This window comes from Drosophila miranda, chromosome XL (genome assembly GCF_003369915.1).
Source record: "Drosophila miranda strain MSH22 chromosome XL, D.miranda_PacBio2.1, whole genome shotgun sequence".
Classification (NCBI taxonomy): Eukaryota; Metazoa; Arthropoda; class Insecta; order Diptera; family Drosophilidae; genus Drosophila; species Drosophila miranda.
Window position 1 is genome coordinate 25,168,951 of NC_046673.1, and position 144,179 is coordinate 25,313,129.

The 144,179-nt window shown below is 43.4% G+C and overlaps 5 protein-coding genes and 1 long non-coding RNA gene across 17 annotated transcripts; 3 read left to right on the forward strand and 3 right to left on the reverse strand.

Moving 5' to 3' along the window:
* The first annotated feature begins 17,836 nt into the window (after nt 1–17,836).
* Nucleotides 17,837–32,603, forward strand: LOC117189145 (probable G-protein coupled receptor B0563.6). 3 transcript variants are annotated; one of them, XM_033394215.1, is made up of 8 exons: nt 17,837–18,645; nt 18,732–18,900; nt 24,422–24,584; nt 25,330–25,483; nt 28,027–28,176; nt 28,254–28,347; nt 29,113–29,719; nt 29,862–32,603. In XM_033394215.1, the coding sequence occupies exons 3-8, from the start codon at nt 24,435–24,437 to the stop codon at nt 29,988–29,990; spliced, it is 1,284 nt and encodes a 427-aa protein (XP_033250106.1). In that variant the 5' UTR covers nt 17,837–18,645; nt 18,732–18,900; nt 24,422–24,434; the 3' UTR covers nt 29,991–32,603. The 3 variants fall into 3 exon arrangements, with proteins under 3 accessions (XP_033250106.1, XP_033250103.1, XP_033250102.1); XM_033394212.1 differs by having other exon boundaries at nt 18,711–18,900; nt 29,113–32,603; XM_033394211.1 differs by having other exon boundaries at nt 29,113–32,603.
* A 318-nt stretch (nt 32,604–32,921) lies between these two features.
* On the reverse strand, nt 32,922–34,100 carry LOC117189149 (histone-lysine N-methyltransferase 2D). The gene is made up of 2 exons (XM_033394219.1): nt 33,645–34,100; nt 32,922–33,585 (listed from the first exon to the last, which is right to left on the reverse strand). Exons 1-2 carry the CDS (start codon nt 33,909–33,911, stop codon nt 33,265–33,267), a joined length of 588 nt encoding a protein of 195 aa, XP_033250110.1. The 5' UTR covers nt 33,912–34,100; the 3' UTR covers nt 32,922–33,264.
* Nucleotides 34,101–39,012: 4,912 nt separating this feature from the next.
* LOC117193512 (transcription factor HES-2) lies at nt 39,013–40,497 on the forward strand. The gene is made up of 2 exons (XM_033398260.1): nt 39,013–39,564; nt 39,658–40,497. Exons 1-2 carry the CDS (start codon nt 39,199–39,201, stop codon nt 39,943–39,945), a joined length of 654 nt encoding a protein of 217 aa, XP_033254151.1. The 5' UTR covers nt 39,013–39,198; the 3' UTR covers nt 39,946–40,497.
* A 2,243-nt stretch (nt 40,498–42,740) lies between these two features.
* LOC117189217 (frequenin-1) lies at nt 42,741–76,003 on the reverse strand. 8 transcript variants are annotated; one of them, XM_033394280.1, is made up of 9 exons: nt 75,823–76,003; nt 75,638–75,754; nt 55,532–55,748; nt 48,934–48,958; nt 48,328–48,376; nt 45,704–45,793; nt 45,342–45,420; nt 45,186–45,274; nt 42,741–45,120 (listed from the first exon to the last, which is right to left on the reverse strand). In XM_033394280.1, exons 3-9 carry the CDS (start codon nt 55,593–55,595, stop codon nt 44,953–44,955), a joined length of 564 nt encoding a protein of 187 aa, XP_033250171.1. In that variant the 5' UTR covers nt 55,596–55,748; nt 75,638–75,754; nt 75,823–76,003; the 3' UTR covers nt 42,741–44,952. The 8 variants fall into 8 exon arrangements, with proteins under 8 accessions (XP_033250171.1, XP_033250172.1, XP_033250179.1 ...); XM_033394281.1 differs by adding an exon at nt 60,790–60,860 and having other exon boundaries at nt 75,638–76,003; XM_033394288.1 differs by lacking the exons at nt 75,638–75,754; nt 75,823–76,003 and adding exons at nt 63,571–63,610; nt 63,680–63,833.
* Nucleotides 76,004–79,717: 3,714 nt separating this feature from the next.
* Nucleotides 79,718–97,628, reverse strand: LOC117188655 (frequenin-1). 3 transcript variants are annotated; one of them, XM_033392834.1, is made up of 8 exons: nt 96,817–97,628; nt 90,516–90,759; nt 85,171–85,195; nt 85,018–85,066; nt 84,567–84,656; nt 84,193–84,271; nt 84,002–84,090; nt 79,718–83,921 (listed from the first exon to the last, which is right to left on the reverse strand). In XM_033392834.1, exons 2-8 carry the CDS (start codon nt 90,577–90,579, stop codon nt 83,754–83,756), a joined length of 564 nt encoding a protein of 187 aa, XP_033248725.1. In that variant the 5' UTR covers nt 90,580–90,759; nt 96,817–97,628; the 3' UTR covers nt 79,718–83,753. The 3 variants fall into 3 exon arrangements, with proteins under 3 accessions (XP_033248725.1, XP_033248731.1, XP_033248729.1); XM_033392840.1 differs by lacking the exons at nt 90,516–90,759; nt 96,817–97,628 and adding exons at nt 89,668–89,909; nt 89,977–90,066; XM_033392838.1 differs by lacking the exons at nt 90,516–90,759; nt 96,817–97,628 and adding exons at nt 89,668–89,915; nt 89,977–90,039.
* A 16,623-nt stretch (nt 97,629–114,251) lies between these two features.
* Nucleotides 114,252–115,297, forward strand: LOC117188658. Its single transcript, XR_004472781.1, has 3 exons — nt 114,252–114,430; nt 114,500–114,886; nt 114,982–115,297. It is a non-coding gene; the product is annotated as an uncharacterized LOC117188658 (long non-coding RNA).
* Nucleotides 115,298–144,179: the final 28,882 nt, after the last annotated feature.

Sequence of the window (144,179 nt, forward strand, 5' to 3'; positions counted from 1 at the left end):
AGTAATGGATGAATTCAAGCCTGGGGAGCCCATTCGATTCCTTTTCGCGCAAAATAAATCTGTGAGGCCATCACAGGCTCTTCTTTTCTTGGTTGATCTATCTTTTACTGTCTTCAAGATCCAGACAGACGGAAAAAGGCAATAGCACGGATACATTATTATACATTGATATTGCAACAGTCCCAAAAGCAAATTCAGAAACAGGTTCCCGGTGTTGACAGATTTCCCCCAGTGCACGACCATTTGCTTGCGAAAATTCGACGAAGCCAGCGCCAGAATTTCCTGGCATTCAGATCAGCGATAGATGCGCTGTGTGCCACTCGATTTCGGCGATTGTCCGGCGAAGTAGGGCCGTTGTGCCATCCCTCAAACCAGTCTGCCAACTCATCCACACCCTATCTACGCTCCAACGGACAGCAGTCTCTGTCCATGCATCTCTGTCTGTCTAAAGGTCTCTGTCTCTTTACTTTTCTCGTGGCTGTCTCTCTTTGCTTAAGTATAAGTGGGATATATGCTTGATGAAAATGGATAACAGACCAGTTAGAGTGGAGCGGGCAGTGACTGTGGGACTGTGGAGCTCTGGGAGTGGCAGTATATGTGTGAGCCATACAAAGCGCACAGCTGCAGGAGCAGCAACCAAAGACTCAACCCTTACAAGAACTCGAGACGGAGCAGAGACGCATGCAGAGACGCAGGCAGAGACGCGGGCTGAGACGTAGAGTTAAAGCCAAACCCAGAGCCAGAACTATATTCAGGAGCATGGATGCTTGACCTACATAGCGGGGTACCATGCAACGTGTTCCATTTCGGTTGCAGTCTCCATAACCGTCTCCGGGCCAGCCCTTTGCTCACTATAATTACAGCGATGGGCAAACGATGGAAGCCGACTTGGGGGATGTTGGGGTGGTTTTGTCGGAGCGTGCAGCACTGTACAGACCAGTGATGGGGAGCTGGAGCAGGGCACCACTGGCGCCATTAACCCTAACGAGGCGGTGTCATACTAATGAATATCGAGTTAATGAATATTTCATAGAAACATAATGCAATGTCCTAGGTTAGCTTTTTCCTTGTCCTGGTATTGGCCTTGGCAGTATACCTGACCCGTATCCATCTCCATATGCTTGTCCCAGCTGACGGCAGCTAACGGTCATTGAAAGTACGTCTTTAATTTCATTCTTTCCCTAGTTTTTTTTTTTGCAGCTTCCCTTAAAAAAATCCCACCCAACTCCCATCTCATCCCATCCTCCATCCATAAAAATTGCATCGCATCGCATCGCAAAACGGTCACGTACTTTAATTTTGCTTACTTCGTGAATGAGTGCAATGGAAATGAATAAAAATGTGCACACAGCTCCCACAAAATGGGAAAAGCGCCGCCTTCTGAGGTCTAGCCTCAGCCACTTTCCCATCACATTTACCGAGCTGCCTTAGACTTCCCCTTTCTTTCCCTCTCATCGAAAAGCCTTTGACCCTGCTACGTGGGAGCGACCAAAGCGACTTGATGAATGCCAATGTCTTCGGTAAATATTTTCAGAGTGACACAAACCAAAAGTGGAAGGAAAAAGGAAATTGAAGTAGTATCGCCCCCAATTTTGAGTGAAAGGAGTACGCAGTATCCATTGACCTGCGTCTCTGAGCAGGCAATGAGCACGTAACCTTTCTAGAGACTGCTTTTTATACCCGATACTCAAAATGAGTATTGGGGTATATTAGATTTGTGGTAAAAGTGGATGTGTGTAACGTCCAAAAGGAATCGTTTCCGACCCCATAAAGTATATATATTCTTGATCAGCATCAATAGCTGAGTCGATTGAGCCATGTCTGTCTGTCCGTCTGTCCGTCCGTCCGTCTGTCCGTCTGTCCGTCTGTCCGTCCCCTTCAGCGCCTAGTGCTCAAAGACTATAAGAGCGAGAGCAACGATGTTTTGGATCCAGACTTCTGTGATATGTCACTGCTACAAGAATATTTCAAAACTTTGCCCCGCCCACTTCCGCCCCCACAAAGGGCGAAAATCTGTGGCATCCACAATTTCGACGATACGAAGAATCTACGCAGAATCGTAGAAGATGACTATATCTTCTAGAGTGCAAAATCTGAACCAGATCGTATAATTATTATAGCCAGAATCAAGAAAACAATTTCATTTTTTCTCGCCCTGTCTCTCTCTAACACACACGTAGCATAGGCGGCTTTGCTTAGAGTAAAACATTAGCGCCTAGATCTCAGAGACTACAAAAGCTAGAGCAACCAAATTTGGTATCCACGCTCCTAATATATCGGACCGAGACGAGTTTGTTTCAAAATTTCGCCACACCCCCTTCCGCCCCCGCAAAGGACGAAAATCTGGGGATATTCAAAAATCTCAGAGACTATTAAGGCTAGAGTAACCAAATTTGGTATCCGCACTCCTGTTAGATCTTACTATAAAACGTGTATCTCAAAATTTCGCCCCACCCCCTTCCGCCCACACAAAGGACGAAAATCTGTTGCATCCACAATATTGCACATTCGAGAAAACTAAAAACGCAGAATCATAGATAATGATCATATATATCAGATTGCTGAGTCTGGATCAGATCAGATCATTTTTATAGCCAAAAGGAACAAATCAAATTGCACTGGCTACGCAGCGCCCGACGTCACGCTCAGACTGATTTTCTGTCTCTCTCGCACGCACTCTTTGTCGTGTCGTTTAATATTAGCGGCGTCTGCCGGAGGAAACCCATACTGACTTAGTATCGGGTATAACTGTAGAGTTGCGGTCTCCGCAGCAACTCACAACGTTCCCCCTCGTTGTTCTTTAGAACAGTGTATAATTGATCGATAACCACACTGTTGGCCAATTAGCTGCGATACTTGTCCCCCTCACATCTACTATTAGATCTCTGCCTACTATTCGATAATAAATGAAGCCCCAACCACAGAGCAACAGCCGTAATTTAGCAGTAGCCGTAATTCAATTGGTTTTAAGTTTAAAATTGCTTCCAGTCATTGTATCCAAAGGGGGTAAATGGAATGGAAGGCAATACTACCAATGGGCCTACCCTGGGGAGTGGGTATGGGTGGGACTAGGGGACTAATCCAATCGAGGGGCAATAATAATTTGAGCAATAATAATAATTCAGGTGCATCGAGAGAGCGCCTAGGATCATTCCCTTCGTTCAAAAAACTATTCAGATGCATAGTGCCAAGTGGCAAGTGAACCGTTTGCGTGAATACGTTTCAGTTGATTTTCAGGACACAGCCGAAAAAGCGAGCCGAAATTGGGTCAATTTGCATTGGCGATTAATGAATTCTTTACGCGGTGGGTTGGCCATGGATGGGGCGGATAGTCATGAAAGGCGCTACTCGAAGTCAGTTCCTGGCCCCATCTTTGTGTATAACATAAGCCCCACTGTCAACCACTTGTCTTTCCATTGTCTGAGGCATATAAGAGTGCGTGCCCTCACTCAGAATACGCAGAATACACAAAAAGAAGAAACAAAGAAGAAGAAGAAGCACAAGGAAGTTTATAAGTTAGTCAAAGTCTTCTCACGCAGGTGAGCCATGAGCCGTGAGACAGAAGGCCAGACATTGCTGCTGACAGGTTCGTGCCACCTGGCACGCCTGTTCTGTGGCTAGATCCAGGGGAAGAGATTTCAAGGGAAGGGCATAAGGATTTTCTCCGCCATAAGTTGGCCGAAACTGATTTATCTGGCAGCGAAGCCAGGGCGAGCTGCAATGCATTTTGATAAGGGAAACAAGGTTATTTAGATGCGATGCGATGCGAATTGGACTGGCCAGCTAATAATAGTGACTGCCATTTATCCGAAGGTTAAACTGCAAGCAAATCCACAGCTGACCACATAGTTCTAGACCATCCCCACAGTCTTGATGGACTCTTCCATTGCCATTGCTGAATTTCGGCTTCAATTCAAAAAAATTGCTGTCAACGACAAAAGAAGGCCATAAAAATAATGCAAATAAATGCAATTTCACTTAAATACAAAACAGGAATAGAACGGAAAAGCGGCTGCCAACCGCAGGAGAAGCAGGGGGTAGTAGAACAAACAGAGAAGAAGAGAAGGAAGGGGAGGAAATATGGAGACTTTACTAAGTCGATTCGCTTTGATGCTTGATCAATTCCAAATCAGAGACATGGACAATTAGCTTGTAAGCAAATTAGCCGCAACGCCAAAAGTTGGCTGCGATACTTGTCCCCTCACATCTACTATTAGATTTCTGCCTACTATTCGATAATAAATGAAGCCCCAACCACAGAGCAACAGCCGTAATTTAGCAGTAGCCGTAATTCAATTGGTTTTAAGTTTAAAATTGCTTCCAGTCATTGTGTCCAAAGGGGGTAAATGGAATGGAAGGCAATACTGCCAATGGGCCTACCCTGGGGAGTGGGTATGGGTGGGACTAAGGGACTAATCCTATCGAGGGGCAATAATAATTTGAGCAATAATAATAATTCAGGTGCATCGAGAGAGCGCCTAGGATCATTCCCTTCGTTCAAAAAACTATTCAGATGCATAGTGCCAAGTGGCAAGTGAACCGTTTGCGTGAATACGTTTCAGTTGATTTTCAGGACACAGCCGAAAAAGCGAGCCGAAATTGGGTCAATTTGCATTGGCGTTTAATGAATTCTTTACCCGGTGGGTTGGCCATGGATGGGGCGGATAGTCCTGAAAGGCGCTACTCGAAGTCAGTTCCTGGCCCCATCTTTGTGTATAACATAAGCCCCACTGTCAACCACTTGTCTTTCCATTGTCTGAGGCATATAAGAGTGCGTGCCCTCACTCAGTATACGCAGAATACACAAAAAGAAGAAATAAAGAAGAAGAAGTTAGTCAAAGTCTTCTCACGCAGGTGAGCCATGAGCCGTGAGACAGAAGGCCAGACATTGCTGCTGACAGGTTCGTGCCACCTGGCACACCTGTTCTGTGGCTAGATCCAGGGGAAGAGATTTCAAGGGAAGGGCATAAGGATTTTCTCCGCCATAAGTTGGCCGAAACTGATTTATCTGGCAGCGAAGCCAGGGCGAGCTGCAATGCATTTTTTTGCAGTTTTGGACGTTGACATGCAATGACTGCATCTTTCAAGAGGTCAAGTGGCCCGTGTGAAACCAGCAGAAGGCTGTTACGCGCGGATCCCAGGCAAAACGCAGCCCTCCTCCCGCCCAACCGACCGAGGGGCGCTGCCGCATGACGCACGGTGCGTAGGCGAACCGAACGCGAACATGCAAGAAAGATAGCTATTAGACTAACATTCGAGGAAAATTAGCACTAAACTTACTAAGAAACTAAGCATGCAATCAAAATACAAATACCACTACAATTACTAATTACTAGAAAGGTGTGTAAGGATTAGTAATTTAATAAGAGGAAGAGAATTAGTGGTGGATATAATATGGTAGAAGGAATTATAATCCGAGCATAAGACCCTAAACGGTTCATGCAAGGAATAATTCGATCTACAAAGTGGAAGGAACAACGGTATAAAATTTCTACTCAGTCTAATAGGAATCGTGAAGTTTATGCGGCTCAACAGATCAGGACTGTCTATGTCTCCCCTGATCAAGTTGTGCATAAATATCACACCAAGAATTTTTCTACGGTTAACTAAGGATGGGAGGTTTACTAATAGTAGTCTACTAGAGTAAGATGGGAGTCTTACACCCGCATCCCAGTTAAGGCCCCGCAGAGCAAAGAGTAAAAAGTTTTTCTGTACTGATTCTATACGGTCCTGGTGTACTTTGTACTGAGGGCACCATACACAGGAGCCGTATTCTAAGATCGGACGAACAAGCGAGGTATAGAGAGTCTTTGTTATATAGGGGTCGGCAAATTCCTTTGACCACCTCTTTATAAACCCAAGCACGCCCATGGCCTTATTTACCATGGTAGAAATGGTAACTTGGGGTCTAACATAACACCCAGATCATCCACCAGCCAACAAAGGGCTAGAACGATGAAATGTCATAACTTTGCATTTCGAGGCATTAAGGTGTAACAAGTTTGCACAACACCATGACTGAAAGTTATTGAGATCGGATTGCAAGCGAGAATGAAATGAAATGTCCATGTACTGGACACAGAGTTTAACATCATCCGCATACATAAGTACTCGAGAGTATGTTAATACTGAAGGCAAGTCATTAATAAAGAGTGTGAAGAGTAAGGGGCCTAGATGGCTGCCCTGTGGTACTCCCGAAGAAACCTTTACTGGTAAAGAGAGGGAGTTTTTGAAGAGGACTCTTTGAGACCTGGAACAAAGATAGCTAGAAATCCATCTCAGGAGGTTGGGCGGAAACCCTAAAAGGTCAAGTTTATGTGCTAAAAGGGAATGGTTGATCGCCGCCTTATAAATCCATGCTGAGTTGGAGATATAAGTGACTTGCAGAGATGTTGCAAGTGCGGAGTTAAAACCTTCTCAAACATTTTAGGAATAGCGGATAACTTTGCTATACCTCTATAATTTTTTGCATCAGACTTGCTACCTTTTTTATGGAGAGGAATTATAAACGATTCCTTCAAGGATAATCAAAGGAAAGGGTGAATAGTTTAAGCAGAGGTCCACACAGAGCCTCGGCGCAGTACCTGAGTACACAACCTGGAACCCCGTCTGGACCCGGTGAAAACACCGGCTTAACTAGTCGAAGATCATTAGGTAAAGAACATTCATTTAACAAGGGACCGGAAATGCCGTTCGACCTCGGTAAACCGTATGGGTACGGATGACCAGAGTAGCTTTCCTCAGAATAGGTGGTTTGGAAAAATTGGGCAAAAAGATCGGCAATTGCCTGATCATTATTTGCCGACGTATTACAAAATGATAGAGAGGATGGGTGTGCGGACGTTCTACGCTTACTGTTTACGAAGCAGTAAAACTGTTTAGGGTCCTGAGAAAAACGTATCCTGCATCGAGATAGGTAGTTCTTATAGCATTGAGCATTAAGAACTGAAAAGTTTGACCGAGCTATTACATAGCGAGAGTGAGAAGTAGGAGAACCCACTTCTTGAAATTTTTTAAAAAGTCTTGATTTTAAGTTTTTTATACTGGATAACTCTTTGGTAAGCCAAGGGGGTTTTCCAGATCTAGTCGGACAAGAAAGCGGGACACACGAATCAAAAAATGTGCCAAGAGCATTGTAAAACATGTTTGTGCCTTTTATGACATCAGTGCACAAGTACAAAGCGGACCAATCAAAATCCCTAATGAGGTTATTAAGCTTCGCAAACTCGGCTTTAGGATAGGCTAGGATACTAGACTCGTTTACCGAAGACCAAACAGTTCCTGGCAAGTTGAAGTCACCAAGAACTATCATACGATCTTCATCAGATAGCGAGGAAGAAACAGCGGTTAAAGGGGACAAGTGCTGCTCATAAATTGAAATATCCGAAGAAGGTGGGATATACGAGCAAGTAATGAATATAGCGAAAGCGGGAAGAATCAGTTTTACACACAGGAATTCCAGTTCCTGTTGAACTTGGACTGTGAAGTGTTCCGACGTGAAGTAAGAGTCCACTGCAATTAGAACCCCCCTGCACGTCGAGACGAACGGTCCTTTCTAAAAGTTGTGTACCGACCTGCCAAAACCTCGGAACTAAGAATGTCCGGCTTTAACCAGGTTAAACACAATAACGTGGGAAGCAAATGCAATACTATCCCGGAAAAGAATGCTGAGCTTACTACGCAAGCCTCTTACATTCTGATAGGTTACTAAAAGAGAAGTTAGTTTTTTGGAAAAGTGGAAGCAAGACGGGAAGTTGAGGAAGAGGAAGTTGAGGTTGAGGGTGGCACACTGGAAAGATTTGTAAGGGATATGGGGGGGCCTATTCTTCTTCTTAGCCTTAAACTCCTTCACCACCAAATGCTCCGCCCAAAATTTGGCGGAGCAAATGGTGTCAAATTGAGTTGGGGAGATGCTTATCTTAAACGAGGCTATCTCCCTGGCATAAGAGAAGTTGAATTTCTCCACCTTTAAACCCACGGCTTTGATTTTGCTTTGAATGAAAGCAATTACATCATTAGATGTGAGGTCAGGGGCCAGCCGTGAGACAAAAACTTGTCGTTTTGGTGGGACTCCCACCAGTGGTTTGGGCACCACAGGCCTAGTACCTGTGGTGGCAACATCCGGAGGTCCGGAACGTCTATTTACTGGTGGGATCGGGGTGGACGGGACAACTAGCGTACTTGGCTGCACATTCTCCGAGGCGATGAATTTGGCTACCGAATCTGCATCGCCAGCAGCTGTCGTTGCCCTTGGAGTGGCAAACGAGATCAACTGCTGCACACTTGGAGTGGTCGGAATCAGTTTTTCGGCGGCGCACGGCTGAGTGACGGTTGGCACTTGCAGATCCCGCGGAGTGACCTTTTTACGCCTCGGAGATTCATTCAGCAGTTGCAGACTGCCAAATTGAGACTCCATGGCTAGGAGCCGATCGTATTGCTTTTTAAATCCAACGGTCAGCTCCTTAAAGCCCTTCCGCGTCTGCCTCATGAAAGCCACCATGTCATTCTCCACCGCACGGCATGCCTCGCAACTGTAGTGCAAACCATTACGCTTTGAGATGGCATCACTCACAAGGCCAGAAAATCCAGCGCATTTTGCGTGCACTACGCTGTCGCAGAGCCAGCAGGGGATAATCGGCTGATCGTGGGTAATCTGCTTATTGCATGATTTTTTGGCACATACAAAAGAAAACTCCATAATAAGAAATTTGAGCAAAATTAGAATCAAACGAGGGGGAACGTTGTGAGTTGCTGCGGACACCGCAACTCTACGGTTATACCCGATACTAAGTCAGTATGGCTCTCCTCCGGCAGACGCCGCTAATATTAAACGACACGACAAAGAGTGCGTGCGAGAGAGACAGAAAATCAGTCTGAGCGTGACGTCGGGCGCTGCGTAGCCACTGCAAATTGATTTGTTCCTTTTGGCTATAAAAATGATCCGATCTGATCCAGATTCAGCAATATGGTCATTATTATACCCGATACTCAAAATGAGTATTGGGGTATATTAGATTTGTGGTAAAAGTGGATGTGTGTAACGTCCAGAAGGAATCGTTTCCGACCCCATAAAGTACATATATGCTTGATCAGCATCAATAGCCGAGTCGATTGAGCCCTGTCTGTCTGTCCGTCCGTCCGTCTGTCCGTCCCCTTCAGCGCCTAGTGCTCAAAGACTATAAGAGCTAGAGCAGATCCAGACTTCTGTGATATGTCACTGCTACAAAAATATTTCAAAACTTCGCCCCGCCCACTTCCGCCCCCACAAAGGACGAAAATCTGTGGCATCCACAATTCTAAAGATATGAGAAAACCAAAAACGTTGAATTGTAGAGAATGACCATATCTTTAAGACTTCGGAATCTGAATTGGATCGTATTATTATTATAGCCAGCATCAAGAAAACAATTTCATTTTTTCTCGCCCTGTCTCTCTCTAACACACACGTAGCATAGGCGGCTTTGCTTAGAGTAAAACATTAGCGCCTAGATCTCAGAGACTACAAAAGCTAGAGCAACCAAATTTGGTATCCACACTCCTAATATATCGGACCGAGACGAGTTTGTTTCAAAATTTCGCCACACCCCCTTCCGCCCCCGCAAAGGACGAAAATCTGGGGATATTCACAAATCTCAGAGACTATTAAGGCTAGAGTAACCAAATTTGGTATCCGCACTCCTGTTGGATCTTACTATAAAACGTGTATCTCAAAATTTCGCCCCACCCCCTTCCGCCCACACAAAAGACGAAAATCTGTTGCATCCACAATATTGCACATTCGAGAAAACTAAAAATTTTCAGAAAAATAGATAATGACCATATCTATCAGATTGCTGAATCTGGATCAGATCAGACCATTTTTATAGCCAAAAGGAACAAATCAATTTGCACTGGCTACGCAGCACCCGACGTCACGCTCAGATTGATTTTCTGTCTCTCTCGCACGCACTCTTTGTCGTGTCGTTTAATGTTAGCGGCGTCTGCCGGAGGAGAGCCATACTGACTAAGTATCGGGTATAACTGTAGAGTTGCGGTATCCGCAGCAACTCACAACGTTCCCCCTTGTTAGTTTTCTCGAATGTGCAGTAGTGTGGATGCAACAGATTTTCGTCCTTTGTGGGGGCGGAAGGGAGTGAGGCGAAATTCTGAGATATACGTTTTATAGTGAGATCTAACAGAAGTGCGGATACCAAATTTGGTTACTCTAGCCTTAATAGTCTCTGAGATTTGTGGATGCCCCAGATTTTCGTCCTTTGCGGGGGCGGAAGGGGGTGTGGCGAAATTTGGACACGAAACGGTCAAGGTCCGATATCACAGGAGTGTGGATACCAAATTTGGTTGCTCTGGCTCTTATAGGTTCTGAGATCCTTGAACTCATATTTTGCAATTGGCAAAACCGACCCTGAAACCTGTGTGTTAGAGAGAGACAGAGCGAGAAAGAATGAAATTGTTTTCTTTATTCTGGCTATAATATTTATACGATCTGGTTGAGATTTTACACTCTAGAACATATAGTCATTCTCTACGATTCTGCGTTTTTGGTTTCATCGTATCTTTAAAAATGTAGATGCCACAGATTTTTGTCCTTTGTGGGGGCGTAAGTGAGCGGGGTGAAGTTTTGAAATATTTTTGTAGCAGTGACATATCACAGAAGTCTGGATCCAAAACAACGTTGCTCTAACTCTTATAGTCTTTGAGCACTAGGCGCTGAAGGGGACGGACAGACGGACGGACGGACAGACAGACAGGGCTCAATCGACTCGGCTATTGATGCTGATCAAGAATATATATACTTTATGGGGTCGGAAACGATTCCTTCTGGACATTACACACATTCACTTTTACCACAAATCTAATATACCCCAATACTCATTTTGAGTATCGGGTATAATTACCCTAATATACATAGGTGTCAAGTTGTCAAGCCGACTCTTTCGGACGTAAAGCTTGAAAGTATGGGGCTGGTACTGACCCCACCTTAAATTAAGTGACAATGGAAACCAAATACTTAATGAATTATTCCATAAGCAGCGAAACTAGGTCAACTTTTCTCGTGTATTTGCGGGGTTGGTTACTAGAGCTCCGCGGAGATCCTAGGCTTCTACCTCCCACCTCATCTATGGCAATTGTGTGGAATATTTATCGTCCTTCAGAAACAACGGTAAGTACACTGAGAAATACAGCAGGGAAGTAAAGTGCGCAGGCTAGGAGGGAACAGAAAGAATGTGAACGGGCTCAATAATGAACCATTGTCCAGCCTCAGCTTTATGGCCCTTTGCTCGCAGCACTTGCCATTTTCCGCGGATTGGGATTCAGTTTCAGTTACTGTTTGAGTTCTGGTTTCGGCTTGCACTGCGCCAGAAGGGAGCTGTCACGAGACGAACGGAATAGCTGTTCACGACCTGGCCCTCAAGGCGTATGAGTGATAGGCCGCATGCAGAGCACGCTCTTAGATAAATCATCACAATAATAGTTTATTGATTGGCCAGTTTCCCCAGATTCACCAAATGCAATTCCACTCCATTTTCACAGGATTCCGGATAGAGGTTGTTCCGAAATGAGCTTATAATTTGGATGGTTCACTCTATTAGCGGTGTAACCATTCAACAGCCATTCCCAGATACTGTGGTTGGGTCAAGATGCTCCTCTGGATAGGGCAAAGTACACAGGAGAATCCGACCTGCTTTTCTGATGATTAATTTTCCTTACAATAAGAGCTAGGAATCGAGTCGCACAAGGCGCAGCTGTGGCACGAACAACAAAGTCAACAGGATTACGCAAAGACCCGGCCCGACGAACAACTCATATGCAAGCCTGTTGGTGTCAGCTGTGCTCTTCTACATAGCTGCATTTTGAATCTCACACTAAAAGTCAAAGCACAACAATGCATTGAATATAGTTTTGTTGTTTTTCAAAATATTAAAAATCTTGATGGTACGATTATCGATGCTTTTTTCATAGATAAAACTATGAAGATGAATACTCATTTTGAAATATTTTAATTTATGCTATATCTCACGAAAAAAATGCATCGACGAAAGTTGAACTAAGCTAATATATAATAGTTGTTGCATTGAAAATCCACATCAAAAATGATAGAAGACCATAACGCGGAACTAATTTTCATAATATAATTTCATTATATTCCTGACATAAATTATTCGTTTGAACAAGCGATAAAACGATGTAAAACGCGACCGGACATGAACAAATTATAAGCATGATTTGTCAACAAAATGTTGTTTGTTTTTTTAAATAAGAGCAGTAAAAGAGAAATTTTGTTTGTCCTTTTTTTACATCTAACAATAAACAAGCCCCGATTTAGTTATCGGAACATCGGAAAAAATCACTGTTACACCCATATAACAGAACTCAATTGTGCGCTGGGCAATGCTTAGTTTTAAGGGCTCAAGCAGCTCATACATACCCGCTTTATATATAACAAACCTTGCCCGAATGTTTAATTGATGCGCGGCAAAAAGCCTGCCGAAACGAAAGAGTAGCTCGAGCAAGGCCAATCAAGGTTCTATCGATCTTCTGCTGAAGGTTCTTAGTAGGGGGCCACGCGGTTCCCGCGGTTAAAACATCTGTCTATCCATCCTTCTATCAGGACCTATCTGATATACGCGTAAAGGAGGTGCCAGATTGCTAGACAATTTCCGCTTAATTTCCGATGGGTGGCTTCCTTTAGAGAAAGCATCAACTCGTGTCAATGAACTTTGTAAACAATGTTTAATCACAGGCACAGGCACCCAATACAGACCCAGACCCATTGAAGCCGATTTCAAAATAAATGAAATAAATCTCAGAGTGCGCGTACTCATTCAGAGAGTGGGGCAGACTCGTGTTGCGTTGGCGGCAAGGAACTTCCAACTGGCTGTGGCAGGAGTCGATCGCTAGTCCCAGACACACGGAGGTGTCTATCGTGGTGGGGCTTCGTCCCATTGTGCTTGACTCGCAGCGTCGCAGCTTCCCTTCTGCCTGCGTGAAATACGTCAAAGGGAGGCGGACTAGTGGTGTAAGAGATTGGGGGGAAGGAGGTTTTGCGACAGCACGCAATTGTTGACGGGTTTCCAAAAGATTTGCTTTCCAGCTGTTGCTCACCGTTCGGAAGCAAGAAGCAAGGAGCAAAACCCATACAAAGCAGAAAAGAGAAGCTGAAAGTCACCTGCGTGTCAGGCAAGTGTTCATTTGGGCATACTTCTTGAAAGGTCCAGCGGGTTCAATGAACGGGAAATGGGCGCTATCGCCACCGACAGCAACAAACCCAGCCCCAGTCCAGGACACATCTTACTTCCAGTTATTTGGCTAGGTGTTGGATTTAATTGGGGAAACAAACGAAATTAAAACATTTAGCAACCTGATTGAATAATGAATCACAAACGCCAAGAGCAATATCACGGCCACAACTAGAACCGACACGTATCAAAAGCGTTGGCAATCGTATATGCACAACAATACAGTACAGGACGCCATTTTCCATAGTCGAGATCTGGCAATTAGTGGCCGGAGCGAGTCAGTCACTAGTTCCACGCCCACTCCCAGGCCCACGCTCACTCCGATTAAAGGGTAAAGGATAGGACTCCGCTTTTATCGTATGAGTGATATATAGTAAGTGGAATTGGGCGCCTAGGGGAAGAAATAAGGAAACGGCAGGCCACAACTGTCACAGGCACGTCTTTGTAGTTTCTGTTGAACTGCTTGAAAAATCAAATCAAGTTGGATGAAGCAGCAGTAAATAAGTAAATGGACCTATGGCTGGGGCTTGAATTTCTCCAATTTCCACAGTCAGCCATCTCTCTCTCTCGCTCTCTCTCTACTCTTTTTATTGTTCTGTTAATTTCAGTAATCCGAATAAATACCCATGAGGAGTGTTATGGTACACAAAGTTGTTTCTTTCAATCCCAATACTCTAATGACTCGTATAAACCACTAGTCGGTAGCGTCGACCTCCTTTTCTTCAAACAGAGGAAAATCTAAGTCGAACCACCATCTAACATCGAGCGAGCAGGCAAATGTCACACCTATTGCTATTACTTGTGCTCCTCTACTATTTTCCAACTAATTTTCTCCACTGCACTACATTGAACGTGAACTTTGTCATCTTCCTATTTAAAAACGAGGGGGAACGTTGTGAGTTGCTGCGGAGACCGCAACTCTACATTTATACCCGATACTTAGTCAGTATGGCTCTCCTCCGGCAGACGCCGCTAATATTAAACGACACGACAAAGAGTGCGTGCGAGAGAGACAGAAAATCAGTCTGAGCGTGACGTCGGGCGCTGCGTAGCCACTGCAAATTGATTTGTTCCTTTTGGCTATAAAAATGATCCGATCTGATCCAGATTCAGCAACCGGATATATATGGTCATTCTCTATGATTGTGAGTTTTTAGTTTTCTCGAATCTGCAATATTGTGGATGCCCCAGATTTTCGCCCTTTGCGGGGGCGGAAGGGGGTGTGGCGAGATTTTGAGACCAAGGTCAAAGTCCGATATCACAGGAGTGTGGATACCAAATTTGGTTGCTCTGGCTCTTATAGGTTCTGTGATCCTGGAACTCACATTTTGCAATTGGCAAAACCGACCATGAAACCTGTGTGTTAGAGAGAGACAGAGCGAGAAAGAATGAAATTGTTATCTTGATTCTGGCTATAATAATTATACGATCTGGTTCAGATTTTACAATCTAGAACATATAGTCATCCTCTACGATTCTGCGTTTTTGGTTTTATCGTATCTTTGAAATTGTGGATGCCACAGAGTTTCGCTCATTTTGAGTATCGGGTATATATCACCCAGACAGACAAAAAAGCATTAAAAAACTCGAGTTACGAAATGCGAAAGTGACTGTTCCGACTACGACAATTTCACGTCAACTACGTTCACGTTGACAATGCCGAAGAATAGTGACACTGTGCATGGAGTAAGAGGTACTCGAGATTACCTGCAGGCACGGCATCGCACACTAATGATTTATTCATTACAATCAAAAGCAGTTACCCGAGGGGAAAGGTTTTTTTTGTTGTATATTGGTATTTCTTTTGCAGATAAATATTATATATAGTACTGCAAAATAATGTAGAAGAAAAAATGGAATATAAAAGAATATAGTAGGAGGATTCTTAATAATCGTCCTTGAAGGACATGCGATGCATCGTAAGAATGGTATTGACTCATCAAGAAAATTCTGAAATTTATGGCAAAACATCACTTGGCTCAAAGGATATTCAATTTAACTTGTCCTTTTGATTTGTAAAATTAGGGAATGCGTTACGCAATACCTTTTATTTGTAACTTTAAAAATAAAATGTATTCTTTTTTTTTTTTTTTTTATTGATTAATTTTAAAATAAGTGTTGTGTTTGATTTTTATTGGAAAAACTATATTTAGTTATTATTGTGAATTGTAGATTATTCAACAAATTACTATTATTATTGTAATTAATTTTGAAAATTTTGTATATCATACAAATGGTAAATATAAGTTTTTTCTGATATCGCTAAATACTACTAAATAAAAATTTTGTTGTTCATTCATAGCTCTTATTTGCGGTCCCTGAAAAATACAACAAAAATTTTACAATTTACGTACAAAATTACAACACACAACTGTCATCATTCATTGATATTAAAGTTGATAGTTAATGAATACTTACAATTGAAATAAAGCCAGAATTTTCTATACAGTAATCAAATAAAAATTAAATCAGCAATTTTTCATGCATTGAACGAGATACTCAAGGGTTTAGGCCAGCTTACTCGTCCAGGTTGGCAGTGTGAATCTGAAACATACTCTTAGAGGAAAAGGCACAGGGAGAGGGATAAGCTGCAGGAGCTGTAGCAACCACAGCGAAAACAAAAAAGTGTGACTCGATTTTGCGAAGCTTGCACTCGCGGCTCTCTCTCTGTTTGATTTGCGTGAACGTGGACATGGACGCATCTATGGCATTTGGTGCGAGGCGATGCCTAAGCTGAAAAGTAGCACCGCAAATGGGGCATAAAGAGCGATAAAAGGAAAAGCGAGAATAGGCGGCATTAATTGGCGTAAGGTGGCACAGTCAAGGAGACGGACAGACAAACAGACAAACTTGAGGCTGCTCTTTCAGCAGGCAGCGACAAGGATTGTGGCAGAGAGATGACAATCGACAAAAGGATATATAGAACAACAACAAAAACGTCAGGAGGCTGTGACGCTAGCAGCAACACCGGCGTCAACTGCAACTACGAGTACAACCAACAACCAACAACCAAATCAAAATGAGAATCGAAAAATGTAAAACGCCCCAAATTGCTTGTAGGCAACGCAGACGACAGCGAACATGTTGGCGACGGGTGAGAAAATGGAAATAGAAGAAAATTGGTGAAAACGAAAGTAGGACAGGCAATGCCCTGCCCGAAAAAGAAGCGTAGAAAAAGGTGCGAAAGATGTGTACACAACTACAATAAGCGAAAATAAAACGCTTATTGAGAAAAATTTTGTTTTACAAAGGGCCTGGAAAGTTTAAAAAAAATATCCAAGAAATATATAAAATCCAAAATGATTAGAACGAATACACACACACGACTGTACGACTGTCTTGCACCTTAAAGATCTTGGCCAGCGAATAGAGCAAGCTTTTTGTGACTCACGGACTCTGATATATGTTTATTAATATCAAAGAATATTCGTACAATATTTAGTACAACTAGTACAATCAACTAATGAATAAATATAAAAGCAAATAAAAAACGAGCTCCATTCCAAGGGCCATGCATGGGAGGCTGTCCTTGTGGCAGCAGACAAATTGGGAGATTCGTTTTACAAAGAAAAGCATTAGCTAGAAAAACAAGACTTAATTATGATTCGAAAACTGCTTAAAAATACTAATTAATCGTGGAATGAATGCAGAATATCTAATATCCAAGTTTTCATATATGTACGTATATTCTTGATCATCATCAACAGCCGAGTCAATCGAGCCATGTCTGTTGTCCGTCCCTATGAGCGTGGAGAGATTTATTCTAACAATCTTTCTGCGGGCAGGGCCTCTCAAAAATATTTAACCATATGGGTTCGATTTTTCAAGACTGATCTGATCTACCTTCAAATCAATGAAATGGGTGATATACCCCAAGTAAGGGATGCCAGTTGGAGGAAGGAAGAGTGCAAAGCAAAACTGCATCGCCGTGGCGCGAAATAATACACACACATACAAACTTGCACGCACCCATACACCCATTCACCCATACTCCCTTACACAGTGACAGTCGAGAAAAACAGGGTGAAGGACAATGCGTGCATAACGTTTATTAAAATAGTTCTCAAGTGAGTTCGACGCTGGCGTCGTTGACGACCTCATCCGCTTGCCAAATGGGCCTTCGAATGGGATGGGATGCGTCTGAAGAAGGGCCTGGAGAAGATGGGGTAGAGCGTGCAAATCTCAACAGCGTAGGCAGGCAGCATTCAGGCGGAGGCCATTCCCTGCTTTGGCAGCCATCACCAGATCTTAGGGAAGACCTCCATAGAGATAGAGAGGGGCATTTGTGCACGGGCTCTCGGCTGCTTCGTCAGTCGGCAGTCGATGAGCAATCCGTAATCCTGCAAGTGCTTAAAAAACCAGAAGACTAAGCCCCCATGAAGCTTGTGCACCAGATGGCGCCGCACTGTGGAGCAGTGCAGTGGCAGATTCCCGAATCATGCCGATCGACCTGCACCAGAGCGAGACAGGGAAATTCCAGACAAAATGTTCCTACTTATTCGCTGGTTGAATGCGACATTCAACCCCGATTGAAAGCATCGTTCAACTGCTATAAAAGGGGCTGCGCCAGCCATTTCGGCTCAGTTACCCGTCAGGACCCGAAGCACAAAGTCGTGCCCAATCAGCAAAACCAGATAACGCAATAGCAGAAGCAACAGGACAAGTAGCCAAGGCCAGAAACACTAAGCAAGACCCATCCACAGAATAAATTCGACAAGCAGCAAACATCAAGTCTTAAGCACTCACTCTGAAAAAAACGGCCTTTCTGGAATAACCACAGTCACAGATTTCAGACACTAACCATCTAAGAACTTTTTTTTTTGTGAATTTAGCTGAAACATTTCCGTCAGTTGAAAAAGTGCAAAAGGCATACAGTTTTAAAAGTGTAGTTTCGTAACTTCTTCAAAAGTTTCTGCGTGTGGCGAAGCTCGCTCTGAACCATCAAAGTGCTTCCATTACTTTCGTATCTAAATTTTGGCGCCAGAAGTTAAAGACAGGATGATTTTGGTAATCATTGTCGTAAGCGCCAGCATTCTTATCTTCCTGGGAACTTGCATCTGCATGACGTGTACCGTATGCTGACTAGACGGATAACCCCCGGAGCGGCTTTGACCGAAAGCACGGCCAGAGTCTCCGCCAATACCAATACCACCACCACGGCCACGAAGCCCAATATCCATACCAGTAACACCACCATTACCATCGCCGATCCACGTTTAAGTGCAGATTTATGTTTTACTTATATCCTATCTTTTTTATGCCACTGATGCTGCCACTGAGTTCGCGGAACTCAGGCGAAACAACCATCGAACCAATCGAAGAGTCACTGCCAAAAAGCGACGACGAAGAGCCAGCAGCCATTGACACTGCACCAACATCAAAAGCCCCAGCAACAGCAACAGCCAAAGTAACAACTGCTATACCGAACCGTTCAAAGAAAAACGGGGAAAAACTATAATTGGTTAAAATAAGTTATACTTTCTTCTTTCCAAGCACCAAAGAGCACACCACTGTTAGCAGCACTTTCAACAATCAAAAACTACAACTATACATAACTAAAACTACAACGTGTTGCAAAATCCACAACACCAGTGAAGAAAAGCGCCAGAGCAGCGCAGCAGCCAACGTGAGCGTCATCATTGCCCTTCGCACGTCTCTGGGGGTAAGTTGACATTTCATTTTCATTTTGAGTGCATTTCGCTTTTTTGTTCCAACCCAACCCGTACTTCTCCCTGCTGAACCTCGTTCTACCGCGGCAACAGTCTCGCCATTTTGTGCCACAAGTGCCGCTTGTTTACTTGGTGACATATGTATGTGAATAGGTGCTGCTGTGTTGGTGTCGGGGTCAGCACGTTATTACAATATTATCCCCGCGCTAGTCTCGACAACAACAATAGCAACGCCAGCAACATCAACAGGAGGGGGAAAGAGAGGGGAGCCAGATTATGGGAATAAAGTCTTTTTTGACCTTCCTTTGCGACCGATCTTAATGCTATTAAATAATATATATTACAGATTAAAAGAATAATACGATTCTAATAAAATGTGTTAAAACATATGAGTAATAATGTAGAATTCTAATAAATAGATTTTTGTCATATTTCCATGGCTTGATTAGAAGATATGCTATTCATTATTAAAATTATTAGCATATTTGGTACGGTGGCTTCGATTCCTATTTAAGCATCCCAACAATATTTTAAGGTCTATGTCGTATGATATCGTTTCTATCGTTGTTGTCGGGACGAGCCCAGGATGAATTATAATAACGTTCCGTTTTTTAAATTTTAAATATTTTATAATACTATAACGTTGCATATTGATCCGATTTTGGTCAAACTTTGAATACGTATAATTTATATAATATGTACTTTCAAATGCTTTTGTTTTATATGATATGAGATGCAGTGTTCTCTTTCTAGTCAACTATGCAAATATGCAGAAATATTTGTATTATAGGTACATATGTACAAATATATACATAGATGTAAGTATATGTATATTTCAGAATACTTGTAATAATCAAACTTCGTATTATATTTGGAAAGACTTTACAAATTTCGTTATCTACAAAAAGTTTTCCAGACTGAAAACTGTTTTAAGTCCGATTGCCCCTATCCCAGCTCTATATTATTATTATTAATGATTCGTAGTTGCAATTTTTAAAAAAAGTTTTGTTTGATCGAAAATGTATATTCCTTACAACTAAAATTTGTCATGCTCTTTGGAAAAAAATATTGAGTAATGCCAATGGGCACTATGTATACCCTTGGTCGTCTCCTTCCTTTTGACTGACTCTTATCTGCTGCTGCCCTGCAGTCACATTTTTCGAGTAGCAACACGACATACGATTCGATTCGGATTCGGATATTTCACAAATCGTGAAGTTAAACTTCAGCCACGACGGTGAACATCAGCTGCCAAAAGTTGGCGGCCCGCTGAAACGTATTTTATTTGACCCGCACGTCGCCTGTCCCCGACGGATAAGGGCACTAAGGACACGCACTTTGCATGTTTATTTCTGGCAGCGAGACGCCTAAAATCATGTGGGCCAGTGGAGCAGTGAGAGAGCCAGTAAGTAATTTCTATTGCTTCCAAGCGCCAACGTCAACTGGTCATGACAATTTATGGTCAAAGTTGATGCCGCTTCCGATGGTACTTCTGCTGCTGTGCATAAAAATGTAGCCAGTCGCAAGTTTTGCGATAAGTTCTCTATTAAAAGCTCGTTTTTAAATATAGCGTAAATATGGCATGCAATAAACTTGTGCCGCCTTGGGGTTTTAATTAAAATCTTAATTGGAGGAGCGACAAAAATTAAATGAAACAATTGCGTAATTAAGAGAAAACAGTGCCGAAAAGAGTCCTTGAAGCTGTTGCCAAAAGGTGGACAGCAAACAGCCTCAGCAGCCACCATTTTCTGCTAGGGAAATTAAAAAGTTAATGGTTGGAAAGGACACATATGGGAGGCTGTCCTGTCCCTAAATGACATCAGCCAGCAGATATAAAAAAATCCACCATGTGTCTATGAGTATATCATGGGAGTAGAATAATCACATGAGACTAGATTCAGCCACAGTGGGTGGAACAGAAATCACAGTAAATCCAGAAAAGTTTCATTTCGAATATGTTAAAATAATAATAAAGATTAATATATATTTATATTAATTCCCAGCAGCAGAACTATGTCATGCAAAATGTCGGCTTCTCATTATTTGACACGTTTTAAGTCAAACGTCTTGTTGAATCTGCTGGCCTAGGTCTTTTTCTGTATGGTTGGCTTTTCTAAACATTATTCTTTTATTTCGGAAGTTATTGAAAAATGTTCAAACACTACCTTTGTAGTATTTTTGACCATTGGGTTTGTCTGTAAAATGTTTTTATTCTGTTTCTATGTACAATTTACAGTTCATTGGGAATGCAGATAATAGATAATTACTTTGGGCATCGCCATTGGCCATTGGCTATTTAATAACTTATATCGGACTGCGTGATTCGACAAAACGAATGGGGAGTTTTCAATCATATCTCGATGAAATTTAAAGTGGAACGGTCAAAATGGGGGAGACTAATTGAGACTATCCTACGGCTGAACGTGTTCATTATGCGTGTGTGTCTTTAGCATTAGGCAGTAGTACAAATATTTTAGATTGTAGAAGACCATTGGCCGCCTGACAGCATTATATGGAGCATTATAAAGCTATAATGATGATAATTATTATTAATAGTAATTATCAGAAAACTGCAAATCAATTCCAGACAATTGTAAAAGTTATTCTTCTGTGCCTGGCTAAGGCCTGCCCTGCTTCTTGATTCTGGGCAATCCACTTGAACTTTGTCTTGAGTTGATTTCCTTTTACAGTTGTGTTTTTTTTTCCAAAGCAAAACTTAATTTGCGAGCATGTATGTATGCGGCCTTCCAGAAGAGGGTTTGTGGGCTGTGTGTGTCCTGGCTGTCATGGCCCTCTTTTCGACCCTTCGGAGGGATGTCACTTGGCTTGATGTCATTTTGTGTGCGAATGGGAAGCTCGAGTCCAGTCCGTGTCGAAAGTCCGATTCCTTCCTCCCAGTGGAAAAAACCTTGGATCACCCACACACATACCTCAAACAGCTGGTAACCAATACATAGACACTCTACCACACACACAGATATTCATCTATGTAGCACATCGTTAAGCGCTGCCAGTTTGACTTAATTTGTGTTAAACTTTTTTGTTAAACATATCATTCGCTTGGCAGGCAGCCACCAGCCAGAAGGTGGGGTAAGAGCAGGGGCAGGGACAGAAATGCGGAAAGCGGGAAATGTAAACAAAGGCATTAATCATGCCGGAACGCATGCGGCAGCGAAAGCGGCAAAGATAGAGATAGATGGATCGCTGGCATACAGCTCAAAGCCCTGCCGTAGAGCGAGACAGCCCAAGCCCTTCCTTCGATTAAGCCCTGCGTCGGGTGCTTCTGGTGCTTCGGGTTGCCGTACGTATTGAGTGGAAGATAAACACCCAAAGCCAAAGTCAGTATGTAGCTCTCTCTCTTCTTCACCCATGTGAGGAGAGCATGTGTTTGTCTAAATGACAAACTGCTGTTTGTTAACCGAATAAAATGAAAAGCACAAGGCAGTATGAGCAGTAGCAGCCGCCGCAGCAGAACCCAACTAAAAAACCAGCAAAATGTAAAACAAATCCAAAGCACAGACAGCCCCAAAGAGGGGATGGCTGAACCACAACCGATCCGGGTCTCTATTCAGTTGCCGGGCGAACTAAACCGCAATAACTGTAAGTGCTCGGCAAACAGCAGCAGGAGCACAGGCAGATAAAAACACCAAAAAACAAAAAACTAACAAGCGAAAATTGACAGTTGACAGTCAACACCCTCACACAGTCAGCCCCACACTTTTAAATCCAGCTCCAGAGCAAGATAGCTCCAGAGCTGTCATGTGTGTCGGACTGGTCTGGTTGGGTCTGGCAAATTATTATGATAAACGCAGGCATAAATTCTGCCCTTCCCAACTTCATCGCCATCTCCAGACGCAGAGTCAGAATGAGATCCAGACTCAGACTCAGAATCAAACCGAGCCTCAAATTGAGAGTTAGACTTAAAGGTTACACAAAGAATTCTCTGCAGGTGTCTTCGCTGTGAAGGCACCGTTTGAAGAGCTCTCAGAAGTCCCTCAGCCCATACAGATCCTATCCCAACCAGTCAGTCACGGATTCAGAGTGCTTTAATGTTCTACCTTGGGGAAATTAAGTTTGTGTCATATTTGTGTCACCGCACGAAGCACACATGCATGCGAAAATTGTTTTATACTTTCGGACGGCATGCCCATCAGTGCACCTTGTTGGCTTTTGGTGCTTTCGCTGACGCCAACCGAAAATTGGAGATGAGTCAATGAAATATTTTGTATGCTCTGCTTCGCGCAGGATAAGCTCTAAGAGGCAGAATTTCATCAACAAGACTCGCAGGACTATCAGCGGTTGACTTTTGTTCGGCGTTCGGGAAATTTATTAAAAAATTGTATATCTATTTCTACTGCCTGTCAAAGTTGATTTTAACGCCTAGCGAAAGCCAACTGCGGGCAGTACTTGAACAGTGGGCCACGTGTTGGAAGAGGTGTGGCGGCCGCTTAACGCGTGCAAATAACATATGCAGACACACACATACACAATGACAGGCACCAAAGGCAGACGGAGTCTCCTGCTTTCACATAACAAAAAATAAATGAGAGATTCCGTTACACACGCACTATTCTCAGAACACGCTCTAGCCCATCTCTTTTTCCTTGTTTTTGATAATAGATACCACCAAGCGTTTTTAGTTCTTTACAATCAAAAGCTGCAATCATAATTCGATGTATTTCGAGAAGAATTCAAAAAAGTTTGCAAAGTAATTCGATTCACGATCGAACGATTTAATTTCGAGAATAATTCGACGAAGTTTACAGAGAAAAAGATTAGACACCAAAAGAAAATATATATTGCAAAGAAGCAAAAGAGCTATAAAGGACAAGAAAAGTAATTAAAATTAAACGCTAACTAGTTACTAAGAAAGAAAGCAGTTACTACGAAGATTTTCCACCAAGCAAGAGCAAACAAGTGAGTGGCACTCAGTCCATTAAGCCCGAACTATAAAATCCTTTAAGGAACGGGTACCGATTACAAGCTTTACGTCAAAGCTGGCGGTAGAGTAAGAGAAAAATGTACTAACCCTTAAAAATGTGTCCTTTATTTTCCTTTTCATTGCCATCTTGCTTACTGGCCGCAATTATTTCCAGCATTTTACTTTTACGCTTTCATAGGCTGCTTTTCAATTTTTGTTGATTTCTTTGTGAGCGCTATTGTCCTGCAATCAAAGCTCCGATTGTTACGCTATCTCTTTCTTCCACTTCTCTCTTCTTATTCCTCTCGCCCTTGTGTTTTTCTTTCTTTTGAGCTTTGTTTTAATCGCACTATAGTTCAAGTGAACGCTTCCGTTTCCGCTAGACGCGTCACAGTGTTTTTTCGTCTCCTTTTCATCGCTATATTTAAATTACTGGCATTGCAAAGGCATTCTATTTATTCGTGCGTCGCAGTACCAGTCCTTCTCCCAATCCTAGCTATTTTTACTTGCAATCTCTCTTTCTCTGGTCGGGGGTTGTGTTGTGTTGGGTTCGCTTCACTTACACAAATTAAACTCGATTCTCGATTTCTTAGCAAAACAACCACAATGATAACGAGGCTATACCACACCGAAGAGGATCCCGCCTACTGTTCGTTTATCTGGGGGTCTAATCTCAGCAGCTCCACTGATGTTCTGGACGCAGCTGCCAATGCCACGCCCGTCTTTGGCACCGACTTGCGCGATGACATCTACCGGGTAAGACTCTCATCAATACAGGTGCAGGCCAAGTGCCGACTATCCTTTGTCCACTCTGTCCTCTATTCGGAAAGTCTGTTCCTCAATCAACTGGCAATTGAGCCGAAGATATATTCGCACGACATTACCACTGCCTTGGGTCAGCCTTGCATAACTCTTTTCCAAGGCACCAAGTCCCGCTATAGTCCGCCGTCTGGTTGCTCTGGTTGGGACTGCCAGCTGCGAGGGAAAACTGTTGCCTACTTTTAGGCGCCACGGGGTTCTCAACTGTTTTTAGTTAAACAAAAGGCAGTATGAGGAGCAAAGACGAACAGGGTCCCGGAGGGGAAAGCTTATTTCATGGCACAGCACGCTCCATACTCCATTCTGAGTGCTGGTGGCAAAAGTTCCTACCCCGACTCTCGAAGACATGTAGAAGCGGCTTTGTATACAACTTTGGTTCGAAGCGACCACAGAAACGGAAAAAGGAATGGAAACAGAGACGAAAAACAAAGGCCAAGTAATCAGGAATGGATGGGGTTTGGGTGTACATATGTGCATAAAAAGTCACAAGACTAAAAATGTCAAGTCGACTATTGAATTTGTATCTGTGGCAGCCCATCCAAGACACAAAAGGGGGAGCTATCTGCCACACAAATAACTACGAGTATGGACAAAGTGGTAGATGATTTATGAGCTGCTCTCCTTTTTTTATAAACGACTTAAGTATACATATGTATATGTATATTTTTTTACCTTCTCACAGGATGTGGAGGATCCACGTACGCAGACTCTCCGTGAGTACTGCTATGGGATTTTGCTGCCCATCATCTGTGCAATGGGAATCATTGGCAATGTACTCAATTTAATTGTGCTCACCCGTCGCAACATGCGTGGCACCGCCTACATTTATATGCGGGGTAAGTAGCCATCAGAATCCGGAATCCACTAGGAAACACTCGTATGTCTTCGCATAGAAAAACATTGAATTTGACTAGCTCCATTGGCATTATTTTGGAAAATGGATGACTGTTGACTTTTGACTGTTGACTGATTGCCAAATTGAGTTTTTCCTTTGATAATGTGCCCTAATGCTGCCACGCTCCTGCCCTCCCTGCCCTGACATCCCCTCCATACTGAAAAAACATCCATTGTGTTGCAGAATTTGTTCATTAACCTAACCTCGCGACGATTTCTGATGAAATTCTCGGTGTAGGCATGAACCCACACAATGCCGATAATGTGTATACGTGCGTCTCCCCCTCTCGCTATCTGTGTACCTTCTCTGTACCAGCTCTTTGAGTGTGTGGTTGTGTGCGTGTGTGTGTGCGCATATTAGGGGCTGTGTTGGTTCATTGGAAGTTATTTCATTAGATGAGACTGGTTAACCCCGTCGAAATTTATGCAAATCCACAAAGCTTTCCCGGGCAGCGCCTCATAGACATTGTCCTGTATTGCACAGGATGTCCTTAACTCTGTTAGACACTCGTTTGCTCTATGACAGTTTAATTGATTAATGAGCTAGCTCCTCACTCTTCCGAAACGGCAGAGAAACGGGAGAAACACAATTTTGTCAACGCCGGCTGTTAGCAATTTCTTACCCTCGACTCTAGCTCATAAATGCCGTCGTCAAAACGAATATTGCAAGAGAACCAGATCAACATTAGCAGACGACTCACTTTACTAAGCAAACAATTTTAAAAAAAAGAAAAAAAAACCAAAGAGATGACTATGGTCAAGCCGAAGCTCTAAGGACTCTGAGCAAATGCCATTACAAGAAATAGAGTATACAATTGCCACAATCGCCACACTCAAATTGAGTGGCTTTTGAGGAGTCATTCCAAGACCAGAGTATGTCCAGAGTATGTCCAGAGTGTGTCCAGAGGTAGCTCCTGACCGAATAAAAAATGAGTAGGAAGAGAGAGGTTGACCGAAGTATCAAAGAAAACAATATTTAAAATGCTTTAAATGTAATTCGAATTCGATGGCAGCATAATTGATTGCCTTTCGATTGCCCCAGCCAGAGAAAATGAACCTAAACAAGAGCTCGGACTGATTCAACTAGAGTAGAGTGGAGTAAAGAGAGAACGAAGAGAAAGAGGCAAATGAAGAAACGGAGGAAGAGACAAATGTAGAAATGGAGACAGGCAAAGCGACAGACCCTTTTTCCTTCTGGCTGCTGAAATATGTATCACCATTGTTTCAGCTTTGCACAAGTGCCAGTAAATAAAAGTTGTGAAGAGATGTCTTATGGTGGCCCTTGCCACTCGGCCTACTTATGACCGAAATCAGAGCAAGCTCTCCGCCCCCTTATAAGGCCGACCAGATCATTTTATTAAAATAACAAAAGTATTTAGCTGTTAGCAGCCGTTTTACGATGCCAGCCGACTGTTTCACCATTTCGTTCTTTAGAGGTTATTGCCACCAAATGTTGGCTCTTCTCACTCCACTTTCCTGATTGCTTTTATAAGAGTGGTTGAGCGGTGGCATGCTCGGTACAGCTTTGACGAAAAATTATGCACTTTAACAGGAAATAAAAATGTTTTAATATCCACTGGGAGAATGGCATAGCGCCACAGAAAATTTCGATCTCTCTTTCATGGATCTGTGATCTTTACAGACCTAAATCATTGGGCCCCCCAAGAATTAAAGCCACATGTCCCGCCAGAATAGAGTAGGCATGATATTAACAGACAGTCACCAGAAATTTGTATAGTTTCCCTGGGCTGGCAGGCGCTAGGACGCAGGATGTAGAAGGCTGAATCTGAAATGTGATGCGAAAATTATGTGATGATGGCAGCACACTTGTCAGGCTTGGCACAAACAAAACTGACATTTATTAATGTGTCCCTGTACCCAATTATATGGCCATCATTATGAGAGTATTATCTTCCTCTTCCCCTATTGCCCCATTGTGCGCGTGTTTCCGTTTTTGGACCGGGATATCAAATAGCCAACAATTGCTCTGTGTACACATCCATACGCATACCAGAATAGAGTCGATCTGAGCACAGAACAGACGCTCATTCATGAGATTACTAATAATATAATTATATGGCCATAAGCAAAATAATAAATCAATAAAAACATACATTCGTAGCCCTACACACAAACATTCGCACATCAAGAGGCAAAAGTTAACATCCAAAAAAAGAGTCCCAGAAGAGGGAAAAAGTATGCCGAAAAAGGCAAACCGGAAAGGAAAGCCATTCAGTTCACTCGGCAGTCGAGTGTCGCTATTGTATATATGTACATATGTGTGTCTATTTATGTACATACATTTGTATGAGTATATGTGCGAGTAGAAAAGTGTTTGTGTGCTGTTCGCGACTGCTTCCTGTTGCCATTCAGGGTGAAAACGGCGCCATAATTATGCCGCCATAAACTTAGCCATATAGGACATTTTTATAGATTTGAACCAAGCTAATCCCATTGGTTTTCCGCTCCTTTCCTCACCCTGTAGCATACTCCGCCGCAGCACTGCTTGCGATTCTATTCGCAATACCCTTCGGCATCCGTATGCAGGTCCACAAGGATCGCGGACAGTGGGAGGAGTTCGGTCCCGCCTTCTACACGGCTCACTTGGAACTCTACTTGGGCAACGGGTGCTTGGGTGAGTGCTCGCCTGACCAGCGCGCACTTCGATCCTCCAAGCACTAGCGGAACTAACGGAACTGCTTCCTCCCGCAGGTGTGGGCGTGATGATGCTTCTCGTACTGACACTCGAGCGCTATGTCTCGGTATGCCATCCTGGAGTCACGCGCCCCGTCATGGGACGGCCTGGGTGAGTAGAACGAAGATCTGGTGGCTAAGAGCTATTTATCTATTTCTCGCCAATTATTATTTTATTTTAATATCATTTAAATTGTGCGGGTATAACCCGGTACTCTAAGAGTTTACGGATACACTAGTTCTGAGGTGAATGTGGATGGGTTTAACACCCAGAAGAAAGCGTTTCCGACACCATATAGTATATATATTCTTGATCTGCATCAATAGTCGTCTGACCGTCTGTCTGGCTTATTAACTCATTAACTATACGAGAAACCAAATTTTGTATGTAGGACCTGATTCACACTGAATCATGTTCTTCTTTTTAAAATTTTTCAACCAAACCACAGGATCATAGAGAATGACCATATTAACCAGATTGTCGAATTTTGACCAGATGAGATCATTATTATAGCCAGAAACAAATATATAAAAACAAATGAAATTTCAGTGTCATTCTCTCTCTCTCTGTCTCTCACCCACTATATCTCGTTCAATGTGTGCCTTCTGGCGGAGGAGAGCCCAACTGACTGAGTATCGCGCAGTAATTTTAGAACGTTACCGTTCGATTTTGTTGTGGTATCCAAACTTTATTCACAATATAATTGCATTGTTAGATACTTTTTACAATAAAATGAATAAAAATATACAGTTTCCGTTATTATACGAGTACTTGATAGTTATATGTACATATATATCTTTTTTAGTACATTAAGGAACTGAGCCTTTGATTTTTTTTTTGCATCTTTCCATTGTCCACTCTACCATTGATCTATAGATTGGTGGTCTTTCTCACCTCTTTGGTTACCATCATCGCGTACTTGCCGAGCATCTTCCGGGGCGAGCTGATTAAGTGCATTCTCTCCTCTCCCGATGTCTATGTTTATCTACGACGCGATAACACTATCTACCAGCAAACCATGTTCTACAAGGTATACAAGATCATGCTGGAGATGGTCTTTAAGTTGATTCCGACAGTGGTGATCGGAGGCCTGAACTTGCAGATTATGATTGTATACCGACAAACTTGCGAACGCCGCCGCCAAATGGTTTTGACCCGGGCCAACTCGAACTTCCACAAGGACGATGACCCGAGGAAGTTTGCGGAGGAGCGTCGTTTATTTCTTCTGCTGGGTAGCACATCGATCCTATTCTTGGTCTGCGTTTCGCCGATGGCTATACTTCACATGACCATCGCTTCGGAAGTGTATCCGAGCTTCCCGTTTCAGGTCTTCCGTGCCAGTGCTAATCTTTTGGAACTGATCAACTATTCGCTTACCTTCTACATCTACTGCCTCTTCAGCGAGGACTTCCGCAATACCCTCTTCCGCACCTTCAAGTGGCCCTGGCTGAAGGGACAGTTGTGCCACCAGGTGGACCTGGAGGTGAGTGCTAGCCCCCCCGCGACTGCGGCCACAGCTGCAGCTACACCTCAAGCAGGCAATAGTTCTAATTTTACTACTACTGTCACTATACCCAAATGCATGCCACGATTGCCAAACCCGACTCGCCACCCACATCAATTAGCCCGTCCAGACAGAAAGGGGCATGCCAATGGTGCACTTCGCGAAGGTGTCCAAGCATCCCCATTTCAACCGCAATAAAACAGATACCACCACATCGAGCCTTGATTTGGGACGCTCTACCAGCATCTAGCCTCGACAGATTAACCCCTACATTACCACCACGACCGTTTAAGCACTCAAGCACATCCCATCTATCCTGCAGACACCACCCTTCTATACTCCACACTCCAAGATCGAGCCCGAGTCTGAGACTTATCCTGTCAATATCAAGCATTAAGTTTGAACTATCAATAACGATAGCGCGTATTAATGACGACTAACATACAAAAAACATGTCTTTGTCTTTTGAATGTCTAGATGTCCACTTATAAGTAACTTAATAATATTATTAATATATGTATATGTACACACTAATTGGTAGCTCTAGGCTGAGTGATACCAAGTGTAATTGAAAGACAGATAAGAAATGCCAATACATAGATTTCATTCCACACACACACACACAAAGAAAGTTGGAGAAGAGTTTAAACACCATCGTATGTTGTATGGTGTAGTATACGTTACCATATTCACTTATGTACGGTCCACGGTCTGAAACAAGTAGAAGCTTGTTTCGGAATAGTTAGATAGAATACTCGAATACTATACGAGCTTAGCTACAGATAAACAGAAGGGCATGAAAAACAAAACTATAGTAAAATACATGAGAATACATAAGTATACATAAGTTTAGTCGATACGATATTCGCGAAAGCTTAGCTGCAGACGAATATAAAGAGAGATGAGGGGAGAAATGATACGGTATTAGATGAATAAACAGAAGAATATGGGAGAAAAAAAGACAGAATGGGAGAAAGAGAGAGAGAGAGTTTTTTGGAGCTCCGATATTCCCTACGGTATGAACTTACTTTCTATCATCTCGATAAAATATATACATATATTGTAGAGTATACGCTACTCTGAACGTTATGAAAGATCCTAGATAATGTGCTACGCCATACAATTCATAAAAAATGTTCTATGGGCGAGACAGAAATTTCTCGAAACAGATTTCTCGAGCTTAAGTGCAAAAAAAAAACTGATCGGTATTCAGGATTTAGTTAAGATCGATATTTGGCGTTATATTAAAAAAAAAAAAAAAATAAAGTGATAAGTGAAAATACGATTTTCGGAAAAAAAAATTTTTTTAAAAGATAGTTTGCTTAGACGCCTGAAGCAAAATACATATGTGTGTGTGTGTGTCTGGTATAATTATATGTAAAAATTTTATGTAAAATTTAAAAATTAACAGATGCAGAGATACCGTACGAAATATTGACAGAGCGATCGACAAAACGACCGACAGAACAGAGAGACAAACTTATGGAGAATCATGCGATGTTGACACAAACACATACATACAATAGGTACTACTATTATATATATCGATCTATAAAAATTTAAGTCAATATTATAAGTAATCGATATTTGTGTGAAACGCGTTTTTATGTATACACTTGACTATCTGTAAGTTGAGATATATCTGTATATATCTACATATACACTAACGTATCAATTGATTTTAGCATTTAAGTGGTGGGTGCAAGAGGGAGAGTCCTTAGTCAAAATTTTCTCCGTAATTGATCGTACAGGTCCTGAGCACCTTTCGTTTTACGAATTTAATATTAAATTGTTGTGTAAATTGATCTGTTAAGTTAATTAATTGTAACCACTGTAAACAATTGTACATTTAGTTATAAATTTGGTCTAAGTTAGTTAGTTTAGTCACAAAAATTACGGAAGAACCTTCTTAGAGAATGTAGCACTCTTGTTTACGGAGGTTGAGCTAAGAGCCAGGCCTACTTCCCCTTTGACGTTTCACATTTTCTTTTCTGCCAGTCTTATGGGAATGCGAGAATATATTCTCAAATTCTCCATCCTCTGTACCACTAGTACCAAACTAAGTGTGTGTGTACCTCCGATCCACTTAGAGAAACCCTCCTTACAACTATAAAACATCTATTTACCGTAGCCTCAAACATTGTGGAGACCAGTAAAGGTGGCGCATTGCGTACCAAAGTATTTTCGTCATGATATTCCACAAAATGAAAGCAACAATGTGCGGGGCAATTAAATCGTTTGCGCACCACATACTCGTATGTACTTTATTATGTACATATGTATATGGTGTAATACGCGTTAACATACATTAGTATGTCTTAGTCACAATATATCGTATATGTGGTTCGATAAGCATAGCAGTGGTGACCATAGTCGATGCGATTTCCGTAACAACGTCGGTAGGGTATGAATTTCTGAAACGGTCACAATAATCGTTTCGGTATGTTTTACAAAACATTTGCTTCGATATTCGTTGTCCAATCATGTGGCATACGTGACGATAAACTTATTGAATATAAATATAAATGTAAGCAATATTTCAACATGAAGTATATCAGAAAGATCTTTAAAAAAAATATTCAGTTCAAGATCAAATAATCAATCAGATTCATACATAACCATAACTATCCTCTGAATGGAATGCAAGCTATGGAATGTCATATGCTAACTCATCTTTTTGCGTTTTGTGTAATCTCAGTTAATAGCCAAGAAATATCGAATGCTAAGCAAAATCATCCAACGAAAATTCAACTAAGCTCGAATTTTGACCTCCAAAAATGTTGGTATTTAAGGTAGGAGAAAATTGAAAAGAAGCCCATTCAAGGGAAAAATTAAAAATAATTAAAATAAAGCAAACAATTAAAAAAAAAAAAAATGTTTTTCTCATTGCTCTCATTAAACAAACAAAAAAATAAATATATAATAAAAGCATCATGGAGAGTACATAATATATGGGATCTCCTGCATCTTTCGCATACTTATCTATATATTTATGCTAAGGAAAATTCATTATTAACTATGATTAACAGACCACAGAAAACTGGTGTTGGTGTACAATAGGGGCAACATTTTTACCGCAAAATATTGACATTTTGGAATTGGGAGAAAATTGAAAGGAATAAGTACGAGTACGAGTTGCTTGAAATATATGGAGGTCATTCAGGAGAAAAATTAAGAATAATTAAAATAAAATAATACAGTTTTATTCAAAAAATACATAATGCACTCATTCCTCCTTAAAAAAAAAAAAAAATATTACCATTCAGAATACATAATATATGGGAAGCTCTTTCATCTTTTACATACTCGTCCATCGACTTAAGCTAAGGAAAAATCATTACTATTAACTATAATTAACAGCAAAAAAATAGAAAGGGGAAAATGGAAGAGAAGCGCGATCATCACTCTGCAGAAGGAATAAAACCTAAAGCATTCTTAAAACCTAACCCTAGACTAGTTTCAGTTTTCGAGTCTCTCTCGCTTATGGCTATGGCTATGGCCAGGACTGTACTTGCAGGAGAGCCCTACCACGGGCGCCACACCACCAGTCGCTGTTGCACCAGCTCTGCCAGCTGCCGCTGGCGCTGTCGCTTCCGCTCGAAAATCTGGTGGCGTATCTTCAGCAGGATGCTGTCACGTGGCGCCGTGGACGCAGTACTCCTGGCTGTGGCTGTGGAAGGTAAGTGGGCATGATGCAGCTGCTCGATTAGATCCATCTCTATGACTTGGCCTGGCGATGAGAGTTGCACCTGCTCCCGTTCCCCTTCTCGCTCTTGTTCGTGTTCCCGATCTTTCACATGATCCGCTGGTAGTTCGCTATCGTATTTCAGCTTGAAGCTTTGGCGCTGCACCAGAATAAGCCGTTTAGCACACAACCAGGTAAGTTTCTCGGGGGCTTCCTTACCTTTTTGCGTGCCGCATTCTCGGCCAGGAAGCGGCAGAGCTGCTGCAACTGCTGCTCGGATAGCTCTTCCTTGTCCTGATCCCTCTCCTGGCTCCGCACTGGTTCTGGCTCTGGCTCCAGGTGGTTCTCAAGTTGGCGCTGCTGCTGGCGCTGTTTAATGGCCGCCTGCACCTTACACTTGGTGGCCGTGCTCAGGCTAAGGTCCATGGTAAGACCCCGGTGCTGCTGCTCACGTTGCTGCTTAAGAATCTTATAGATGACGCCCATTGAGGTTCCGGTGCGCCTGCACTGCTTTTGTTCTCACGGTTCAAACGCGACGAGCTCCTGCACAAAGACTGTCCAAAAATACGCGCATACTCCTCGTCTTATATGAGTGCTCTCTCCCTCAATTGATCACTCGCTCTCACTGCGTGCAGGCCAGAGAGTGAGAGGCCTTTTTTGAGAGAATGAATTCCGAAATCGAAAGATTAAAAATAAAACATAACAGGCATCCATATATTTGTGTGTGTCGCACATTGCGCGCCAAACTTCAAGTCTGCTTTATGAGACATTGCTCAAGTGGAGTTCTATTTCTGCTCTCATTACAATGCCTTTTAGCAACACATGTGGCAGCCTCAACAGCAGCAGCACTACTGGCCCCAAAAATAGACTTCTTCTCTCACACAGCTGCAACACTTTCGCTGCACCGACTCCTCGCATGTGGCCGACTCTCAGTCAAAGTCCCATATCCATCTTTATCTCCATTTGCATGTGCATGTCCATTCCCAAATCTTAATACAAATTCTCGGCCCCAGCATTCAACATCCAGAAACCGTATGTTTTGGCGCCTGCTTCCCTTTTAAAGGGTAGGTCGGGCTCCTGACTAACTGAACTTGTTTTTTTTTTCTAAGATACATATTGCAGGAGCTTTTTGTAAATTGGCATGCTTGCAGCTTGCTTCGGCTTCAAAGAAACTGGTCACAGGTATTTCTTTAGAAAGAAATCTTGTCTGTTTCCGAATGTCTAGACATACATCTCTCATATTCCCACCTTCCATTTCTACAAGTACTTCATCTGCTCAGTAGAGTACCAAATATTCGACTACCTAAAGGTCCAGATGAGGAACAAAAGCAGCGTCGCATCCAGCGTCATAATCATAGTGCCGAAAGATAGGACTGGGAACGAAATAGTTATAAATAGCTCCTGGGAAAAAACACTTTGCAGCACAGATACAGTATAGCAGAGTCTGTGTCATGGCATGCACTTGAACTCTGCATTCATATGTTGAATGTGCAACGCGACTCGTTTCATGTCCCTGCTTGCCCTTGCTGCGCTGCTGTCTCGTACTCGTATTATCACATGCCTCAAATGGCTGTTTTGTATGTCGTCTCCTCTGTGTTGTTGCTGCTTTTTTTTTTTTTTAATTTCAAGATGTTTCGGAGTGCACTTAAAGTGCGTTACAATTTGTGTCTATATTTGGCTGCTTGGGAATATCTCGCAGACTACACAAGAAAAGAGAAAGCATTTATGTAGAGAGCACCGGTTTTTATGATGTAAGTCATTGCCAGCAACCCCTTATCCTCAACTGATACATATACATACATATGTTTAATGAGCAATTTTATAGACGTTTCAGCCACAGTCATTTTCCACAGAACTAGGGCCTGGAAATGGTCCATATCGCACAGCTTAAGGAACAGTGAAACCAAATTACATAAAAAAAGGCAAGTAAAAGGGAAAATTTCTGGAGACTACTCGTGAGAATTTTGTTGTAATGAGAATAAAAATGTTTCTTTAAAAATATAAAGTGATTTTTAAGACATTTTGACCTTCTTTTTTCTATATTTGATACAGGTTATCCAATATGTACTTTGCCAAAGACAAAGCTGATTCTGGTGTTAGGTTTCTACGATTATCTGTAATAGATTTACTTTTTGGTTTGGCATTTTTGATTTCAGAGTTCTTACATCACTGTGGGGCCACAAAATTTCGGCCAGAAACGCAGCCCAGGCGCTACGTTGCCAGCTTCAAGCATCAAATTTGCGTGCGTGCAATTTCTTTCGCCTGTCTCCATCTCGAAATCGCTACCCTCCGTCGTCTGAAGTGTAACGGGCTTTGGATTTCATCTGGATAAAGCTCTTATATCTGTGTGTGTGCCATTAATAGAGGATCACCGATTAAAACGTCTGTTAAAAATGTAATTTTAATATTTAATTCTGACATGAAAACCGAACATCGAACCCTTACTTGACTTCATTCCAAATTATATATCGCCCGCCCATTGATGTAACAATAAGTTGCGTTGTTATCCTGGACAAAACATTTCCCACAATTTCCGCGCGAGATCTATACGAGAACTGTTCATGGAACCAGCTAAAACTCCGCCGAAACGTGGGGAACCAAAAAATTGCAAGTCCCTGGGTCCCGATCCCTTTTTAGGGTAATGACAAAATTTTCTTCTCCCTATCCCTATTCCAACTCCCACACCTACTTCTACTCCAGTTCTTCCTAGCAGCTAGTCGATACTAGATGAGACTTCTCCATACTTCTTGCACCTCACTTCGACCCGTATTGTATGTATTATTAATCTATTTTGAGACTTGACCCGCACCTCATTCTTTACTTTCAGAAATAATACAACCTAAATCTGCCTATATGGCAGAGCTGTAGGTTCAATCTAGAGTCCTGGGGCAGAGCCATTGAGCCCTAGCTAGAGCGAACTGCTTCCTTATTTCGGTACCTGCAAATGTTACATACAACATAATGCATAGTACTCAACGCCCAACGCGTTGTTATGCACGAAAAGCTGATTATTTCGCCCTGCTACTCGGTGGGAGAACCATTCCGCGTCGAAGAACGCGTTATTTCTCACGCTCCCAGTCCACGGATCAGATTAAAAAAAGTTTGAGGGGAGCCCTGACAAGTTGTCTGCATCATTGTTAATGAGCTTCGTGTGTTTTGGTGGAGACGTAATGACTCTATAGAGACCTTATAGAGATCTTTATGCTCATGGCGATCTGTATCTGTAGAGTGCTGACAGCTGAATAAAAATGGTATTCGGAATTGAAGCTCAATTAATATTTCGGGTTCTTTCAACAGCTATTTGTTTATTTTCCAAGCTCAAACTCTTTCTAAGAATCGCATTCATTCATGAATGGAGCACTCATCTGAACTGGTTGTCTCATCGAATGTAGAATGTAGTAGATCGAATGGCATAAGCGAGAGACGAGACTGTTTTTTCTATTCTTTCAGGTTTCTCGATAGAGCCCAGCCTTGGCAACTCCATTCCCTCTAACGCATTTCTTATTCTTCAGCAATTTCAAAGTTCGCAGGGTCTGTCATCGAATGCTGAAACTCCCTTTTAGGGTATTTAGACATTATAATTTGCGCACGAGCAAAACTGCAACGTAAGAGGGGCTCACAACATGTGTTTTCCGCATTACCCATGCCGCATACCCCTGTTTCAGCCCCAGCCCATATTCACAGTCATGTGTGGCGTTTAAAAGCCGCCACAAAGAACGGGCGAGAGGCAAGAGAGGCTTGCGTGCAACATGGACCGATCGTGGGAAGCTCCCGGAAGGCTTGCCGCAATCTCGAAAAGCCATTTAAAAACTAAAGCCACTACTGAAAGATCAACAAAGACAGAAGCCGAGACTCAGCGGCGTAGTTCCGATTCATTGGAGATTGACATCGCGGGAAATCCGGGAAATCCAAAAAAAGGCGTGGTAGCTACATGGAGTGTTTCTTTAAATAACGTATGTACCTACATACTTATCAAAAATTCTAGGCAATTCTATAGTACGTAACAGAGTACCCTCTGTCAGGTGAGACCAGACCAGAGCCACATTCCCCGTTGTCGCCATTGGATAAACAGGATGGCGACAGTCATTTCGGTGGATTTTGACTTGGAAATGGAGCCCCTTAGCCACCTGTTGCGAGGTGAGCTGTGTGCAGTTTCTAGTAGCATACAAAGCTGATGGTGAACGTGAAAAGATCGTGGCTCGACGGCGTATCAGCTAAGCCGGTCTCCGGGGGGATGGATAGGGTGACCCTTTCACCCCTTCCTTTTCGCCGCTGAACGAGAATAGAAAAAAACGACACGATCTGGACGGCCATCCATGTCTCTGCCACTTGAAAAAGCCCCCAGGTCCCCTATCCCTGGTCCACTATCTCAAGTCTAATAAACAAAACTTTGTCTGGCATCGGCAGTTTTTACACACTTCCATAAGACAGTCTGTTTTTTCGATCATCCTTGCACAGACCTATATATTTTTTGCTTATTATACCCGATACTCAAAATGAGTATTGGGGTATATTAGATTTGTGGTAAAAGTGGATGTGTGTAACGTCCAGAAGGAATCAGTTCCGACCCCATAAAGTATATATATTCTTGATCAGCATCAATAGCCGAGTCGATTGAGCCCTGTCTGTCTGTCCGTCTGTCCGTCCGTCCGTCCGTCCGTCCGTCCGTCCCCTTCAGCGCCTAGTGCTCAAAGACTATAAGAGCTAGAGCAACGATGTTTTGGATCCAGACTTCTGTGATATGTCACTGCTACAAAAATATTTCAAAACTTCGCCCCGCTCACTTCCGCCCCCACAAAGGACGAAAATCTGTGGCATCCACATTTTTAAAGATACGATAAAACCAAAAACGCAGAATCGTAGAGGATGACTATATGTTTTAGAATGTAAAATCTCAACCAGATCGTATAATTATTATAGCCAGAATCAAGAAAACAATTTCATTCTTTCTCGCTCTGTCTCTCTCTAACACACAGGTTTCATGGTCGGCTTTGCCAATTGCAAAATATGAGTTCAAGGATCTCAGAACCTATAAGAGCCAGAGCAACCAAATTTGGTATCCACACTCCTGTGATATCGGACCTTGACCCTTTTGTGTTCAAATTTCGCCACACCCCCTTCCGCCCCCGCAAAGGACGAAAATCTGGGGCATCCACAAATCTCAGAGACTATTAAGGCTAGAGTAACCAAATTTGGTATCCGCACTCCTGTTAGATCTCACTATAAAACGTATATCTCAGAATTTCGCCCCACCCTTTTTCGCCCCCACAAAGGACGAAAATCTGTTGCATCCACAATATTGCACATTCGAGAAAACTAAAAACGCAGAATCATAGATAATGACCATATCTATCCGATTGCTGAATCTGGATTAGATCAGATCATTTTTATAGCCAAAAGGAACAAATCAATTTGCACTGGCTACGCAGCACCCGACGTCACGCTCAGACTGATTTTCTGTCTCTCTCGCACGCACTCCTTGTCGTGTCGTTTAATATTAGCGGCGTCTGCCGGAGGAGAGCCATACTGACTTAGTATCGGGTATAACTGTAGAGTTGCGGTCTCCGCAGCAACTCACAACGTTCCCCCTCGTTTTTATTGGAACAGTATTTCATCCAGCTATAATAGAATGATATTCTCAAAACTGAGTATAAGATACTGCTGACAATATTCCTATAGCTGAAAAAGGAATGGAACGATCGATCTGCAAGGGTATTAAAAACTCCGGCCTCCGAGGCTAGCCTTCTTTTCTTGTTATTTTTGTCAATGGAGAATGCAACCTCGTCTGCCGTCGGAGTGGCTATCAGAAATTGGAGCTGATTTGAGCGAAAAACGCTGCTCTGCTTCTGCTACTGCCAGTGCCACTGCTGCTACGGCGACCTGGGCTCTGACAGTCAGTCTGTGTAAAAACGGCGTGCAATTCGGAGCCAAGAGCACGGCAACCCTTGCGAAGTCCACGTATATTCCAAACGAGATGAAGCGCAACCAGATTTTCAGAGGTGGCTACGTAGAGCAGGGCTTGTCACGCTCCTCTGAGTACCGCAAGGTGATGAAGCCGCTGCTAGAGCGCAAGCGTCGTGCGCGCATCAACAACTGCCTGGACGAGCTAAAGATTATTATCTCGGATCTAGCTCACATGGTAGGTAACCTTGGTCCTAGGTCCGAACCTAGGTGTAGGGCTCCTAGTCTATCACAGTCCCAGCTGACCATTCTCCATTCTTCAACTGCGTAGGAGACCACAGGGCTGAATAAGTTGGAGAAGGCTGACATCCTGGAGCTGGCAGTACACCTTTTGCAGGAACAACGCGCCTGCAGCTCCTCGCAACTTTCTGGCCCGGTGGCCCATCAGCAGCGACTGGAGGCGGAGTCGTACTGGGGTGGCTTCCGTCAGTGCGCCGTGCAGGTGTCCAGCTTCCTGCAGCACCACGACAAGGCGCTCAGCGACCAGTTCAATGAGTTCCTGCAGCAGATCCTACCGGCCAAGCCAGCCCCTGAGCCGCCCCTCTGGAGACCATGGTAAAATTCCTGGTAGAACACCAAAAATTACAATAAAAACCAAAACAAAAAAGGGAGCTCAGGTTGTGGATATCTGTTGTGAATTTCGATATCTCCCCAATTTAAGCGCTAATATACTTAGGTTAGGCTAGGACTTTTTGTTCAAGGATGAATGATGTTTCGATCCGATGTATAAGCAAACAAAACATACACTAAAAATGAGGTTTGCTTTCGGTTTTTCTTATTGCAATAATTCAAAAAACTTTTTTATATGTGTAAAATTGTGTGAGGAAACGTTTGTTGTATCAATGAGAATCCGAATGAATTGCTGGAAAACTTTTGTTGCTTCAATTAGTCTTCAATTAGAATTGATTTCATCGGTATTAAATATCTAACGCTCTCCGCATTTGCATGCTAAATTATGTATTTCTTATGGTGAATATAATGCACACAAAGTAAGGCTGCTTTTGCAGTTATAAATAATTCATAATCACTAATCATTAGCGTTACCATTAACCGTTAACATAATGTTCATCGATACACATCTACATACATATGTGTGCAAGTAGCTTACATATACCCAAACAAAAATATATACATATATATGCAGTAATTTAAAAAAAAAACACATTTTCTCGATTTTACTCTTTAGCTTTTGATTATACAGATTTCTTTTTGTGTTCCTAATGGAGGAGTTTCTTAGGTTCTAGATTTTTGATTTTTCCTATTTTGCTGGAGTTCTCAAACCCTCTATACATATCTAATACATATGTACAATTGTTCACAATAATTTCGAGTTCGAGTTTGAATTTCGAAGTCGAGTGTAAGAAACGCGAAAATTGATTGTTGTTGCAGTTTGTTTTCATTTTTTTCTTCGTTTGTTTCTCCACGAAATTGATTTGTATATATTTGTCGTCAATATGTATAAGATTATAATTGTATATGTAAAGATATCGTTTTCTGCACTTTCTCCGATTCTCCTTTTGGAGATTTTTCAGTGTGTATGACATAGGACCATAAAAAAACGCATGCAAACTTGTGTGTGAACTGCTCAGCATTTCAAATTGAAATCTTTTTTAACAATAAATATATAAAAAGAAACTACTTTGCAAATTTCACAAGTCAAATACAAATACGTGATCCAAATTACGTATTTATATACATATGTATCAGTGTTGCGCTTATTTGTATGGGCGAAAAAAATATTATAAATGTATCAAAATCAAAGGTTTTTGAGCCAAAAAATTTTCCTTATGGCAGAAAACTAAAAAATATAAAGTCTGAGCCCGATTCGACAACATTTAGAGGTGCCGACTTGCGGTCAAAGTGGAGAAATATCATAGTTGGCTAATGGTTCCTATGGCAGCAATACTATATATCGCTCTGAAGGGATTGCATTTTTTGTTTGATTTAGGATATTAAAGTATAATTAATCTCACCAAATTTCAGCTCGGCTTGTTAATATTTAAGCCAACAATTAATAAGTAATATCCAGCCTTTGAGACTACACGTGTAGAGTATTACTATCAGTATTATTAGTATTGCCACACTCGTCTACCCAAAATACTTTCGAAATGGGAATGAAATGGGAAATAGTTAAAAAAATCAAAGATACAACTGTATCCAATTCTGGACGACTTAACGGCGGTACATACCGCCTAAAGAAACTATAAGACAAAAAACTCTTATACCTCCCGTGCAGAAATCACATCAGTGAAATATATTTACGGGCAGCATTTGAGTCATGTGCCGAGACTACACCAGGTACATCAGGAGAACTATTGAACAAATCAAGAGTTATCTCAAATTTTTTTGGGATTGGCTGAGAAAGGTCACGCTGGATGTCTAAGGCGATTTATACCTTAAAAATATATATTTTTAGAGGGGAGCTTATGTTGATAACTCGAGAAGAAAAATATTAGCGCGACATATCTCTTTTTATAGTGAGTTTTCATATACATTTTTTTTTCAGTCAACATTAGCTGTTCAAGCTGCAAAATTGGAATTTCAATTTATATGCGAAATGTAAAACAAAAAGGATTTAGTCGGAAAATGGCAAACGTCGTTTTAAAAAAGACCTGCATCCATTTGTGGTATTTATCTGATGAAAATATCGCACTTGCATTGCTTGACGATAAAGTTACTTTCATTGAAAAACGAGAAATTGCGAAGCAACTGCTGACAATTTGTGTTGACGATGATGGTGTCGAAACTTCTGCAAAACTCCTAATTTTTAAAGAAAAACAAAGACTCTATCTGATTTTGTGACACCTAATTTTGTTAAATTTGTTGATCGATTTAATATTTTTAAAGGTTTTAAAGGTGGATGCCACAGATTTTCGTCCTTTGCGGGGGCGGAGAAGGGTGGGGCGAAATTTTGAAATACACTTGTGAAGGTTCGATATCACAGTAGTGTGGATACCAAATTTGCTTGCTCTAGCTCTTATAGTCTCTGAGATCTAGGCGCTCACTTTTGAGTATCGGGTATAAAAAGAAGATGAGTTTCAGAAGTTACTAAACGTCACAAAAGAATATGCTAGTCAATATTCATTGAATAATTTAATTTAATAATAATATAATTTTAAAATTTTAAATCACAAAAAAAAATGCAATCCGATCAGAGCGATATATAGTATAGCTGCCATAGCTATCGGCCAAATATTTTATTTTTAAGCTTTGATCTCAAGTCGGCACATCTAAACGTTATCGAATCGGGCTAAAAATTTTTAATTTATTGTTTTATACAAAAAGAAACATTATTATACCCTGAAACCTTTAAATAAATAAATTATAAAAAAATATAAATAAATATAAAAATAAATTATAAATATTTGTTTGTTTGCATGTGTGTTAATATTGATATACATATTTATAAAGATATCTTTCCCTAACCTCGTATTAAGTAAATTAAATTGGCTTTCATCTTGATATACATATTTATGTACAACAACTACTCTAGGTGCATATGTTCTGTGGTTCAGGCAAACCAAAAGTATTCTGGTAGACTAACAAACCTCAGAATTAGATTCGGAATTAGAGATGCCATGACATTATCTAGTGACTGTTCAAATATGAAACCTCGTTGGCAAAGAAAAGTCATGGTATTTCCACTAAAAAATCTGATGTTTTTATCCAATTTAATCAGATACCTACAAGCCAATAGTATTACATAAATAAATGCTGATGATACGATAGTTAGATAGAAAATTTTAGTAGGGAAATAATAAGACTTTAATAAATTTAGGGGAAGTTGCAGTATTAATCAAAGTACATTTTTTTTTACATTTGTGGTTTTTATTACGATCTAGAGCTGAACCACATATAAAATAGAAATTATTTTAGCATGGTGATAAGGGGCCCCATCTTAAGGCAGAAGGGGAAGCAGAGTTAACTCCAACAGTAGATGATTCCATCTGACCAAAAATAAAAAAAATGGAGCGATATATTAAAAGACACAGTTAGAGTGTCGATGATTCAGACGATAGTTTAGTAAGTAAGGCATTAGTTGGGCTTGCCACTTTATAGGATGCAGGATATTCCAAGCTCTCTGTGTGAAGTTTAAAGAGCTTCAACAAAAAGTTCAAACTGATATTCTTGTTTATTATTTTTTATATTGTTTATCTTTTTAGGCATGCGGGAATACGTATGGAGAACTACTCTTGTTAAAATGTTTGTTTCTACCCTGGTTATGGGGTGGGGGCTGTGGCTGACCTAGTAATAATCAGCTATGAGATGCAATGGTGGAAAGGAAGCTGGATGAAGCTGGAATGGTGAGGAGACGCAGAAGCACACCCACTTAAGACATGGCATACCGCATTCAGAAGCAAAAGAACGACTATTCCAATATCTTTTATATGTATATGATCTAGATCTTAATATAGCTAGTGTACTTTGTTAAAAAGAGAGTAATTAGGTATGCGTGTGGGTATCTATTTTTGATTATCAACACTTTCGATTATCAACAGTTAGTAGCTAGCTATGCTGAGCTCTTGCTCCACAAAAATGTGGAAAACACAGCAAGAGAAAGAGCAAGCGTCTAGAACAGTAGCATGTGAGATACATATATTCGAGTACATGCATTGCGTCTAGGCCAGTAGCATATGAGTTACATATATTCGACTATATGCCTATGTATGTATTTGTGTTTTTATAACTATGTATAAGCATATACTAAATATATTGAGAAGCGTGTATTGATTGCATGTAAAGCAGAAATAGCTGTCGTCAAAAGAGATCTCTCTCTCTCGCTTTGATTCATAATTATTTTCAAATAACGATCCATCTTAACGATTAGATAGCCATCGGTTAGTTTTCGATACCTATGCGATATATTACTAAATCAATTTCAAGAATTTTTCTTTGATATTCGATTTTTTTTGCCAAGCATTTCAATAAAAATGACTTGGATAAGATTAAGAGCATATTTTTATACACACATATTTATCTATAGAAGGGTGAACTCGCTCTCAACCCCTATTTGTTTTTACGTATGTATATGTATTTAATATGAATTATTTTTTTAAAAAGCGTTTCATTTGACATAAATTGGTGTTCTTTAGTTTCTATTTTTTTCCTTGGTAAATTTTAAAACTTTGTTTTTTTTCTTAACAGTTTCTGGTTTTTGATGACTGCAATATTTATCTATACTATACATATACATATATCCTTTCTCATGTTAATTAATATTCATATTCTATAAGTTGAAAGTTAACTCAAGTCGAGATTTTTTAATATTTCTTCTGGATCTTTCATTGAGTGACTGTGTGGGTGGGCGGGTTTATGTGTGTGCGAGGGGAGAAGGAAAATTGGTAAAAAATATGAGGGTGTGTGAGTATTCTCAATCGATTCCAATCAAGGTCCAAAGACATTGCTGTAGTTTTTGCTGTGGATCTGAGGGATCTCGTGGGGCTCGCTGTCTCAAATCATTGATCCTTGGAATCAGCTCCTTCCATCCCCACTGCGATTCTGCCTCAGCTTCCACTCCCACTCTGGATCACCCCAAAAAATGTCAAGACAACTAAACTTCTTGCGGTTAATCACCACCTAAACTTAACGCCTGGACTATACGTGGATCAGCTTTACTTCCCTCTCGGAACTCTTCGAGAGTAAGGCGGTCGTCATGGTTCTTGTCCATCTGATCGAAGATCTTGTCCACCCGCTTCTGTGGCGTGTTCTCGTCCTCCGTCTGCGGCTGCTGACCCTGAAATCAAGTGATTAATGTGGATTCACTTATCGGAGAGGAGAGTGCAAGCGAAAAAAACTTACGACCATCTGGTAGATGGCATCCACAATATTGTACATCTCCTCGCGCGTTATGTAACCATCGTTGTCAACATCATAGAGACGGAAGGCCCCTGAAAAAGGAGGTTATTATCATTATGGCAGAGTAAATGGGGTTTGAATGCAATCAAATGTAATTACAATGCAGCTTCTCATCTAAATTTCCGCGTGATGTTATGGACAAGGCCCGTATGAACTCCTCAAACTCGATGGCCCCATCCTGCAGATACAAATACAAGCACAAAATAGAATTAAATGGCTCTGGATACGGCTACGGATTGTTGCTGAAAGCTGAGATGACTGCAAAGCTTTTGGTCCACAAAAAGGTCTTTATAGTTTGGAGCTATAAGTTTAACTTCGCTGGATCAGTCTAGCTTAAACAATCATAATTTTGATAGGATATATATACATAGACAAAAGAAAAACAGTAAAATACACGACCATTGGTGCACGTTTAAGATATTTTAAGTGTATATCTCGGCAGTCCTAAGCTCAATACTTACGTTATTCTCATCGAATACACGAAATACCAAAGAAGCAAATTTACTGGGGTCACCATCGGGGAAAAACTGCTTATAGATTTTGATGAAGCCCTGAGGAAAATAACAACAGATACAGAAGTGAGAGATATAGATAAAGGGAGAGAGAGAGACAGAAAAATGGTAGTACGTGTTAGATAAGGTAAATACATATTTGCTGCTGGCCCCATAGACAACTGCAGTCGAGTGTGTTCGGTAACACACATAAAATAGCACTATAGAAAATATTTCTAAAGTTCTTTAGCTAAGAAATGACTGATGGGTGTGTGGGTGACTGGTGGATAACTGAATGACGGAATGGAAGAGCGAGTGCTCCTGAGAATGGTACAAGTAAATGTAGGCGATGCAAACTGAAATGTATGTTCAGATGCTGGCTCGTTGTGGTAATTCTGTTAGCGCACTGACAAAATACCGGACAGTGAAAGACTGGAAAATAGTAAACTTTTACACGGGTAAAATGTCGCGCAGGTGTGCGGTGAAGAGTAGTGGTGACATGCTTCAGATGGGCCAAAAAAGTGTCTTACAGTTTTTGGTCACGTTTGGTCAGGAGTTGTCTGGCAATGGGAGTGTGTCGCAGAAGCAAAAATTTCCGATAGGGCGCGAAAGTGTGTCCCTTTCCCACTCAATCTTGTAATAAAAGGTAAAAGGAATGAGCGAAAGCGCCTATGCTGGTTGTAAACGATACAGCGCGCTGCATGGCATATACATACGTGTGTATACGTGTATATGTATGTATACATACACTCCCATGCTGCACAGATTATCAAAGTTAGCTAGATATTATAGTTTAGTCATAGCTTTTTCGTCCATAGCTCAAGTTTGCTCAAGCGAGATAGCAAAATTGACAATCGAATGCTGCTTTAAAATTCTGCGTGTAAAAACAGCAAATTTTCATATAGTTTCATGTAGTTTTAGTTCGTTTGCTTGTTTGTGTAGTTTTGCGGTTTTAGTTCGTAAATATCGGAAAAATGGGAAAATAATCGCAGAAAAGGAAATTTAAAAAGTGTGTATGCAGTGTATTTAAACCCGATACTCAAAATGACCATATCTACCAGATTGCCGAATCTGGATCAGATTGGATCATTTTTATAGCCAAAAGAAACAAATCAACTTGCAGTGGCTACTCAGCGCCCGACGACACGGTCAGACACGTTTTCTGTCTCTCCCGCACGCATTGCACTCTCTGCCGCTCAATGTAGCCATACTGACGATGTATCGGGTATAAATGTAGAGTTGAGGTCGCAGCAGAAACTCACAACGTTCCCCCTCGTTATATATATGTATGAGTCGGAATTGGTTTCGGGCCCGATACACTGCCGCATGCTCTCTCTCTCTCTCTCTGTATTTTAGTATCACTGTTCACAAAAGGGACGAATTGACTTGCTCGTTAATGCGGCGAGGGGATATCTCTCCGCGAACTCTTTAAATTCTGGTCGAACCTGTCATGAAAGATGAAAAACATAGAGAGAAAGAGGAACTATGACCGCTGGTTAGGTTTAATTTTAAGTTCGTGCATTATTTGAGAATATATATTTTATAAGTTTACATTTTTCCTCTACTGTTTTTTATTTCGCTACATCTGTCTCTCTTAATTATCACACGAAGCCACGTTGTTTAGACATGTCCCCTCAACATTGTATAGACCGAACGGCCAAAAGCAAGTGATCGTACTGATAGACGAAGGATCCGCCTGTCCCCTGATCGATACGGAGATAACGGAAAAACTAGGTATTGATGGCACATTGGACGAGTTATGCTTACGATGGACTGGAGACATCACGCAAGGAGAATCTCAATACAAATGGATAATTTTATGAATGTAATAACCATCCACATGCTGGACGCTCTTGTAAAAGAGAGTTTCTCATTAGACGCGTTAGGAATAATCATATCGAAAAGCACACTCAGGTCCAAAGGAGGTGAAAGAGCAAACTCAATTCAGGACAATTCTACAAGGCTTCGCAGCGAAATAAAGAGATGGAGGGCCCGTATTCGTGACTAAAAACCAGAACGAAGTCAAATTAAGACTCGCGAGCCGGATTAGAAATTTAAAGAATCTTACCAAACGACCTGGAAACCAATTACCCGCAAATAGAATGGTCATTCATACCCCCAGGAGCAACCCATATGGGAGTTGCGTAAAAAAGTATTATCAGATCGGTGAAGTCCATACTAGCGGAAATATTAGAGGAAACACACGTACAAGAACCAGTGTTGAGAGCAGCACAGGCAAGGTTAGACGTGAAGACAACGAATCCACCAATGGACCATGGCCAACCAGAAGCTCCGATAGACCATCACCAGCAAGTAAGGTTGAAGAAGTTGTCTGTTTGTATATTTGTAAATTTTAAGCCCATTCATATATCTTACTTGTAAATAAGCAGACTCAATAAAACATCGATAATATTAAATTATATTAAGTACATATATCTGAGGTGGATCGAATGAAGAACTGCCCCAGTAATAGAATGATGTTTGTGGTTCGGTATGCGAGGATGATGATGGCTGTGGGAGGCGCGGCAACGATGGTGATGAGGATGATAACTATGAGCTATGATGTAGGGATGGTTAAACGGTAGGATACTCACTTGTTCGGTCAGCAAACCGTTCGGACAGTCTTTCAAAAAACCTTTGTGCCTTTCGTTGGTGTCATAGATCATGATAGCGGATAGCATAGCCCACAGAGGTTACAGGGAGAGAGAGCGGGAAAAAAAGCAGAGCCAGGCACCAGAAGGAGAAAAAAAAATAAATTACCGTAAGAGAGAGAGACAGAGGGAGAAAGACAGAAATGGAAATGAACCGAAAAAATAAAGAATAAAATTAAACTAAATTAAAAACAAATCATTTTTGAACACAAAACAAATGACCGAGAAATTTTGACAAACGAAAAAGTTTTCCCCCAGTTGAATAATTTCGCGCAGATAAAGTATTTAAGTCTGAAGTGCTTTTCCATTTGAAATTTACATATTTTTTCGTTCGTTTTCAAATTAAGTAAGCAAAATATCGGCTAATTGAAGCAAAACAGAGATACAAACAAATTTGAAAATTTAAAAATTGTAAGCCAATATTGAATTGGAAGTGCAATCAGTGAAGACTAAAAAAAAAAAATAATAATAAAAAAAAGGCGAAGTGGAATGATAGTAGGTATAGGAGAAATTTCAACCCTTAAAATTTGTTGTTTTCCTATAGCTTACCATTGACGAATTTCCTTTTCGGTGACTGTAAAATAGAGAGAAATTCAAGATTAGTTGTGCGATTTCTAAAATTCAACTGAGGTTCGCACTGGGTTGCGCCGCAAGGGTCTCCCCATGTTATCATTCTTAATATCAACTCCAGGTCTCTCAATTGGCCCTCTGCTTGGGCCAAGTGTCGTGGCTGAGCCGCTGAGTTATGGCAGCTTATTTAAGGTCTCAGCCTTGGATATTGACGGTGCTCACTTGAGAGGCTTAGTGGACACCTCTCCAGGACACATCCGACCACCATTTCCGATTTTGCTGTTGTGAGTACCTGTGCACTGTATATGAGTAATGTATAGTCCAGCAACAAAGAAGTGCTATAATTATATTTTCCATTTTTATATTACGGTTCCGTTCTCGTTTCGCCTGCATGCGAGGCATTTAGTCAGAATTATCGTCTACTTTGAAGCGCGTGCGGCACTCTCCTAGTTTAGATGTGAGACAGTTAAAAAGGCACAGTAAAAAGCACTTTGAAAATGAAAAAGAGAAAAAGACGTTCTTGATGATCTACTCCTGAAAGTGAAGCACGTTAACCCCTGCTCAGGGTGTTAGTTTACACTGAGAAAACTGGTTCTTTGACATTCGAGTCGATCGAGTCGTTTGTTAAGCTTTTCTACATGCTTCATTTCTGCATCTCCAATCAATTTTCACAGTGTGTTTTCTGGCACGCAATTGAAAGTAGCCCGGTCCCAGCCAAGCCGCAGACTGTATCTGAATAAACAGACATAACCAGTAATACCCACGACCGCCCCCCCACCCTATGACATCGCATTACGAAACCTTTTGAAAAGTCTGCGCACGCCAACGCGTTCCAGGGCTAAGTAAGCTCCAAGGACCGTTATCCTGCCGCTCGTCAGTGGCTGTCGATGTGGGCCGGACAACGACTTTTAATGCGGCTAGATGAATAATACATACATGTGTAGTTGGGTCCTTTCCTGCCGCAGCACCCCTAAAATTGCTTCACTGCCTTTACTGTACGAGTATGAGTATATTTGTATACCGCTGGCAGCTGTAAAGCAAATACATAAGTTCATAGCCAAGACGTACGGATACTTAAAGTCCCCCCCGCCCGGGCCCAGGCTCGGGCAGGTGCTCCTCCATCTCTCGCTCCATTTCTTCATTTCGCTCCTTGCAGTGTGGCTCCAGCAGACTCAAGAAAGTAAGGCTATTCTCCGTGCCGAAGCTTTTGATATTGTTTCCGATGCATCGATCCCTCTGATGATATTTCATGGCCATAATAAATATTACATACCTATGCTCTCGATGATGACGAACAAATATGCTTTCTTTTCAATCCCAAGTGTCTACTCAATTCCAAAATACCCCCCTTTTGCAAGGGTATGATTAAATCGATCTAATTGTTCATTTCTTCAAAGCAGCATTTCTGCACTCTCTTGCCTTTCAGTTCCCGGAACCCTTTTCTCCCATCCCAGCTCTCGCCCTACACCAAAAGTTGTTTTTGGCCCGCATCGTTTATTTCATTTTGTTGTGCTACCTAAGTGGGAAGTCCTGGACAGAGGTAGAGGGCGGCGCCACAAAAAAGAGACAAAAATTCCGTATTTTTTGTTTTTATTAATTGAATTTCATTTTAAACAGATTTAATCTCGACTTTTACACACATGCATGCACAGCGGGGGGACACAAGAAACAAATGTGTAGCAAAGCAAAAGCCTGCCGCTTGGTGTGGGTGTGCCCAAATGCTAATTAATAAATGGGACCCTGGAAAAAGAGCCACTGCGAACTTAAAATGCGTTCTGTTTGTAATAGAAGAAAGAGTCATCACAGATGGTATGGGCACAGGCGAATCAATATAACCATATACCTGAAGACATATGTTTGTAACTCGTTTGTACATGTATGTACGTAGCTGTCAAAGTATCGATAAATCTTACAGTGTCTAATTAGTCTGATTGGTCTCCACTCTACCGTATTCACCCTATTCCCTCTCAGTCACTCCCCTTCATCAATACCTGGTCGTGCTGGTTCCTGGCGATGCCTCACCTTTTCTTGTTGCATTTCCATATTTTATTTCCACTATTAAATGCGATACAAAATGCTAAGATAAGATAAGTGCAAGCTCGCATATGGCAGAGGGTCCAAAAGGGGCGTAAGGAACATAATAGGTGCAATAATAATTTCAATATTCGAGTGAATTTTGAGTGCTAGCCACTGACAGGATGCCAATGCGTATGATGCTGTATGGGAATGGGAGTAACAGTGGGGGTAGCATCCAAGCATTTAAGAATCTTTTTTCTAACCCTCTCTCACTCCCACTCAGCTTTCTGATTGCATAGTGGAATGCATGTCCATGAGCCAAGTGAATGCGGCTCAAAATGCTATTGCAATATGACACTGCAACAGCGTGTTAAATGCCAAGAAACGTTAATATGGTATCCCTCGGCAGGGGTCGTTCATTTTAGTTTTATAAGCGATTTGCCTACCAGCCCCCACATGACACACTTGGGTTACAGCTACACCACCCCACTTTCTACTCTACAGCTGTTTTCAAAAGCGTAAAACAAAAATGAAAACGAGGGGGAACGTTGTGAGTTGCTGCGGAGACCGCAACTCTACAGTTATACCCGATACTTAGACAGTATGGCTCTCCTCCGGCAGACGCCGCTAATATTAAACGACACGACAAGGAGTGCGTGCGAGAGAGACAGAAAATCAGTCTGAGCGTGACGTCGGGCGCTGCGTAGCCAGTGCAAATTGATTTGTTCCTTTTGGCTATAAAAATGATCTGATCTGATCCAGATTTAGCAATCTGATAGATATGGTCATTATCTATGATTCTGCGTTTTTAGTTTTCTCGAATGTGCAATATTGTGGATGCAACAGATTTTCGTCCTTTGTGGGGGCGGAAAAGGGTGGGGCGAAATTCTGAGATATACGTTTTATAGTGAGATCTAACAGGAGTGCGGATACCAAATGTGGTTACTCTAGCCTTAATAGTCTCTGAGATTTGTGAATATCCCCAGATTTTCATCCATTGCGGGGGCGGAAGGGGGTGTGGCGAAATTTTGAAACAAACTCGTCTCGGTCCGATATATTAGGAGTGTGGATACCAAATTTGGTTGCTTTAGCTTTTGTAGTCTCTGAGATCTAGGCGCTAATGTTTTACTCTAAGCAAAGCCGCCTATGCTACGTGTGTGTTAGAGAGAGACAGGGCGAGAAAAAATGAAATTGTTTTCTTGATGCTGGCTATAATAATAATACGATCCAATTCAGATTCCGAAGTCTTAAAGATATGGTCATTCTCTACGATTCTGCGTTTTAGGTTTTATCGTATCTTTAAAAAAGTGGATGCCACAGATGTTCGTTCTTTGTGGGGGCGGAAGTGGGCGGGGCGAAGTTTTGAAATATTTTTGTAGCAGTGACATATCACAGAAGTCTGGATCCAAAACATCGTTGCTCTAGGTCTTATAGTCTTTGAGCACTAGGCGCTGAAGGGGACGGACGGACGGACGGACGGACGGACGGACGGACGGACGGACGGACGGACGGACGGACGGACGGACGGACAGACGGACAGGGCTCAATCGACTCGGCTATTGATGCTGATCAAGAATATATATACTTTATGGGGTCGGAAACGATTCCTTCTGGACGTTACACACATCCACTTTTACCACAAATCTAATATACCCCAATACTCATTTTGAGTATCGGGTATAAAAAATCATGCATGCTGCCTGCCAAAGTGGTTCAAAGGTAAGGAAAAGTGAACGGGAATTAGGATGAGGGTAGGAATGGAGGGACCATGCTAAAACTAATCAAATGTTGCACACACTTCAACGTCTGATGGCCGTTATGGCCGGTACTCAAACAGTATAAGGGTATCTTAGATCGAATGATTATTATACCCAGAATAAGGAATTAACAATTTCCCGTGGCTGCGCACTGCGTCGTGCGCGTGCCTCGCGCACGCTCTATCCTCATCCTCGTCAGTGTGCGCCTCCTGACCGAGTGAGTGACGGGTGACGAGTGAGTGATATAACGGCTAGATGATACTTCGTTAATAAGCTACAGAGACTTTGAAAACATTGATGATGACATGTTGGCTGAAGAATTTCATAGACTATTGTTGTCCCCTTCAGCGCCTAGTGCTCAAAGACTATAAGACCTAGAGCAACGATGTTTTGGATCCAGACTTCTGTGATATGTCACTGCTACAAAAATATTTCAAAGACAATAATATATTCATTGCATAGAGTACGGGACCAACTTGACATCGCAGAAAATAACACTTGGTTCCAGCCAAAGCAACTAACGTGGATTAGCCATGACATCCGGGGTTAAATATTGCTTGAAATAAAGCGTATGACAAGTGGAAGCGCTATAAGACCCAACATCACTATACAGAGTGCAAAATAATTTCTAGCAGACTTAATAACCCAATAATATTTGGAACGAGGGAAACGTTGTGAGTCGCAACGTTGAGCTACAACCGTGACACTACGGTTATACCTGACACTCAGTCAGTCTGGCTCTTCTCCGCTAGAGGACGAGAGAGACTGTAATAACTATCCGATCTGATCCACATCCGGCAATCTGGTAGAATTGGTAATTCTCATTCTCTAATCATAGATTCTATGATTTTTTGGTTTCTCGCATCTTCAAAATTGTGGATGCCACAGATTTTCGTCCTTTGTGGGGGCGGGGCGATATCACAGAAGTCTGGATACAAAAATGTTGTTGCTCTAGCTCTTGTAGTCTCTGAGAACAAGACGTCAGACAAGACGGACACAAGCTTAAATATATACTGACTAAGTGCCGGGTATAACGTTCCCGCTTATTATACCCGATACTCAAAATGAGTATTGGGGTATATTAGATTTGTGGTAAAAGTGGATGTGTGTAACGTCCAGAAGGAATCGTTTCCGACCCCATAAAGTATATATATTCTTGATCAGCATCAATAGCCGAGTCGATTGAGCCCTGTCTGTCTGTCCGTCTGTCCGTCCGTCCGTCCGTCCGTCCGTCCGTCCGTCCGTCCGTCCGTCCGTCCGTCCCCTTCAGCGCCTAGTGCTCAAAGACTATAAGAGCTAGAGCAACGATGTTTTGTATCCAGACTTCTGTGATATGTCACTGCTACAAAAATATTTCAAAACTTCGCCCCGCCCACTTCCGCCCCCACAAAGGACGAAAATCTGTGGCATCCACATTTTTAAAGATACGATAAAGCCAAAAACGCAGAATCGTAGAGGATGACTATATGTTCTAGAGTGTAAAATCTCAACCAGATCGTATAATTATTATAGCCAGAATCAAGAAAACAATTTCATTCTTTCTCGCTCTGTCTCTCTCTAACACACAGGTTTCATGGTCGGCTTTGCCAATTGCAAAATATGAGTTCAAGGATCTCAGAACCTATAAGAGCCAGAGCAACCAAATTTGGTATCCACACTCCTGTGATATCGGACCTTGACCGTTTTGTGTCCAAATTTCGCCACACCCCCTTCCGCCCCCGCAAAGGACGAAAATCTAGGGCATCCACAAATCTCAGAGACTATTAAGGCTAGAGTAACCAAATTTGGTATCCGCACTTCTGTTAGATCTCACTATAAAATGTATATCTCAGAATTTCGCCCCACCCCCTTCCGCCCCCACAAAGGACGAAAATCTGTTGCATCCACAATATTGCACATTCGAGAAAACTAAAAACGCAGAATCATAGATAATGACTATATCTATCAGATTGTTGAATCTGGATCAGATCGGATCATTTTTGTAGCCAAAAGCAAGAAATCAATTTGCAGTGGCCACGCAGCGCCCGACGTCACGCTCAGACTGATTTTCTGTCTCTCTCGCACGCACTCTTTGTCGTGTGGTTCAATATTAGCGGCGTCTGCCGCAGGAGAGCCATACTGACTTAGTATCGGGTATAACTGTAGAGTTGCGGTGTACGCAGCAACTCACAACGTTCCCCCTCGTTATATATAGAGATTACAGTGGCATCAAGAATGGTTAACAAATAGAAACCAACCAGGGTTTCCGTTGTACAAGGACGTGAATTCAACGTGTATTATATTCACCTTGTAAAATATCAGGTATGACAGATTATTCGCATATAAAATGTAAGCAAGCTAGGTCTGGGTCTGGAATTCCCATTTCCAGTAATGGTAAAAGCCTCTCTGTCCCCACAAGCGGCTGCTTTGTGCCCCCAAAGAGTATCCACTCCCCAAGGTCATCTCACCAATTGTTGAGATAATAAATGGTCAGCGATGACGAGAAGGACAATCCTTTACTCTTTGGGAATTCCTGAGGACTGCGAAAGCTTTTCTCTGATATGCGAGAGTTCAGAAGAGTTGGCACTTAGGGAGCGACTAAGACTTAGGCAACTTACAGTTACAGTTGCGAGCGAGAACGAAAGAGTAAGAGCTGCTCGGAAGGTTATATTTCGCTTACGTTAAAAGCTGCCAAAAAGGCTCTCAAGTGCGGCCGAATATATACGACTATGTCCTGGAACCGGTTCGCAGCTCATGGACAGAGTTCAAGGCCGGGAACGCACCCAGAAATGATTTACTGAATGTAAGGGAAAAATGATACTCACAGTATGTGTCCGTTGTCAAGCGATCGATGGTGTCCTGCTTCAATTTCGAGTTTTTCTTGCCCATCTTACAGTTCCCTCCAGCTGGTTATCTTCTCTTGGCCTGCTGCCCTCTGGGTACGCTCCTAAGTCAGCCTTGGTGTCAGGCTCGCGGTGGCAGTGGTAGCGTTGGCAGGTGATTGGAAACACGTGTCTTATCCTGATTTGGCCTCAGCTCGATCTGCAAATACAAGTGGCACCAGATTAAATATCTCCATCATTCCCATCATCGCTATCGTCAGTAGCCCAAACGAGGCACTGCTGTACATTTTCAAGGCAAGACGTCATTTATCATGCTGCAGCTACACAGCCACACAGAGACTGTGTGCTGCACCAGCAGCATCACCACTTGCCACGGTCATAGTTACCCTCGCCCTGTGGTCCTCAAGCCTCCTACCCATCATAAATAGCCAAAGGTACTTTGATATTTAAGCACGTCGACGCGTCCACTTGTCGTCCACATGCCTTCGCGACGGCGGGTTTTGTATGGACCTTTCCATAGTTGCACAACCATCCATGCAGCCACCCGTGCAACCACCCATCCCACATCACCGAAATCAAGGCAAAAAAGAACTACAACGACAACAAAATAGCACTAGCAGCCCAGGTACTAGGCACAATGGACTAAAGAATCATACAGAGCTGCCATCCTGAGCGGAGGGAGTCTATCCATCAACTCCACCACATCTCAGATCGGGTGGGAAGAAGCGAGTCATGAAGAATCCTTGAAAGTATTTGGCATTCGTCTTGAGCGGGGACTTCGTATTTTTCTACCTTTTGTGGTGGCTCGACGACAGAGCGGACGACAATGGCAGCGATGCTCTCTAGAATGTCCCTCTATATACATGCGTAACTAAAATTTTAATAATTTCTCAGGCAATTTTTTTTCTTTTTTACTTCCCGTCTCCAGCACCTGCTTCCGTGAAGGAGGAGAAGAAAACTTTTTTAATTCCTTGTTGCCACCTGACAAGCAAATTGCGTGAGACTTTAATTGACTTTGGATTGCCGATGAAGGGTGAGACAGAGATTCACATAACGAAGGCCTACAGCTACTTCTCTCAATTCCCCCACGTGGGTGGCAGCAATCATAATTTATTGCCACATAAAAGGTCCCAGCCATAATTAGACCCCCAGACTTCGGTTTGCCGTTTTACGAATTGCGGACTAATTTGGTGGCCCTGTCTGAAGCAATGAAATGTCACAGAGACCGGAATATTGACGATATTCCCAGCTCTCAGTTTTAGTTCAACTATAGCTCCATCTTCGGTACACGTATGGACAGAAAACGATGACGACATAGACTTGACTATAAACAGAGGCAGGAATACGAAGCTGTCACGAAGCTGCAGTCTAGAAGATATGGCCTTTTTCTACGATTCTGCGTTTTTTGTTTTCTCGTATCTTTTTAACAGATTTTCACAGATTTTCGCCCTTTGTGGGGGCGGAAGGACGCGGGGCGATTGTTTGAAATACACTTGTAACAGTGACATATTACAGAAGTCTTAAAACAAAATGTCGTTGCTCTAGCTCTTATAGTCTTTGAGCACTAGGCGCTCATAGGGACGGACAAACGGACAGACATGGATCAATCGACTCGGCTATTGATGCTGATCAAGAATATATATACTTTATGGGGTCGAAAACGCTTCCTTCTGGACGTTACACACATTCATTTTCACCACAAATCTAATATACCCAAATACTCATTTCCTTTTCCATTTTCTATTTTCTATTCCAAAACAGGAAAAACCGTCAGAAGTGCTGGAAACTATAGAAAAATTGTTTTAGAAGATATGCCTATAAAAATATAAGGCTGTGGCACTAGCCCCTATTGCAAATTTGACTAATTAAGTGGAGCGAAAATTGCTTCCGCATCGCCAGAAAATAAATCTGGAATAAATTTGGTCGGCAGTTACTGAACGAAAGCCCTAGAATCAGCCCCGGACCGGACCGGACCGGACGAAGCAATCGCATCAAAAAAGCGAAAAAGTTGCTGGGAAGCATCATGCACACCGAGGAATGGAAGACGGGGATGGGCTTGGAGGATAGCAGGCCAGGTTGTCGGTGATGCAACTGCTAACTAGCAGGGTCCCCAGACTCACCATCGCCCTGACCTGTCCTGTCCATTCACCACGTCCACATTCTTGCCACATCCATGTCCCAGCATCCCTGCAGTTGTCGGAAGTTGTTTGTACTAACTGCTTAGGGTGTCTGTCTGTGTCCATTTCCGTGTCCAAGTCCATGTCCACGTCCATGTCCATGTCTGTATCTGTCAGGATCGGAAATTGAAAGAAAAGAAAATTGAGCATACTTTAAGGCGCCGCAGTCCTCAGTCTTGTTCTCAGTGTAAGTCATGGCTGGTATGGTATCGCTGCCCGGGGGCATTTTGCGATTTCCGATTCATATAGACATATTTCTAATAGTGAATTATATACTCTAGCCATCGGCGCTGACGTTGAAGTGAATAATTGCCAAACGACTAGTGAACAGGTATTGAAATACGTAAGACGTGTGGTGGGGCATTTAGTATATCAGTAGGGAGTGGGGGGTTATTCGGAAGGGTAGGCACCGACGAGTTCCAATGCTATTTTTGTTTGAAGAAGCAGGGGAAGCCAGAGAAACTTTGGAACTGAGAGCGGCTACAGAACTAAACTTAACGTTACTTTCGTAACACCCTCCCCTTTATCGAACTTTATCGTTTTAATTGCTTACTAAAAGAGAGAGCGAAAATTGGGCGAGATAAACTCGATCAAACTTGGCCTAAGTAAATTAATTAGTTAATAAATTGATTAGGCGGCCAGCCATAAAGGGCAACTTATATGAATATGAGAATGGGAGCTGACAAAAAAATAAAAAAAAGTTAGAAACACTGCAATTAGGCATATCCACAGAATAGGATACGAAATGACCGAACGAACAGCACGAACGTACAGCAAAGACCTTAACATCTGAGTAATTATTTCAAAACATAAAAAAAAATAAATAGTCTATGACCTCGTGAGAATTAGTATTTCAAGGAAGCCCCGCTATGGAGCTTGAGTAACGCTTAATTGTCTAAGTCCTGGACCATAGTAACGCGTCACAGCTAAAAACAACATTTTAAAGCGATAAAAAATGTACAAAACTTAATTACAATTTTCACCATGCGTTCTCATGCGGTGTTTTACCATGAGTTTTGTGTAACTGCTAATCGTTTAACAAGTACGAGTATAAATTTGTGACGAAAAAAAGTTTTTGAAAAGGGCTAAATCAGTCAGAACTCATTCCATCCAAAAGATTTATTGAACTTTCCAGATTATTCAAATCTTGCTCAAATTTTAGATTTTGGTCGCCTCACCAGAGTCTTTGGTGAAAAGTTTTCCACGACTTGGTTTGAAAGAGGGGGAATAAAGTAGAAACACTCAAAGAGTATTACGTCTAGAAGGAAGCGTTTCCGACCCCATACAGTATATATATTCTTGATCATCATCAATAGCCGAGTCAATTGAGCTACATATATCTATTTTTCCATCTGTCTGTCCGTCTCGATTAGCGCCTAAGTCTTAGAGACTTTTAAAACTAGAGCAACCAAATTTGATATTTCCCACCCGCTCCCACAAAGGACGAAAATCTTTGACAGCCAAAATTTTTAAGATCGAGAAAACTGAAAAAGCTGAATCAGAGCATATCTATCATATTGCTGAATCTGGCTTACATCGGATCATTATTTTAGCCAGAAAAAACAAATGAAATTGCGGTGACTACCCAACTCCCTTCCACGCACTTACTCATTGCCTCTCCCTCACACACTCTTCCTCGTGCAGCATGCGCTCTCTGGCGGAGGGGAGCGAGATAGCAACACTACAACTGCGGGGGTATCCCGCTCGTTTTTTTATTTTTATTATTTATGCTCGCCTATTGTGATTGAGTATGTGTGTGAGATTGAAATGTGATTGAATCAAAGTTTTGATTGCTACTCCTAGTCTCTAATAAGTAATTTACACTACGGTTGAGTATTAAGTTTTGATCAAAACTCACTTTTTTTACATAGGAAAATCTTTAGGGTCCAATGGTGGAAAAAAGTTGAGTTATGGTTGCCTTTCAGTTGCGTTTGTACGAATTTTCGAATACATATTTCAACCCTGGTCTGCCTATCTTGTGAATTATCACCACTACCAACAACAAAAAACAGCCATTATTGACAGTGAAAATTTTGCCATGATTAACCATGTATGTACATGTGGATCCCCAGTCACAGTGCACAAAATAGCGCCGAGTCAATGGTATCGTTGTGCTTCTGGAAAAGATTGCGTCGAGTGTTAAAAAAAGAAGAAACAAGGGGGGACCATTGTGACTTTAGAGGGCGCACACTGCTCGATGATAGTGTATGTGAGAGCGAGAGACACAGAGAATGGCTAAGCACGTGGAAGGCGTGGAAGATCTGATCTGATATGGTAGATATGGTCATTCTCTATAGTTCTACGTTTTTAGTTTTCTCGTATCTTTGAAATTGTGGATGCCACTGAATTTCATCCTTTGTGAGTGCGGAAGGGGGCGTAGCGAAAATTTGAAATACACTTTTTTGGTTGGTCTAGCTCTTATAGTCTCTGAGAACTAGGTGTCAAACAAGGCGGACGGACAGACAGCAATGGCTATATCGACTCGGCTATTGTAGTTGATCAATTTTGGAGTCGGAAACGCTTCCGTCTGGTCGTTACACGCATCCATTTTCCCCACAAATCGGATACACCCGTATACTCTTCAAGTACCATGTACAAGAACGGGCACTGATACAGCCAGATAAATGCCAGACGAATCAGCCGATTTTAACCGTCAAATGCTTTAGATGTTGATAAATAAAATATGATTATTTAAATAATTAAACTTGTTCTGAACTTTTTCTTTATACAGAACTGCAATTCATAAAATGTAGCCGATACAGCACTTACATTGGAATTAACCACCCAAAGTTCATGCAAAGGTTGCACAGGTCCTGTCCCTTTTGTGGTCTGCTTCACGCTTCCATTTGTCACCACAAAATGAGATGCATATTTCTTACAAGTGTCCAAACGCTACAAGTTTTTCGTCCATTTTAATCTCAATTTCCGTAATTTTGGTTGATTTATATAATTTTCCCCTTTTCTACTATCTTTGTCTCACTCCGACTAATACATATTTTGGGTAAGCTATGCAAATTAAAGAAACAAAAGCAAGTAGTGCTAGAAATTAGTACTCAAAGTTACCTTTTTATTGGTAGAGTGAAAGCAAAAGGAAAGGAAAATAACCGTAATAACGCACACGAGCACACACATGCCTAGAAAGAGTGAGAGGAGAAAATTCACACGTGAGCGAGATTTACATAACCTCTTTTATTTTGATTTAATTACTTTCATTCAATTTCGTAAGGCACGCGAACAGCAGAGCAGGCCAACTGCAACAAGGAAATAAAGAGCGAATAGGGTAACAAAATGTGCAGATGTGATGGAGGAGGGATTTGCCGAAGCAGCGGAGAAGCAGAGGAAGCAAAGTAGTAGCGTGAGTGGGAGAAAATGAATCTCTAACATCGACCGGCGCGTCAAAGCGTAAAAGCAAAAAAAAAGAAGCAGTTGGAATTAATTAATGCAGTGCATAATGGTCGTATGGCACTACACGTAACTACCTCTCTTATCTGAAAGACCGCGATAGCATGAGAGATGAGAGATATTTCCCAACACGCACAGCTTTGTCAACTTAAATCAAGGCCAAGTACAACAATCAATAATTTCTCCAGCGTGGAAACAAAAAGGGGGACTAGGATGAGGAATAATCAGGAAAAGCAGGAAAACAAGAATTAAGTCAAAAAATGAAAAATCTGTGGAAGGAAGAGAAAAGGAAGAGGAAGTTGGGCCCTCCAGAAAAATTCGGCTGGCCAAACAAATAAAAAACAAGCAGCCAAGAACAAAACGAGGGGGAACGTTGTGAGTTGCTGCGGACACCGCAACTCTACGGTTATACCCGATACTAAGTCAGTATGGCTCTCCTCCGGCAGACGCCGCTAATATTAAACGACACGACAAGGAGTGCGTGCGAGAGAGACAGAAAATCAGTCTGAGCGTGACGTCGGGTGCTGCGTAGCCAGTGCAAATTGATTTGTTCCTTTTGGCTATAAAAATGATCTGATCTGATCCAGATTCAGCAATCTGATATATATGATCATTATCTATGATTCTGCGTTTTTAGTTTTCTCGAATGTGCAATATTGTGGATGCAACAGATTTTCGTCCTTTGTGTGGGCGGAAGGGGGTGGGGCGAAATTTTGAGATACACGTTTTATAGTAAGATCTAACAGGAGTGCGGATACCAAATTTGGTTACTCTAGCCTTAATAGTCTCTGAGATTTTTGAATATCCCCAGATTTTCGCCCTTTGCGGAGGCGGAAGGGGGTGTGGCGAAATTTTGAAACAAACTCGTCTCGGTCCCATATATTAGGAGTGTGGATACCAAATTTGGTTGCTCTAGCTTTTGTAGTCTCTGAGATCTAGGCGCTAATGTTTTACTCTAAGCAAAGCCGCCTATGCTACGTGTGTGTTAGAGAGAGACAGAGCGAGAAAAAATGAAATTGTTTTCTTGATGCTGGCTATAATAATAATACGATCCAATTCAGATTCCGCAGTCTTAAAGATATGGTCATTCTTTACAATTCTACGTTTTTGGTTTTATCGTATCTTTAAAAATGTAGATGCCACAGATTTTCGTCCTTTGTGGGGGCGGAAGTTGGCGGGGCGAAGTTTTGAAATATTTTTGTAGCAGTGACATATCACAGAAGTCTGGATCTAAAGCATCGTTGCTCTAGATCTTATAGTCTTTGAGCACTAGGCGCTGAAGGGGACGGACAGACGGACGGACGGACAGACGGACAGACAGACATGGCTCAATCGACTCGGCTATTGATGCTGATCAAGAATATATATACTTTACTTTCCCACGGCAGACACTTCTCTCTTGCTCCCTCTCTTTCTCTCTGCCGCCAGGATGTAGAGAGAAAAGAGAGACAGAGGTACATATGTAGCAGCCAGTGTGGCATAGAAACAGCTATAGTATTTTTCATTAGCTGGAAAGAGAATATACGGAGTGCAGGAATATATTGTATCAGTACATACATAGATCATAAGATTAAATATACTTATATATGAATCTGTATATATTAAATCTTAGTACTGGTTCTTACAGTGCGACGGCTCAGGTACCGCGACTCCCCGACTTTTCGTTTCCTGTGGTTTGAACATATGCATACATTTTTCGTATACGTGTGTTCTTGTGTGTGTACGGAGCTCTCAGAAATCCATTTATGGGTTGCTTGGGCTGTCTTTTACGCAGCGTCCAACATCTAACCAACACACATTCATTCCCCGCTCCTTTTCTCTCCGGCCAAATTCCATTCAACATATATTGTTCAAACATGAACATATTATTGTACACGTTCACACATGTAACCAAAAAACCGATCTCTAAAGAAATCACATAAAGTAGACAAGCTCGGGTATAATGAGAGATCTGTAACCCATTGAAATATACGACAACAAAACACAGCTGGAGAAAAAACTTAACCAATGTAGTCATAACATAACACTAATGTAAGCATGCACTCAGATTGCCACCCGCAGTAAAAATGTATCCTTTTCGTGGGTCTAACGATAATAATCGCATATGACATTGTATCTCATGCTTCATTGTCAATCACATATAAGGCTCTGATTTTAATAATAAAAGTTAGTTTGAATTTACAACTCATCTCGCAAATACCTAGACTTTTCTTTTAAGGTCTTAACATATGTATACTTTGGGCAAATATGAAAGGAAGGATATCATGTTTATTTTTTGTGTCTTTGCACCTTTCCAACATTTTTCTTACGCCTCTTGGAGAATATTGGCTTGTGTGTGTGGCCTTATCAATAAAGGAGCCGATTTCCCGATTTTTTCGGCTTGCACTTTTTTTCTTAGCTCCAAAACAAAATACCATTAAAAAAACAACAGGACTATCTTACATTCCAGCTCAACCGCAATTGTTTGCTCCGTTGTTGCTTCCTTGTCAAATATGAATTTTCATTTAGGTTTTATACATTTTTTACAAAAAAAAAAATAAAAAATAAGTACTACAGTAAGCTGGTGAGAGCGTGTGGAAGGTGGCTCCAGCTTTGAGTGGGCGGAACCATTGACGAAACTCCGGACTCAAGGCTCGGTCTTTGGGCTCGGCTTCCTGTTCCGTTTAACGTTCCGTTCCGTACGTCACACGGTCTGAAAATAGACTGAATAGCTTCGGAGCGCAATCAACAGTATGTCGAATGTCCTTGTTGATACGACGCCGACGAGGACGAAGTTTAACCGAGAGACGAGAGCTGGGAGAGTCCTCAATTCGCAGTCATCGTTGCTCCTCTGAGCCGCCGCACGGCCGGGGAGCTTGTTCCTTTCTGCTGGAGCGAGCTTTCTGCAGAAGGCAATCATTATCGCAGCAGCCAGAAGGCGGAGTGAGGTTTTTTGGGAGGAATATACTCGTGCTTGTAGGACGGAAACAGCAACTAAACCAACACAGATATACATAGGTTAAGTAGTTTATATAAAAAAATATTCGTGGAATATTTTAGTGGTATAATGTTGCACAGTCCTTCCCCACATTTATGGCTCAGCCTCCAGTCCTCCGATCATCCTAGAAACCGTCAGAAGTGGGTGGAATGCCAGATGGTAGGTGGCTCCACAATGTCAATGCTATGAAATTGTTAATCGACCTAAGGGAACGTCGAACGTCCGCTAACGGGCTCCGAAATCGGATCTCTCAGTGGGATTGCCACTGACCGAGGCATCTGAGCGCTAACTAACCGGAAAAGTCTGGGAATTCATATGGTAGTATGCATTTAAATTTTCATTTTTTGAATCTGTGCAATGCAAATAAATAATATATGCTTCTCTTCTGCTGCGGTCCAGGCGAACGACCCGTGAAAATTCTCTGACACTTCTATTTTCTCCCCCCTCTGGAAAAGCCTTTAACCATTCTCTGCGGTCAGCACCAACTATTGGCAAAACCAGAGCCAACATCCGAGCCATAGCCATTGCCGAAGCCAGAGTGGGAGTCACAGGCAGAAGTGTGGCATGGTAGCATTTCAAAGCATTTAATTAAGGGACATTCTTTAACTCTAATCCAATTAACCCCCTCTTTTTCCTCTCTCCGGGTTTAATTTTTTAATTATGTAATGCAATTTATTTCCATTCCATTTTTATTTTTATTCATTTACGAGCACCTGTGTCGGGCACCCACTCTCCGAGAGGAGAACTGTTGGCCTGGACAACGTGTCGTATACGCATCAATATGTTGCTGCCAGCCGCCTAGCTCAGTGGGTGTGTGAGTGTTTGTATGTATGTATGTGTGCGAGCATGCTCGTGCATGCTCGTCCGTGCGTGAGCCTGACATGAAAAGGCAGCTGCCTAAAAATATCCAGTACAGAGTTATAAAATTACACGGCTCGGACTCGGAACGCAAGTAATTCGACATTACGAGCATTAGCTCCCACGCTAGACCCAGCCAACCAGCCCGCCATTCAGCCACTCTCTCCTTTTTTTCTCAAAATAGTTCTCTCTTCTCTGAGTTCGTTCGCTTTTTCACCACAAAGCTTTTGGCTGCGTCAGAAATGCTCTCTGCTACGGAGCTTTCGGGGGCTGTCACAGCTGCCAAGTTTTTGGCGCCGGCATCAAGAGGAGTCACAGAAAAACAGTCAAAAACACAAATTATATCAGATACATATGTCCATATATGTAGGTACTATAAGCAGATTTTATCATACCCAGTAATCAGACATCTCATTTGTCCATTATGTAGAACCTTTTTTTACTGCAGTCTCCGCAACGAGAGAAAAATTGCAAAGATATCGAAGGACATGGGTTATAACAGAACGGAAAATGGTAGTCAAGACATCGAATAAGTCGGCATAATATTACATGAGTCATAAATGAATAAATATAAAATATACATAAATTGAAAAATATAAATAAAATAGTTACTAACAAATGGATATATTTACTTAAATCATAGATCTCCTGATTTCCTTATTTGCAAAATATATATATACATATACATATATTTTTTGATTAACTTTCACTTTTTTAACGATGTCCCTGCATTCACGGATGCTTAAAGCAATTTCGCTGCTTCTTTAAACCGTTAAACGATGTTTCTAATCGTGAAGCGACTTCTACCCACCAACAACCAACGGTCAACTCAAGGGCAAATTTCTCAAAAAAAAGCGTCCAAATCGAGGAAATTAAAAGAACATAGCTTATAAGAAAATAAATCTGCCAACACTTTTTTACGACAAATTTTAAACCATTTTTTGTTTAAAAATGTTGAAAAAATAATGCAATGATGTCACGCTTATAAAAATTCGCCAATCTTATAGAAATTTTTTAATTTAGCGGATAAAATTATTTTTCTTTTGAAAATCGCGATTGAAAAGCTGTTAAAACAGCAGTAAACTGCAAATTTATTGCTGTGGCAAAACATAAGTACGGCACAGCATATACATATATGTACATATATATATGTACATATATACAATATGAACGCATGTTTGTACGAGTCGCAAGCTTTAAAATTGATGACATTACAGTGTTTTTTTAAGTTGCTCATCACAAAAGTCTACAAATTCCCTGTAAATCATCTATAAATTTACACCTTAATATATACATTTGTGTGTACATATATAAGGATTTTGGGGCTGTGTAACAGCCTCTGCAGAAATACAATATACAATTATGCTCCACGGGTAGCGGGTGTGGAAAACACAGCTAAATGGAAAATCTCATTTTATCTAATCGCATTGAATCAGTGTTGTTCACGCCCTCAGCCTGTAACCACCTGCGCAACCCGCTCAGGGTCCTTCGCCTCTGGCTTATCATCGCATCAACAAAAATATTTATTATTCGCTACGTGAGGAAGGCTATGGTAGAGGCTGGTAGAGAACCCTCCGGAGCACCCGACCCTTCCAGTTGGCTTTGCTCCGTATTCTTCTTCCATTTTCGGGGCGCTCTTCGGCTCCGAGTCCGGGTCTGCTTTCGCTTTGTTCACTCTGGGTCTGTAGAGCGCCATATCGTTTTACTGACTTAAAGCCATTGTTAGTTAGTGCACCGACCTTGTCTTAATTAGTCCGCACACTGCACATGACTGAGCCTCGTACTGGGAAAGGGATGAAGAGCAAAGTGGAGGTGGTTGAGGCGGAGTCCCCGGACTAGGCTTGGAGTCTGCCCTAAGCCGACAAAAATTTTGTGGTGAGTTTTGGGCGAGTGCCACCGACAGCCTGAGGAGGAATGCAACCCACCGCATTGTGGATGGAGTGCGGTGGGTTGCAGGCTAGTGACGGTGTGTTGCAGGTGGGTGCTTGGGACTCGTCACGTAAGCCAGCAAAAGCTGATAATAAGTTTTGCATTAGCGAGAGAAAGAGAGAGGCAAATCAAATTGTTGATTAGAGAATAGCCCACAGGGCAGGTTGTCAGGGCGAGAGGTAAAAGGTATGTAGGAGCGGGTTGAAGATTGAGTGGTAATGCAAGGAAGTTTTGTTAAATAACCTAATGAGCCAAGAAGCAGGAAGAGCCAGATGTTGACTGAAGATTACTCCACTATTCAGTGAAAGTTTCCGCAATGAAAATTCGCAGAGATGAAAAGATCTCAGCTTAATATTTGGAGAAAATGGTCAGTGGTCGGCAGAGCCGGTTGAATGTTGAAAAAGGAAGAAATGCATTGAATTTCCAATGAAATGTGTGCAGCAGTCTTATGCTTATCAACAAAAAATATAGAAAATGGCGCGATGAAAGAAAGAAAGACCATGAAACGTGTGTGTTATCTCTAACAGAGATAGAGACAGAGCAGGATAAAATTAAATGGATTTCTTGATTCTGGCTGTAATAATACGATCTGGTTCAGATTCTGCAATCTAGAAGACATAGCATAATTACTGAATTTTTTGTGTGTAAAAGAGACGAGCCCTCATAGGCCAAATATAAAAGACAGACAAAGGAAAAAAAGGAGATTTAGCAAAGAAATACGAAAAAAGGGAATGAAGTTCCACCATGTAGGCTTGATTGTTGAGGGGCCCAGTCACGATTATTATTGAGAAATGCTTCCGATATGAAAATTAATAGACAATTTCGAAAGTTGCAAAAACGGAACAAGCAAAAGGTGTCCCCAAGTGGGAGTGCTGGTGGATTTAGAGGGAAGTGTTGAAGTGTCCTGGGAACGGATGATTGACTGGGTCATCCTCTGCCACCCACCTACGGTCCAATCCCAATCCCATTTTGCAGCCATGGGGCTCCAGCTTCCAGACACTTCACCGAATGCCGGCGCCAGCATCTCAGACATAGACGAAGAAAAACACTGAAACTGAAACAGAGACACACTTTTGCCAACGCAGAAGGGGAATGAAAAGATATTGAGATAGAGAGAGCGACAGAGAGGGGGGAGATAGAAGTGAGAGCATAAAGCATCAAGTGCAAACTGAACCGAGTTCAGCGCCCACAGATTTATAGTTCATAGAGAGAGAGAGTAAAGTGTTCACCATGGCATATTCTTGATATTACCGGAGACGAAGAAAGAGCAGAGAAAATAGAAAGGGAGACAACTAGCGATAGATACTCAATAAACTATTCAAAAAATCAATTTATACTAAAAAAACGAGGGGGAACGTTGTGAGTTGCTGCGGACACCGCAACTCTACAGTTATACCCGATACTTAGGCAGTATGGCTCTCCTCCGGCAGACGTCGCTAATATTAAACGACACGACAAAGAGTGCGTGCGAGAGAGACAGAAAATCTGTCTGAGCGTGACGTCGGGCGCTGCGTAGCCACTGCAAATTGATTTGTTTCTTTTGGCTATAAAAATGATCTGATCTGATCCAGATTCAGCAATCTGATATATATGATCATTATCTATGATTCTGCGTTTTTAGTTTTCTCGTATCCTCAATATTGTGGATGCAACAGATTTTCGTCCTTTGTGGGGGCGGAAGGGGGTGGGGCGAAATTTTGAGATATACGTTTTATAGTGAGATCTAACAGGAGTGCGGATACCAAATGTGGTTACTCTAGCCTTAATAGTCTCTGAGATTTGTGAATATCCCCAGATTTTCATCCATTGCGGGGGCGGAAGGGGGTGTGGCGAAATTTTGAAACAAACTCGTCTCGGTCCGATATATTAGGAGTGTGGATACCAAATTTGGTTGCTCTAGCTTTTGTAGTCTCTGAGATCTAGGCGCTAATGTTTTACTCTAAGCAAAGCCGGCTATGCTACGTGTGTGTTAGAGAGAGACAGGGCGAGAAAAAATGAAATTGTTTTTTTGATGCTGGCTATAATAATAATACGATCCAATTCAGATTCTGCAGTCTAAAAGATATGGTCATTCTCTACGATTCTGCGTTTTAGGTTTTATCGTATCTTTAAAAAAGTGGATGCCACAGATGTTCGTCCTTTGTGGGGGCGGAAGTGGGCGGGGCGAAGTTTTGAAATATTTTTGTTGCAGTGACATATCACAGAAGTCTGGATCCAAAACATCGTTGCTCTAGGTCTTATAGTCTTTGAGCACTAGGCGCTAATAGGGACGGACAGACGGACGGACGGACAGACGGACAGACGGATAGACAGACATGGCTCAATCGACTCGGCTATTGATGCTGATCAAGAATATATATACTTTATGGGGTCGGAAACGATTCCTTCTGGACGTTACACACATCCACTTTTACCACAAATCTAATATACCCCAATACTCATTTTGAGTATCGGGTATAAAAAAATAACACAAAAAATTACTGCTGTAGGAGAAAAACACATTATAGAAGGACACCACACAAAAGAGATTGAAATATAAATGAATTATTATAGATCACTATAAAACGTATATCTCAAAATTTCGCCCCACCCCCTTCCGCCCCCACAAAGAACGAAAATCTGTTGCATCCACAATATTGAGGAACGAGAAAACTAAAAACGCAGAATCATAGATAATGATCATATATATCAGATTGCTGAGTCTGGATCAGATCAGATCATTTTTATAGCCAAAAGGAACAAATCAATTTGCAATGGCTACGCAGCGCCCGACGTCACGCTCAGACTGATTTTCTGTCTCTCTCGCACGCACTCCTTGTCGTGTCGTTTAATATTAGCGGCGTCTGCCGGAGGAGAGCCATACTGACTTAGTATCGGGTATAACTGTAGAGTTGCGGTGTCCGCAGCAACTCACAACGTTCCCCCTCGTTTGTAAATTATTTTCCAGCTGTAATAATATATGATTGTTTAGTTGGTAGATATAAACAGATATATTTTTGAAGTAAATCTTAAACTACAGGTCACTTACTCAAAAGGTGACCTCAGTGATTCTCAGCGAGAATTTTCATACATTATCAGTGCTCTACGAATAATATGCATAATAAATGGAATAGCACGACATCCAATAAAACGCTTTGGTCACCTGTCAACTATTACACAAGTTTGGCTACCCATACGTACGTATGCCTTTGTGCTTCTACGGTCGATGCCATTGTCACTAAGACCATTGACATGGTCTTGGTCTCGGCCTGGGTTTTAGTCTTGGTCTCCGTCATATTGTGTTTGGGAAATCGTCTGCGATACATAATATCTCTGTAGGCCATGATTGGAGTTTGGCCAGGGCAGGGGTCGGGACACATAAAAATGCTACCAATACCAATTTCTAACTCCCTGATCCCTACCCTCTATCCTACCACTCCACCACACCCTAACATTATTCCATTCCATATGTGGGTCTCGGGATAATGCGCGTTATCCTGATTGCCTGTCGCGATATTGGGCCATGGGCTAAGGGAAATGAACAGGCTGCAAACAAGCCACTTCAACTTAACGCCCCCTAAAGGTATCAAAGTTAAGAGGAGAAACGTGCAGAGTCGTTGGATTGTCCTCGTTGGATTTTTGACTGTTAACCAATCCATTTTGCATCTTTTCATCCAAAGCTTTTTACAAAAGAAGAGTACTCCCTGCTTCGGTGCTTTTGGAGAAGATTATTCCGTTGTCTGTTTAATTTTCTTTTTTATACCCGATACTCAAAATGAGTATTGGGGTATATTAGATTTGTGGTAAAAGTGGATGTGTGTAACGTCCAGAAGAAATCGTTTCCGACCCCATAAAGTATATATATTCTTGATCAGCATCAATAGCCGAGTCGATTGAGCCCTGTCTGTCTGTCCGTCTGTCCGTCCGTCCGTCCGTCCGTCCGTCCCCTTCAGCGCCTAGTGCTCAAAGACTATAAAAGCTAGAGCAACGATGTTTTGGATCCAGACTTCTGTGATATGTCACTGCTACAAAAATATTTCAAAACTTCGCCCCGCCCACTTCCGCCCCCACAAAGGACGAAAATCTGTGGCATCCACATTTTTAAAGATACGATAAAACCAAAAACGCAGAATCGTAGAGGATGACTATATGTTCTAGAGTGTAAAATCTCAACCAGATCGTATAATTATTATAGCCAGAATCAAGAAAACAATTTCATTCTTTCTCGCTCTGTCTCTCTCTAACAAACAGGTTTCACGGTCGGCTTTGCCAGTTGCAAAATATGAGTTCAAGGATCTCAGAACCTATAAGAGCCAGAGCAACCAAATTTGGTATCCACACTCCTGTGATATCGGACCTTGACCGTTTCGTGTCCAAATTTCGCCACACCCCCTTCCGCCCCCGCAAAGGACGAAAATCTGGGGCATCCACAAATCTCAGAGACTATTAGAGCTAGAGTAACCAAATTTGGTATCCGCACTTCTGTTAGATCTCACTATAAAACGTTTATCTCAGAATTTCGCCCCACCCTTTTCCGCCCCCACAAAAAACGAAAATCTGTTGCATCCACAATATTGCACATTCGAGAAAACCAAAAACGCAGAATCATAGATAATGACCATATCTATCAGATTGCTGAATCTGGATCAGATCAGATCATTATTATAGCCAAAAGGAACAAATCAATTTGCACTGGCTACGCAGCCCCCGACGTCACGCTCAGACTGATTTTCTGTCTCTCTCGCACGCACTCCTTGTCGTGTCGTTTAATATTAGCGGCGTCTGCCGGAGGAGAGCCATACTGACTTAGTATCGGGTATAACTGTAGAGTTGCGGTCTCCGCAGCAACTCACAACGTTCCCCCTCGTTTCTTGTCTTGCTTCTTGCTTGCTCTGAGCCTATCAAAATTTTGCTCGTTTTTTCTCCGGGCTCGAGCTCGGCTCCTTCTGTCTTCTGATTCCTTCTGCTTGCTAGCTTATTTCCTTTGTGATTTATGCCCATCATCATTTGCTAAAGGACACACAGGACCGTGACTGGGACCGGGTCGAAGATAAACGAAGCAGTCGCAACAGAATCTGATTGTTTTCCTCTTTTTCGCTGCGGCTAATTGGTTCCAAACACCCAACTATCAGATGATTATGGCCGAAAAGCTGAAGAATGGTTGAAACAGAAAAGGTGGTGATATTTGGGGGGCTGGAGCAACTAGCTAAACAACAATTTTAATTGCGACCAGGCAAAGTCATCGTATCATAGCGCTACGTCTGGTCTGGGGCCCGGGCCAAAAGGCAAATGAGCGAACGCTCCAAGTAATATGAACGAGGTCAATGATTGTTTACACTACCCTCGAATGCTGTTTACCATAAGCCAGGCCAGGACTTGGGTGATGAGGGCGAGCTGAAGGGTGCGGCGTATGAGGTTGGGACAATGGGTCGTTGATGGTACAGTGGCAAACAGCTACTAGACACCTAGAAGGGAGTTCCTCTCAACGAGCACTGAACGTGCTTGAGAACAGTGGATAGGCAGTAGTAGAATATCCTCTTCATATTTGACGATTGGCCAGTAAATTAGGATGCCTCTGCTTCTGGTATCATCCAGCTACCAGCTACATATACGGATGATTTTTCTTCGAAAACGTAGTCTACGTCGACACACTGTGCGGAGGGTCGCGCATGCCGCTTGCCCATTTTGCCTCTAGGCTCCATTGCGAGCGAGTGTGTGTCTGTGTACTTAGGCACACACCCTCACATACTAGGAGAGTGACAGAAAGAGTGAGGTAGTGAGACAGAGAGAGATGCATATATATGTCGGTGTTTTAACAAATTTTACTGTGCTTGCCTCATTTACGCGCCACGTCACGTGACCTGATTCCAATGCGAATGGAAATGGCAAGTAAAATGGAAATGAAAATGAAAGTGGAGAGTGAAAGAAGAATACGAAAAGGATGCGGAAAAAAGGGTGAACAGAGATCCAAAGCACTGATCAAAACACATCCAGTTTTTCTCCTTTCAAGAGTCTTACACGACACAAACATCAGAAACATGCTCATCGAATTATAAATACTCTCTCCAAAATTTAACGTCTCAATCACGCTCCGGGCTAGCCCATAATCGGAGGCCTCGGAGGAGATTGCAGGCCCAGCACGAAACCTGGCTAATACTGCTCTACAGCTAGAACTTCCAGAGGCAACTTCTATTCTATGTCGCGGTCACAGAGAGGAAGATGGAGCGAACAATGACGGAGACGGAGAAGGGGACTACGACGAGGAGGGAACCTATCCCTTGTTTGCTGGCGATCAGAGTTTCCGCGGCTGTCGCCTTTAGAGAACATTTTTATAGAACCAAAATTGCAAATAATAATAATTAAAACGAGGGGGAACGTTGTGAGTTGCTGCGTACACCGCAACTCTACAGTTATACCCGATACTAAGTCAGTATGGCTCTCCTGCGGCAGACGCCGCTAATATTGAACCACACGACAAAGAGTGCGTGCGAGAGAGACAGAAAATCAGTCTGAGCGTGACGTCGGGCGCTGCGTGGCCACTGCAAATTGATTTCTTGCTTTTGGCTACAAAAATGATCCGATCTGATCCAGATTCAACAATCTGATAGATATAGTCATTATCTATGATTCTGCGTTTTTGGTTTTCTCGAATGTGCAATATTGTGGATGCAACAGATTTTCGTCCTTTGTGGGGGCGGAAGGGGGTGGGGCGAAATTCTGAGATAAACGTTTTATAGTGGGATCTAACAGAAGTGCGGATACCAAATTTGGTTACTCTAGCTCTAATAGTCTCTGAGATTTGTGGATGCCCCAGATTTTCGTCCTTTGCGGGGGCGGAAGGGGGTGTGGCGAAATTTGGACACGAAACGGTCAAGGTCCGATATCACAGGAGTGTGGATACCAAATTTGGTTGCTCTGGCTCTTATAGGTTCTGAGATCCTTGAACTCATATTTTGCAATTGGCAAAGCCGACCCTGAAACTTGTGTGTTAGAGAGAGACAGAGCGAGAAAGAATGAAATTGTTTTCTTGATTCTGGCTATAATAATTATACGATCTGGTTGAGATTATACACTCTAGAACATATAGTCATCCTCTACGATTCTGCGTTGGTTTGGTTTGGTTTGGTTTTATCGTATCTTTAAAAATGTGGATGCCACAGATTTTCGTCCTTTGTAGGGGCGGAAGTGGGCGGGGCGAAGTTTTGAAATATTTTTGTAGCAGTGACATATCACAGAAGTCTGGATACAAAACATCGTTGCTCTAGCTCGTATAGTCTTTGAGCACTAGGCGCTGAAGGGGACGGACGGACGGACGGACGGACGGACGGACGGACGGACGGACGGACGGACGGACGGACGGACGGACGGACAGACGGACAGACAGACAGGGCTCAATCGACTCGGCTATTGATGCTGATCAAGAATATATATACTTTATGGGGTCGGAAACGATTCCTTCTGGACGTTACACACATCCACTTTTACCACAAATCTAATATACCCCAATACTCATTTTGAGTATCGGGTATAAAAACGGGGGGGAACGTTGTGAATCTATCATTAGAAGCGAACTTGTAAAAAATGTAAGTTTTGAAATACACTTGTAACAGTGGCATATTACAGAAGTCTGGATACAAAATTTCGTTGCTCTATCTTTTATAGTCTATGAGCACTAGGCGCTCATAGGGACGGGCAGACAGACATGGCTCAATCGACTCGGCTATTGATGCTGGTCAAGAATAGATATACTTTATGGGGTCGGAAACGCTTCCTTCTGGACGTTACACACATCCATTTTTACAACAAATCTAATATACCCAAAATTCTCATTTTGAGTATCGGGTATAAAATCCTTACGACGGAAATGTTCCAGAAGATGAATATTCACCTCGCGATAATTTGAGGAAAAGAGGTTTTCTGGTAATCATCGACAATCTTTACACTGAAATTCAATGCCGGGCGCAAGTTTATATGGAAATCCCGGAGAGATTCGCATTTCTAATTAACTTTTCTTTAGGCGGTGAAGACCTTCACAAAGCTAAATATATGTAGCTTAATTAGTTTTGTATTCTAGAGATTTGTATGACGTGTTCATTGAACTGGAAAATTTCAAAACCTACGTGAACTCTAGATACACCGATGTAGAAAAAAAGTCATAGACATATGTATAAGATTCTAGTGAAATAAATTGCACTTTGAATATGTTTAACTTTAATGAGAACAAATTGTTCTGCCGAACGATCGTTTTCGCAATTAAAACGAATAAAAGCTGCTGACGGAGCTACAATGCGCGACTAGACATGTTGGGTATTCTTTGGACTGAATCAGATAAACTATATAATATTAGTTTTGATGAAATAATAGACGCAAATTTAGAAAAGAACGTGTTTAAAACATAAACGAAAAAAGAAAACCAATGTTTTGTATTTCAATTGAAAAAGATGGGAAAGGGCGTGGAAAAATAGAGGGGCCCCGAAATTGACGATTGCCTAGGGCCCTGCTGAGGGTTCATCCGGCCCTGCGCCGGATCATGTTTCGCAGCGGCCCTCTGCTGCTGCTGCTGGAACTCTGGCCACTACAGATCAAGCGCTACTTTTGTTTCACAATTGTTAATCAAATTGGAGTCCACGTCCCCATTGAATCTGAAACCTTCCAAACTGCGGGGACGGACAGCTCCATAATTTTCATGGTTAAGGATAGAACGATAGAATGATAGGATGATGAGTGGATACACATACACATGCACATAAAAATGGGAATACACACCTGACGCGCCTTTGCCTGGTTTGGAGTTGCCGAAATCCAAATTGAAACAGAACTATACTCGTACTGAGCGGTTTCATGGAACTCATTCGCTTTAGGGAACAGTATGCAACTGATTAGCTGTAATAATAAACGATATTTGCATAAACGCACTCAATCGCAGAAAAAAAAAGATTCGACACAAGTACACAATGACCGCTTTTGTATCTGTGAGGTACTGGAGTTATTTAAAATGTGCACAAATATAAATTCAAAGGGTATTGGGGAACATAATGAAAGTTTAAAAGCCAAAATCGAATCGTGTTGTGTTGCGTTTAGTTGCGTTGCGTTTGGGGCAAGCTGAGGAGAACATGCAACTTGTGCGAAAGACAATCGAATGGCAGAGGCAACTGCCCCACCAGGAAGTGGCCTGGGCCTCGGCCGCTGCCAGTTGCCAGCAGCGCAGTCAGCGCAGACAGCTGGCAGCGGGCGATAATAAAAGAATCGAGCAATCGAAGAATTTAAGAACTAGAGAATTGAACAAGTAGCAAGGCAACAGATCGATACGATCCGATGCGACTATGAGATACCTGTTTCGTTTATACAAAAAAATACTGCTCGTCCTTGTCCATCTGGAACTTCACATGGTCAACATATCTTCCCTCTGCAATATACCCTGATACTCTCCCAGCCCCAGGTATCACAGGCAATTGTTGAGAAACTTAGGAATTTACTTAGCATTCTTGCAAGTGCCGTTGAATCTACCCCAATGGTCTTCGCTTGTAACTAATTATTGTCGGAGGGCCCACCGTAAACAGTAGACAATAGTCTTCTCTGTCCCATGCACCTCACACCGCACACCCACGGGGCTCCACTTGTTACGGGCTCTGCCTAAATATAGTAAATGATAAAAATTCAGGCAAGGCATACAGAGAAAAAAAAGAAAGAGCAGATAGCAAAGAAATAAACAATAAACAATAAATCGGCAACAACAACAGCAACAGATTCAGATACGGACAACAGGAAAATCAAACGAACCGTTTATTGGGGTATTAATATGTGCACATATGCGGATCAAACCAAGCCAAAAAGAACTCTGCACACACTACCCTCGGCACCTGCGAAGTGCAAGTAAAAGTCTGTGAAAATGGGAAATTTTGGAGAAAGTTAGATTTTTGTGTAACATTGTCTTTGAACACCTGTTGCAACTAAAAAATCTCAATATGTCCCCTTATGGAAATTTTTTTCGCTCTGCTTTGATAAATAGAAATGTTTCTTTAAGAGATATTGAAATATCAATCATTTCTTTCTAAAACAGGTCTCTACCAATCGATCAATCTAGTAGATTCCCTTCAAATACTTCAAATAATGATAATTTCCTGTCTCTCTCCACTCTCCACCCTGCGGATCCCAATTCGGATGAATTCAGCATACCAATTAAGTAGATCCCCACATCATTTCGTACGAGTAAGAGTATTTTCCATTTGAATTTGCCGTTCTTCAAAGTCGCTATCGAACGCGCAAAGAATAAATTCGTAATTGCGTACATAAGATAGGCATTTAATAGGTACACCATCTGTAGACTTAGAAGGGAAGAGTGGACTGGATATGGTAAGGGGAAATACCACGTCATTGGCGTCGACTGAGGCAGCAGCAGAGATATTAACGCTTTGTGGCGTACTCACGCGAGGCCAATGCCGAAAAGAATTGAGTTCGAATGCCGATGCGAATACGAATCGGGCCAAATATAATTACTGTTTATTTATTCTAGGTAAATCGGTTGCTGTATAAGGAGGGATGGGTGGATGAGTACGGTTTTCGGTGCGGGTGTTCTAATGTAAAAATATGAATTCAAAAATTTCTTGCTTTTGCGCATGCCGTATACCGTTCAGACGGTTTCACCATTTTTAAAAGATGTTGAAAATCCCAAAACTGGCTAGTTTGTTTGGACGCTGAGTGTAGAAGGTCATCAAGGCCATCAAGATCATCAAGGCTATGAGTCTTCTAGGGTACCAAAAGTTTCGATCTCAAAGTAAGCCTTCCGTTCTTGTTATTTTTGCTGTTGTTTGTCTGTCTTTCGGCTTTTATTTGGCCCAGCAGATATGCATATAGACTTACTCTCACAGATACAGCTGCATATACAGAATCAGATTCGGATTCGGAATCTATTTCGGTTTTTATCTGGCTGCCTTTCATTATAAATAGTTGTGTTGCCCAGATAAATATTCAGCGCTGCTTCTGCCTCTGGCTCTGGCATAGCCACTGCCTCTGCGGACTTTCCATTTGCTAGTATATCGAATGGATACCCTGGAACTACAATAGGATAGCAGTGCCCACGCCGAAACCGACTTATCACGTCCGATTCATGTACATTTTCCAGCCCTCGCAATTCGCACCAAAACCGCAAAAAATTAACCAAAAACTCGGCAACGTTAAAAATAAAATATGAAAACTATTAAAAGTCACAACACAGAGGGAGAATAAGCGACTAAGTATAGAAAAAAGCCCGAAAATAATTATAGTGGAATTTAAACACTTAATCAGCTGAAATGTATCAAAGGAAAAAGAAGGGCGTGAGAACCTGTCATGTCTGGAAAACCGAATTGAGTGAAAATTAACTTTTTCAATTGCGATTAGGTGAGATTAGCCACTGCAAACCTTCCCTCTGTACTGTCGATACTCATAATTATTTACAATTACGCCTGCAAACGAATAAAACGCATTCGGGTGGGCATGCATAATGTATAAGGTATAAGAAGTATGGTCAATGGTTTTGGTTCTTGATATGATGATATTTCATTTCTGCCAAAATGTCCACTATGTAAATATATATCTATGTATATCAGATCGGATTATTATTATAGCTAGGAGGAGCAAATAAATTTTTAGTTTCTATGCAAACCCCTTCACGCACTTACTCATTCTCTCTGTCTCACACACACTCTTCGTGAATTGAATGTAAAACGAATTAAGAAATAGTTGTTTTTTAGATAAGTAAAGTTTTTTAGATATTTCCTCATAATCAACATAATGATTATTTAAAAACATAAAAAATAGCACAAATAATTAAATGATCTGTTATAATAAAAAATGTGTACAATTTCATTGAATTTAAAATTAAATATAAAACCATTTCGTATAATTAAGTTAAGCATTGAACATTGTTTAAGCCTTTATCGATCTAAAAAAAAAATACAAATTGAGCACTTTACAAGCCGATTATGCACCGACAACAAAATGCAACTTTCACAACGTATTGAGAAGCTTCTAGCAATCGGACCATGCACACGCGCTGACTTAAACTTCGAAAAAATAAATAAATTATTTTAGAGGTTATTAATTATTCAAGCTGAAATGCCCCACATTGCGACGGGTCGTCTGATAATTTTTACAGAAAACTAAAACAGAGTTTTACGTACATATGTATAGTCGTTATCGGCACGCAATAAATGGGTATTTATTTGCATTCACAATGGCACACATGCACTAAATCACACACCGACACACGCGCAGACACATACAAATATAGTCCGATATAAATAAGTACATAAATGAAGTATTGAGTGGGACATGACACCAATATAGCAAGTTGAGCGAACTTGTTACATTCTGTTAGCATGTCAACATGTGACCATCTTGGCACTTAAAGAATGTTGCTCTGGCCACACATCGCTCAAACATCCTTGTCCCCCCTCCTCACAGCCCTAAAGCAGAAAGATTTGCTGTTGAAGCATTATACATTTATAAACGAAGCGTATACATTTCAACCAAATCAAATCCATGCTATATTCATGTACATGTCTCTGCTGAATGCAGATACTCCACGTGTGCCACCGTGACATTAAATGCCCATTCTATGAACTCATTTAAGGAGTTTCGACTCCTTCAGTCCAGTCGCTTCAGACCAGTTGCTTAGTTCCAAGGATGTCGCAGGGCATTGAAGAACTTACCTGGAGCGTACTCAAAAAACTCTTGGCCTTCTAACGAAAGCTAACACAGTTACGTATTGTCAAAAATATTTTATCTATTAAATATGTATATGTTGTCAAACCAAGGTCGAGCACATCGTCCGCTCAAAAAAAATTGAAAAAAACGCTCGTTGCATCGCTTTAAAATTTTTATTTGACGTAAGTAATATTTTCTGACAGTAACAAGATAAATTTTCCATTCCCCCCTTCTGCGATTATTTAAAAAAAGTTGTTTTCCTTGGTAAAAGAATTTGATTTTCACTTCATTTCTTGTTTTATAATTTTCTTTCTTATTATTTTTTTTTTCTAGTGTGCAAGCGTAGTAATCACCGGCGTTGCAGTAATCATAATATTAATCGGAATAATAGTCGCGGTGACAAATACAATGATGATTGATAACGGGTAAATATAGAGATAAAAAACTAACCGAAATCGATTAAAGAAAAATGGGACAACAAAATTGTTTTGTTTTTAAATTGTTTAATAGATTTCAAATATATTTTTTTTTAAATATACGAATTTTTCCTAAGCTTGTTTGTTTCTGCTGCAGTTATTTCCTTTCTGAATTATTCTCTTGACTTTTTACGTTTTATGTTGTTCTTAGAAAGGCAAAAAAGTTTCAAATTCTGCTAAATAATATCACTAAAAACGTTTTCCTACTTTTCCGTTAAGTTGTATTAATTTTTTTTCCTTTAGTTTTCTTTCCCGCGTACATATGTATGTATTTCCCATATCCACGTGGATAACACTATGCAACAGCCAATAAAACTCTGGCATCAAACCCACTTTTTTCTACTAAGCTTGGGGCTGCAAAAATGTATAATGAATTATGTTTTTTTTTTCGACTTTGCATTGGTAAGCTTCCCCGACGATAAGCTTAACATACAAAGTTTAAAAGGCCGAACGGTAGCTGCATAAAACTATGTGTAACATACTCAAATTATGTGAAAAAATCAAGTTTACCTTTAAAAAAAACATTTAAAAAAATACAATTTTTCCAACATTTTTCAATCTCTAAAAAAATCCATAAGTCATACTTTTTCTTAACCTCAAGATAAAAAATAGGTCGATTTTGTTGCATAGTGTATTTTGGGTATTATTAGTTTTTAGTTGCTGTTTGACTCGTTATTGCGGAGTGTGTATATAATGTATATAGTTATTATCGTATATTTACTCATATATATATATATATATATATATATATATATATAATGCATGTATATAAGTATGTAAAATATTGCTTGTGAAACGTTTAACTTGACATTCATGTGGTTTGTCAACGGCGGTGGAAAGTATCTCATCTGCATCTGGATGAGTATCTGTGGATCTGGATCTGTTGCTGAGGATCCACCTCCCTTTTCCACGCCTTTCCATTTGTAAATAATTATAAATATTCCCATAGCCGGTATTACAATTGACTTGATTCGTTCCAATCGCAAAAAAATACCTTACTCTTGCAGGTTTACTTTTTGTCAATTATCTTTTTCTTTTTTTGTTTCTTATATTTGTGTTCAAAAACTTATGCGGTATAATTCTTCTGGTATTGGTGTTTGACTATGCATCTATGGATGTACATATGTTTAATTTTTTGTCAGCGTCTGTGTGTGTGTTTTATTGGTGGTGCGCGTGATTCACTCAGTGGTATTTACAGATTTATTTTGCTTTTATTTTCTTTCGAGTTTCTTTACCTTACAAAAAAAAAAATACAACGTGAAAACTGCCTTTCCCAGTCATACTCATAGTATATTCCATTGTCATATCATAGTATTCGTTATTTTTTTGTATATTTTTTTGTGGTTTTTTTTGTCAATTTGGTTTTAACTACTAGACTACAGACATATTTGTTTTGTCAGCTATATCACTTTCGAATTATTTAATTATTGATTAGAGTTTTCGGATTTCCATTTTTTTGTCATTGTGTTTTAATATACTCGTGGTATACTCGTTCAAGTGTTTGTTTGGATAAGTGTATTTTTTCTTAGTATTTTTATCGAAGAATTTCAGTGAGGTTTATAGAAGCGTTTTGTATTGGCGTTTTTCTTTAGTTTTTGTTATACATAGGTATTTAGGTGCTTAATGTTTAGAGTATAATTAAGTTTTAGGCATAAATATATACACATACATGTCTGTATATGTGTGTGCGTGCATGCGTGGGTGGGTAGGTGTGTGTGTGTGCGTGTTTGTATGTGTGTGTGTGTTGGGTTGGGGGGGAGGATTTTTGGGTTAGTTGAATTTCTATTTATTTTTTTATTGAATTCCATTTTATCTCCGAATAAGTAGAGCTCGAAGATTAGTTGCAGAAAGATAAGCAAATTGTTGGGAAAAAAAATAGAATAAGTAAGGTTAAACATTTTATAGATTCAAGAAAGCAATGCAAAGCGGACAGAATTAAAGAATCGAAGCGAACTGAAAAGAATATAAGAGGAAAAAGGAAAGAGTCTTGCGTAGAGAGAGGAGTGTCTGGTAGCTAGAACTAATGTGTGAGTATTAAGAGTGGGATAATCCCACTCGAGTGCGTAAGTAAGCAGATGTGATCGGCAGGCCCCGTCTGTATAGATAGTTATCGGAATAGATAGAAGGGGTTAACTGGTTTATCAAAATCAATGCAATAATAAAGCTGAACCGCATATAGAATAGAAATTAAATCGTATGATGGATTTTTTTTTGTTGATTTCTTTCGCTATATTCTGCTCCCCACTCTTCTGTTCTTTGGTATTTTTCTGATGACTGCCGCTCGTTCTTGTAGAGTGTAGAGTATATGTATACATATACATACATATATACATATATAGATATGGTGGATACATATTTTATATCAAGCTTTTGTTGTTCCTAGCTGAGACTGTGCGTTGTTTGCTTTAATTATCATTTATTGATAGCCGCATTTCTCAGATGTTTTCATCGGCCGATGGCTCTATTGTCAATGTGGTTTTGTGTTTTTTTTGTAACTGTTGTGGCTGTGGTTGTTATTGTTGTTCACGGAAATCAAGGCAAAGCAGGTAATATAGAGAGTGACAGATAGAGAGAGATAGAGAAATAGAGAGAGTGAGCAAATAAAAGCAATTATTTTTCTGCGCCTTTGGGTATGCAACACTTCTTGCACTTCCCGAATCTCAAAATCGGGCGTGGAGTAACTAACACAGGCACGAAATTTACTTGCTTTAAGCATGAAAAGCATTGCATCTCTCTGAAGGAAGTCTTTGTCAAAGAGAGAGAGGAGTCGATAGGTTGAGAGTAAGAGGGAGTGAGGTTGTAGAGTAGCAGCTTGTCGTACTGTTCACCTATCTTTATCTGTATCTATTTTTTTCTGTATGTCCTTATTTAATACGCCTTTTAATGATTCGATTTGATTTGATTCTATTATGTTTTTTCCTCCCCCCATCTGTCTATCTGTCTCTGTTCAAACTGTCCTCTCATACATGTATATGTATTATTAGAGCGTATACAGTCGCTGCTGCTTAGGTGTAAGATACTTGACGGCTGTTCCACTTACTGTCTGCATTAGTTGAGTTAATTTAGTTTTAGTTAAGATAGCATCTTTTGTGTATTTATCTCGAAGGCTGCACTTGCTAAAATACTCGCAATTGATTCGTAGGCGTAGCTCGGATACAATTACAGATAGTATATTAATGCTGATTTATTCGTATTCGTAGTTTAATTACTCGTAATTGGTATGTATTCTTCGAAAAAAGATTTGCGCTTCTTCCGCATTCAAAGTTAAAAATATTTTATTTTTATTTTTTACTGTAGGCTATGAACTGCGCTTGGACTACGCCACGATTTCCTATAGTTTTGTATTCCGGTGTATATTTAAAAATGAAGTTTCATTATTTTTTTCACTTTTTTGCTTCTTGCTTCTGGTTTTTATGTTTTTCAGACATCCCTTTTTCGGTATGCATTTATACAAAAATTATTATCATCTTCAATGTCTCGATTGACGCGCGGTATCGAGAATCGGGAAACAGGAATCGGTAGTCGGTAATCGGGAATCGGGAATCGGCAATCGAGAAAAGCGTAGAGAAAACATTGTGGAGAAGCAATTTCAGATAAAGGAAGAGTCGAGTCTCCTCCGGCTATAGCTTTCTGGTTTTGGTCTTAACGTTGGTTGAATGCGCGTTTTTTGTTAGTTGTTTGGTTGAAATCGGTTGTTTTTGTGGGTCACGGTTATTGGCTTAGCCACCACCTAAACTTAACGCCTGAACTATACGTGGATCAGCTTTACTACCCTCACGAAATTCTTCTAATGTTAATTTTCCATCATGATTCTTATCCATCTGATCGAAGATCTTATCAACACGCTTCTGCGGAGTGTTCTCATCCTCCGACTGCGGCTGCTGGCCCTGTGAATAGATGGATATACATATGTACACATATAGATGGTGTGTCCCCTGACTTATTTTTCCAAGCCGTCTCCACTTACCACCATCTGGTAGATTGCATCCACAATGTTGTACATCTCTTCTCGCGTTATATACCCATCGTTGTCCACGTCGTAAAGACGGAAGGCCCCTATTTAAAAAGCAGAAGATGCACCAAAATATTTAGGCATTTATCGGAGGAAAGGCCGTTTTAGGGACCATACAGTGATTAAGTTGTCTTGATTCAACTTACACTGCAGTTTTTCGTCCAGATTTCCCTTCGATGTGACGGAAAGGGCGCGTATAAACTCCTCAAACTCAATGGAGCCATCCTGAAGGATATAGATTAACAAAAAAAAATTAAAATGTAATTTTAAGAAATGTATATATACAAATATTAAAATTAAAAAAAAGAAGTAGAGAATAGAGGGAGAGAGAGAGATTCGCACACACAAAACAGCGAAGCAAAGAAAAAAATCAGTGTGGCTGTCTCAGTTCTTTGGCCAAGTAAGCTAATAAAAAGAAACAAAAAAGTGGCTTGTTGGGTTTTTAGGGTTGCTTGAACTGGGCGTGGCCAGAGACGAAACGAGGGTCGAGAGACCCCTCTATATGGCATGACATACTTACATTGTTTTCATCGAAGACCCGAAAGACGAGCGAGGCAAATTTACTCGGATCGCCTTGTGGGAAAAACTGTTTGTAGATTTTTATAAAGCCCTGAAAATGGAAAAAGTGGGTGAAAGAGAGAAGAAGCCGGGAGAGAGAAATTTAAGCACATATGTAAATATTTACATAAATCAATTAGACGTGGCATTGGAACATGTGTGTTTGTTTTGGTTTTAATAATGCTAGCATTAATAAATTTCATTATCAAAAACAGTAAACGACGTCGCGACAAAAGCTCTTTTCGAAAACGCTTCGAATAGGCTTGAATGAATTGGCGGAGGTGACACTCCATTTCCAGTCCACCTGAGGGTGGAGCAGACACATGGCGGATATATGCAGATGATTTATAGAGTACGCCACATGACATTTTTTACGTATAATGGATAAGCCCCAGTCATCCTAAGTTACTTACCTGCTCCGTTAAAAGTCCATTGGGACAGTCTTTTAGAAATCCTTTGTGCCTGGGACCGTAAGAATGCCAAAAAATGGAAAATGGGATTTGGAATTTATCATAAATTGGCATATTCGAACTATATTTCCCCCCATGCAAATTTTCCGCACTCACCATTGACGTATTTCTTTTTCTGTGACTGCAAAAACAAAAAAACAATCAGAAACATCGAAATGAATTACAATTTCATAGAGCATTTGATATAATTGCAATATATGGATGAGGATGAAATTTCGGGTGGGGGCACGGAGGGCGCATAATTATGCAAAACGTAGTTGAATGGAAAATCAGTTGAATTTACAGCTACATACGATAGCTACATCAGGTTTTGATCACTGCGATACCTGGAAACAATTGATAACTAGGTCAGACGATAAGATTTCCTAGATAATCGTATTCTATTTTCAGTAGAAACCATCCTGCTGCCCAGTAATTTCCAATAATAACAATTCATTAACATCAGACGATTGCAACTGACCTAGCACACCCGAGACGCACTGTTTTCCCATTGCTGTCTATTTCATTTGCTCTCAATTCAAAAATCAATGAAATTATCGATAGTATATTGGCCATTCTTTATGGATTTTTTGTTCAATATGTCGAGCAAATGATACAAATGTTGATTTCATTTAGGTTGGAGTACTAGATTATCCTTCATTATCTTTTGGCCAAGCTCAATAACCTATATATCCCTCCAGATTCCTGTATCCTCACCATTTCCTTTACTTCTTCAGCTCCATTTATGCATACAAATTGTTTTGTTTTCTTGCTATTGGTATTATTCTTCTTCATTTTGTTTGGCCCCCGCCGACGGCCATTGCCATTGCCACCCATTGCTACTCTGGCCAGGCCAGGCCAGACCTAATGGCCGCTTACAAAACGCTTAAACGCTTCTCCCCCAGGATACCTCAATGGCTCTGGGAATGGCACACATGTTGTGGCCGGACACCAGAAGAAGGTGGGAATACCACTCCTACATACATCCTCAACATACAGAGAACAAAACAAAACAAAAACACAAAAACATAAATTCACTCAAAATTACACACATTGGAATTGCTTTTATGGAGAGGAGAGCATCCATATGAGGGCGCCACGAGCACTGGTCAATGGCCAGAACTCTCTGGTATGGTATTAAAGGATACCCCAAGGGATCTGGAGTTGTAGATGGATATTGCTCTGAAAAAGGAAATAGAGCATGAGATGAAACTGGTACTTGGCTATTAACTCAATACCTACAAATTATTTGCAACGGACTCTCGCATTATTATAAATATTATTCATATATCTTCTGAGCCCTCTATTCTCCTTTTTTATTTTTCTCTCTCTCTCATTCATTTTACCTTCTTACTGCTAGCTGTTTACCTATTATTTTTCATTTTGATGAGTCCCTGCCAAAACGCTTGAAGAAATCGCAGCGCTTTTGTATTTTAATAAGCTAGAGAACCACATTGCCCACTGTGTTCTATCCACATATTCCGCTCATACTACCCTATCGCTGCTCCATATTTCACTCTCGCCTTTCCCTTCCCTAAGGAACTGTCGATTCAATGAAGTCAACAATTGCCAAGGCCAAATTAACCAGAATTGATTGGTAATCGATAGCCTGTGTAGCAGACAAACAGATAGACTCTCCCTTTTCAAACGACTGATGTGTGGCATGTAAAAATATAAAGGCATATAACGGACCTACAACCCATTGTGTGAGCGTTCCTTACCATCTTTAGCATTGACTGTTAATAAAGCGCATTTTGCACATACGACTTGTTGCCATCACTGTCAGACAACACAATACGAAAGAGGAGCGCACCGGTTCATGGTTTCAGGCTGCCACTTTGTTGCACCCTACGCAAAAGAAGCCATCCCATACCCAGAGACATTCTGTCCCGTTCCACACGAGGCGGAAGCTGGCTTAAGAATTAATAAGTTCGACTGAAAGCTCTCTAAATCACGAAAATGAAATGGATAGCCTTGGAGTCGTGAAAAATACAGGGGATAGTCAGGTTGGCATAGCAGGTTTCGCCCCACTGCTGTGTAAGGGCCCACACGCAACCCACACCCCTCAAGCCTTGGCCATGTACATAAAACGTATTCATATTCATTCCGCGGTGCGCCTAACTATTCCTGGCCTGGTTCGGCTCCTGGGCTCCCTTGTATTCATAATTAATCTGGACAGGAACAGGGTCATGTGCATTTCATAGCTGCATTTCACATAATGCCATGTTTACAGCGCCCGTTTAAGTGCATTCTGTCTGGCCAATCTCAGCCGAATCGATGCAAATCGTAATCGGATTGAATGGATATAATTGACTTACACTGAAGACTGACCGATCCGATGCGCTTCTTTTGGGCAAACATTTCTTATAGAATATAATTCCTAATTCTGCTAGTCCCTGATTTCCTGATCACAGAGTTCATAGCAGTCATACAAAACCTCTGGTCAAACACCTGTTCAAAGTTGACTCGGGGACTTGCATTTGCTATTTGACCTGGTTTTATCTGTCATGTCACCCGAACTAATCAAATTTCTGGCTTATTTATTCCATTGGCAGTACAGAGAGAGGTTAGGTTAATGTCCAATTGATTGGCATGTCAATGGAAAGGACAAATATTGACCAAAGTTTGCAGCGAACGGAGAACATGGGGACAACGGACAAAAGTCTTCCTCCTTAAGCACGGTTATAAATTGAGTCCTTTGCTGATTCATTTGTTTTGTCTAGCCAAACAAAAGCTGGTCAACCGGCAGCTGTTGCTGCTATCAGCCAAGGCACTCACACGCAGCATTCAAAACATGTTGGAGCTCTATACTCGGTACTCTCATAGATCTCCCAGATAAGTCAACAGGGAATGAAACGGAGAGATGCCCTCTGAAAGAGAGGGTGTTTGTTGAATTTAATTTTTATCCAATCAAGGCGATGTTTAGCACATGGCTGGAGTATATGAAGGGGAATTTTCGAAGGGGAAACTTGTTTTCTCCAGCCTTTTCTCCACGATTACTGAGTACTGGGTACTGAAAATCCCAGCTTACGAGTCGAAACGGATAGGGTGGGAGAGATGAAGGAAAGTTAAGCTGCAGCGGATTACAGCATTTTGGATTTGTGGGAGCAAAGAGGATTACAATTATTGAGTTTTATATTTAAGCAGGAAGTACAATAAATTATATTCCAGCTTAGCCATTAGACCGTTCTTTATTTCTGCATCCCACATCCCAAAAGCCATTTAAAAATGGTGAAAACTTTGGCAGAAATCTGTCAACACTTTTCCACAGCACCAGAAAGTCTTCCCCGTTCTCTTTTTGGCCAGGTGCCAGCAAATGCCCAACGGTAATTATATATGTGACCCCCGCAGGTGGACCATACCAGAGAATACTTTGACAGAAGAATGGAAATGGGGAAAAACGAAAGCAATTAGTCACAAGCTTTCGGGCCTCGAAAAGTTTATGACTTGCATTTTTAAGGAGAAAAAAATGGTCAAAATAGAGCAGGGATCTCTAACCAAAAAGCGGAACTGTTAAAAAGTAACCGTACATTTTCTGCTTAGAAGTGGCAATACAAGTAGCAGTGAAAGAAGGTGGATTGTGGATCATGGATGTGGATGTGGATGCCACAGATTTTCGTCCTTTGTGGGAGCGGAAGGGGGTGGGGTGAAATTATGAGATATACGTTTTATAGTGAGATCTAACTGGAACTAATTTAGTTACTCTAGCGTTAATAGTCTCTGAGATTTTTGGATAACCCCAGATTTTCGTCCTTTGCGGGGGCGGAAGGGCGTGTGGTGAAATTTTGAAACAAACTCGTCAAGGTCCGATATCTCAGGAGTGTGGATACCAAATTTGGTTGCTCTAGCTTTTATAGTCTCTGAGATCTAGGCGCTAATGTTTTACGCTAAGCAAAGCCGGCTATGATACGCGTGTGTTAGAGAGAGACAGGGCGAGAAAAAATGAAATTGTTTTCTTGATTCTGGCTATAATAATGATACGATCCAATTCAGATTCTGCAGTCTAAAAGACTGGCGCTAATAGGGACGGACAGACGGACAGACGGACGGACGGACAGACGGATAGACGGACGGACGGACGGACGGTCAGACAGACAGGGCTCAATCGACTCGGCTATTGATGCTGATCAAGAATATATATACTTTGTGGGGTCAGAAACGATTCCTTCTGGACGTTACACACATCCCTTTTCACCACAAATCTAATATACCACCACTACTCATTTTGAGTATCGGGTATAATTACCCTAATATACATAGGTGTCAAGTTGTCAAGCCGACTCTTTCGGACGTAAATTTGACTTTTTGGATAAGGATAAGTATCTCATGAAGGAATTATTAATCATTTTGAATTTTTCTGTATTTCGCAAAACAAACAAAAATATCACCTACAAATATGTGTGCATGTATGTATGTATTCTTAAAAAAAAGTATATATACTAATATTTGAAAAATCAATATTAACTCAACATCCCTAGAAGACAGTACTTTTAAGATTCAAGAGTAACAAAACAACAAGCACCAAGGAACTCATCGTTTTAGTGGCTCAGTAAAACAAAGCTGATGACAATGGCTGATGAAACTACTGAAACCAGCGCGAACTGAAGAACTTACATATGTATGTACATGTATGTTTCTGCATTACGAATATATTCAACTCCTTTTCCTGCATATAGCACTTGTTGAAGTTGAACTCACGCAGTTAGAAGTACATAGTAACAAATGAGAGCAGAACCGAAGTGCATAGATGCACTATTCCATAGTTTCTCGATTGTGTGTCGCTCATTGCCGATTGCCGTTTCACTGTGACTGATGAGTGAGTTTAAGCAGGAAGGCAGAGGACCCTCTTTGATGAACTGCTTCTGGGAAAAAAACTTTTGAATTATGCCTGTATCTGGCGTACACAAAGATAATTTTCTGCACCTCTCGGTTGTTTGATTGATATCCAAACGCGGACCAGTGGACTCCATTTCCGGTAAACACGAAAACAATAACAAATCAAAATGAGGACAGCCAGTCGGGGAAATGCGAAAATGAGGAAATCGGAATAGGGACGGAGAATTTCTTAAAAATAAATAAGTATGAAATCGGAATTATTGCAAGACGAAACACAGCGCAGATGGGATGGACATGGGTGATTAAGCTAGCTCTGAGGTAGAAGTACAGTGCGTTTTAAAGCAAATCTAATCGAGATGGCAAAGCAAACTTTTTTTAAATATGACGCAAAAGCGAAGAGAGCTTGCAATTGAGGTATATAGATAAATATAATGGAAAAAGCGAGCACACATCTTTTCCGGATTAATTATCGGTAGATAGATAAACTAATACTGATATATATATATATGTATATATATTTGTATGTTAAGATATAACTGCATTCATTAAATCTATCTTATAGGTACAAAACACTCTGTATGAACTAATCAAATCGTGGGCTGATGATTTCCGCTTCAAGTACTTACAATATGTGTCCGTTGTTAAGCGATCGATGGTATCCTGTTTCAACTTGGAGCTCTTTTTTCCCATGTTGTATTTTTTTCAGCACTCTCTGCTTTTGTTGTTGCTGTTTCACTTGGCTGCTATTGCTTTTTATTGGAAAACTAAAAGTTTCTGTTATGCAAGCTTTTCTTACTTTCGTTGTATTTTTATTATTTTCTTTTTTTTAAATTCCAAAGTTTTTCATAAGTATTTTAATATTGAATTCTTCTATACAAAAAAAAATATACACAGGCATGAAAAAATTAGAGACTCAGAGAAAAGTTCATGGCACATTTGATGTTAATAAAACTATAGTGAAATGCAGGAGCATAATCTGTATCGATACAGTCTGTCAGAGATAGTTTTGAGATTCAAGAAAAGTTTCGCTTCGTTTTTCTAGCTCTAAAGTCCTGTGAAGAGGAACGTTATGAAGTGATTTTAAAGAAGTGTTCATTCCGATCCCAGGGACCAATTTTGAGGTTCGAGGGTCCTTTTCATGATTTTTTGTGTCCTCTCAATAGAATATTAAAAAAGTATTTGCTATTTTTCGCATCCCAGATTCTTTACCCGATGTGAAATTAGTGTGCAAGACCAGATACTCATTTTGTCAGATGGCTTGCTCCCATCTACATCTTCCCCCTATATCCGTCGACATCTATTTATCTCGAAAGAGAATAAAGTGCAAAGAGGCAGCTGAGTTGGTAAGACAGGAGGCAATGCATACAAATACACAGAGCGGCACTTTTCATGTAAACTCTTGACTCGAACTTTTCATGACAGTTACCAATAAAAATAATCCGATATTTTGTTATCACTGCTCGAAAAAAGGACAGATTAATTAGTTTCTAAATGTTGGGAGGGATCTCTCTCAACTTTGCGGAGAGACAGACATGGCAATATCGACTCGGCTATTGATGCTAATTAGGAATATATATATACTGTACGGAGTCACAAACTCTTGCTGGCTGTTAGACACATCTACACAAAATTAATATATATCCCTTTCTTTGACAGTACCGGATAAAAAAAGAAGGGCCAAAAAAGACGTACGGGGCAGAGCTTTGTGGTAGGGTTCAGAAGCGGAAAAAAAAACGCAACAAACTTAACCCATCTTGTTAGGAGAATGAGTCATAAAGAAGGGCACCCACGTGGACGTGCACTAGTGGGCAAAGGAGGCCACACTGCCTTCTGCGGCTGACGCGAATGGCATAAACATAAGCTGCCATTGTTTTTCTGCACTGGCATCCTGCCCCTCCAGGGGTACGGTGCGGAAATGCAGAAATGTGATGAGTTATAGAGGCCGAGGAGCATGAAACGAAATAATTTCTGTTAATTTCAGATGCAGACCCGCAGAGATGTCACATGCAAAATAACGTTTGTATCAAGTGTAGTAAGCGCAGATACAAAATCAGACAAAAAAAGAGGGGGAACGTTGTGAGTTGCTGCGCACACCGCAACTCTACATTTATACCCGATACTTAGTCAGAATGGCTCTCCTCCGGCAGACGCCGCTAACATTAAACGACACGACAAAGAGTGCGTGCGAGAGAGACAGAAAATCAGTCTGAGCGTGACGTCGGGCACTGCGTAGCCACTGCAAATTGATTTGTTGCTTTTGGCTATACAAATTATCCGATCTGATCCAGATTTTAATTTATACGTTTTATAGTGAGATCTCAAAGGAGTGTGGATGCCAAATTTGGTTACTCTAGTCTTAATAGTCTCTGAGATTTGTGGATGCCCCAGATTTCCGTCCTTTGCGGGGGCGGAAGGGGGTGTGTCGAAATTTTGACACAAAACGGTCAAGGTCCGATATCTCAGGAGTGTGGATACCAAGTTTGGTTGCTCTGGCTCTTATAGGTTCTGAGATCCTTGAACTCATATTTTGCAATTGGCAAAACCGACCATGAAACCTGTGTGTTAGAGAGAGACAGAGCGAGAAAAAATGAAATTGTTTTCTTGATTCTGGCTATAATAATTATACGATCTGGTTCAAATTTTACACTCTAGAACATATAGTTATCCTCTACGATTCTGCCTTTTTTGGTTTTCTCGTATCTTTGAATTTGTGGATGCCACAGATTTTCGCCTTTTGTGGGGGCGGAAGTGGGCGCGGCATAGTTTTGAAATATACTTGTAGCAGTGACATATCACAGAAGTCTGGATATAACACGTCGTTGCTCTAGCTCTTATAGTCTTTGAGCACTAGGCGCTGATAGGGATGGACAGACGGACAGACGGACAGACGGACAGACGGACAGACAGACAGGGCTCAATCGACTCGGCTATTGATGCTGATCAAGAATATATGCACTTTATGGGGTCGGAAACGCTTCCTTCTGGACGTTACACACATCCACTTTTACCACAAATCTAATATACCCCAATACTCATTTTGAGTATCGGGTATAAAAACGAGGGGGAACGTTGTGAGTGGCTGCTGCGACCGCACCTCTAGTCGATATGGTCATTCTCTATAATTGTGCGTTTTTATTAATTTGCTCGTATCTTCAAAATTTTGGATGCTACAGATTTCCGTTTTTTGTGGGGCGGAAGGGACTGTGGCGAAATATTGAAATAAACTTGTAACAGTGAGATCTAAGAAGATAGTGAATACCAAATTTTGTTGCTCTAGCTTTAATAGTCTCTGAGATCTGTGGATGCCACAGATTTTCGTCCTTTGCAGAGCAGAAGGAAGTGGGGCGAAGTTTTGGAACACACTTGTACGGGTTCGATATCACAGGAGTGTGGATACCAAATTTGGTTGTTCTAGCTTTTATAGTCTCTGAGATCTAGGCGGTAATTTTTAGCGATAGGCAAAACCGACCATGAAACTTGTGTGTTAAAGAGAGACAGAGCGAGTGAGAATGAAATTGTTCTCTTCATTCTGGCTATAATAATGATACGATCTGGTTCAGATTGTGGATGCCAAAAATTTTCGTCCTTTTTGGGGGCGGAAGGGGGCCGGCCGGAATTTTGAAATACACATCGAACAGTGACATATTACAGAAGTCTGGATACAAAATGTCGATGCTTTAGCTCTAATAGTCTCTGAGCAATACGTGCTCATAGGGACGAGCAAATGGACAGACAGACATGGCTCTATCAACTCGGCTATTGATGCTGATTAATAATATATATACTTTATGGGGTCGGAAACGCTTACTTCTGGACGTTACACACATCCATTTTGCGCTTAAATCTAATATACCCCTATACTCATGTTGTGCATCGGGTATAATAATACGTAACGTACGCTCCTAAGGGGAGTGTGAGATTGTTAAATCACATAGCTCTGAAAAGAGGGCCCCAAGGAACGAATCAGTCTTTTTATCAGTCCCAACTAATCTTTTAAGTTCTTTAATTTACTTGATATCGGTTGAGAATCCTGTCAGGAACTGAAAGTTTCGAAGAGATTTCTACAGAAATATTTTCACCTTAATGATTCCAAGAACTAAAGAAAACGTTAAATCCCTTATGAATGTATGTATGTACATATGTATGTATCCCTTTATAAAAGTACTAAAGGGGCCTAAGGAGCGACCTTCTCCGATTTTGTAAGGGTGAACATTTCTGATGGCTGTGGCATTGTTTGTTTACAAAAGTGTCAGAGACACACGTTAAACCTACATCCATTGCTCCTACCACCTCCACCACCCACTATTTTTCCTTGTGTCTCTCGCTCTCTCTGTTCCTCTGCCTGCGCTTCCCTTTTTTCAAAACATGAGCCATTGGCATTTACTAACTAAACACTGTTTGGCTTTGCGTGTATGTGTTTGTCTGTATCTATGTGTTTTTTTGTGTATTTTATCATGTCAGGTGCGCTCTTCTGTGTATGAGTATGTGTTTTTTCGTAGTCTGTTTCAGGTTCAGTTCTGCGTTTTCTTCTTGTTTCGCTTTTTACAACGAGCCACGAGCGGAAATTTGTTCACACTAAAAATATTTTTATGTTTATTTCGTTCATAGCTGGCTGCTAATGCAGTGCCAAAGAAAGGAAGGGACGATGTGGATATAGGGACGGCCCACTTCTTTCTTACCCACTTACCTTCTTAGAGCCCTCTCCCAGCCTCACTCTTGGCCCAGCTTTTCGCTATAACTCGACTCTTTTTATCTGTCTGAATGTTTCTTCCACCCTCTTTTCCTTCTCCTCTCGGCGTACCCCGCAGTGTGCTTTATTTTTATGCTGCAGTCTCTCTCTCCCTCATCTTCAAGTCCTTGCCGCGCTTAGCCCACGAGCATGCAACACTTGCCTCGAACACATGAAGACCCGCAAACAAATTTCTGAATTCCAACCGCAAGGTATACATATGTGCAGGCAGTTTCAGTTTAGGAGCCTGCCTTACCTTCTGTGTAATGACCGCTTTCCGCACAGAACGGATTTGGAGCAGGGCGCAGAATTTATTCGAATGAAATGGATTGTAAAAGATTCCTAGATTCCCAGAATGAGGGAGCGGGCTATAACGGAGCTGCGAGTGGGCCTGCGACTTATATTAGATGAGGATGGACGAGGATGAGGAAGATACCCATTGCATCTTAATAGCTCAAGAATCTTAGGTGGCATATTAATTATTCCCGATACTAAAAAAAATTATCGATAATATATTCGATTTCTGCACAAAATAGATGTGTGTAGCGCACAGAAGGAAGCCATAAAGTATATATATTCCTAATGAGCATCAATAGGCTAGTCGATAGAGCCATGTCTGTCTGTCCGTCCGATGAGCGCCTAGATCTCAGAGACTATAAGAGCTAGAGCAACGAAACTTTGTATCCAGACTCCTGTGATATCATATTGAATCAAGTTTGTTTCAAAATTTCGCCCCGCTCCCTCCCACCCCCGCAAAGGACGACAATCTGTCATCCACAATTTTGAAGATATGTTAAAAACAAAAACGCAGAGTCTTACAGAATGTTTATCAGGATTTTGCTCCAGCGGAAGAGAGCCATACTGTCTGAGTATCGGGTATAAATGTAGAGTCGCGGCCGTAGCAGCGACTCACAACGTTCCCCCTCGTTATTTCCACTGTCACGAGAATCGCAGCGGAAAAACTGAGAGCAGAGGGGAAACGGACGGAATGAAAAGAAAATCACCCAATGCGATAAATGGAAAATGGTTCGAATATGAAATGAAAGACTCGATGCAAAATATGCAAAAAAGCATGACGACTTCAAGAGTCTTTGAAAGCTAAGACTAAAGAGGAGGATAAGAATAGGCGGAGCGGGTGGGTACCGAGGAAAGCGGCGGGAGATTGCAATCAACTTCGCGAAGGATTGTCTGAATGTCAATCTCTACCGCGAGGCGATTTGATAAGGCCAGCATCAGAGCGGAAGAATGGGGAAAACCCTATCGAAAAAGACAATAAAACTTGTATTTTATCGTTGTGGGAATCAAATTTATCGTTGAAATGCTCCAACTATTTTTCATTTATATATTTTTAACTTTAATAAAATGGTTTTTTTTTTACTTTTCCATTCATTTCAACTCAAATTCGTAATTTCTCTTAAGTCGAAAGTCCCACTTTCTGCTCCATCAATGACAACCATTTTTTTGATGCAGGAGCTACCGATAATTGTTAGTCACTAGCCATCACAAATCGTTCAATTTGGTTGAAAATTAGAGATTCTATCTATAGATGGCCACTCGGCGGCAATTGATCTGTGTCCGTGGAACGTATCCGTGTTTTGGCGTCCGTATGTCTGTATTTCTGCGTCTATGTCTACGTTTGTGCTAATGATGGTATTTTTTGCTGTTGTTGGCTTGCCTTTTTGCCTGATGGCCAGTGCCAATTATCAAATAATTGATGTAAATTAAAATGCATTTTGTCGCCGTGTTTTGTTGTCACTCGAATAAGGGTAATGGAACATTTGCTTTGGAGGAAAGCCCGTTGAGTAAAATGGCGAAATAGCACACAAGGCTGTAGCCTGGCTTAGGGCTGATGGTATTTATATATACTAAAGACTTGAGAGTAGATGATTGCGACCATTGATGGCTCAAGAGGGTTATGACTAGGGGTAGGCATAGAGGAGAATCCTTGTCCAGCGAGGCTGAGACTCTGAGATACGACATATGAACATATATATGTACACTCAATACCACTTGGGGTGTTATGGTATTGACTAGATTTTTGTAAACATATAATACAATATAATATTCGCTTTGATATATCACTATACATATACAAAAATCATGTCTTTATTAGAAACCCTTTTCCCTGTTTAAAGATTCTCATGGCAAACGTTCGATGAGTATGCAAGGGCATGAAAATGTAGGGCCCCCGAATCTACCTTTTCCTTCTTGTTGTTTATATAATCCTCCTACGTTGTCTCGCTGTCTGTCTGGCTGTCCCGCCCACCCCCATCCATCCATCTCTAACGGTAGCTCTGTCCCTGTCGAGCTTCTTTTAGCGCCAGCTGCTGGACCGCAATACGTAAATTTGGGTCAAGTTTTTGCAAGCATTACGGAAACCAAACGCCAAACCATAACCCAAAACCCAGAAAACCCAAAAAACCCAGATAGAACCAGACCCAGAGACCAGAGCTATCCCATATGTATGCAACTTTATGGCTGTCTCTCAACGTTATTTGGTGTGGTTTTGTATTTCATTCTCTTATCTCCGTGTTTGTTTGCTTTCTCCTTTTTGTATAATTTAATCTTTTGACTGTCGCACAAAAGTATTCTACACAAATCTAAGAAAACACTTTATTTCTCTTTCTGTTTCTCTCTTCATTTTTTTTGGTGTGTATATTTTTATTATTAGTTTTTGTCTTTTTTTGTTTTTTATTAAAATTATTGGTTTGGGGATTTCTCACTTTTCCATACGTTTTTTGTTTTGTTTTTGTTTTGTAACCAAAAAAAATTCAAAAAATTACCAAAAAAAAAAATTGTTTTATATCATTGAAGTATTATTAATTTTGTTGCTTTTGGTTGATTATTGTTTTAGTTTTTTGTTTTTCTGTTCCTGCATGTGGACCGAACGCGTTTTTGGATTGAATTATTGGATTCACTGTCCGCTAATGTCCGTTCCACGTTCCGTATGTTTGGCGGTCAAATCAACGACTGAAAACGTTCTGCACGCTCCACGGTTGGAACTATACGGCGCACACGGACCACGGACAACGGACGGAGTCCCCCCGTGCCTTTGTGTGTGTTTGGGTCTCGGTCTCGTAGGCCATCAACAAATGGAGAACTTTTCTGCTGATATTCTCCTCAATGGGGGCCCCGAGGTGGGTTTCTTGGTCACTGTTGAAAGAGAGAGACAGAGTGGAAGAGTGAAAAAGTGGCGGAGGAGGGCAGCCTGGGAGTGAGACGAAACAGCGAGTCATAACCGACTTATGTAACGCACACAAATGCAGGCAGAGACCGTCCCAAAACGACAAAACCCAACACACACTAAGAGAGCTTTTCACCACACACAAATACGTTGGCGCTGGTATGGTGGTGTGCGTGTTAGAAGCGCACCGGTATGCGTGTTAAAAGCTGCAAGAACTTACAACGAAAATATCAGAGCACGTAAAGTCAAAAAACCGAAAAAAGAGAACACCAAGAAGCGAAAACAAAAAAGGGGGAGTAGGAAAACAAAGAAGATGAGGACAGGAGTAGGAGAACAGAAATACGTAAGTGTTCGAAGAGAAGGACGTTGTTGGAGCACAGAGAAATTTAAACTTAAAAAAAAAAGAATGGACAAAAGTTTAAGACGAGGAGGAAAGGGACACAATCCCTATGCAAACCCCCAACCTAACAACAATAACAACAAATTACCACAAAAACGTTAAAAACTACATAAGATAAGAGCTAACCGATGGAAACAAAAAAAAGGGCAATTGGCATGGCCAGCAGTTAGCGATAAATCCCCCGCATTACCCAAAACTTTATAGCCCGAAAAGGATACGACCGACGCGACGCACCTCGGACGGACTCCTCACGATTCCTCCCCCAATGTCTCCATTTCAATGATGCCTGCCTGCTTGCCATGACGTAGCTGGGAAATAATCCAGAAATCCTACAAAGAAAACAACAAAACAAATACATAGAGCATAACGCGATAATAATAAAAATACAAGCATTTGGTATTGCGTGTCCCTACCAATGACGTAACCCCCTGCAAGACATACACACACACATAAGGAGAGAGTGGGAGAGACAACTTTGGAACGGGGTGGCGGGTAAGAAAGAGGACTACAGAAGCAGGGGCTACTGAAACCACTTCGTACTGCGTAGACGTCAGCGCAAGCGGTTTCAGCTTCTGGCTGAAAATGTACATTTATTTATCGGGTACAGTGCAGTGCGTTCTATAAGGCCGTTGATGCCTAGAGCTATGGTCGATACTCATCGATCATTTCTCCATTCAATCGAATTTGCAATCACTGTTTGTACATATGTTCATATATTTATCCAACTCTAAAATCCTATTGCACAATATATGCACACCGTTAATACCTGAAACTAGGTGATTCCATGATACTCCATCATATTACAGTCTCTATTTTCCCCAATGAAACCAGTCGCCCACCTTTCACCAATCTTACACCGCCGTAACGCACTGTGAAATCTCTTAACACACACATAATATCGATGCCCTTGTAGGAGCCGGTGTGGTGCTATGCTCGTTAATTGCCTTCAGTGGCCGCATCGGCTTTTATGGCCCACCCCACCGGTGGGGTGTACAATCAGGTCAGGTCATTGTATCATACAATATATCTGATGATATAAGATCGATCGATTTGCAATGGTATAAACATTTTCGACCAATCATGGATCCCTCTTTGTTGCTTTTGCCGATACCCAAAAGTGTAGGGGTATATTCGATTTATGGGAAAAGTGGATGTTTTTAACGCTCAAATAGAAGCGTTTCCGACTCTATAAGATATGTATATATATTCATGATCGGCAGCAATAGCCGAGTCGATCTAACCATAGGTGTCTGTCCGTCTTGTGTGACGCCTGGCTCTCAGAGACTATAGGAGCTAAAGCATCGAAACTGTGATATCACAAGAATAAAGTTTGTTTCAACATTATGCCATGCCCCCTTCCGCCTCCACAAAGGACATAAATCTGTGGCACCCCCATTTTTCAAGATACGAGAAAACCAAAATGCGCAGAATCATAGAGAATCTAGTAGATTGCCGAATTTGGATCAGATCGGATTATTATAATAGCCAAAAGAAACAATTTAATTTGCAGTGGCTAGGCAACGCCGTCCGAGCGCATTTTTACTTTCTGTCTCTCTTTCACACACTCTATGTCGCGAATGTGTGCGCACTCTGGCCGATAGTAGCCATACTGACTGAATGTCGTGTATAAATGTAGAGTCGCGGCCTTGTTTTAAATTTAAAATGGAAATTGTACTCCCGACCGGTATATATGTCCAAAAACAGTGCAGTGCAGTGCTTTTGTGACACTAACAGCAATAGAAAGGAAAAGACTATTTCCCATCAATCAAATTTTTTTTTGAAACAATTTGCAGTTTTGCTAGATGGCGTCCCTCCAAGCTCCGATGTCAACAGAGTGAGTCAGACAAAGCCTTCAGGAAGTGGAAGTCTGTTTTAAAGTTTTTAGCTTCTTTTGACTTTTTTTGGACAGCCCAACCATCCGTCCGTTCTTTTCACCTATTCCCCTAACAGGCCTTGAAAATTTCCACAAAAATGAAAACACGGAAAAGCTGGAAAAACAGGACAAGCAGGAAAAGCAGCAAACGGAAAAGAAAACACACACATTGCTGTGCTGTCGTAAGCGCTGACTAATCAGCGTCATTATCAAACGAGGTGGAACGTTGTGAGTTGCTGCGGACACCGCAACTCTACAGTTATACCCGATACTAAGTCAGTATGGCTCTCCTGCGGCAGACGCCGCTAATATTGAACCACACGACAAAGAGTGCGTGCGAGAGAGACAGAAAATCAGTCTGAGCGTGACGTCGGGCGCTGCGTAGCCACTGAAAATTGATTTCTTGCTTTTGGCTACAAAAATGATACGATCTGATCCAGATTCAGCAATCTGATAGATATGGTAATTATCTATGATTCTGCGTTTTTGGTTTTCTCGAATGTGCAATATTGTGGATGCAACAGATTTTCGTCTTTTGTGGGGGCGGAAGGGGGTGGGGCGATATTCTGAGATATACGTTTTATAGTGAGATTTAACAGAAGTGCGGATATCAAATTTGGTTACTCTAGCTTTAATAGTCTCTGAGATTTGTGGATGCCCCAGATTTTCGTCCTTTGCGGGGGCGGAAGGGGGTGTGGCGAAATTTGGACACGAAACGGTCAAGGTCCGATATCACAGGAGTGTGGATACCAAATTTGGTTGCTCTGGCTCTTATAGGTTCTGAGATCCTTGAACTCATATTTTGCAATTGACAAAACCGACCATGAAACCTGTGTGTTAGAGAGAGACAGAGCGAGAACGAATGAAATTGTTTTCTTGCTTCTGGCTATAATCATTATACGATCTGGTTCAGATTTTGCACTGTAAAAGATATGGTCATCCTCACCGATTCTGCGTTTTTGGTTTTATCGTATCTTTAAAAATGTGGATGCCACAGATTTTCGTTCTTTGTGGGGGCGGAAGTGGGCGGGGCGAAGTTTTGAAATATTTTTGTAGCAGTGACATATCACAGAAGTCTGGATCCAAAACATCGTTGCTCTAGCTCTTATAGTCTTTGAGCACTAGGCGCTGAAGGGGACGGACGGACGGACAGACGGACAGACAGACATGGCTCAATCGACTCGGCTATTGATGCTGATCAAGAATATATATACTTTATGGGGTCGGAAACGATTCCTTCTGGACGTTACACACTTTTACCACAAATCTAATATACCCCAATACTCATTTTGAGTATCGGGTATAAAAAGCCACAGAAGCACCACAGAAAGGTACCATAAGAGTGACGGAGCGAGTTAGAGAGAGAGAGAGAGATAGAGGCAACATTTTTTGATTATCATTGGTGGCAAAAGTGCTTTTTAATGTCGGCGAGCATTTTAAATAATTAACTTATTCGGGGAGGGGCGAGGCGGTAATGTTGCCTGCCCGATGACTGTCCCTCTTCTATTCTATCCCTTCTCTAACATCTTTGCTCTTCCCTAGCTAAGCACCAACATACCTCTCTTCACGTTATTATCGGCTAAAAAGAGAGACATGTTCCTTGATTCTTCCTATCTTCTACAAAAAGATTTATCGATAAGCCTGCCTTGATAAAGAGTATAACCCGTGAGCTATTGCTTAAGGGCCACAGGCCATTGTTTTCTTTTATAGAGAGTGTAAGCCGTCTCTCAATAGGGAGGCTAAACGCTATCAACTCTGGTCCTCATGAACCTACAGAGAGGGTTAGCCCTGGATCTGCGGGATCCCTTCTTGGTAGAACGATAGGAGGTTCGGGGTCCCATAAGGTCTATGAACAATTTTTCGCCTAGTGTTTTACATTTACGAGGTATATTACTGTCGGGGAGAACAAGCTGGAAGATGGAGGAACTTAGCGGAACAGGGACAAAAAAACGAGGGGGAACGTTGTGAGCTGCTGCTGCGACCGCAACTTTATATTTATACCCGAAACATAATCATTATGGCTCTCTCACCAGACGGGGCTAATAATGAACGTAGCCACTACAAATTGATTTGTTCCTTTTGGTTATAATAATAATTCGATCTGATCCAGATTCGACAATCTGGTAGATATGATCATCCCCATGATTAAGCGTTTTTATACCCGATTCTCAAAAGGAGTATAGGGGTATATTAGATTTTTGGGGAAATAGGATTTGTGTAACGTCCAGAAGGAAGCGTTTCCGATCCCTCGTTGCTGTAGCGCCTATAGTCTACAAGCACTAGGCGCTCATAGGGGCGGACAGACGGACAGACAGACAAATCTCAATCGACTCGGCTGTTGATGCTGATCAAGAATATATATACTTTATAGGGTCGGAAACGGCCAAACGGTTTGGACGTTACACACATCCACTTTCACCACAAATCTAATATACCCCTATACTTATTTTGAGTATCGTGTATAAAAGTGAAATAATAATAAATAAATTCATTAACATAAAACACGATAAGCAAGACGAGCAGAGAGGGGTATTTGAGAGAGGAATATGCGTAAAGTGGGTGGGAGAATGGGGCTCCAAACAAGACGCGGTAGGCAGTGCGTGGCGACAGACAGGAAGCCAAAACCGGCATCGTTACCTGCGCCAGATTATTATCAACGGCTTGTTATTCTTTCGAGCATTTTTATTGTGTTTTTCCTCTTTTCTTCATTTACCGTGGATAGCATCGTTAGCAGTTCCGTTCATCCCCTCTGCTTCGATGGAGCCATTCATTTGCGTTATGTGAGAGGTGTGGGTGAGGTGGAGAAGTCTGCAGAGTGATGCTTCTCCTTACTACAGAGACGGTAGCCCATCGAGGGCGACAATGTTATCAAATATTTTTTGGACTTTTCATCCCCCGACTTTTGTGATATGGGGTCCGTGGATCAGTGGGGTCCGGGAAATGTGGGCGACTTTTATGCCTAATCAAAAACGCACCTTTACATGCGAAATGCGACCTTTACTTTTTTTACCCGATACTCTAAAGAGTACAGGGGTATATTAGATTTATAGGGAAAATGGATGTGTGTAACGCGCAGAAGAAAGCGTTTCCGACCCCATAAAGTATATCTATTCGTGATCAGCTCAATAGTCGATTCGATTGAGCCATGCCTGTCTGTCCGTCCCTATGAGCGCCTAGTGCTCAGAGACTATAAGAGCTAGAGCACCAACATTTTGTATCCATACTTCTTTGGTATGTTATGTCACTGCTACAAGTGTATTTCAAAACATCGCCACTCGCTCTGGCTCTCTCTTACACACACGTTTCCTAGTCGACTTTGCCTGTCGCTTAAAATAAGCGCCCGGATCTCAAAGACTATAAGAGCTGGAGTACCCAATTTTGGTATCTACACTCCTGTAATATCGTACCTGCACAAGTTTATTTCAAAATTTCGGCCCAAAAAAAACGAAAATCTGTGACATCCACGATTTTGAAAATACGAGAAAATTGAAAACGCACAATCACACTCGGATCATTATTATAACTAAAAGGAGCAAATTAATTTGCAGTGGCTACGCAGCCAAGCTATCTCTCTCGCAAATACTCTTTGAAGGACATGGTCCATTTCATCATACGATTAGAAAGGTATTCTGGGGGAATGGTTTCTGGCCATGATGAGAGAGCAGATAGGGCTAGAGGGATGTCGCTATAGATGCGAGTTGGCTTGGGATGGAGAGATAGACAGATAAAGACTGAGTATCGGGTATAAATGTAGAGTCGCGGCCGTATCAGCGACTCGCAACGTTCCCCCTCGTTATTTTTGTTCTCGTAGTTTTCTTTTCCAACCAACAGAAGCTCCACTGCCCCAACTTTTTTTCTATCTTTGATTAGAGAAAGATCTTAATACCGCGGGGCCTTAAGTCGTATGAGCAATCGCTGTATTTTCACCGATATCAAATCCCATTTTCTACCAAGCCGATAAGATCTCAGATGATTGGAAGAAAATTTTTTTTGGAGAAAATTCCCTAATGTCTTTGGAATTGTTATTCCTTTTGAGATGACACCATCTTTTACGAGGAATAAATAGGCAGTGGATTTTGGAAGAAGGTTCTTTTTCTTTAAAAAAGTCAGCAGACTTTGGGAAGGAATCTGTACAGCGAGTTTTCCTTTACACAGATCAATTCTCTCTTCTTCTGTATTTTAGTGAATTCCTGTTCTTGGCGCAAACTATAACTATGAGCAGGTTCAATATACACCTCCGTGCAGTCATCTCTTTAATGCCACACTTTATGTAGCAGCACTAATGGCTTTTTATTATTGGCAAGGTTACCCGGACCCGGTGCCCCAAAAAGTTTTGGTAGAAGAGAGTAGAGATAGGAAGGATCTAGAATCAAAGGAGAAAGAGGAGGAGCCCGCAAAGGAGCGAAAGCAAGCATTGGATGCTTCTGGTTGAGCGGCAGCCAATTTATATGGAAATAGATGCACGGCACATTTTCAATGCGGATTTTCCCAACCCTCCCCAAGCACGCCTCGCCTGCTTCTCATAGTAACAAGCGAAAATCGATGGCCCTGGAAATGGGGTATAAAAATGAGAATCTCAATCGGAGTCTTAGCCAGCGCTCAGACGAAAAAGAAGACAGAGACATAAGAATACTATTTTCGAAAGAAACACTCTTTTCTGTGCCCTGACCCTACCTCTTTTTTTTTTGTGACGGGGTCATATTTTAAACAAAATACGTAGCGAAAGGTCGCTGCCGCAGTGGCCCTGGGTCTGCGTCCGGGTCAAATGCTCTATCGGTGAAATGGTCATATGTTCATGACACCGAACCAATTCCATGGTCCCCTTCTTCTTAAATTAGAAATACAAAAATTTAGAAAATGAACCTTCAAGAAACAGCTCGGGCCTCCAAAACTCAAATGAAGAATCTGAGAAAATAGTATTTTTTCCATGTCGGAACGTTGTCAGTCGGTGCTACGGCCGCGACCCTAAATATATACCCGATACTCAGTCAGTTTGCCTCACCTCCGACAAAGGGCGCATATAAGGCACGAGAAAGAGTGTGAGATAGAGACAGAAAATGAGTGAGCGGCGTGGCCACGCTACGTAGACACAGAAATTTCATTTGTTCCGTCTGCCTACAATAATGATCCGATCATCTTAAAAAGAGTATAAGGGTTTATTAGATTTGTGGGGAAACTGGAAGCGTTTCCGACCCCATAAAGTACTTACATGTATATTAATCAGCATGAATAGCCGAGTCGATTGAGCCATGTCTATCTGTCTGTCTGTCATTTCGTCAGTCACTCCCCATGAGCGCCTAGTACTACTATAAGAGCTAGAGCAACGACACTTTGTATCCAGACTTCTGTGATATGTTACTGTTACAAGTGTATTTGTATTCGCCCCGCCTCCTTCCGTACCCACAAAAAGACGAAAATCTGTGGCATCTACAATTTTAAAGATATGAGAAAACCAAAAACGGCAAATCTGAACCAGATCGTATCATTATTATAGCCAGAATGAAGAGAACAATTTCATTCTCGCTCTGTCTCTCTTTAACACACAAGTTTCATGGTCGGCTTTGCCTATCGCTAAAAATTACCGCCTAGATCTCAGAGACTATAGCTAGAGCAAACAAATTTGGTAACCACACTCCTGTGATATCGAACCGGCACAAGTATATTCCACAACTTTCGCCCACCCCCTTTCGCCCCCGCAAAAGACGAAAATCTGTGGCATCCACAGATCTTAGAGACTATTAAAGTAGAGCAACAAAATTTGGGATTCACTTTCCTCTTAGATCTCACTGCTACAAATTTATTTAAAAATTTCGCAACAATCCCTTTCGCCCCACAAGAAACGAAAATCTGTGGCATCCACAATTTTAAAGATACGAGAAAATTTAAGACGCACAATTATAGAGAATGGCCATATCGACTAGATTGCCGAATCTGGATCAGATCGGATCATTATTATAAATGAAACGAGGGGGAACGTTGTGAGTTGCTGCGGACACCGCAACTCTACAGTTATACCCGATACTAAGTCAGTATGGCTCTCCTCCGGCAGACGCCGCTAATATTAAACGACACGACAAAGAGTGCGTGCGAGAGAGACAGAAAATCAGTCTGAGCGTGACGTCGGGCGCTGCGTAGCCACTGCAAATTGATTTTTATACCCGATACTCAAAATGAGTATTGGGGTATATTACCAGAAGTCTGGGTCCAAAACATCGTTGCTCTAGCTCTTATAGTCTTTGAGCACTAGGCGCTGAAGGGGACGGTCAGACGGACGGACGGACAGACGGACAGACAGACAGGGCTCAATCGACTCGGCTATTGATGCTGATCAAGAATATATATACTTTATGGGGTCGGAAACGGTTCCTTCTGGACGTTACACACATCCACTTTTACCACAAATCTAATATACCCCAATACTCATTTTGAGTATCGGGTATAAAAATCAATTTGCAGTGGCTATGCAGCGCCCGACGATACTTTCTGACTGATTTTCTCTCTCGCACGCATTCTTTGTCGTTCAATGCTAGTGCCGCCTGCCGGAGGAGAGCGATACTGAATAAGTATCGGGTATAAATGTAGAGGTCGCAGCAGCAACTCACAACGTTCGCCCTCGTTTTTTCTTCAAAGCTGTGGATGCCAGAGATCGCTTTTTGTGATATCACAGAAGAATGGTTTCAAAGTTTTATGTTCTTTGAGATATAGGCGCTCATCGGGACGGACCGGGTATTAAGACCTAACTCTACGTGCGTGGGTTCTCCCTCCCATTTCCGCTGTCGCCTCTATCTATTCCTTCCATGCCATAAAAACTAGGTTTTCTTCGCCCAGCAAATCGCTAGGGTAGCAAGTTTTCTCTTCCCAACCCCAACCTCATTGTCATTCCAATTCTTGTGCCCTGCCCTACGCTTTTTTATTGATCAAATCAATTACACAATCATATGTCAAGCTCAGCGGCCCGCCTTGTTTTCCTCCATGCTATAGACTCGGCCGCAGACCCCGACGTACTGCCTCCCCTATCCGAGTGCCGTACTTCCTTCCCTTCCATTCGACACTTGCCACACTTCTTTCAATCAAATCAACCGCGCCAAGAATTACCCACACACAAGACCCCAGCGACGCCCACACCTATCGCCCACATAAGTCCGTAATAGCGTCCCCAACGCGTTTAGCTAAAGCAACTGAAGGTTAAAACTGGCAGCCACGGCTGCAGGAGCCTCTGAGGAAAGAGCGGCTGATGTTCGCCTCGGAAATGAAATCGTATCTGTTCTGGGGATATCTTCCTGAAAGGGCAAAATCTATTAATTTGAAATCTCCTTCTGTTACTCTCATACAGGGAACATTCGACATTATTAACTTTGGTATGTTTACTATTTTTTTTGTAAAATGGTTCTCTAGTACAATCTTTACTTTGCAATCGAAATCGGATTTAATTCAATCAGAATTATCCAATCCAATGATATATAAACTTGCTACGAATTCCCTATGTTAATTGACTTCAGGCCTGTATCGAAGCACAAAATCATTGATGAACATCCTTTCATTTCAATTGTTTTTTGGACGGTGAGAGTAAGGTAGAGGTAGAGCGCAGTCATGGGTGCGAACATTTTAAATGAATTTTCCGCTTGATTTTAGTTTCAATTTTGAGTCCGAAAGCTGTCGACGCTCGATTCTGGTTCATTTTCATTTCGAGGACCAGCTGAATAGGAAAGAGAGATAGGGACAGAGAAAGAGAGAGAACATTTCAATGGGTTCCAACAAAAAGTTTCAGCAAATAAAACTTCCAAGTGTCTGCCAGGAAAGCAGTCCGAGCCCGCTCAACGCTCCAAGCAGTTTGGGGAGGGCATCCAGAAGTCAGGTGGCAGGTAGGCAAAGGCATTCTGAGACAAAGTCAGTTAGTCGCAAGTTTAAATTGAGTGACCTTTTGCCGCAATTGACTGTGCCGAAAGTTTTGCGGCTCAGTCAGGATTCCAGCAGCCATGCATCCTTCCCCATTGCTCAGGGGGTTCTGAGACTATCCATCAAAGATGCAATTTGTGAGGTGGATTGGACAGTGCAGATAAGGCCTGGACTGATGGTGGGAAAAAACGACAGAAAGTGACTGGTAAAACGAGCCCTGTTGCACATTAAAACTGAAACTTGTGATCCACTAGAGAATGTTGCACATGATGGCAAAGCATTCTGAGGATGAAAAAACAGCTGGCTGGATATCTATTAAACCAATCCCCTCCGTACAACTCTGCAAGTGTACATACATATGTATCTCCCCTTTGCCATACATCCTCGCCTTTTTATGGCCCATTGTCTAAGGTTTCATTTGTCCCCGAAAAAAACTGCATATTGATTCAAAAGTTTCCCAAGAACTGAGACTAGTCAGATGATGGAAAGTTAAGGGCAGACAAAAGAGATGCCGGACCGGACCCGAAATGAACGCGGAAAATAATTTTCCTAGACGGAATGTTATCTCTCAATTCTTTGTAGTCAGTTTCTATGTCTGAGTCTGTCCCGTTTCCGTTAATTTCCATGGTTATGTGCACTTTGGATTCCAATAAAGTGACAGCCTGTAATCAACAAAATATACTCACTAAATGAGCTATTTTTCAAGATAACTTTCTACCTAGTCGAAGTTCTGATAAGCTCTAGCTATCTGTTTAGTCTTTAGTTCAGTTTCGAATAAAAGTGATGAAATTGGAACATTTTGAGTAAATAAAGATTTCCTAACTTATGCACAACGATTTTGAGCAAAGAATTAAATTATCGTCTATCTTTGGTCTAAGCCTACTTCTACCTACCCATTGGTGAATTTTCAGGAATTTCGCTTGATTCGCCGCATTTGCAGGATTACGGAAAATGTCCAAGGTATTATCCAGCCTCAATGCTTGACGCTACCCGTAGGTCCGCGCACGTCCTTGTTAATAGCGAGGCATTCACTTTTGCTGCTCCATTTTCCCTGAAATATTTTCAGTCTTTCGGATTTATTGATTGGTTTTATTCTCGGCCATCTCACCATTTTTTCTTGGTTTCAGGTCGGCTGAGTTCAGTTGTATTTGTTTCAGTTGGTGGAGCTTGGATTCTTTTTGGGTGTCCTTGACTTTTGCCAGGCTCGCACTTTGTGAACACTTTTTGGCAGTCTCATCGCCATCGCTAAACCATAGCCGTCGACAGAGTGAACTCCCTTCCCCCTGTCTTAACCCTGTTATTATTGGCTGACCAAGTTGTGCAAGAGTTTTAAAATAGTTTTCATTCTTTTAGATGTTTTTTTACTGGGTACTTAAAGAGTATGGTGTATATTAGATTTGTAGCCGGAAGCGTTTCCGACCTCATAAAACCGCCCCAACAAAGGACGAAAATCTGGTAGCACTCACAATTTCGAAAATTTAAATTATTGACAGAATTATAGAGAAAGAACATATCTATCGGATTGACGAATCTGGATCAGATCGGATTATTAATACAACCAGAAGGAACAAATCAATCAAGGAACAGCAAATGGCTAGGCAACGCCGTCCACGCGCTTACTTATTTTCCGTCTCTCTCTCACACACTCTTCGTCGTGAATGTGTGCGCCCTCTGGCGGAGGGAAGGCATACTGACAGAGTATCGGTCATAAATGTACAGCCGCCACGGCTCGCGGTTTTTCCTCTCGTTTGTACTACGGTTTTTATCGAGCGTCTTTTCTTCGTGTGTCTGCCTCTGCAGTTACATGAGGTCTGGGAAATAAGTAAATTTTTCGGCTTTTTTTCCTATATTAGTGCCTTGGCAATGTTGCAGCAAACATTTCATGTTTTTGTTGATTGCTTGAAAGGCGAAGTTGGTTTTAAATAAGGAACGGGCAGAGCTCATAGCGCCAATGTATTCATGATAGGATGAAGGTCAGTGGGCGAGGGGAGCATATTTGTCTATTATGGAAAGTCTGGGGGCGAACTCTAAAAGAGCCAGAGCGAAAAATTGTTCCTTCTGGCTATAATAACGTTCTGATCTAAGCCGTAGGTTTCACCACAACTCTAATGTACCTCTATATACTCTTTTTGAGTATTGGGTACACAAAAAAACGCAAAAGGCAAACGGTGTAAAACTTAACGTGTTGGATGTCTTAACGTCTTTAATGTGTGCGCACGTCCTCCCCTCCACTGTTTGTTACATTCCATCCCATTCCAAACATAACAGCCCTAATGTTCCCTTATTATTATTTCATCATATACTTTCACATTCTGGGTGATTGTATACTCTTTATCTACCTCGCTCTCTGCCTAGCTATTGCCTTTTGCTAATTATTTAGCTCAATTCTCTGCCTTTCAAAATTCATTTTTATACCCGATACTCAAAATGAGTATTGGGGTATATAAGATTTGTGGTGAAAATGGATGTGTGTAACGTCCAGAAGGAATCGTTTCCGACCCCATAAAGTATATATATTTTTGATCAACATCAATAGCCGAGTCGATTGAGCCCTGTCTGTCTGTCCGTCTGTCCGTCCCTATTAGCGCCTATTGCTCAAAGACTATAAGAGCTAGAGCAACGAGATTTTATATCCGGACACACTCTTCTTGGATATGTCACTGTTACAAGTATATTTCAAAACTTTGCTTCGCCCATTTCCGCCCCCACAAAGGGCGAAAATAATTACACACACGTAGCATAACCGGATTTGCTTAGCGCAAAACATTAGCGCCTAGATCTTAGAGACTATAAAAGCTAGAGCAACCAAATTTTTCATCCACACTCCTGTGATATCAGACCTTGACGAGTTTGTTACAAAATTTGGCCACACCCCCTTCCGCCCCGCAAAGGACGAAAATCTGGGGCATCCAAAAATCTATTAGAAAAGACTATTAGAACTGACTGTAGAGCTCTCAGTGTTACAAAACTATTTATAATTTTTTCACTGCAGAACTCACTGTTACAAGTGTATTACTTTTTGCTCACTGTAGAGAGCTCACTGCTGCAAGTGTGTTTTAAAATTTCGCCCCACCCCCTTCCGCCACAATTAAAGACGAAAATCTGTGGCAACCACAAGGAGAAAATTAAAAACGCACAATCATAGAGAATGGCCATATCTACCAGATTGTCGAATCTTGCCGAATCCGAAGCAGATCGGATTATTATTATACCCAAAGTAAAAAATCAATTTGCAGTGGCTACGCAGCGCCTGTCTCTCTCGCACGCACTCTTTGTCGTTTAATGTAGCCATACTGACTATGTATCGGGTATAAATGTGGAGTTGCGGTCTCCGCAGCAACTCACAACGTTCCCCCTCGTTATATATGTATGTACATATGTGTGTGCGGCTCATGATTGAATCAGAGGGATTCAGCGCTAGCTGACGTTCAATAAATCTGCCTGACCGGTATTTCGAGGGGACCTACTTGTATTACATAAATGCTTATTTACATTTTGTACGGGAGGGACAGGTAGCAGAAGAGAGAGTGAATTTCCAGCACTTTCCCGTTGGTATTATCTTTCTTAGGGCAGGAGTGAAGTATTTGATACCCTTGCAGGCCAATGGTAGCATTTTAAAATAATCAGCTCATCTTGGCGAGTCCGACTCATTAACATATGTATGTACATATGTAGTGTCTAATAAAGTTAATATGAAAATTTTCCAGCCACATATGTAAATTAAAAACTGAGGCAGCAGTGTCCATATACATATGTATGTACTCGTAAACAGCCAGGTGGACATTTCTTTATCGAACTGTTCGCACATGCTGAGAGTTAATATCTATATGTACATATGTACATTTGTGCATCTGTGGTTCTTCCCCTTTTCAGTTAAAACAGTTAAATACAGCTGGTGAAACTTATTATACCCACTATTGTAATGGGGTAGAAAAACGGGATCCTGCCCGACGCAGACACGCGAAAACTTTTAGTTTTTGTGACAACATACATAGGTAGACGATGAGACTGTCTAGTCGCGGGCATTTTTAGTGGCCTATAGTTATACATATAATGGTTTAATAGTAGAGACGTCAATAAATCAAAAAAAAACGTGTAAGCATAAGGAAGAAGCATAAAGCGACGCCAAAAAGAGCAGACAAAGAATGGCCGTTCCCTGAAGAGAGTGAAAGCAATGAGGGGAAATTTGTCGTTTTAATGTTTCGTAAAGAGTACGAAGGAGGTGTTGTGGCTGACTGAATATGCAAACAGACTGATTAATGGGCGACGGGTGATTTATTTATATATATGCGAGAGCAGGCCATGGAGAAAAACAGAATGCAGTAAGTCGAGAGCGAAGAGCATCTAAGCAAATACACCGGAGGAAAACGACGATGATTGAGTTGGAGAAGACCAATTGAACGTTGATCAAATGTATCCCATTCGGCATTTTGTCTTGATACATATGAAGTAACAATTTCGTTGTGACTGGAGAACCAAACAGAGCACTAAAATCAATACGTGCGTAAAAACGTATTAAGATTCTCTCACTGCTACTGCTCTCCCTAGGATCCCATTAGTAGGTGCGTGCATTACCAAGAAAAATATTGTGCGTCAGTCGTCGACGTTTTTTGAGTTGCTTCTACGCAGCCCTATTCTTTCGGACTTGGCTAGGCGACAAAAACCCATCAACCCATGTGTTTGATACAAGGAAATGGCACACAATCTGTAAAAAATGTATATGTATACATATGTACCTACATGTATACATCTTCAGATATAGCGTTGCTTTGTGTGGGGTTGATTGGCCCAATTTTAAGGACATTATGCACCAGGAGCCGTCGCCCATCGCCGTTTCCCTTTTTCCGACTACCTCAGTCTGGGCCGCAATCGCTGCGCCTATTTCCTTTTTGGTGACCAGCTCGTCGAGATCCCTTATTTCTAGGCAGGTCTCCTCTGTCATGGATCTAAGTTCAATAAATATATGTAAGCATGTATTGGTTTTTTTATTTTTATAAATTTCTTTTTTTGGAGCCATATAAAAAACACGCATATACACGAAAGTCGAAATGTTATCGTGCTATAAACGCCATGAAAGCATTTCGGATTTGCGGGGAGCCCGAAAATATTCCATTGATGTCGACCGGAACAGATCAAACTGCAGCTGTAGTATTCCTTCTGCGCGCAAGACGCCCACCAAACCAAAAAAAAAACTAAACAACCTTCTGGAGATGAGAAGTACCAGAAAACAAATGCGAGAGATACTCCAGCAAATTCCGAGCAGCCACTGCCCAACCAAGTTCCAAACAGAGCTGCTGATATTTTTAAAGGATATATGTACATATCGTACATATGTACACTTATCGGAAATAGAGCATAATTTTCCGGCAACATTTTAAAATTGTGAAAATGTTGGTCATCTCAGGATCCAATGAATGCAGACGGACTAGTCCGTCGCTTTTTTAAAGCTAAGATCTAAGAAAAAGTCATTGTAGCGGAACAACTTAGTTTAACGATTGATAGTCAGGCCATATAAATGTAATGGCACGCGCGCGAAATCGATATTATTCCGTATTTTGGTATATTTCTAGGGGTCAAACCGTATATTTTATAAATAAATCCGCAGTTACACTGATGTTTTGCCACCATTTCTAGCTCACACACTTTGTATTTTCATATTTTTCATATTTTCTAGTATTTTCCAGTATTCTTTAGGACGCGTTATGGACTCACCCTCTCGTCGAATTCACCAATGTAGAAATCGTGTAGAATCGCCACTTCGAACTATGTCCCAGGCCACTTTGAATATTAATTCGTAATCGGCATAGAATTCCTGATCGTTTGCCATCAAAATCAAAATTTTTTAAACGCGCCTACTGCTTATCTACATATGTGTAGTGGCAAACATGGCTGTAAAGTGGCTGGGTAACACAAGTTACGGTATTGGCTTTTTGGTAATTTAACAATATTTTCTCGCGTTCTCGCGTCTAGCCTGGAGTACTGTCATCTGAATGACTGTCAGGCTTCTGTTGCTGCTTGGGTTGTGCTGCTCCATCATTGAGGCGTACCTTGGTCTGGGGATTTACGGATGTGTTGCGATTTCACAGGCAAGAAGATTTGAGTGCTGCATTAGTCGGGTGTAGTAATTACTGCAGTGTCCATTGTAGATTTCTTTGACAGTTGAAATTTGGAGATCCGCGTGCAGTGTGTTGTTACTCACGTACCAGGGTGCATTAGTGATTGTTTGAGGGCTTTGTTTTGTAATGTTTGCAGTTTTTCCATTTGCGTGCTAGATGTTAGGGGTCCCTAACCTTAACCAGTCAATCTTTTTTAGCCGGACCCTTGTTTTGGTGACTACAGCAGCTACATGTTTGTTAAAGTTGAGCTTCTCGTCCATCTGCACGCCAAGGTATGGTAGGACCGCTGTTTTGGGTGGATGTTGCCCAGCTAGCCTAGGTGCTGGAGTCTGTTGTTGCGCAGGTGAGAGTGAATGCAAGACATGTGCAGCTTTTTGTGAGACTAATGGTAATTCCCCATTTTTTTGACCAGGAGTGATTTGATTTTGCAGAGAAGACCCTGAAACCAGACTCTATCGAAAGCTTCCTGAATGTCCATGTAGACAGCACAGCAATGTCGCTGCTGTCCGTAAGACCTGAGGATAAATTGTGTGGCTCGGCCGACTTGCTTCTCTGCGGAGTGCTGACTTCTAAAGCCAAATTGATGATTTGGTATGGCCATGGCAAAATGTTCTTCAAAGAGACGTATTTTAATAAGGCGCTCGAATATTTTTGAGAATCCTGTTAGAAGACTGATAGGCCTGTATGATTGAAGTTTATCCGGCGGCTTTCCTGGCTTCTGTTTTATTGTAATTTTGGCACATTTCCAAGCTTTTGGGAAATACCCTATCTGCAGGGCAGAGTTGAATATTAGCATAAGGTAGGAAATGGCAGATAGCGGTTAGACTTTTATGACACTGCTATCAATATAATCAAACCCAGATGACTTTTTTGACTAAAGTTTTTTGATTTCAGATTTTAATTCGTTGATGGTAAAAGGTCTGACGGACGGGAGAGAGGCCGTCAAGAAGACAGAACCGTTTTATTTGCATTTATACTCTTAAATTAGCATATTAAACAAAATTTATTGGCGCCAACTGCTTATTTTACATTTTACATGTAGTTGCAATGTTTTTAGCTGAACATGTGTTGCCTTACAGACGATAGTTTTATCTTTAACATTTCTTACATTATACATTACATGGAAGTTAAGGTAACATTAATATACAAAAATACTGGACAAAAATATGTTGCTGAAGCTTTATTTACAAACAGGAATTGACTTCTTATTATGCTTTCATTTTTTTCCTTTTTTTGTATTTTCAGAGTGAGACTCCAAGTCGACGACGGCAGCCCAGGGTCCAGCCCGGCGATGTTGAGGGAAAAACGTGTGACAGCCGGCCACATCCAGAGGCCCGGCAGATGCATAAGGAACTCTAGCGCCACCGCTGCTATACGCCATCTACATACTTGTATATGTACTAAATTCAAATAATACATGTCATATTTTACATTTTACATGTAGTTGCAGTGTCTTTAGCTGAACAATAGGAAGGTAACACTAGTTGTAGGTATTCGGTATTTTTTCATGCAAGTATTTTGAGTAAAGAAATGTAAGGTAACACTAGACTTAACATTAACATATTTTTTGTAAGGGCTATTGTGTTGCCTTACAGACGATAGTTTCATCCTTAACAGTTTTTACATTATACATTTGGCGCCACATGCGGAACTCCAGCGCCACCACTCCAATACGCCATCTACTTATCTCTATATGTAATAAATTCAAATAATACATGCCATATTTTACATTTTACATGTAGTTGCAATGTTTTTAGCTTAGCGATTGGAAGGTAACACTAGTTGTAGGTATTCGGTATTTTTTCATGCAAGTATTTTGAGTAAAGAAAGTTAAGGTAACACTAGACTTAATATTAACATGTGTTCTCTTTTACAATGGATTGCGTTTTCTCAGTCCGTTCCTGTCCTCGGAGCGGGCTCCATATAAGTGGCGGCGCAAGGCTGATTGTCAGCATCACGTTGGCTGGGTGCGAACCGCCGCAACTTTAGCATTTAGCTGGGTGCGGACCGCCGCAATTTTCAAATTTAGCTGGGTGCGGTGGACGAAACCACCGCACTTTACACAGACGAAGCCGCGTTGACAGAAGTTGTTAAACAGCCGCAATTTTCGCATTTAGCTGGGAGTGGTGGACGAAACCACCGCACTTTACACAGACGAAGTAGCGTTTGTGTGTGTGTGTGTGTGTGGGATTATTTCTGGCTGTTGGTTGGCTTGTGTCAGCTTCCATGGCATGCCGCGCCTGGGCGTTGGCTTGATCGGTCTCCTCCGCCTTCTCCCTCACCCGTTTTGACGTGAGAGTGGCGTCGGTTCGACGTTCCCTTTTGGGTTTGGCGCCTTTTTGTGGGGATTTGCGGTGGTTTGTGTTGGTGTTTGTGTAGCTCGGCTGCAGCCGCCGTCGCTGTGGCGTCAGCGGTGCGCGCTGGCGTTTTCTTTTTGTCTTTCGTATGCAACGGCGGCAATACGTAATTAGCATAGCGCAACGTAACCCAGCTCGAGCCTTCGCCTGTTCCAGCAGGTTAGGGGAGCCAGAGTTACGTTACGCTATGGGGACTTTATTTATACCAATACTTAATATAGCATTTTAGGTACAATTTGTTGAGGCTGTTACTTAATATAAATGTATGTAAATAGCTGTCTACGGTTGCTAACAGCAGCCGTAGGCAGCAAATACGATGCTTTAAACAGCACGAAATCTCCATTGCCGGCAGTGTTGCCGGCGCAATCGTCCATATGGGGAAATCTCTCCACTTTGGCAACAGTCCGTTTGCCAGAGGGGGGAGAGGGAGTGGGTAGAGCTAAAGCATAATACTCTAGACTATAGATAGATTTAAATGTAGATTATAATTAAGGGGAACATTTTGGTTGCCTTCATTGGCAGAAAAGGGAGATTATATACATATATATGTTATCTATTCTATGTCTTGTCTTTTATTTGTTTTGTCTTGTTTTTGTTTCTCCTCTGCCCACTGGTCCGGGGCAGCCAGAGCTATTGCTTGTTTTGTTTCTGTCTTCATTTCTTCCTTCGTTACTGTTCCGCCCTCTGGTCCGGGGCAGCCAGCATTGAGTTGAGCGTTTGTGTGGATGTGCGTTTGTATGTGCGCTTGTATGTGCGCAACGGTCAGTTGTCTCATCAGTGGAAATGGCCGAAGTCCACCACCTTCCAGTTGTTGTTGGCTTCTCTCTTCCTCTCAGGGAGTTTACTGGCGGCAATTCGAGATCTATAGGAGAAGGAGGAGACAGAAATTGCGCAGCAGAAATGCTAACGCTCATAGTTTTGAACAGCAGCGCCTTGTTCGGACGCGTTTTTGGCAGTCGGTCGCATGAGTCTTCTACTCTTTTTAATAATTTGCAGTTGTCCATTCCTATGTCGTTAGTTGCTCGGTTTAGGAAGATATTAAGCAGAGTGATCATTCCGTAACGGCCATTTTGGTGTCTGCTTTGTCCGGGGCATTCGTCGCGCTCGCATATATTTGTGTTTTCTTTCGTGCGTTTGTGTGTTCTGTGTCCAAAAGGGGCAGCCATGGTTGTTGCCTTCTTAGGGGCTGAACGGGAATTTGTTGGCGGTAAGTATTCACTGCTGCTGAGCATTTTGGTTGTTGTTTTCAGTGCTTCTTGTTCCTGTTGCTGACGGTGGTTGACTTTCATGGGCATTTGTGCTGGTGTGTGTGTGTGCGCTTCCATTGCCTTGGCCGTTCTCGCTATGCCGCGAATGTGTGTCAGCCGTTAGATCAGTGGATATCTCGTTTAAAGCTGCTTCAATTGCCAGGCCCAATTGCTCTAATCGCTGTCTTCTGCTGCTGATCGTCAAGTCTATTGTGGCTATGGGAGCAGGCTCCAGTAACCTTCGTCTTGGGAGTATGACCTCTGTGTAGTAGTTATACTCTTGTGGTGGCGACACTGGGCGATCCATCCTGATCAGCATCCTCCGCATGTCATCAAGGTCCCGGTCGTGGCTGATTTGGTCTTCTTCGGTGAACGGGCGCTGGTTAGGGATCATCTCAATTCGGTTCCATTCGTGTTTCGCGAGTTCTTTGGGAAGGTGTTTGGCAAGATACTCGGAATACCGGGGTCTAGAGATTCGGTGCGGTACGTAGGGGTCATTGACCACTTTGGCTGCCTCAATGTTGTGGTGGGATCTCATTTGCCCCGTGTACCTCTTGCACGTCCTCTCGTAAACTGCCTCAACCGTGTCCACTTCCAGGTCCCTGTGGATGGTGTCATTCCTCACATACCATGGAGCGTTACATATCAGTCGAAGGGTCTTGTTCTGCTCAACCTGGATCCGTCCAAATTCTGCGCTGGTAGCTAATGGACCCCATACGGCCAATGTGTACTGCCAGATCGGTGCGATCATCTGCTTGTACAGCATTACCTTGGTTTTGAGGTTCAATTTGCTGCTTGTGTTCAGGAGCCAGCGCAGTTTTTGGACCCTTGCCCTGACCTTTGTGACGACGTTGCTGATGTGCAGGTGGAACTGTAGCTTGGCGTCCAGCTTGACCCCCAGATATGAGTGCACGGCGACGCTACTGATTCGCTGGTCGGCGATGTGCGGCTGCAAATCATCATCTGGCTGCTGGATCGTGCGCAACGTATGCACTATATGCACAGTTTTGGAGGCATTGATGGTGATGCCCCATTGCTTTGCCCAGTTGGAGATGCTGAGCAGGAAGCGGTTGAGCTTTTGGGTAGCCATGAGCTGATTCATGCCAGTCGCCAGGATTGCTGTGTCGTCAGCATAGGTAGCCAAGAGCATACCCCTGTCGCGAGGAAGCGGCATGTCGTATGTATACAGATTGTATAGAACTGGCCCAAGTACGCTGCCCTGAGGAACGCCTGCTGCAATCTTTTTGTACCCTGACTTGACTCCGCCTGTGCATTCCACATAGAAAGTTCGATCGTCCAAGTAGTGGGACAAGACTCTGTATATTGCTGCCGGCAACAGCTGCTTCATCTTGTACTTCAGGCCCGAATGCCAGACTCGGTCGAATGCCTCCTGTATGTCCATGTAGATGGCTGAGCAGTACAGGTTGTTCTCATATGTGGACAAAATGAACTTCGAGACTCTCCCCAATTGGTGTTCAGCCGCGTGCACCTGTCTGAAGCCGAACTGATGGTTTGGAATAGCCTCGACAAATCCATCAGCTTCCATCATCCTGGTCAGAATGAGACGCTCAAACAGTTTGGACAGACCCGAAAGCAGACTGATGGGGCGATAAGATGCCAACTTATCGGCGGGTTTTCCTGGCTTGGGGATCATACTAACTGCCGCGTGTTTCCACCTGTTAGGAAAGCAACCAATCCTAAGGGAGCTGTTGCATATGAGTGCAAAATACAGGAGAGCAGACTTGGGTAGAGCTTTTATCGTCCGATTGTCAATCCTGTCCATTCCAGGGGCCTTTTTTACCTTCAGTACCTTGACTTGTGCCTCAATCTCAGGAAGAGTGATCGCCCTGAATCTCAAATTGGGACCAGGGGATCCAAACTCTTCAAGAGACTCCTCGATTGCTCGTATGTCGGCTGCCGCGCTGGTCAGTACAGGCTTGAAACGCTGCTCCAGATGCCTCGCAAAGGACTCTGCCTTCTCCTCCGTGCTCTTACACCAGGGATCGTCTGAATTGTCATCTCCATCGGCGCAAAACTTTCGGACAGGCAAGTTGGCTGCTGGCTGCCGCTTCAATCCATTGGTCAATCTCCACAGCTTTGCCATGCTGTAGCGATCAGTGGGATCGATTGAACCAATGATTGCGTCCGCGCGTCTGGCTTTGTCCGCTTCCAGCTCCTTATGAATCCTGTTGGCTAGCATGTTGTACAGGTGCCGCACTGCCGGATCATGGTTCCGCTTCAGTAGATTCCTCAGGCGCCTCTTGGTGGCAATCATCAGCCGTATGCGATTGCTGACCTGGTACTCAGCTTGGACTCTAGGTCGGACGGGCCTCCTCAAACCGCTTGTGGCATGTTCAGCTGCCTCCAACACGTTCCTCTCCAGAATGCTAGCTGCGTCATCAACATCCTCTGCTGACCTGAGCTCGGTATTCAGATGGATGTGCGAGTCAAGCCAAGATTGGAACCTCGCAATGCTGGACCCTGGGGGCAAGAGGCGTCTCCTGTTCACCGCCTCCGCTGGAGACATGCTCAACTGAACCACCATTGGGAGATGATCAGATGAGAGGTCATTCAGATGGGAGATATGCAGCAACTCATCCCTCACGCCCTTGTAGACCGCGAAGTCGATTGCCGATGGTGTGTGCCGAGTGTTATATGGGTAGTGGGTTGGAGATCCAGTAGCCAGGATGTTGCAGCTACTTTCCTGAACGGCCCTGAGCAGCTTTCCGCCTCTTCTGCACGCCCTTGCGTTTCCCCACCACGAGTTCTTCGCGTTCCAATCGCCAGCAGCAACAAATCTCGGCCCCAACTGACCAAACAATGCCAAGAAGTCCTCCTCAGTCCATTCCTGCATTGGGGGCAGTAAATGGAAGAGACCACCAGTCGGCCACCATCAGGCAGGGTCAGGGTAGCGGATGCACACTGAATGTGGTCCGTTGTTATGTTTGGCAGGGCAATATGAAGGATTCCAGCTCTGATTAAGAGCAGGGATCCCCCACGACCAGTCCCAGATGGGTGATTGGCACCGTAAGTACAGTATCCATTGACGCTGAAGGTCTCTGAGTTTTTAAAATGAGACTCAGAGACCATCAGAACGTCAACTTCGTGTCTGCATGCAAATGCCGCAAGTTCAGCTGTCTTCCCTCGGAGTCCCGAGGCGTTCCAAAATACAATCTTTAGATTGCTGTGGTGGCGGGTAGAGTAGTTAGCATTAGGATTATACATTTCTGGCAAATGAATTCGCCTGAATGCTAGCGTATAAACAGTCTGTAAGCTTTGTCATTTGAGCAATTAACACATCCATTTTTCCTTCCAGCTTTTGAGTAGATTCAGCAGCGGCGGCCGCATGCTGGATCCGCTCCTGAGTCAGCAGGGTGATGAGATAGTCCAGTTTCTGGCTGAGCTCATCGCTAGGACGGACACTCTGACTGCTCGCCACGGGCTGGAATCCAGTTGTGGTCGCCGCTGGCGGCACCGAATGCCATACTTGCCTCCCAGGAAGAGGCTGGGAATGACTCGCTGGTTGCCGTGTGCGGAGTGCATCGGCATAACTGCTCATTTGAACTGGAGGAGCAGGAGCTCTTGCGCCAGAGCGCGCTCGCCGGCGGCTAGGTTGCTGCAGTGCTGGAAATCCCTGCTGGTTCATGACGGGTGGCTGGCGGGGACGCCGCAAACCCTGAGTGGCGGGTAAGGTAGGCATCGAAAGTTTATTTAGCATCTTGTTGGTCTGATCTAACCCATTTCTTCTTTTGTTGCAGTACTCCTTATACTTCACACAGCCACGGTAGCTGGCAACATGGGGACCATCACAATTTGCGCATTTCGGCACCTCCTCCCGCTTCTTGGGGCAGTCCTTAGGGTCGTGCTTATCGCCGCACTTCAAACAAATAACTGCACGGTTGCAGTAATTCTTCGAGTGCCCAAACATCTGACACTTATGGCACTGAGGAACACCTGGCGCACGTATGGGCTTCTCCACCTTGACCCGTTGGCTGCAGATTGCCGTTAGTTCATAGATGTTATTGTTAATATCCTGAGGCTCTAGCTCAACCTCGAATAGGTCCAGTGGCTCCTTTGTAAACCTTTTAAAGATATTGGCAATATGCCTCACTTTATATCCGAGTCTTCCGAGCTGTTCACGCACCCAATCTGTGGGTGTGGAGCGGTGCAGGTGGCGTATAACAATACGCATTCCCCTCTCGCTTTTCAGGCGAAACGTGTGGTGTTCGACACCTTGTCCCTCATTTAGGAGCCGGATCAGGGCCCTATGTCCATCTATGGTGTGGCACATTACCTTTAAAGACCTATTAGCAGCCGGCCTGGTATCATATGTACCAGCGCCAATGGCATTATCAAAGCACTGTAGTAGGGGAAAAATATCTGTGACATTAGGAATGTAAATGGGGGCTGGCCGCACAATTTTGGCGTCAGCAGTAGCAGCAGCATTGTTAGCGTGCGCAGTAGTAGGGGCAGGCGGGGGGTGGTATGAGAAGTAGAGGGCCTGTTTGTGGGAACAGGTTCCTCGGCTTCCGTCTCTCCCTCGCTGCAGTCAGCATCCACATCCATATCAGCATCAGAAAGAATATTGTAATAATTTGTTGTACTCATCTGGTTGGGGTCCCGCTTCTCCTTCGAGGATACTATCCGTTTGACCATCTTGGCCGACACCTTTGTAATCGGCGAGGCCAGGGTGGTCGTCCGCTTCTTATTACGGGCCTCCGACTCGGCCTTCAGCATGGCCATCACCTTCCTCTCCTTTGCGAGTTTTTCCCGCTGCTCCTTGAGAATCTCGTGCAGAGTCATCTGGCTCGGCACGGATGCTGCAAGGGCAGTAGGATTGGTAGCGTCAGCAGTGGCAGAACTGCCAGGGGCACAGGTAGCAGTAGAGGCAGCAGCAGCACGGGCAGCACCAGTAGAAACTGGCGTGCGTTGACCAGCACCTACACGAGCAGTACTAGGAACTGTAGATGTTGATGGGCGTTTAGCTGTGGCGGCAGCTACGCGAGTAGGGGCGGTGGCTTTAGCAGCAGCACCAGGAATGGCAGCACAGGCAGTAGCAGCAGAGGCAGTAGCAGCAGAGGCTCTGGTCAGCATGGCAGAGGGGGGGGCTAGCAATGGCTTCACAGTGATCGGGGCCTGCATCAACTTGGCTGCAGCGGCAGCTGAGGTTGATGGCATGTCGCTGGTCAAATCTGCCAATGAGCTCGAGCGACAGGAAAGGGGGCGTAGATCACTCTGCGATATACCCGACATTTTGTTCTTGTTCGTCTTGCGAACTAAATTGGTAGTCTCTCTTCATGTCGAACCAATTCCCATCGCCACCTGCATTAGCAGGGGGGAGGGAGGCTGACATGAAGAGAGAACCGTTTTATTTGATTATACTCTTTAGCATATTCTACAAATTGTTTCGCGCCGGCTGCTTATCTACATTACATGTAGTTGCAGACGTGGCTGTAAATTGGCAGGGTAACATTTGTTACGGTATTGGCTTATTTGGTATTTCTTAACAGCTATCGATAATTTGGCTAGATGCCAGGGTAACACTAATCTTATTGCTACTTTGTTTACATTGTTTTTAATTTTTTATAATTATTTCAGGTGGAGTATGCGGCCATGGAGAACATCATTACGCCTATTGGTCTCGTCGTCGGCTGCGAAGTGGAATCCTTGCGAGTGTCGGCGCTAAACTGGGACTGCAGGACAGCATCAACAGGGCTGAAGCTGGCCGAGGTCCAGTGCATCGACATTCTGGATGTGGATTACCAATTTCTGTGAAGGTGAAGTGGCTTCGTATCTGTGGAAGAATAGAAAGGTTTTTAGTTTCTTTTCAGCCGCCGCCATCATCTGGATTCTGGAGCTGCCGCCGTCCATCATCAGGTTCTCTGCTGGGGCCGTCATTTGCCTGCGTATCAGCTGCATTAGCGCTACTGCGGCTGATTTCCATATTGTGTGTTGCAAACGGATTTCGCAGCCAGTTCTCGCGTCTGACTTGGAGCAATATTGATTGGATGGCTGTCAGGCTTCTGTTGCTGTTTGGATTGTGCTCTTCTATCATTGCGGCATACCTTGGCCTGGCCAGCCTTCTTGGAATGTATGGGTGCGTTGCGATCTCACAGGCAAGTAAATTTGTGTGCTGCATTAACCGAGTGTAGTAGTTCCTGCAGAGTCTGTTATAAACTTCTTCCACAGTTGCTACTTGGAGATCCGCATGCAGTGCGTTGTTGCTCACATACCAGGGAGCATTTGTCATTGCTCTGAGAGCTTTGTTTTGGATCGTCTGGAGCTTTGCCATTTGCATGTTTGAAGTCAGTGGCCCCCAGACTGGCATGGCATACTGCCATATTGGGGCAATCAGCTGCTTATAGAGGAGGACCTTTGGAGGTAGTGGGAGTTTGCTGTTTCTGCCGATGATCCAGTCGAGCTTTTTGATCCGGGCCCTTGTTTTAGTGACAACAGCCGCTACGTGCTTATTGAAATTGAGCTTCGTATCCATCTGTATTCCTAGGTATGGCATGACGGGTTTTTTGGCCAGGAGTTGCCCGGCTAACCTTGGAGCTGGAGTGTGTAGCTGCACAGGTGAGAGAGTGTGTAGAACATGAGCAGTTTTTGCAAGACTGATGGTTATTCCCCATTTCTTAGCCCATGATAATGCATCAGCCAGGAGCCGCTCCACATTTTCGTTGGCTTGTTTTGGACTTGGGGCAGATACGAGGTATACTGCGTCATCAGCGTACGTTGCTAGCATTTGGGTTGAGTTTGCGTGTCTTGGTGGCTGCGGCATGTCGGCAGTGTAAAGGTTGTAGAGTACTGGGCCAAGTACGCTTCCTTGCGGCACTCCAGCGGTTATGTGCTTTAGGCTTGAGGTGATGTTGTTGCAGCAGACGACTTTGAAGCTTCTGTCTGAGAGATAGCTGGTGAGTAGAATGTTTAGATTGTCAGGTACTACCGTTTTAACTTTGCAGAGAAGACCCTGATGCCAGACTCTATCAAAGGCCTCCTGGATATCCATGTACACAGCACTGCAATGCCGCTGCGCTTCGTAGGATCTGAGGATGAATTGCGTGACTCGTCCGATTTGCTGTTCCGCTGAGTGCTGACTTCTGAAGCCAAATTGATGGTTTGGAATAGCCATGGCAAAGCTTTCTTCTTCAAAAAGTCGTTTGAGGATGAGGCGTTCAAGGATTTTGGAGAAGCCTGTAAGCAGGCTGATGGGTCTGTAGGACTCAAGCCTATCACTCGGCTTTCCTGGCTTCCTTAACATTGAGATTTTTGCGCATTTCCAGGACTTTGGGAAGTGGCCGAACTGCAGAGCCGAGTTGCATATCAACAGCAGATACTCGATGGCGGATGTTGGCAGAGATTTAATGACGCGATTGTCGATACTGTCGAAACCGGGTGCCTTTTTCGTCTTGAGCTTCTTAATTTCCGATTTGAGTTCCTGGATGGTCACAGGTCTGATTATTTGAGCAGCTTCATCTGGACCGTTATCTTGTAATACTGCGTTAATTTCTTCTCTGTCTTCTAGGTCTGCCGTGATCTTTGGCGTGAAACGTGCTTCCAGGTGCTGCGCAAAGGCCTCAGCTTTTTCCTCCGTAGTTTTGCACCAAGGATCAGCAGGAGCTTGCTGCCCTTCCGCAACGTGCCTTCTGACTGGCAGATTTGGGATGGGCTGTCTCTTGATTGTGTTGGTAAGCCGCCACAGTTTCTGCATGCTGTACCTATCAGTTGGGTCGATGTCGTGTATCAGTCTGTTCATTTGTTTGTCTTTTTGCAGCTTGATCCGTTTACGTATTCTGTTAGTCAGCTGATTGATAGTGCGTGCAATGAGGGGGTTGGAGCACCTATCTTTTTGGTTGATTTTGCAGAGAATTCTTTTGATCTTGATCGCTTTCAGCGTTTGCGAGTCAAGATGGAAGCTTTGCGGTCCGTACACTGTGTGCTGGTTACTTGAGGTTTGCGAAGCCAATTCAGCTGCAATGTAAATGTTCTTTTCAAGGATAGCCACTGCATCATCTATGTCGTCGCCGTTGTGAAGTTCAGTCTCCAGATGGATTCGCTGTTCTAGGTGAGCTTGAAATCTTCTCTAGTTGGTTTGTGTATAATTTTATGGTATTTGTTGGCAACACTCTCTAGTTGGTTTGTGTTTATATATGTAAATTAATGTTATTTGTTGGCGTTTAAATTAATGTTATTTATTGGGGAGCAGAAAGCTTGTCGGTAGTAGTAGTGGTGGTGGGGGGGGAAGGGACTTTTGTCATGTCAGGGGGCACGGCACGGCACGGCACACGACAGACACCACAAAAGAAAAACAGGGCACAACAGAAGAATCGTCGATGGCGACACGAAAAAATGACACGACACGGTTTTCAAACGTCCGACGATCGCGACCTCTCGAGCGGGTGGACGAGATGAGAGTGGCGGACGAGGTTCATGGTGGAACTCTCAAATGTCCACCAACTCCCATACTCTCCCCCTCAACTCGACTGGCCCGATCGCCGATCGTCATTTACCGGTGCTCTCACCCCCGGTTCCACTTTCACTCACCCCAATATTGAGTGAGATGAAAGTAGTCCGAGGGCAGCAGCACCGATAAGTAGGCAGTGGAATTTTAATGGCCGTTTGTTTAGTGGCTGTGTGTGTTGTCGTTGGGCAATGGCTAGTGTCCTATGTTTGTGCTGTTTGTATTGGCTGCTCTGTTATAAGGGGATGGGATGGGAAGGGGGGAAATATGCCTGCTCCCGTATAACCGCCCGGATACTTTAAACTTCCGGATCTTACGATCCGGGCGCGTGACGCTCCGAAGAGTCGACCGCATAGCATCTTGTGGGCGGTTGTAATGGCATTGTTGGGGCGTTTGGCAGAGTGGCGAAGGATGGCAGTGTGGATTTGAATCCTGCTCAACTGCTATGGGTTTGAAATGGGTGGGGGTGAAAAGGGGAATGGCTGGGCGTAATTGCCGAAGTTGGCGACCGATAACACACCGGCATTGATAAATGCATTTTGAATTGGCTTTTTTGGTGTGTTATCGGCGCGGTATTTTTCTAATTGGCGTGGTATTTTTGGGTCATTAATGGCGTTACCACTTGTCAGGTATTTGGGAATGGGTGATAGTTGGGAAAGAAGAAGAAGAGGGAAAGGTAAATATGCTAAAATAAATAACTAAAATTAATTAAATTACATTACAGCTAAGGACAAACTATCTACAATTACTACAAATAAGGACTACAAAACTACAGAGATATATACAGGTAAAACAAACAATAATTACAATACATTTACACAACAATAAACATACTTAAATATCGTCTATTTTTAACAGGAGGACAACTACAACGAAGCACCGGCCGGCATGGCAAACGCAATGCAGAACATTGCGCCGCATACCGGCCGGCTCTGTTGTCCCCCTGTGCAGGATTAGTGGCACCATCTGGGAACTTTAGTGGCGATGGCTGGATGTGGGTGTTGGCGTGCATCGTGGGCAATGATGGTGTTGTTGGCGAGCGGCTCTGGTCCGGCCGCCCACGTTGCATCTGTCGTTGGTTGGTGTTGGCTGCTGCACTCGAGTGGCACTGGTCCGGCCACCCAACTGCATTGTCATCGTGTTGGCATTGGCATCGGTCTGTGATGCCAACGAGTCGTGTTATTGGCCGCATCCAAGTGGCGAACTGGTCCGGCCACCAGGATGCGTTGTCGATTTTAATTGCTGGCCGCATCCGAGTGGCACTGGTCCGGCCACCCAGGATGCGCTGTCAGGTGGATTGGCCTGGCCTCCTCGGCCACGTTCGTCGTCGGATTGTTGGTGTAATTTTGAGTGGCTACTGGTCCGGCCACCCAGTTGAGGAGGTGTTTGTTTTGGCGTTTGATTTTTTAGTTTGTGTTTATTTGCAGGTACTTGTCGGCGTTTGGATGTTATTTGTGGCGACCCTTGTCTTCTTTTGCAGGATTTGCCGGCGTCCGGCGGCTCAACACCAGGCCATCCCGCCCTCACATAATTGGCATGAGAGACGGGCACGACCCAGTGGAGCGGCAACAGACGCCAGCATCTGCGTCGTCGTTGGAATGGCAGCTGTCTTTTTGGAGTGGCGTGACGTCATTGGGATGGTCGGTGGCAGCGTCATCAGAAGGGGCCTCCTTTTCCGCCCATTTGGCAGGAAATTGTTGATGTTGATGGCGAGGCAGCTTCTTCATGGTCAGCTCTGTCTGGTGATTGGCAGGTAAGTGTGGATTTTGTGTGTTTTGACTGTTTTTCGTTGTTGTCCGTATTGACGTCTTTTTTCCTTTGTTTTAGTGGCTGGCTTCACCCAGGCCATCCAGCGCCTCGAATGGATCGCGGTCGGTCCACTCGTCGTCATCTTCATCGTCAATTGCTTCGCAGTCCATATCGGATTCAGAGTCCGATATGGCTGCGGCGTCAAAGTGCGTATTTGCGGTTGGTCGTGGTGATGGCTGTGTGGATGCTGCTGCTGCTGTTGTTGTCCGAAGTGGCGGCACTCCTCCCGTGCTCTCGTCCCTTGCCTGCAGCAGGTTTGTCAGAGACGTTGAAATTGCTGCCAGCTTTTCTTCCAGCTCTCTAATTTTTTCCACATATCTTTTCAGATTATGGGCACAGCTTCCATCGCACTGGGCGCCTGGCTGCTGCTGCTGCTGCTGGTGTTGGCGTGGCGTCGGAGCATCATTCGCGATCGGCTGCATCGGCTGGACCCTCTGGTGTTGGCGCCCCCTGGTCGATGGCTGGGGATGTTGGTCGCCATACCGATGCTGTTGCCGATGCTGCCGATCCGGTTGGTGTTGGCGCTGCTGCTGCGGGTTATGGAGTGGCTGTGGATGTGGCTGCTGCAGGCGACGTTGAATTGGCTGCTGTCGCTGTTGGATTGGCTGTGGCTGCTGATTGCGACGCTCCTCCTCCCTGGCGACCCTGTGGGCCACGAGCCGCTGCCTGGCTGCCTTGTAGGATGGGCAGCCCTTGTAGGCACTGATGTGCTGGCCCTGGCAGTTGGCGCACTTGGGAGCGACGTTCCTCGGCTTGCTGCACTCCGTCGTCAGATGTCCACCCGCGCATTTCATGCAGACAGCAGCTCGTCTACAATATGCGCGGGTGTGGCCAAACACCTGACATCGATGGCACTGGGCGGGGTCACGGGAGACTCCAAGTCTCTCAACCATGACGGGCCTCCCACCCATGCGTCGCAGCTTTAAGACGTCGTATTGGCCACGGTCCGGTTTGGGGGCAATCTCAGCCTCGAAGAGGTTGTATTGGCGGCTGCGATCGAACCGATCGGTGATTGCCCTCACAAACCGAACCGCGAACCCCTCATTCAGCATGCTGCTGCGAATCCAATCCGGCGGCGTGGAGTGGGAGAGTCCTCGGATGAGGATCCTCAACCCACGTTCCTGGCTGGGCTGATGCCCGAATTCGCCGTGCCGGATGTCATCGTCGGTGGTAGTGGCAGGGGTGTTTGTGATGGTGATGGCGGTGGTGGTGTTGGTATTGGTATTGGCGATGGTGCTGGTGTGAGTGGCGGTGACGGTGTTGGTGTTTGTATTTGTGTTTTGTGTTTGCTGCCGCTGCTGGTGATGGCGGCCCCGTCGTCTGGCCTGCTTCCTCTCACCCTCACCCTCATCGTCACTCCCACTGACAATGAGGGCGCGGCGTCGTTTTGGTGTTGCTGTTGGTGGTATTGGTGCAGGCTGGGCTATGGCTTGGATCGACCCGCTGCTCGAACTCGAACCAAGTTCGACACGCAACGGGTTCGATCCGGTCGTGTGTGTGTGTGTGGCTGCCCGTTGGCCGCTTTGGCGCTCTGCTGCTGCGCGTCGGCTTGCCGGCTCTCCTCCGTCTTCTCCCTCTCCCGTTACTCTCGAACGGTTTTGTATGTCCGAGAGCGTGAGAGGCGGGAAAAGTGGCAGTGAGAGCGGCGTCCTATCGGCCCTTCCCTTTGTGGTTGGCGGGTTTTTTGGATTTGGCGGGGTTGCGGGATTTGTGGCTAGTATTGGCGCTACTGTTGTTGCTGATGTGATGGGGCTCGAGGGGGGAGTGGCTGTGGCCGTGGGTAAATCGGCCATGGCAATGGCTGGGTACTCACGAGATGGGTCGCTGTGGCGTCGGCGCTGTGCATTGGCTGGGGCGTTGGTGTTGGCGCCTGCGCCGAGGGCTCTGCTGCTGCTGCTGCTATTGGCGGTGTTGGTGTTTGTGTTGATGGCTGCTGCTGCTGCTGCTAGGGCGCCTCTGCGGGCCGCTCTGCCGCCGTCGCTGTGGCGTCTGTTCGACCCTCGTCTGGCCATTCCTCTCGTCATAGTTGTTGTTAGTTTGTGTATTGGCGATTTGCTGTCTGTTTGCTGCTTCCAATTAAAAAGTCTCTTGTGTGTGTTTGTTTGTGTTTAATGTATTTATTGGCACTTTTATTCACTATATTCTCGTCTATCACAGTTTTCTCTTTTTAGTTTGTGAAGTTTGAGATGTTTGTTAGTGGCACAGTAAGATGTGGACGGGAATAAAAGTTTGTCACAGATAGTAATGGGTGTGGTGAAGGAAGGGCGGCACAGCACGGCACGGCACACGACAGACACCACAAAAGAAAAACAGGGCACAACAGAAGAAACGGTAATAGCGACACGAAAAATTGACACGAAATGGTTCTGGCACGTCCGACGAACGCGACCTCTCGAGCGGGTGGACGAGATGAGAGTGGCGGACGAGGTTCATGGTGGAACTCTCACATGTCCGCCAACTCCCACACTCCCCACTCGAGAGTCCCGATCGCCGATCGTCATTTACCGGTGCTCTCACCCCCGGTTCCACTTTCACTCACCCCAATATTGAGTGAGATGAAAGTAGTCCGAGGGCAGCAGCACCGATAAGTAGGCAGTGGAAGGTTTGAATGGCCTTTTGTTATAGTGGCCGTGTGTGTTGTCTTTGGTTAATGTCTCGTGTTCCATGTATGTGCTGTTTGTGTTGGCTGCTCTGTTTCAAGGGGATGGGATGGGAAGGGGGGGGATAGATGCCTGCTCCCGTATAACCGCCCGGATACTGTAAACTTCCGGATCTTTCGATCCGGGCGCGTGACGCTCCGAAGAGTCGACCGCATAGCATCTTGTGGGCGGTTGTAATGGCTTGTTGGGGCTTTTGGCAGATTGGCGAAGGATGGCAGTGTAAATTTTGGTCCTGCTCAGCCTCATTTGGTCGTTGGTTGCTTTGAAGTGGGTGGGGGGTGGGTGGGTGAGGAAATGGCTGGGCGTAAATTGCCGAAGTTGGCGGCCGTTAACACACTGGCATTGAGAAATGCAATTTGAATTGGCTTTTTTTTGTGTGTTATCGGCGCGGTATTTTCCTAATTGGCGTGGTATTTTTGTTGGTCATTAATGGCGTTACCACTTGTCAGGTATTTGGGAATGGGAGATAGTTGGGAAAGAAGAGGAAGAATGAAAAGTAAATATGCTAAAATAAATAACTAAAATTAATTAAATTACATTACAGCTAAGGACAATCTATCTACAATTACTACAAATAAGGACTACAAAACTACAGAGATATATACAGGTAAAACAAACAATAATTACAATACATTTACACAACAATAAACATACTTAAATATCATTTATTTTCTAACAGGAGGACAACTACAACGAAGCACCGGCCGGCATGGCAAACGCAATGCAGAACATTGCGCCGCATACCGGCCGGCTCTGCCGTCCCCCTGTGCAGGATTATTGGCACCATCTGGGATCTTGGTGGCGATGGCTAGATGTGGGTGTTGGCGTGCATCGTGGGCAAAAGTTGGAGATGGCGAGTGGCTCTGGTCCGGCCGCCCACGTTGCATCTGTCTGTTGGTTAGTGTTGGCTGCTGCACTCGAGTGGCACTGGTCCGGCCACCCAACTGCATTGTCATCGTGTTGGCATTGGCATCGGTCTGTGATGCCAACAAATCGTAGTATTGGCCGCATCCAAGTGGCTGCTGGTCCGGCCACCAGGATGCGTTGTCGATTTTTGTTGTTGATTGGCCGCATCCAAGTGGCTCTGGTCCGGCCACCAGGATGCGTTGTCAGTTGTTTTTGGCCTGGCCTCCTCGGCCACGTTCGTCGTCGGTTTGTGATGGCGTGAAGGCGTTTGCAGGTGAGTGTTTTTGTGTTTATTGGCAGCCTCCTTCATGTTTCTCCTTCCTTTGCAGGATTTGCCGGCGTCCGGCGGCTCAACACCAGGCCATCCCGCCCTCACAGAATTGGCATGAGAGACGGGTGTGACCCAGTGGAGCGGCAACAGACGCCAGCATCTACGTCGTCGTTTGGAATGGCAGCTGTCTCTTTGGAGTGGCGTGACGTCATGATGGTGTGGTGGCAGCGTCATCAAAAGGGGCCTCCTTTTCCTTCCCTTTGGCAGGAAATTGTCATTGTTGGTGGCGAGGCAGCTTCTTGATTGTCAGCTCTGTCTGGTGATTGGCAGGTACGTGTGATTATTGTGTGTTTTGGCCGTTTTTCGTTGTTGTCCGTATTGACGTCTTTTTTCCTTGTTGCAGTGGCTGGCCTCTGGATCGACGATTGGGCACATCAATAGGCGCCGCCCGAGCGCATGCTTTCGCGTGCGCTGGCGATTTGGGCCCTCCACACTTGGCCCAGTCCATCGAATGGATCGTGGTCGGTCCATTCATCGTCGTCGCCATCGTCTTATTCAGACGCGTCGCAGTCAATGTCGGACTCTGAATCCGATATGGCTGCTGCTGTATTGGCAGCGACTGATGGTATTGGCAGAGGGGCAGGAACTGCTGCTGCTGTTGGTTGGAGTGGGGGCATGGCTGTTGTGCCCTTGCCATTTGCTGCAGCCAATTTGGTGAGTTGCTCTGCCATCTGGTAAATCTTCCTTTCCAACTCATTTATCTGCTCTACATATAATTGCAGATTTTGAGCGCAGCTGCCATCGCACTGAGCTGCTGGCCGCTGCTGCTGCTGGTGTTGGCGTGGCGTCGGGGCATCATTCGCGATCGGTTGCATCGGCTGGACCCTCCGGTGTTGGCGCCCCCTGGTCGATGGCTGGGGATGTTGGTCGCCATACCGATGCTGTTGCCGATGCTGCCGATCCGGTTGGTGTTGGCGTTGCTGCTGCGGCTGTGGGTGGAGTGGCTGTGTGGGTGGCTGCTGCTGCAACTGTCGCTGTAGTGGCTGCTGATGTCGTTGTGATGGCTGCTGGTGACGATGTGCTGGCTGTTGCTGCTGGAGTGGCTGCTGCATTGGCTGTGGCTGTTGCCGTAGTGGCTGAGGCTGCTGATTCCGACGCTCCTCCTCCCTGGCGACCCTGTGGGCCGCGAGCCTCTGCCTGGCTGCCTTGTAGGATGGGCAGCCCTTGTAGGCACTGATGTGCTGGCCCTGGCAGTTGGCGCACTTGGGAGCAGCGGCCCTCGGCTTGCTGCACTCCGTCGTCAGATGTCCACCCGCGCATTTCATGCAAACAGCAGCTCGTCTACAATATGCGCGGGTGTGGCCAAACACCTGACATCGATGGCACTGGGCGGGGTCACGGGAGACTCCAAGTCTCTCAACCGTGACGGGCCTCCCACCCAGGCGTCGCAGCTTCTTTTTTTTTTGTGTGTCGTATGCAGCGGTGGCGATACGTAACTAACATAACGTAACGTAACCCAGCTCGAGCCTTGGCCTGATCCAGCAGGTTAGGGGAGCCAGAGTTACGTTGCGCTATGGGGACTTTATTTATACCAATACTTAATCTAGCATTTTAGGTACAATATGTTGAGGCTGTATCTTATAAATATTTGTAAATAGCTGTCTACGAGCTGCTGTTAGCAGCCGTAGGCAGCAAATACGATGCTTTGAACAGCACGAAATCTCCTCTGCCGGCAGTGCTGCCGGCGCAATCATCATTGGGGGAAATCTCTCCACTTTGGCAACAGTCCGTTAGCCAGAGCGGGGAGAGGGAGTGGGCAGAGCCAAAGCATAAAATACTCTAGACTTTAAATTAAGTTTAAGTTTACATTATCGACTAAGGGGAAACATTTTGGCAGAAAAGGGAGATTATATATGTATGTTTTCTATTCTAATTCTTGTCTTCTTATTTGTTTTTGTCTTGTTTACGTTTCTCTTCTGCCCACTGGTCCGGGGCAGCCAGAGCTATTGCTTGTCAATTGGAGTAATTAGTACTAGTACTATACATTACTGGCATAAGAATTTGCCTGGATGCTAGCGTATAAGCAATCTGTCAGCTTAGTCATCTGTGCAATTAGTACATCTATCTTCCCTTCCAGTTTCTGGGTAGATTCAGCAGCGGCGGCCGCATGCTGGATCCGCTCCTGTGTCAGCAGTGTGATGAGGTAGTCCAGTTTCTGGCTGAGTTCATCGCTAGGACGGACACTCTGACTGCTCACAGTGGGCTGGAATCCGATTGTGGTCGCTGTGGGTGGCACCGACTGCCATACTTGCCTCCCTGGAAGAGGCTGGGAATGACTCGCTGGCTGCCTTGTGCGGAGTGCATCGGCATAGCTGCTCATCTGAGCTGGAGGAGCAGGAGCTCTTGCGCCTGAGCGCGCTCGCCGGCGGCTTGGCTGCTGCAGTGCTGGAAAGCCCTGCTGGTTCATGACGGGTGGCTGGCGGGGACGCCGCAAACCCTGAGCGGCGGGTAAGGTAGGCATTGAAAGTTTGCTCAACATCCTGTTGGTCTGTTCTAACCCATTTTTCCTTCTGTTGCAGTATTCTTTATATTTGATGCAACCACGGTAGCTGGCAACATGGGGACCATTACAGTTGGCGCATTTCGGCACATCCTCCCGCTTCTTGGGGCAGTCCTTGGGGTCATGCTTCTCCCCACACTTGAGACATACAACTGCACGGCTGCAGTAGTTCTTCGAGTGCCCAAACATCTGACACTTATGACACTGGGGAACGCCTGGCACGCGTATGGGCTTCTCGACCTTGATCCGCTGGCTGCAAATTGCCGTTAGCTCATAGATACCATTGTTGCTCTCCTGTGGCTCAAGCTCAACCTCGAATAGGTCCAATGGCTCCTTTGTAAATCTTTTATGTATATTGGCAATATGCCTCACCTTATATCCGAGTCTACCAAGCTGTTCACGCACCCAGTCTGTGGGTGTGGAACGGTGCAGGTGACGTATGACGATACGCATACCCCTCTCGCTTCGCAGTCGAAATGTATGGTAATCCACACCTTCCCCCTCAGATAAGAGCCGAATTAGGGCCCTATAGCCATCTATTGTATGGCACATGACTTTAAGAGATCCATTGTTGGCAGTCTTAGTGTCATATGTGCCTGCGCCAATGGCATTGTCAATGCATTGGAGCAGGGGAACGATTTCAGAGACGTTGGGAATGTATATAGGGGCTGGCCGCACAATTCTGGCGTCAGCAGTAGCAGCAGCATTGGGTGCGTGCGCAGTGGTAGGGGCAGGCGGGGGGGTGGTGTGAGGAGTAGAGGGCCTGTTTGTGGGAACAGGTTCCTCGGCTTCCGTCTCTCCCTCGCTGCAGTCAGTGTCAATATCCATGTCGTCATTGGCTACGTCGTCAGCATCCGAGAGTATTTCGAAGTAGTTCGTTATACTCCTCTGGCTAGAGTCAGGCTTCTCCTTGGTGATTGCTGTCCGCTTGATCTTCTTGGCCGACGCCTTTGTAATCGGCGAGCCCAAGGTGGTCGTTCGCTTCTTGTTCCGAGCCTCATACTCTGCCATCAGCTTAGCAGTTGCTTTCCTTTCCAATGCCAGTTTCTCCCGCTGCACCTTGAGGATCTCGCACAGAGTCGGCTGGCTCTGCACAGGTGCTGCAAGGGCACCAGTAGAAACTGGAGGACGTTGAGCGGCGTGGGCAGCTACACGAGCAGCACTAGCAGTAGTAGGAGCTGTTGCAGCTGGAGGGCGTTTAGCTGCGGCGGCAGCTACGCGAGTATGGGCGGTGGCTTTGGCAGCAGCAGGAATGGCAGCACAGGCAGCTGCAGCAGAGGCTCTGGGTAGCATGGCAGCGGGGGGGCTAGCAATGGCTTGATTGACAGTGCAGCGGACGGGGCCTGCATCGACTTGGCTGCAGCGGCAGCTGAAGTTGATGGCATGTCACTTGTCAGATCCGCCAATGAGGTCGAGCGATAGGAGAGGGGGCGCATGTCAGTCTGTGAGATTCCCGGCATTAGTTGCGGGGGGGAATGCAGATCATCTTCGCTGTCCGAAAAGGGAGCACGTGAGGCCACAGTGGGCTTCTTCTTTGACTTGGGACACGGTTTGCGTACCATTGTTTATTGTTTTTTGTGGCTTTATTAGCGCAATTTGACACAAGTGTGAGAATGGTGAAGGGGGGGGGGGGGGCAGCAGCGGCTGCAGCCTACCCCACGTTTTTTCACTTTCGGCACTTTGGTTATGTTGTAGGTCAGTGAAAAACTTATACACGGCACAACACTTCGCGTTGCCCGGAATGTATTTACAGAATATTGCACAATGTATATTAATACATGTGCAATATAATTTGCGAATTTTTGGCAATGTTTAATGCTTTAATTTTTTGATTTTTGCGGAACGTTTTTGTTTGTTTTTTTTTTTTTTTTTGTTTGTGTGTCGTATGCAGCGGTGGCGATACGTAACTAACATAACGTAACGTAACCCAGCTCGAGCCTTGGCCTGATCCAGCAGGTTAGGGGAGCCAGAGTTACGTTGCGCTATGGGGACTTTATTTATACCAATACTTAATCTAGCATTTTAGGTACAATATGTTGAGGCTGTATCTTATAAATATTTGTAAATAGCTGTCTACGAGCTGCTGTTAGCAGCCGTAGGCAGCAAATACGATGCTTTGAACAGCACGAAATCTCCTCTGCCGGCAGTGCTGCCGGCGCAATCATCATTGGGGGAAATCTCTCCACTTTGGCAACAGTCCGTTAGCCAGAGCGGGGAGAGGGAGTGGGCAGAGCCAAAGCATAAAATACTCTAGACTTTAAATTAAGTTTAAGTTTACATTATCGACTAAGGGGAAACATTTTGGCAGAAAAGGGAGATTATATATGTATGTTTTCTATTCTAATTCTTGTCTTCTTATTTGTTTTTGTCTTGTTTACGTTTCTCTTCTGCCCACTGGTCCGGGGCAGCCAGAGCTATTGCTTGTCAATTGGAGTAATTAGTACTAGTACTATACATTACTGGCATAAGAATTTGCCTGGATGCTAGCGTATAAGCAATCTGTCAGCTTAGTCATCTGTGCAATTAGTACATCTATCTTCCCTTCCAGTTTCTGGGTAGATTCAGCAGCGGCGGCCGCATGCTGGATCCGCTCCTGTGTCAGCAGTGTGATGAGGTAGTCCAGTTTCTGGCTGAGTTCATCGCTAGGACGGACACTCTGACTGCTCACAGTGGGCTGGAATCCGATTGTGGTCGCTGTGGGTGGCACCGACTGCCATACTTGCCTCCCTGGAAGAGGCTGGGAATGACTCGCTGGCTGCCTTGTGCGGAGTGCATCGGCATAGCTGCTCATCTGAGCTGGAGGAGCAGGAGCTCTTGCGCCTGAGCGCGCTCGCCGGCGGCTTGGCTGCTGCAGTGCTGGAAAGCCCTGCTGGTTCATGACGGGTGGCTGGCGGGGACGCCGCAAACCCTGAGCGGCGGGTAAGGTAGGCATTGAAAGTTTGCTCAACATCCTGTTGGTCTGTTCTAACCCATTTTTCCTTCTGTTGCAGTATTCTTTATATTTGATGCAACCACGGTAGCTGGCAACATGGGGACCATTACAGTTGGCGCATTTCGGCACATCCTCCCGCTTCTTGGGGCAGTCCTTGGGGTCATGCTTCTCCCCACACTTGAGACATACAACTGCACGGCTGCAGTAGTTCTTCGAGTGCCCAAACATCTGACACTTATGACACTGGGGAACGCCTGGCGCGCGTATGGGCTTCTCGACCTTGATCCGCTGGCTGCAAATTGCCGTTAGCTCATAGATACCATTGTTGCTCTCCTGTGGCTCAAGCTCAACCTCGAATAGGTCCAATGGCTCCTTTGTAAATCTTTTATGTATATTGGCAATATGCCTCACCTTATATCCGAGTCTACCAAGCTGTTCACGCACCCAGTCTGTGGGTGTGGAACGGTGCAGGTGACGTATGACGATACGCATACCCCTCTCGCTTCGCAGTCGAAATGTATGGTAATCCACACCTTCCCCCTCAGATAAGAGCCGAATTAGGGCCCTATAGCCATCTATTGTATGGCACATGACTTTAAGAGATCCATTGTTGGCAGTCTTAGTGTCATATGTGCCTGCGCCAATGGCATTGTCAATGCATTGGAGCAGGGGAACGATTTCAGAGACGTTGGGAATGTATATAGGGGCTGGCCGCACAATTCTGGCGTCAGCAGTAGCAGCAGCATTGGGTGCGTGCGCAGTGGTAGGGGCAGGCGGGGGGGTGGTGTGAGGAGTAGAGGGCCTGTTTGTGGGAACAGGTTCCTCGGCTTCCGTCTCTCCCTCGCTGCAGTCAGTGTCAATATCCATGTCGTCATTGGCTACGTCGTCAGCATCCGAGAGTATTTCGAAGTAGTTCGTTATACTCCTCTGGCTAGAGTCAGGCTTCTCCTTGGTGATTGCTGTCCGCTTGATCTTCTTGGCCGACGCCTTTGTAATCGGCGAGCCCAAGGTGGTCGTTCGCTTCTTGTTCCGAGCCTCATACTCTGCCATCAGCTTAGCAGTTGCTTTCCTTTCCAATGCCAGTTTCTCCCGCTGCACCTTGAGGATCTCGCACAGAGTCGGCTGGCTCTGCACAGGTGCTGCAAGGGCACCAGTAGAAACTGGAGGACGTTGAGCGGCGTGGGCAGCTACACGAGCAGCACTAGCAGTAGTAGGAGCTGTTGCAGCTGGAGGGCGTTTAGCTGCGGCGGCAGCTACGCGAGTATGGGCGGTGGCTTTGGCAGCAGCAGGAATGGCAGCACAGGCAGCTGCAGCAGAGGCTCTGGGTAGCATGGCAGCGGGGGGGGCTAGCAATGGCTTGGTTGACAGTGCAGCGGACGGGGCCTGCATCGACTTGGCTGCAGCGGCAGCTGAAGTTGATGGCATGTCACTTGTCAGATCCGCCAATGAGGTCGAGCGATAGGAGAGGGGGCGCATGTCAGTCTGTGAGATTCCCGGCATTAGTTGCGGGGGGAATGCAGATCATCTTCGCTGTCCGAAAAGGGAGCACGTGAGGCCACAGTGGGCTTCTTCTTTGACTTGGGACACGGTTTGCGTACCATTGTTTATTGTTTTTTGTGGCTTTATTAGCGCAATTTGACACAAGTGTGAGAATGGTGAAGGGGGGGGGGGGGGGGGGGGGGGGGGGGGGGGGGGGGGGGGGGGGGGGGGGGGGGGGGGGGGGGGGGGCAGCAGCGGCTGCAGCCTACCCCACGTTTTTTCACTTTCGGCACTTTGGTTATGTTGTAGGTCAGTGAAAAACTTATACACGGCACAACACTTCGCGTTGCCCGGAATGTATTTACAGAATATTGCACAATGTATATTAATACATGTGCAATATAATTTGCGAATTTTTGGCAATGTTTAATGCTTTAATTTTTTGATTTTTGCGGAACGTTTTTGTTTGTTTTTTTTTTTTTTTTTGTGTGTCTTTTTTGTGTGTCGTATGCAGCGGTGGCGATACGTAACTAACATAACGTAACGTAACCCAGCTCGAGCCTTGGCCTGATCCAGCAGGTTAGGGGAGCCAGAGTTACGTTGCGCTATGGGGACTTTATTTATACCAATACTTAATCTAGCATTTTAGGTACAATATGTTGAGGCTGTATCTTATAAATATTTGTAAATAGCTGTCTACGAGCTGCTGTTAGCAGCCGTAGGCAGCAAATACGATGCTTTGAACAGCACGATTTTTTTTTGTGTGTCGTATGCAGCGGTGGCGATACGTAACTAACATAACGTAACGTAACCCAGCTCGAGCCTTGGCCTGATCCAGCAGGTTAGGGGAGCCAGAGTTACGTTGCGCTATGGGGACTTTATTTATACCAATACTTAATCTAGCATTTTAGGTACAATATGTTGAGGCTGTATCTTATAAATATTTGTAAATAGCTGTCTACGAGCTGCTGTTAGCAGCCGTAGGCAGCAAATACGATGCTTTGAACAGCACGAAATCTCCTCTGCCGGCAGTGCTGCCGGCGCAATCATCATTGGGGGAAATCTCTCCACTTTGGCAACAGTCCGTTAGCCAGAGCGGGGAGAGGGAGTGGGCAGAGCCAAAGCATAAAATACTCTAGACTTTAAATTAAGTTTAAGTTTACATTATCGACTAAGGGGAAACATTTTGGCAGAAAAGGGAGATTATATATGTATGTTTTCTATTCTAATTCTTGTCTTCTTATTTGTTTTTGTCTTGTTTACGTTTCTCTTCTGCCCACTGGTCCGGGGCAGCCAGAGCTATTGCTTGTCAATTGGAGTAATTAGTACTAGTACTATACATTACTGGCATAAGAATTTGCCTGGATGCTAGCGTATAAGCAATCTGTCAGCTTAGTCATCTGTGCAATTAGTACATCTATCTTCCCTTCCAGTTTCTGGGTAGATTCAGCAGCGGCGGCCGCATGCTGGATCCGCTCCTGTGTCAGCAGTGTGATGAGGTAGTCCAGTTTCTGGCTGAGTTCATCGCTAGGACGGACACTCTGACTGCTCACAGTGGGCTGGAATCCGATTGTGGTCGCTGTGGGTGGCACCGACTGCCATACTTGCCTCCCTGGAAGAGGCTGGGAATGACTCGCTGGCTGCCTTGTGCGGAGTGCATCGGCATAGCTGCTCATCTGAGCTGGAGGAGCAGGAGCTCTTGCGCCTGAGCGCGCTCGCCGGCGGCTTGGCTGCTGCAGTGCTGGAAAGCCCTGCTGGTTCATGACGGGTGGCTGGCGGGGACGCCGCAAACCCTGAGCGGCGGGTAAGGTAGGCATTGAAAGTTTGCTCAACATCCTGTTGGTCTGTTCTAACCCATTTTTCCTTCTGTTGCAGTATTCTTTATATTTGATGCAACCACGGTAGCTGGCAACATGGGGACCATTACAGTTGGCGCATTTCGGCACATCCTCCCGCATCTTGGGGCAGTCCTTGGGGTCATGCTTCTCCCCACACTTGAGACATACAACTGCACGGCTGCAGTAGTTCTTCGAGTGCCCAAACATCTGACACTTATGACACTGGGGAACGCCTGGCGCGCGTATGGGCTTCTCGACCTTGATCCGCTGGCTGCAAATTGCCGTTAGCTCATAGATACCATTGTTGCTCTCCTGTGGCTCAAGCTCAACCTCGAATAGGTCCAATGGCTCCTTTGTAAATCTTTTATGTATATTGGCAATATGCCTCACCTTATATCCGAGTCTACCAAGCTGTTCACGCACCCAGTCTGTGGGTGTGGAACGGTGCAGGTGACGTATGACGATACGCATACCCCTCTCGCTTCGCAGTCGAAATGTATGGTAATCCACACCTTCCCCCTCAGATAAGAGCCGAATTAGGGCCCTATAGCCATCTATTGTATGGCACATGACTTTAAGAGATCCATTGTTGGCAGTCTTAGTGTCATATGTGCCTGCGCCAATGGCATTGTCAATGCATTGGAGCAGGGGAACGATTTCAGAGACGTTGGGAATGTATATAGGGGCTGGCCGCACAATTCTGGCGTCAGCAGTAGCAGCAGCATTGGGTGCGTGCGCAGTGGTAGGGGCAGGCGGGGGGGTGGTGTGAGGAGTAGAGGGCCTGTTTGTGGGAACAGGTTCCTCGGCTTCCGTCTCTCCCTCGCTGCAGTCAGTGTCAATATCCATGTCGTCATTGGCTACGTCGTCAGCATCCGAGAGTATTTCGAAGTAGTTCGTTATACTCCTCTGGCTAGAGTCAGGCTTCTCCTTGGTGATTGCTGTCCGCTTGATCTTCTTGGCCGACGCCTTTGTAATCGGCGAGCCCAAGGTGGTCGTTCGCTTCTTGTTCCGAGCCTCATACTCTGCCATCAGCTTAGCAGTTGCTTTCCTTTCCAATGCCAGTTTCTCCCGCTGCACCTTGAGGATCTCGCACAGAGTCGGCTGGCTCTGCACAGGTGCTGCAAGGGCACCAGTAGAAACTGGAGGACGTTGAGCGGCGTGGGCAGCTACACGAGCAGCACTAGCAGTAGTAGGAGCTGTTGCAGCTGGAGGGCGTTTAGCTGCGGCGGCAGCTACGCGAGTATGGGCGGTGGCTTTGGCAGCAGCAGGAATGGCAGCACAGGCAGCTGCAGCAGAGGCTCTGGGTAGCATGGCAGCGGGGGGGGCTAGCAATGGCTTGGTTGACAGTGCAGCGGACGGGGCCTGCATCGACTTGGCTGCAGCGGCAGCTGAAGTTGATGGCATGTCACTTGTCAGATCCGCCAATGAGGTCGAGCGATAGGAGAGGGGGCGCATGTCAGTCTGTGAGATTCCCGGCATTAGTTGCGGGGGGGAATGCAGATCATCTTCGCTGTCCGAAAAGGGAGCACGTGAGGCCACAGTGGGCTTCTTCTTTGACTTGGGACACGGTTTGCGTACCATTGTTTATTGTTTTTTGTGGCTTTATTAGCGCAATTTGACACAAGTGTGAGAATGGTGAAGGGGGGGGGGGGGGGGGGGGCAGCAGCGGCTGCAGCCTACCCCACGTTTTTTCACTTTCGGCACTTTGGTTATGTTGTAGGTCAGTGAAAAACTTATACACGGCACAACACTTCGCGTTGCCCGGAATGTATTTACAGAATATTGCACAATGTATATTAATACATGTGCAATATAATTTGCGAATTTTTGGCAATGTTTAATGCTTTAATTTTTTTATTTTTGCGTTTTTGTGTGTCGTATGCAGCGGTGGCGATACGTAACTAACATAACGTAACGTAACCCAGCTCGAGCCTTGGCCTGATCCAGCAGGTTAGGGGAGCCAGAGTTACGTTGCGCTATGGGGACTTTATTTATACCAATACTTAATCTAGCATTTTAGGTACAATATGTTGAGGCTGTATCTTATAAATATTTGTAAATAGCTGTCTACGAGCTGCTGTTAGCAGCCGTAGGCAGCAAATACGATGCTTTGAACAGCACGAAATCTCCTCTGCCGGCAGTGCTGCCGGCGCAATCATCATTGGGGGAAATCTCTCCACTTTGGCAACAGTCCGTTAGCCAGAGCGGGGAGAGGGAGTGGGCAGAGCCAAAGCATAAAATACTCTAGACTTTAAATTAAGTTTAAGTTTACATTATCGACTAAGGGGAAACATTTTGGCAGAAAAGGGAGATTATATATGTATGTTTTCTATTCTAATTCTTGTCTTCTTATTTGTTTTTGTCTTGTTTACGTTTCTCTTCTGCCCACTGGTCCGGGGCAGCCAGAGCTATTGCTTGTCAATTGGAGTAATTAGTACTAGTACTATACATTACTGGCATAAGAATTTGCCTGGATGCTAGCGTATAAGCAATCTGTCAGCTTAGTCATCTGTGCAATTAGTACATCTATCTTCCCTTCCAGTTTCTGGGTAGATTCAGCAGCGGCGGCCGCATGCTGGATCCGCTCCTGTGTCAGCAGTGTGATGAGGTAGTCCAGTTTCTGGCTGAGTTCATCGCTAGGACGGACACTCTGACTGCTCACAGTGGGCTGGAATCCGATTGTGGTCGCTGTGGGTGGCACCGACTGCCATACTTGCCTCCCTGGAAGAGGCTGGGAATGACTCGCTGGCTGCCTTGTGCGGAGTGCATCGGCATAGCTGCTCATCTGAGCTGGAGGAGCAGGAGCTCTTGCGCCTGAGCGCGCTCGCCGGCGGCTTGGCTGCTGCAGTGCTGGAAAGCCCTGCTGGTTCATGACGGGTGGCTGGCGGGGACGCCGCAAACCCTGAGCGGCGGGTAAGGTAGGCATTGAAAGTTTGCTCAACATCCTGTTGGTCTGTTCTAACCCATTTTTCCTTCTGTTGCAGTATTCTTTATATTTGATGCAACCACGGTAGCTGGCAACATGGGGACCATTACAGTTGGCGCATTTCGGCACATCCTCCCGCTTCTTGGGGCAGTCCTTGGGGTCATGCTTCTCCCCACACTTGAGACATACAACTGCACGGCTGCAGTAGTTCTTCGAGTGCCCAAACATCTGACACTTATGACACTGGGGAACGCCTGGCGCGCGTATGGGCTTCTCGACCTTGATCCGCTGGCTGCAAATTGCCGTTAGCTCATAGATACCATTGTTGCTCTCCTGTGGCTCAAGCTCAACCTCGAATAGGTCCAATGGCTCCTTTGTAAATCTTTTATGTATATTGGCAATATGCCTCACCTTATATCCGAGTCTACCAAGCTGTTCACGCACCCAGTCTGTGGGTGTGGAACGGTGCAGGTGACGTATGACGATACGCATACCCCTCTCGCTTCGCAGTCGAAATGTATGGTAATCCACACCTTCCCCCTCAGATAAGAGCCGAATTAGGGCCCTATAGCCATCTATTGTATGGCACATGACTTTAAGAGATCCATTGTTGGCAGTCTTAGTGTCATATGTGCCTGCGCCAATG

What these genes read in the sequence shown, in the direction of transcription:
- LOC117189145 (XM_033394212.1), top strand. Translation starts at nt 24,435, where the DNA reads ATGATAACGAGGCTATACCACACCGAAGAGGATCCCGCCTACTGTTCG. An exon ending in TGCGCGATGACATCTACCGG is followed by an intron (nt 24,585 to 25,329) that starts GTAAGACTCTCA and finishes ACCTTCTCACAG; the next exon opens with GATGTGGAGGATCCACGTAC. An exon ending in CTTGGGCAACGGGTGCTTGG is followed by an intron (nt 28,177 to 28,253) that starts GTGAGTGCTCGC and finishes TTCCTCCCGCAG; the next exon opens with GTGTGGGCGTGATGATGCTT.
- LOC117193512 (XM_033398260.1), top strand. Translation starts at nt 39,199, where the DNA reads ATGCAACCTCGTCTGCCGTCGGAGTGGCTATCAGAAATTGGAGCTGAT. An exon ending in TCTCGGATCTAGCTCACATG is followed by an intron (nt 39,565 to 39,657) that starts GTAGGTAACCTT and finishes TCAACTGCGTAG; the next exon opens with GAGACCACAGGGCTGAATAA.
- LOC117188655 (XM_033392834.1), bottom strand. Translation starts at nt 90,579, where the DNA reads ATGGGAAAAAAGAGCTCCAAGTTGAAACAGGATACCATCGATCGCTTA. An exon ending in CTTAACAACGGACACATATT is followed by an intron (nt 85,196 to 90,515) that starts GTAAGTACTTGA and finishes TTGTTTTTGCAG; the next exon opens with TCACAGAAAAAGAAATACGT. An exon ending in GAAAAAGAAATACGTCAATG is followed by an intron (nt 85,067 to 85,170) that starts GTGAGTGCGGAA and finishes TTACGGTCCCAG; the next exon opens with GCACAAAGGATTTCTAAAAG.
- LOC117189149 (XM_033394219.1), bottom strand. Translation starts at nt 33,911, where the DNA reads ATGGGCGTCATCTATAAGATTCTTAAGCAGCAACGTGAGCAGCAGCAC. An exon ending in AGAATGCGGCACGCAAAAAG is followed by an intron (nt 33,586 to 33,644) that starts GTAAGGAAGCCC and finishes ATTCTGGTGCAG; the next exon opens with CGCCAAAGCTTCAAGCTGAA.
- LOC117189217 (XM_033394280.1), bottom strand. Translation starts at nt 55,595, where the DNA reads ATGGGCAAGAAAAACTCGAAATTGAAGCAGGACACCATCGATCGCTTG. An exon ending in ACGGTTTGCTGACCGAACAA is followed by an intron (nt 45,794 to 48,327) that starts GTGAGTATCCTA and finishes TATTTTCCTCAG; the next exon opens with GGCTTCATCAAAATCTATAA. An exon ending in ATGCCATCTACCAGATGGTC is followed by an intron (nt 45,121 to 45,185) that starts GTAAGTTTTTTT and finishes ACTTGATTTCAG; the next exon opens with GGTCAGCAGCCGCAGACGGA.